Here is a 144,179-nt window from a genome sequence, read left to right as displayed (position 1 = left end):
GACCCAAAGGAAAGCGGAGTAGAAACACACTGATGTTGTTTTGCAGCCCTGTGCGATTTGATTAAAACCCCCATTTGTTGCGTTCTTTTGCCACCCCTTTTCTCAAGGCTGTATCTATCACACAGCTGTTCCACATTGAGTTGGGGAATTCATTTGGAGACTCGGGAAAGCAATAGCTTGGCAATTCCAGCGCTGCAAAGGCAAAGCTGAAATGCCTTTATGCAGCACCTGCTGAGGGGACCTTTTACTGCTTTCATAATATGGAACAGGAGTTTGGCCCCAAGGGGAGGATCTCACTATACACAGGCAAAACCCCAGGTTCTGCCTCATTATAGTTATTGGCCTACCAATTAACTTGCTTCCTGTGAGAGCTGGGAGGAAGGCATTTTGTTCATCGACATATCCAGGCTCTACAGTTTCTAAGTTTTTTTACCTTAAAGACTGTGTATGTCCCTAATTGGCGTTTGTCACCAGCCATTCCAAACACTTTTCCGAGGCCAGATGCTGCACAAAGCATCACGCCCCACTTTTTACCGATGGGTAAACCGAGGCACAGGACAGGACATCTTACCACGGTAATGCGGCGTGTCCCTAACCCAGCCCAGTTCTCAGCACTCAAGGCACCGTGTGCAATCGGCCTCCACACAGCTTCTCTGGTTGCCCAAGTATCAGATAACTATTTGTATGTGGTTTTAATAAGGAGTGTCAGAAATACTCATTTCTGGAAACGTTCTGTGTTTGGGAATATATCTGGGATGCCCAGTCCTCTGTGAGTTTAATCTAGGTCATTTAAACTGTCTTTCTGGTACATCATTCAGAGTCATCCACTGGCAACACACTATCTGCAACAATAAGATATTCCATTTGTAACGGCTGTAAGAGTGGAGAAAAACATTAGCAAATGTAAAAATGCCTGAAATAAAAGTTCTCCTCCAAATAAGCTGTCTAACGCCTGCAGACTATCGAACAGAAGCAGCACCCATGACGTCGCACATACCTAAAAGTGTTAAACTGTGCTACTGTAGTAAAACTGTCATCCTTGATTATTTAAAAGGTGTCTACCTGTAGGCTTCGCTTTCGTTCACTGTTGTTACCACTACATCCCACATGTCTGATCAGACCAGCCAATGCTCCGCTCTGTTCATATTACACTTGGCCCCTGCTCCTGATTTATCAGGCGCAGAGACAAAAGTTTGGCTTGCCCTTTCCGAACAACAAAGATTTATTCTCGATGGCATCCCTCTGCAGTCCAATAAAATTCGTGTCCGCATTTCTCAACAAATCCACGCTGATGCCATAAACACTCAGCAGTGCTGCAGCCAAGATGACATTGTTGCAGAAAGATGGGTGTCATGCAAGTGTTGCAGCTGATTTTAACGTAGAATAAAGCTGACACTGCATGAGCCGTAGCTTCCAAGCTCACTTGTTCCTTCCTGCCCAACGCTTTTCTTCACGTTTTTTCAGCTCTGTCTGCAGGCCTCATCTCATTCTCCACATCTGCAACTCGCATTTGAACTCAAGCCTAGCCCATATTCACTCCATGCATCGCTGAAAACAGGAATACTACCTAGTCCATCTCCACACCAGAGTTAAACAATTTATACTGCCTGCACACCGTGACAGAAAGAATGTTTATGCAATCTTTGTGCTTCTATTAAACACTAACGTGCATGAGGCAATACGGGCTAGATTCTAAGCTCGTTGTCCCTGGTTGACATGGGGAGTAAAATACCGTAACAGAATTACTCCAGAATCTGTCCTTTCACAACCACGTCCATGATCTTAAAGTTTAAGGAAAGCTTTGTCTGACTCAGAAGCTTTTAGCAAGACCTTTTTTTAAACCAAAACATGCTTTAAAATAAATACAGTCTAGATGGTATTTGATGTGAACCTATAGCCAAGATTTGCATTGCTTACCAGATTAATTAGACAAGCCAAAATTTTTAATACCATTTTGCACGCCTCAGAGAGACAGAAAGATAAAGATTTAATTTTCTGTGAATGGGCCATTACTAACTGTGAAATTGCTTGCTGCTATCTAGAGCAAAGCGCTTTGTGGTCTAGCTGTATTTGTTCTGCATAATGAACAGAATGCCAGTGGTTTCCATCTCCATACAGCTCTTCACTCAGGGCACTTTACAGATGTGGCTGACTACCTTTACTAGTCAAAAATGGAGTTACCAGAGGCAAAGAAGATTTAGCGGTCAAAACCCAAGCCTGTGGCAGCGTCAAGAATAGAACTTAGAGCTTCCAAGCTATTCCCAAAGGCCTGTTTTAACCACTACACAGCACTCTGCAGCAGGGTGCAACCACAGGTCGAGCTCTGTGCCAAAGGGAGAAGCTCTCTGCAGCGCTGTTGCCCCCGCTGTAGCTGTGGGTGCGCACGCACACTGTCGAGCACGTGTACATGCACATTTCCTTCCCATCCCCCCAGTTTTTACGGAGCTTTTCTTATGTGTCACGAGAGAATAAATGCCTGAGACATTATCTGCCCATTCCAAGAGTTCAGAGAATGCGTATGACATCATGGGCATGACTCCCCCGCTAATCACATTATATGCTGTTTAACTTAACACTGCTAAGCTTTGTCTGATAACATTGTAAATACCATTTTATTGTAAATTAGATTATACAAACCTCCTCAGAGTTTAGGTCAGTTCGTGTGTGAGGTCCTTCTTCCCCCTCCTCTCCACTACCCCAAATTGAATCTTTTTGGGGTCTCAGCCAGGGCATTTCTACAGAAGGAAGCACAAGAAGAAACAGCGGCTCAGCCATTATCTGTTTCTAAGTCAGCACTGCAGATTGCAGAAAGCGGACAGAAGACCCCATACATCTGTTCTTTTTCTCTTTCCTCCCTTGGAATAAAATCAATAGGTTTTGGTTTTCTCTTGAAGCTGGCTGGATTTCATTACAATCTTCCTGTGAGGTAGCAGATACTTGAGACCTATCATTTCCTTCTATCGGGCCTAAGCTGAGTTATTCCAGTTGGTAGCCACGGTGTTCTTATCCTGGCCTTAAGGTTTTTGATTTGTTTACAAAGCAAGCTGCAGGAGTGTTATTTTAGATTCATTTTTGCATTTGATTCTGTTTTCTCTAATGAAAGAACCAGACTCCAACTACATTAAACCATAGCCCCAGCATCAGAAAGATCTTCAAAACGATCGGCGTACTGATGCCTCCCAGTTTCTGAGAAGGATATTTTAATTTTCACATTTTGATGAATTTATTGCTGAGGGAGATATCTGAGAAGTTTCTCATCTTTGAGAAAACCCCAGCAACAGGATTTCCCGACATTTTTAGACTACTGTATGAGAAGATGCCTCTCATCTTTCTTTCCTCATTTTATCAAGGCCACAAATATGCCGTGCTACTAAAGCAGAGGTTTGAGAATCCAGACTTCAGAGGTCTCATCTCAGCTATGCTCAACTCTGCGTTTCTGTCCTCACTGCAGTCAACAGCGGCTCTCAGTGTCAACCTGAATGCTGCTTCCTATCCACAGGCAAAACTCCGACGATGGTGATGCTTCAGAGGCAGCTGCACCACCCAGGACCAGAACTACCCGCTCTCACCACCGAAACAAGGCTTTGATTTTTGAAGTTGGAATCACTTCTCAGGAAGGATGCAGACCAAACCTTTGTGCCTTCCCCATATCCCATACTAGGACAGATAAATCCTATCACAATGAACTGAGAAAAAAACCCATGAGGGAGGCTCATCCTTCCTCAGCACAAAGAACCATGTGATACAGTTGTCCTTCACTTACAGGATCCCCAAAGGCTTTGCAGCCAGCTCACGCTGCGCTTGTTGCTCAGGGCCCTGCACATCCTTCGGGTAACTTTCTTGCAAGACGCGGTACTCAGGAATGCTGGCAGCTCACAGAGGGAACGCAACACAACCCAGGCGACGGCTCAGACCAAAGCATAGCTAACGCGAGCGCTGGGTTTGGTTTAGGCACCAGTTAACTGCACTGCAGACAGATTCTCGTGTCCTTGAGCAAACCACCTGCCTTCTGCATTCCCGCATGTTCCCATCTGGAGAAAAGCAACAGCAATGCCATACAAACACAGCAAAGGATGCTGTAAAATAAACATTTTGAGATCTGACACGAAACTCAATCCACCTGAACTGGGATTTCTATATACTACATTTGTGTAAGGTTAATGCTGTAGAACCCGGGTTCTGTTAACTCCTGATTTCTCATGATGGATTTTAATGAACCTCATGTTATGAAACTCAGGTAGCTGTTCTGAAAAGAAACACGTCTCATCCTGAACGAGGTTAAGGCACATTTCAGTGGGTGTCAATCAGATACAAGCAAGACTCTGCTCTCTTGAATGTCTCCTCCCTGTCCTTTGGCCGCTTGCAGATCTCATAAAAACCATGCCTTTACAGTGGTGTTCATAACCAGGTAGTTCCTCTCTCCACAGAGATACAGTGATGAAGCAACATGATTTGTCGGGCAGCTCTTTGCTTGATCATGGAATTCTCACATAATTAACATTTATTTAGTCAAGTTTGCAAAGCACCTGTCTGCTTTTTGACAACAGGAGAACAAGGCTGTATTTTAATTAACTAATTCACTAGAGAAAAGAACAAACCTAGTAAAGTATAAATAATTTATATACAGAAAAGAATAATTACAGAATAATTAGCAAATAGGTTATTTACATTTTTCAACATTTTTATAAAATTTAGCCCAGTACTATACAAATGAACTTGAGTAATATTACTCATGTGAACCATCAGCGCTTAATCTGAAAAGCTTCAGTCATCAAAAATGCCAAAACTGTGGTCTTTTAGCATGATTAGGAAAAGGCTTTTTTATTGATTTTATTTTTCCCTTTTCTGCCCCTCTGTTCTTTATTTTAGGATGTCCCATCTAATCACCCACCTAGAATAACTTGAGGCTCAGACTTCCTAACTCCACCTCACACACGAATATATTTCAGTTTTAGTTCTCCAGTGAGAGAACCAGTGTCACTGTCCTTAAAGAGAGATGCAAAGGAGTTCACTGCTGGGCCGAAAATCCCAAAGCAACTTGACCACAGAAAAATACAGAACTTTGTTCCAGTGTGTAAATCTGTGCCTCAGTCTGAACAGTTCACAGGACAAGAGTTGACTGAGGTATTTAAAAAATGCTCCCAGGTGATAAGGCGGTAGCAAGAAAGCTCAAAGAATCTTCGTATCTATGTTTAATACAGAAACCTACAGCCTTTTTTGCAAAGAGAATGATTTTAAGGCAGCAGCAGAGATGAAAATTAAAAAATTATATGAAAATCAACTGATAATCCCCACAGGTACCACATGGGAAATTGCCAGACCATTACCTGGTACGAAATATGGTATGAAATTGTTGGACTTGATGATCTTGGGGGTCTTTTAGAACCTAAATGTTTCTATGATTCTAAGTCTAGCTCATAAACAAGCCTTATTGCACGGTGAACGAAAGAGAGAATCATAAAGTCACAGAACAGTTTGGGTCGGAAGGGACCTTACAGACCATCCAGCTCCAACCCTCTGCCATGGGCAGGGACACCTTCCACTAGAGCCGGTTGCTCCCAGCCCCATCCAGCCTGGCCTTGACCACTGCCAGGGAGGGGGCAGCCACAGCTGCTCTGGGCAACCTGTGCCAGTGCCTCACCACCCTCCCAGGGAAGAAAAAGGGACATAACTGGTGAAAAGATCATAACCAAGAGAAACAGATGTTCAACGTCAGCAATGTAGGAAGCTCCTCAGCAGCCACTGAACAAGGTCTGTGATGTGACTAATGCTGTTCAGTATTTCACAAATGATCTGGAAACGCTGTAGGTAGGTGGCTGACAATACAAAGCCATTCCCAAAAATGAAACCTAAAATTCATTCAGTTGAGTGGGTGTTAAAGTAGTAAATTTAATTCAAAATTCATAAATAAAAAAAATAATGTATGAGGCAAAAGCCATTCTTGCTGTGCTTTAAATCAGCTATTACCAGTCAGGAAAGAAATCCTGGAGAAGTGGACAGTTCTCTGAAGAGATTGGCACAGTGTCAGCAGTTGGGAAAAACCGTCCTGTCAGGAATTTTTAGGAGAAGAATGAGAACAAAGCAGAAAATGGCATTATTCCTCTGTATAAATCCACAGTATGCCCATCTCTTCAACACTGAGCAGAGTTCCAGTAACTGTGGAAATACAAAGCTACAGAAAGGGCAAGAACAATGGTGTACCAAAGCCGCAGAAGAGATGTTGGAAAGCCTTAGCACGGGGAAAACTTAAGCAAGCCAGAGCCTTTCAACCTGGAAAACAAGGAGAATAACAATTACGTTCTAGACAAGCTGTTACAGCATGGAAAAGGTAAACAGCAATGATTATTTTAAAGTAGTCTTAACAGAAAAAACAGGGCACCAACTCAAACTGGCAGGCAGCAAGCGGGCTCTAAAGCAAACAAAAGGAAGTTCATGTTCACACCAGACCTAATGATGTTGTGGAACTCATTGCCACGGGATGTTACAGCAGCCAAAAATACAAGTGGGTTTCAAAAAAACGATTAGACAACTTTAGGGAAAAAGGTCCATCAAGGAATATCAAAAACAATGATACAGCTGCAGCCTCCAGCTCAGGAAGGTCTCTAAACCAGAAACCACTGGAAGCTGGGAGGGTTTACCAAAGGAAGTATCACTCTATACTCGTCCTGTTTTCCATACACAAGCTATTGGCCATTATCAGGAGGCAGGATATGGGGCTAGACAGACCGTTGCTGCGACTCTTTTTTCTATTTCACCAACGATAGCTGATGCAGAGATAACACACACCCCTCCATGGTCACGGACAACTCAGTAAAAGGCTGCTATAGTTAAAAGGCGCACACTTAGAAGAGTAACATAAATGACAGAATTTTTTATTTGAGTAGCACTAGAACCGGCTTTTGTCTTTCCTTAGGGATGCTCGGAGTCTATGCTTTCCAGAGAGGAGTTACGACGTTATCCTCTTTTTCACTACCCAACTACAGCAACAGACACACCCAGTAGAAAGAACGAGCTCCAAAATTCAGCTGTAAGCCACACAATGACTTATCTCCTGGTGACTGAGAGCTTCTTAGCTTAAGAAACTCTGAAGGACTGCTGAAGGAACTGCCTGCCAAGTTTGTTGAACATGGCCACGCCGCACAAGTGCTTTAAAACAGAGATTAAAACTTCCAGTCATGCTCTAGGTCTAGGATAGAACTTGAAGTCATGGTAAGCCTTCAACCAGAGAGTGAAAAAGTCCTTCAAGATCTTGTTCCTTACAGACTCCAGCATCCTGAACATGCTTTGCAGCCTTATCTTCTCCTTCTTCGTCAAGCAGAGAAGGAAGTGACTCGCTGCTAACTCAGCACCCCATCAGCTCTAACAGATTACTTACCACCCTTCTCTTAATTGTTTCCCAAACCACAGTTGGAAAAAAAAAAATAAAAAAGACAACAATGAAAGGATTTTACTGGGATACCCTTATTCTAACTTCTATCATGGCCCTTAGCCCTTGGTTCAACAGCTGGGAAGGAAATGCTGCTGGCTTGGCATGAAATTACAGCGTAAACTACAACACAAAAGGTACACGCAAGATACAAACACCGTGGAGAGAAAACTTGTGCATCAATCAGTAGCCACATGGCAAGTTGTGCCGGTGTGTAATATATTGAGGGGCAGAATTACACAGGTACGTGTTCTCGGGTACACTTGGCCGAATACCAAGGGCCTAATGACTCAGGAGTCCTGTAATTCTAGCCCAAATCCCAAGGGAAAAAGCTATAAATGGAGACGACTGTATTGTGCACCACTTTACCCCAATAAAGAAGCCTTCCCCGTTCCTCATTCAGCAGCTAGTACTCGGAGCTGTATTAGCGTAAATAATTTGAGTCAGGACTCAAACCTGTGCTTAGCCACGCCAAGGAAAGGTGTCATTTTTCAGGGAGAATAAGTACCTGCAATTTCCAAACAAGACAGAACCAAGGCAGAACTGCGCACACGAGGGTCAACAAAGCTCCGATGTTCGCACGTGCTTGTCCGTAAGTTGTTCCCCTAAGGACTACAGGTCTCAGTCACAGCAATTCGCTCCAAATGGGGGTTCTCGTGAGTCAGAGGTAAGCCAGAACGATTCTGCTTCCTACTTGTTAATCCATACTGGAATTACTAAAACCAGCAGATCCATGTTTGACACTGAAATAAGCAATAACTGGAAAAACTGGTACTTCCTCGTCTGAAAATCACCTCATTTATTTAGGCACCTGATCTCAAGACCCAGGTAGGCAAGTCTGGAGCTTTATCCTTAGACCTTTATCTTCCTTCTGCCACCAGTTCTAAACTTGCCACAAAAATATATACATACTTCTATACATCGTCTGAAATTCTGGTGCCTCATTCATGATGCTTTCCATTAGAAATCCTTCCACAAGACAGCAGTGAGATTCCTCAGGTCAAGGACTCTGGTTTGTTACACACTTCCTAACGCAGCATCCAGCCCCAACAGGGTCTAGGGCCTGGAAGTGGTACTACAAAAGCTAATAATAATACTAGGTTAAGTGAAAACAATCAAAGATAAAAACCAATAAACCATCCTCTGCTCCCCTTAAGAAAATTTGTTTATTCACCCCCTCACAAAGGAGGTTGCCCTATTTATCTGCCGGGAAACCTCAGACATTCCTTGCATGTGCAGCACAGATGGTCGCCACGCCACAAAAGGCAGAAGGGCTCCCCGCACACGCACGGTGGACGTGTCTGGTTTCTGGATATACAGAAGCTTGGTCAGAGCTACTGCTCCAGCAGGGCTGCTATGCATCCCAAATCCCAAACAAATACAGAAAGCCATCAATATCCTTCGAACAACATGTCCTAGTGGAAACAGCGACTGTCTGGGCAAAGGGAGAGGCAGCGTGACCTTGGTTGTGAGTCTTAATTCATTAGTGTACACAAATTGTTTTGAGATCCCGAGGTGGGAAGTGCTAAGGAAGCAGAAGCACTATTTATTAAAGCTCAAGGCTCTGTTGTTTCTTTATCCTCCGACGTTCCTCACATCTGATTTTTCATTCATGGCCATTGCTACTTCAAATTTTTTTCAGCTGTCTTGATCTTTCCTTTACCAAATGGAGTTGCCCCAGGCAGAGGATGTGCAGTCTCTAGATTTGCTCATTGCATTTATTGTACTCTTTTCTAATTAATTTACTGCCTTGACCCCAGTCCTGCTCTTCCTTTGATTTTATAGTCAGATACCAAATGTGGCTGCTCTCCACGAAGAGTAATTATTTTGCAAATAAATGCCATTAATATTTTTACTACCTTGCTAAGCTTACACTTCTGCAGTATGTGTGGGAAGGGGTCTGCAAGGTCCTTTTTACCCAACTGGGTATAACTATCATTGCTAATTCTTCTGTAAACTGAAAGGCAGAGCCATTTGGCAGTAACCATTTCAGTGCCCAAGGTAGGCGATACAAGCTGTAATCAAAGAATAAACCTGGGGCAACTGCATGAACTGAAACAAAGCAGAGCAGAAAATTAATTCTGTAACACAAGTTGTATATAAGTTTCTGTTCTCCTTTAAGAAATTACCAAGTGCAAAACTATATTTATGTATTACAAGAAAAAAAATGGCTAAACATGTTTCTTCTTTTGAAGCAGTTATTCTAGCTTTCAGTGTTTAAAAGACACACCTTTTTTTCTTCAAAGAATACAGGGTCCAAATCTCTCTTTTTCCTCAGCTTAGTAAAAACATAAATAAACCAGGAAATTAAAGACAAAAAAAAAAAAAAAGGAAGAGAAAGCTACCTTTTCTGCATCCTGTTGTGCCTAAATAGAACACATTGCACAACTTCTCAATAAAATGTACTGCAGACACTTCAAAAGCTGACCATAATCATGAGAGTTAAGTGAGGAATGTCAGCATCGATGGGGGATTTCGCTGCTTTTGTTATACATTAGTTAAGCACGCAGGTTTGTGTTTTTTACTTTATCTTGGATTTTACTGTAATGTAATTGAACTCTGTTCAGGGTCCTAGGTGTTCTTCTAAGTGCTTGTACGGATTTGGGTTTAAGGATATTGTAACAGATCCAGAGGCTATTGAAGCCAGAAGCCTCTGCAGAGTTTGGTTAGTCCTTCGATGTGGAAACTGTTTTTTCCTCTCCCTTCTTAATACCCCTGGGATCAGCCTTCAGACATGTTCAGAAATAAGGCGACCACTATGAACCCAGAGGCAAAACTCACACTCACTTCAGCAAAACCAGGCTTTACAGAAGAGCATATTTGATTGTAGTGGGATAGTTCACACTATATGAACTTCATGTGTTAAATTCACAGCATTTACAGGATTATGTCCTTAATAGTAATTCCAGGTTTGGGGTGTCCCATCATTGCGTCTGTTCCCCCCTCCATCTTGGACCTCTGTCATTTTCACCAAGGCACAATTTATTTCCCTCAGTTACCTCATCAGACCTGAGTCTTCATATAGATACTACAGAAATAAAATCATCATCTTTGCAGTGGGATGCTTGAACTCCTCAGTGTTATCTCCATGTAACCATACATGATAAACAAATAGCCAACAAACACACTTCTGTAGATTTTACTACCTCCAGACCAGACTATATTTCTATAAAAACCACAGTTTTAGGCTTCATGTGTCAAGTTCTGCATCAAATACACCCTTTTTACAGCCACAGCGCTGACAGGAAAAACCACCCCCAACCCCCCATTTAAAAACCAGATTCCTCACCCACTGCAGACACACGTGTGGGTGTTCCACGTCGTAATAATCACAATTTCCTTCGCACCTTCACAACAGAGCACTGCCCAGGGCCTGCGGGGAAAAGAAGGCTGCATGCCACGGCCCTTTTAACCCTCCCTCTGGGGTGGATGTGGGGAGAAGCACCTTGCTGTGGGGCAAGACTCACTGCGGGGGGATCAACGCTCTGAGGGGAGAAGCCTGCTGAGGGGATGCCCACCATGGGGTAGACTTGCTGAGGGGAGACCTGCTGAGGGAAGAGACCTGCTGAGAGAAGATCTGCTGAAGGAAGATATCTGCTGAGGGGATAGACCCACTGAGGGGAGACCTGCTGAGGGGAGAGACCCGCTAAGGGGACAGCCACCATGGTGGGGACCTGCTGAGGGGAGAGACCCACTGAGGGGAGACCTGCTGAAGTAAGATATCTGCTGAGGGGATAGACCCGCTAAGGGGACAGCCACCATGGTGGGGACCTGCTGAGTGGAGACCTACTATGGCGGGGACCCGCTGAGGGGAGAGACCCGCTGAGGGGACAGCTACCATGGTGGGGACCCGCTGAGGGGAAAGACTAAGATGAGACTCACTGAGATCAGACCCACTGTGGGGAAACAGCACGGGGAAAACCCGCTGAGGGGGGCACGACCGATACCTCAGCTCTTGGACGCTGATGCCCCCGCCGAGGAGCCGCTGCGGCCCGGGTCGTCTCCAGCAGCAGAGCGGGCCGGTGGCTTAGGGGCAATTGTGGGGGTTTGCCTGTGGTTCTGTCTGGCCCCTGGCGGGACACGGAGGAGGGCGTGGGCGACACCTTACTCCAGCGACATGGGAGCCCAGCCCGGCTCCCCTAGCCCCCCGGGGCCCCCTCGGCTCCCCGTCGGCGCGACGCGGCGAACCGGCGGCCACCCCCGTCCCCAGCGCCCCGGGCCGGCGGGGCAGGCGCGGCGGCCGTGGCGCGAGCAGCAGCGCCGCCTGGCGGGAAGGGCGGCGGGGAGCGGCGGGGGCGCAGGGGGCGGCGGCGCGGGCCTTTCCCTCCCTCCCGGGCCTGTCTGTGTTTGTGTGTGTGTGTGTGTGTCCCCGTTCCCGCCCTGCCCGTCTCCCTGAGCCTGACTCCGTCTGTCTGCAGCGCGGCCGGCAGCTGCCGTTACAGATACGGTGTCGGCGGGCCGGGGAGAGCGCGGAAACACCTGTTTCCAACGCGGGGAAGGTGGGGAGGGAGCCCGCGGCGGGGCCGGGCAGCTCCGCTCGCCTTCCCTCACCTCCCGCCGCCTGTAAACCCGGCGGGATCGCTTTTCAAAAAAGCTCGCTTTCCATTTTCACACATTCGCCTGAAAGAAAAAAAAAAAAAAAAACACCAAAAAACCCCAACAAAACCGCGTCTCGAGCCCTCTCCTCACGTGTTATTTTTATCCAGGGTGTCCGTTTTGGCGGGCTGGGGCGGGGGGAGCCCTGACAGACCCGGCGGCCCTGACGGAGCCAGCCCGACCCGCCGCCTCCGTATTATCGGGTCTGGGGGGGGGACACGACACGACCGCCGAGGAGGGACGGGAGAGGTCCGGAGGCTGCCGGCGGTGCGGGGGAGCCGGGGCGGGAGCGGCGAGGGCCGGCAGCGCCGCGCTGCATCCCCGGGTGCGTGCGGGGGCTCCATGATTTCATCGGCGGCTTCGCGGGGACCTGCCAAGAGCTGTTATGCCTCACTGCGATGTGTAGCTTTTTCCTGCCATTTTTTTTTTTTTTTTTCATAATAAAAGAGGGAGTGAAGCTGGCTTTTCTTCCTTTCAAAAAAAAAAAAAAAAAAAAAAAAAAAGCCCAATGGATCAGAGAAGAAGCGAAAAAAAAAAAAAGGCAATAGCCAAAGGGGATGCCAGTGAGGTGTGGCTTGCATTTAAATATCCAATATGTCAATGTAAGGGGAGTGTGTACGTATATAAAGTGCAGTTTGCATCCGACGGCGGGACACATCCAGCCATGGGAGGCGCGGGCAGCGCGGGGCCGGGCCGGGGCCGGCAGCGCGGGGCCGGGCGGGCTCAGCCCGCGCTCTGAGGGGGCCGCTCCGCTCCGCTCCGCTGCGCGCCCGCGGCCCCATGGCCGAGGTGGGCGGTTTCCTGGGCGCTCTGGACCCCGACCTGCACGGCTTCCCCCCCGCGTTGGGCGGCGGGCTGCCCCTCGCCGACTCCCCCGGTTTCCTCAACGAGCGCCTGGGGCAGATCGAGGGGCGGCTGCAGCGGGGCTCCCCCACCGATTTCGCTCACCTCAAGGGCATCCTGCGGCGGCGGCAGCTCTACTGCCGCACCGGCTTCCACCTGGAGATCTTCCCCAACGGCACGGTGCAGGGCACCCGGCAGGACCACAGCCGATTCGGTAAGGGGCGGGGGGGGGGGGTTGGCGGCCGGGCCGGGCCGCCGGGGCCGGGGGTTGGGGGGGGGGGGGTTGCCCGGGCGGGCCGGGAGCAGGTGCCCCGCGTACAGAATTAATTACCCCGCTAATATAAATCATCCCGGGACGGATATAATTAGGCTCCTAAACAAATGCGCTCACTCTCCAGCAATGCGGGAGTTTTTATTTCCAATTTCCTACTCTCCCGGCGCTCAGCCTTTCTGCAGGTGCACAAAAACGTGCCTTAGCAGGGAAAAATTTTTTTGAAAAGAAAAGAAAAGGGAGGGGGTGGCCAGCTCTAGCTGTGCCTCTGAAGTTAGCGGTGAGGGAGGCAAAAGAAAGGGCGAGAGCACATTGGAAAAAGAAATTCCTAGGTTTTTTGGTTTGAGGTTGTTGGTTTGTTGGGGTTTTTTTTTTTCTCCTCCTTTTTTCTGGCCTCCGCAGATATTTGTGAGCCGATTTCTTTTACTTGCATGAGTTTCATTAGAAGAGCGTCTCCCCAAAGCGGGCAGGGATCGGTTGGCTGGATGGGTGTCAGCAGCTTGGCTTGGGGAGGTCGTTGGAAGGGAAAGGGGAAGCTGAAGGGGGGGAAAAACCCCTTAGGGGACCTCCGAAAGAAAGGAGAAGGTGGAACAATAGGCAGATTTTGGATTTGTCCACACCGTGGATTTACCTTGCTGCCTGGGATACAGCTGGAAGAGTGCAGCGCCTGTATCAGTGTCACACAAGAGCAGGGATCTCTAATGAGACTATATGTAATCTTCAAAAAATGCATCCCAAGCCACAGGCGAAGAAGTGCAGTAAGTTTGAGCACAGCTAAGAAAAATTCCCGCTACTTCAGCATCCAGCGCAGGTGTCTGTGTAAGCTATCAACAAGTCCCATGCCAGTGATCTCAGCGATGTTGTCAACAGGTTGCAAGAAGTGCTCGCAAGACTTTTTACAGTTTTCAAGTGATTTAACTCCTGGGTGGAAGGAATTCTTTTTTTTTTTTGCCTTTACTTGTTTGCAGCTGGTCCTTTCTGATACTTCAGGAAAGCTGCTGCTGCTGCTGTTGGTAGCGTGAGGCAGGTTTTTGGAACAATGGGAGAAGCTTATCTCCATACTGCACTTTCCATAAACACCAGGTGTGTGCACAGCATCTCCTTGCCTAAATCAACAAGAAAGTCATAACCTGCGGGTCAGAGTCAGGTACTAATAGGCTCGTGGGGTGAGAGTTCTCTAATTACCTCCCGAAAGACACACATCTTTTAACCTTTCATGCTGCAATACATGATGGGTTTCCACGTTATAAGAAACTGAAAGCAAACCCATTGCATCTGTTTGGGTTTAGTTCAGTCTGCCACGTCGTATTTCTATCAGTTCTTTCTACTTATCTTTCTACAAGTAAACAGCCAGTTTCAAATGGCAGCGTTTGTCTCCGTTCTGTTTTTTATGAAGATTGAGTAAAATCAGTGTGTTTCCAAACAAACTTTGGAAAAACACGTTAAACAGGCTAAAACTTTTCCCAAATTTTGCACGCTTAAGCTTAAGTCACAGAGTGCATTCAATAAATCGAAACACTGGCATTCCCTAAGTGTTTTAGCAGTCAGCATCCAGCTACGTAAACTAGACCAGACTTCAGATATAAAATATTATAGTTTTCTGCTTCAGGGTTTTCCCAGAGGCAGTGTAAAATAAATAGTTATTTGTTGTAATTGCAAGACAAAGCCCCAAAGGATTAGACTGGAATCCTCGTGTTCAGATAAAGTTGGACTAAACCTCACTTTAGCAGGGACTCAAAGCAATAACGTATTGGCACACGGTATTCACCATCTGCATTCAGTAGCCATGAATATTTAAATTCCAGTGTTACTGGTATGGTTTGTATTAGGATGTCATGTATCGATGCATTCCTAAATTTTGCATGCAGCAGTCAGAAAGCAGTAACTTATTGCAGAAATAGGCAGCCTGAGCGATTCTGGGGAACTACAAAACTGTGGCGAGGGATACAGAGCTAGACGAGGGTTTCAGGGCAGCAGTTTAAAGCTGCCTTAAATCTAGGGGTGTCTGGGGAAATACTTCGAACTCCAGTATGGTGGTTTGGTGGATCCAGCCGGCACGGCTGGAAGGTGCTGCCTGATACCATGAGCAAATAACTCACGTGCTCCGTGGAGGGCTGTGACAGCGCAGCAGAGGCACGTATCCAGCTGCAGATGGGATGGAGGGTAGAACCGGACTTTGCATCCCTGTCCCTTCATACTGGAAGGGGCTCAGGAAAAAGACAGACTGTATCTGCACCCTCCTGTGTGCAGCCATCCCAAAAGCTATCCGAGCCTTCCAGAGAGGAAAACAAAGAGCCAAAGCCCTGGTGATGCAGAACAGAGCACCAAGGTCCTCCCAGCAAGGGTTAAAGGGAGGGACTCTTTTGTACCACAGCATTTGGGGGATGTGACCGTAGGACACAGGGGAGGTGGCTGCATCGTCTGCCCACGCTGCCTGGGCAGCCACGGTAACTATTCCCTCTCGTCCGCCGAGGACTGGAGCATTCCTAAATCACACCTGTCTTCTGGAACGTGTTATTTTATCCTTGTAAAAACACAGATTCATGCAAGAACAATGAGGCACAGCTTATTTCTCCTAGGGGAGGATTAATGCAAAATTTGGTGAAGCCCTCCAGGACTGTTGGAAGAAAGCTCATTCTCACACTAGAGAAGTGCCCAGATTCACTCTCTGAACTGTCAGCTCTGCCTAAGACATCCCAGAAAGAATGAAGTGTTTTCAAAAAATCTGTCTGTTCTCACTGCATCTGCAAAGAGCCTTCCTGCACAAAGAAATAAAGGACGGTCAAAATGTGGAGAGGTTTGGACTGACATTAGCACCCCTGTGAGAATCCTTCTCAGGATGAAACTGAGATAAATTCGCCAGGAAAATCCCTGCCAGGAGGAATTGCTCCTTTTCTGCCTCGTGTCTGTTTTACAGCAGCATGAAACAAGTGACGCCAATGGTGCTACTCTTAACTGCAAGCGAGGAACCGAAAAGGCCTTGAGTTTGTACCGCAGACTGATACAGACAGCAAGTGAAGCTCTTCTCGGGTACAAACCTGCTAATGGATCTGTAACACGGTCTCCTAGAGAAGCTGATGAAACCTCCAGAGAAAGTTTTGCTGTAGATTTTGACATTCACACCACAGCGCACCTGTTGCTGAACAGTTGTTGAGGTTTTTAGCCGAAGCTTTACGTTCGTAGCCATTAATACGTCGTCTGATGTTTCTGTGCTCCTGCTCCCGAATATCGTCATGTAAGAAGAGACAGGTGCAAGGAGCTGAATTGTTCTTTGAGGGATGGTTTATAGTAAGGCGAGAGTGTGCGGGTCCGGCCATGGCAAAGCTCGGGAGATTATTCAGTGCTTTGGTGGTAAATGAATCCAGTTGGAGTCTTAATCAAATCTCTCCAAATATCGTCTAGAAAGGCTCAAGGAACAAACAGAATGAATAATCAAAGCAAGAGAAGGGAGGCGAGTCCTGGGGAAAAGAAGAAGGAAAAAAAAAAAAAAAAAAAAAAGGCATGTTCTACCACAAAAACACACCGCTACAATTGAAAAGCAAATTCTTGAGCTGGCCCCAGTGGCCGCTCCCTGTGCTGCTGGAGATCAGATGTACGAAGCTGCAATTTTGTCTAGCAATTGGAGTGAGTTAAGGACAGGATGGATATCCGCCCACATTTTTTCAGCCTTCACTGTCTCCTGACTTTTGTGGGTTTAAGTTACGTTCTTAATGCTGTTTCAACATAGTCGGCTTCCGTGCGCCTCTCAGTGCCACTCAAAGATCAGAAAAGGGGAATATTGCTCGGGATGTTGTCAGAAAAGATTGTCACGGGCACACCCTGAAGAAATTTCATGTGCAAAACCAGCAAATATTTACCCAATCTGCCCCGGATGAGGGGTTTCTCACCCACCTGCTCAGAGAGAGAAGACAGTAATGCTCCTGCTGGGCTGCTCCTTACCAGGTCTTCGGAGACCTGGGTTCATGTGCCCTGTACACAGCGTGCTTGTGGGTGGACTCAAGAAAAGCTTTTGGTTTCCCTGCCTCAGACATCCCTCGGTTTCTAAATGGGACCAGCGGTGTTCTCCTGCTGCCCGGGGGTGACCGAAGAACAAAAAAAATAATAAAACATGCTGGTGCTGAGGATTGTGTTTGTACCTATAGAAAGGTCCATCTACTGCTCTGCAGTTATCACGTATCTTTTACTTGAACATCCACTTGCCTCCAGCCTGGGAAAGATTCCCCTGTTTCTGGGGTTCCCTGTGCTCCTTTCCCCCCTATATCCCTTTTTACACTCTCTCTAGTTGTTGTCAATCTTCCCTCCCTCCCTCCCTCCTTTTCAAACCGTGGCTGTCGTTGTTGCTGTCCCGCGGGTGGGACAGCCGAACCACGCAGCCGTTCAGTAACTCCCTCCGCGTGGCAGGACCGGTGGGTAGCGGAGGCAGAAGACCACCCCTCATCCTGCGCCTCTTCCCTCCCCGTTTCATGCTGCTTTTCAGATAAGAAACCACAATGAACTCCTGGGGAGGGAGCAGAGCAAAGCCACGGTCCTGGTTTGCCTGCCTGGCTTGGGAAAGCTCCCTTCCCTGCCTGCGCTGCCAGCTCCTGGCATTTCTGAAGGCTCTATGTGTCCCCAGGCCGGGGCATGTAGCTGGGCATATTTCAGCTTGGAAAATGTCTGCACCGGTCCATAAAACGGTGTTTTCTGTCGTTTGCTTCCCTGTTTGTCTTGAGGAATTGCAGCTGCCAAGCCCATATTTCGTCTCCTGCCCCGCAGCACCCGCTGGCTGCAGGGAGGGCTGGGTTTGATGCACAAATCTCAGAGCAGGCAGGGCAAAAGGAGGACAAAAAGTCTGATATCAGGTATAAACCTTGTGCCCAGCTTAGCTGCCAGCACCTGACTGACGAGCCTGCGTTGAGCGAAGGGGGACAGAGGTGACCGTCGCCGTCGGGTCTGCCCTATATTTAGGCGGTGATGCAGTCACCGTCTTGAGAGTCACCGCAGCCCCGCCTGGCCGAGCAGCAGACACGGGCCCCGAGCTGAGGGGTGCCGCTGAAGTCAGCTGGCTCGGGTGGCCGCTCGTCACGCGGTGATTTGGGACCCGAGGCATACTTTGAAGAGGAGCTCTGGGAGGTAACCTGATCAGAGCGGCCACTGCTCAGGACTGGACGTTTTAGGAGCTATATTAAGAGACCTGGAGCCACGCTAAAGGTTAGAGCAAATTTGTCCTCCTGTCAGTGGAGACGTCTTGTCCAGTCGTTAGATGGGATGGTGAAAACCCTCTTCCTTCCTCTGCTGCTACCCCCCACCTAATTAATTCAGCACTGGACACGGGCAAAGACTGCCCGTGACCTCTAGCTCGGGAGTGCGTCATACCCAGAGTCTAACACGGTCCCACCGATGCCTTCAGGAGGTTTTCCCATGAAGTGTGAAGGTCTCCACCACTCGGGAAGTTGGCTTTGTTCACACCAGTAACAAACACACCTTCTTGGGGGCTGTTTGTTTTTCAGTGCTTCAGCAAGGGTTCTCCTGTTACAAGTCTTTCCTCCATCAAAACTTGCTGCCGCCCCCCTTACCAGCAGCGAGGGTGCAGCAGACCCTGCTGATTTCTTTGCCAGAGGAAATGAGGCGTTTCTACCTGCGTATGTTTGAAGTTGGATTTTATCCCTGTGGCTTGTATATACATTTGGGGGCAACAAGTACCCCATTGGAGTGCCAGAATGGCCCTCACAGACATCTCTTCTAGTGCTCTTTACTTACATTTATTGAACTCATCACTTTAAAACACAGGGGACTATCGTCTCAAACCAGAAGCCCCTTGGTGACAAACCTCGCCTTTTGGTGAAGAATAAAGCTCAGCGCTGTAATAGCCTTCTGAAATTTCTAGTGGGCCAGGAACAAGTTTCTACATTTTTCTTCTTGGTGATAATTAGAAAACAAAAAAGAAACCAAACCAAAAACCAAACCACCGAACCCTAGCAAGCCTTGCCTCATTAGCAAAGGTAATTCCTCCTGAGCAAGTTAAATACACAATGCTGGAGAGAAGCCTGGCGTGGAAATCAGAAGATTGCACGCCTGTGGGACTGTAGGTGTAAGAGCTGTGTCGTTACAAGAGGGAAACAGGGTCTGTGGGAAGCTCTGCAGAGGCTGGGAGAGGCTGGTTCGTGTTTGTCGCTGGAGCCTGGTGTTGGTTTTATCCTCTGTATGATCTGGACTTCTTTTCTGTTTTAGGGATTTTGGAGTTTATTAGCCTGGCAGTGGGGCTGGTGAGCATCCGTGGGGTGGACTCAGGACTCTACCTCGGCATGAATGAGAGAGGCGAGCTGTATGGGTCGGTAAGTTGAAGGTTTTGGGCCGGTTACGACACTGTGACGTACACACGGGGCCGCGTCGGCCTCACGAGCTGTGTTGTCGCAGGCCTCTGAAGTCCTTGGGCTGCCACGGGCCTCCGTCCCAGCCGTGGTGCCGCTGTGCGTTGGGATAAAGGATGTCTGTGAAATAGAGGGAGGGTACCCTCCTGCGGCAAGAGCCCGTGGTGGTACCCAGCCCCCCGACACCGCTGGGGGCAGTGCCTGGGGAGCTGGGGGCCTTCTCGAGCTTCTGCCTTGCGGAAGCAGCGTGGCGATGGTCAGCTGGGGGCAGGGGGGGAATGGAGCGTAAAACCAGGGGCCGCTTGTGTGTTTTCATTGCTGAGTAACCAGTTTTATTCTCTGCACGGTCAGGATCTGCACCTGCCTGCAGGTTTTACATGTGTGTTGTAGCTTTTTAACTAACAGAAGCTGGTCTGGGTGTTATTTTACTCTCACACTCTCTGCAGCTCCTTTTAGGAGTTACGAGGGGTTGCTCATAACTTTCTAGAAGTGCCCTTTGCAGACTAAAACTTTCTGTGTTTTGCCAAAAATCAAGTGTCAGCTCCTTGCTAGTTTTTCACTCCACGCAAACTCCTGAATCCTATAAACTCTTCCTGACATCATCACCTGTAGCGGATTCTGCCTCCTCCTGTGCTGCTGTAGGACACAGAAAGCAGAAGACACCCCATTTCCAGTCCAGGCTCAGGTTTCTAGTGGCAGCTTTTGAGTCTGTCGTTAGCTCCTTGCTTTGGGCAGTGGCTCAGGGGTTGCACTGCTGCAGCCAGGCCCACCTCGCCGCGTTTCTGCCCAGCGTTACCAAGCTTGCACCACCCTGTAAAGCGCTTTGGGCACGGGCAGTGCTCTGAGGAGCCAGCCCCAAAAAAGGGAGCGTACGTCAGGGTTTTGCTGGACGAAACACCCACACATGGAGCAAACCCTTCTGCAAAGCTCAGCCGGGTCCACGGGGAAGGGGTGTTGTGAGGAGCTTTGGCACCACGGGTGAAGTCTCCATCAGCCTGAAGAGAGCCGAGCTCTCCTCTGCTTCCTTCTATTTAATCAAGTGTTAGGACTCGCAGTCAAAATGTCAGGTCTTAACAGCTGGGCAGAGGTGCTTCCTACAGGTTAACTTAACCCAATTCCTAACTATTTAACTCAGTTAAATAGTTATTTCTGGTTAGCTGGAAGAATCACTTCTGGTTTGAAAAATTAGTTGCATTCTAGATAGACATTTTCAAGTTTCCTTTTCTGTAGCTGCTGCACTTCGTTGGTGGTTTTTCTTCAGAGGCCACATTGCCTTTCATTCAACCCATCACCTGTGTGTGATTTCTTTTAAAGTGCCTCTTTCTAGATCACAGCACTACCCTGTGTGAGGATACTGGGGTTTAAGTAAATTTAAAATGAAATAAAATAAACCAGTTTTAAACCAAAGCGGAAGGCACGTATTTCCTCTACCCCAATCAGATCAGTCTCGTAGCGTAGAGATTTAATCTCGTGTACTCTGCATATAGAGAAGCCTTCAGAAAACCTTTGCTTAGCAAACAGTAAACCACGAGTTTCCAGCATCTTTTCTTCTCCCATTCCCATCCGAGACTGCCACAGACCCTTTCGCTGTTTAAGGTGCACTTACTGATGTTTGTATGAGATAATCAAATACCAGCATGCACCAGTAACTGTTCTTTATCCACTTCATTTCTGTAATAACATCTACCCCCAACAAAAGTTAAACGCGGGGGCAGCGGTTAAATTACAAATGAGCAAGAGAGATAAAAAGTAAAATCACCAGGATTCCATAAACCACAAACAAATTCTTCAAGCCCGCTTCAGAAAGCGGGGCTGGAGCCTGCGCCCGCGCAGCAGCACCTCGCTGTCAAACGCCGAGGCTGCCCAGCAGCTCCTGGGCTCGCAGCTTTTACTTGTGCCTGCTGAAAAGGGGGACACAAGGCTGCATCTTCCCTTCTGCGCTTTCGACCCCTGCAGCTCTGGTTATGAATCAACAGTTTCACGAGGAGTTAGTTAAATCCTAGGGCCTGTGCTCACGTTATGGCACAGCAACAAAACCAGGGTGACGCTCTCCAGCGCTTCCTCTGGAAGCGGGGTTGACCTGAAGGCACAGTCGTGGGAGTTTTCTCGCTGTCCTTGCATCTCGTCCACCAGGCGAGGCGCTGACCGGGCGCTGCAGGGACGCATCCAGCCGCTGATCCAGGCTGTGCAGAAGTCACGAGCCAGGTCCCCACATAACCCTGGGGTTTTAAAAATCTGGGGTGCGTGGGGCTGTGCAGTGATGGCTTTTGGAAATCGAAAGCCGCTCCAGTATTTTTAATTAAAGGTCCATAAAACAGCACCTAACAGCAGCCTTAGCACTACAGTGGTACTTCAGGAGATTACAGGACAGCGGTATTTTTAAATTTCCAGCAGGTTTATTGTTTCCCCTCTGTGCCAGTTTTGCCTGATCTGTGTCGCCACAGCCAGGGCCAGCCATCCCCGCAGCGACACGTGGAGCCCCCTCGGGGCAGGGGCCTTCTCTGCCTGTCCCCGTTAACCCCGGGCCAACGTTCCTGTTAAGCTTCCCGCCGATTTCAGGAACACAACTGCTACTTAGAGCGGCAAAAGCCGCAGGCAGCACCTTGCACGCTGCCCGTACGGCGTCGGGCTCGGTGGGGACACCCCGGGGCTTGGACAGGAATAAATCACACCTCGCAGAGTCACCCCGGGCTCTCCAAATGTTTCACACAGACACTGTACCTCCAAGCAGCCCAGGGAAGAGCAGGTAAACGGGGGCGAAGCAGCAGCCCACGAGTTCAGCCGGTCGGCCGTTTCCAACGTATTCTGAGCAGCTGGCCTCCTAGGGGAAGAAAAAAAACCCCAAAGCCTGTATTTATTGACGGATCTGGGAAGAGAAAGCCCCGGTTCCCTGGGTCTCAGAGGGCAAGGGCTGTGGCGTAGGCTTTTGGAGGGCTCACGGCTCACCTCGGGGTTTATTTAATTAGCAGCAGAACGTTCAAAAGAGGTTCTGAGCGCAGGTGAGCTCCTGGGTGGTCTTACAAAACCTCTGCTGCAGGCAAGAGCAGCTACCGAGCGCTCGGCGTGCCCTGGGTGAGACCCGTTCCCGGCCCAAATCGCTGGCCGTGTAGCTGCAGCGTTGGTGACGTCGGAGCATCCTCCGTCTGCAGGCGGCCTTTCACCTGCCAGCCCTCCCCGTGTCCCCCCCCCGGCAATCCCCCCGTGGGATGGGATGGGACGGGATGGCGGGTCCCTCTGCGACACGGGCCGGCCCCGCTCCCCGCTGCGGCTGGGCACGGCCCCGGGCGAGATGGGAGGGAGAGGGAAGGAGCGATGGGCATGGACTGGAACCCCGTCATCGAACGGCCGCTGCGACGGCCCCCGGCTGTCAGGGCTGGAGGGAAGGGCCGGTCGTGGCCGCGGTGACACCGGTGCCCTCCGCCCACCCGGCCCAGCGCGGGAGGCACCGGCCGTGGCGTGGCTCACCACATCACAGCCACCGCCACAACTCTTCCCCACCCAGACCTCCCCAGTCGCAGGGGCCTGGCTGTCAGGTTTGGGGTTTTGCTACGGCCCTGGTTTATTGTTTTGGCGGGGCACTCTCGCAAAATGCACACCCACCTTCTCCCCCTCCTTTGGTCTCCTTCCTCCGCCGACTTCCGAGGCCTTTGGGTCCCGCCTTGTGCCCGTTTCCAGCTCTCACCCAGCGGAGACATCCCCGGCAGCGCAGTCCCCGTCCTCAGGGGAGGCAGGAGAAGGTAGCTGGGAAAATTCTAGGAAAATAAAGTGAAGGAAGGAGGAAAAGATTCTTTTATTATTATTTTTGACGCAAGTGTCTTTTTCTTCCCCTCCCGCCTCTGCCCCAACGCAGAAGAAGCTCACGCGGGAGTGCGTTTTCCGGGAGCAGTTTGAAGAGAACTGGTACAACACGTATGCCTCGACCCTCTACAAGCACCCCGACTCGGAGAGGCATTACTACGTGGCTCTGAACAAGGACGGCTCCCCCCGAGAGGGGTACAGGACTAAGAGACATCAGAAATTCACTCATTTCTTACCCAGGCCTGTGGACCCTGCCAAAATCCCCGCGATGTACAGAGACCTCTTCCACTACAGGTGATGTTTCCTGCAGCTGCCCCGTCAGTGTACATACTTGGGCTCCCAAGCTTTTCCCCAGAGCGCTGTATTAATAGTCATTCCATCATTCCTGTAAGCGTAGATGACGTAGGAAAGCACTTACATTGAATTCAGACACTGCTGTTCCTCCTTGTTTCAAGCGTATATCGAACCTGGGTTATTTATGGGGGTGGGGGTAGGGGAAGGGAGGGAACCCTACGTGTAATCTTTCATTCTCCTTCACTTTCTTTACCCGGTGGCTACAAGAGAGGCCGAAAAGTCAACGTTACGGTTGCTTAAAGGAACAAGCAGGCGAGCAAACCTGATCACCCAGGGCAGGGGGGGTGGGGTGGGGAATAAAAATGAAGAGAAGGAAAGAAAACAAAAGACCACAGAACTGCCAGAGGGGCTGCTGCGGAGCTCGGGCTGGTTTCCTGCTAAGAAAAAGCCTTTTCGATGGTCCCCTGCTTAAGCAGCCCAGGAGTTTGCTACATGGACGATGCTACATGGACTGGTCCTGATGCGTGGGGGTTTTTTTCCTGCTGTTGGGGTGGGAAGGGGGCGAGGAACATTATTCAGCTGTAAGCATGGATACTGTGCATAAGGACAAAACTATTTATAAAATGTATATGATATTTATTTTATATATTTATTTATTTCAAAAGAATTTTATTTTTAATGAGAGATGCTATGACCGGATTTTCATCAGGAAGAATAAGGTCCTACTGAAACAGGAAAAAAAAAAAAATGAGTTTTAAGAGCTTATCGGCAATAAAATTGTCTTTATATTGTAGATTTCTTGCTAGCCCTTTTTTTTGGCGCTCTTTAACAATTGACCCAGTATTTCCCCATCGAGATGAATATAAGACCACCTCCAAAAAGGATGAGTAGGGCGAACATAAATTACCTAACCCCCAAACTCTTGTACAAGGATGACATCAGATTGTACCCGGACTGCACCTCGGAAGCGCGACCCTGCTGCCGCGACCGGCCGGCTGTCTCACGAGCCGGGTGTTCCAAGAGCTGCGGCTCCAGCCCTCTCCTTTGCTCCAGTACAGGCGAAACAGGTCCTGGGGCCACGCCAAGCACCAGCCACGGCTCGGCTTTTGTAGCCACCGGACGGGATTGCCCCAGGCTGTGCGTCCCCGGGCTCTCCCTCGCCTCGGCGGCCCCAGCAGCCTGGGAAGCGCCGGCGCCGCTCTCGGCGTGAGACGCTTCGGCCCGTGACGTGGCCGCTGCGGATTAACTGGCCTGGTGAAAAATCAAGCGGAGAAACATTTGGAGCATCCGCTGAGCGTTGGGGTGGACCCATCGTTCCTGCCATAAAGCCACCGCATCTCACACGAGACAGCGTCGCGGGAAATCGGTGAAGAAAAAGTAGAAAGCGGCACAAGCCGTTCAAAGAAGAGAACCTTTGGTTTTTAAGCAGCTACCGTGGATGAAGACGATCCCTGGACGTTGGCGGCTGCGTGGCGTTCTCCTCTGCGTGCTCACGGCGGAGGCTTTGCTCCGCAGCTCGCCCCAGCAGCCAGCACAGGCCCTCGGGGACGCTCGTGCCGCACGTCTGCCCTCGCTGCCTGCTCAGGATGTCACAGAACGGCAGGGGAAGCTTCCAGCAACGAGCCCGGTTTATTTTTTGTCCCTCGTGATCGGCACAGAGGGTTTTTTAGCACACGGTGGGAGCAGGAGGGTGTAGTTGCTACAGGCACGTTGGTGCACAGAGGAGAGGTTGGTATGAAACGGGGTTCTCCGGAGCGTGCCAAAATCCGTACGACTGCTGATGTAGTGGCTTTGAGTTGGGGTTTTCCTTGTCACAGCGGCGTTTTTCCCAGTATTATTTTCCAGCCTCCTCCTTGCAAAGCACTCGAGGTAAAATCTCGGCTCCTCCAGCTTCAGCCCGTGAATCCCCAGGATGATTTCACTGACCTAGGGATGATCCACACCAGCTTCTTCCCGAGCCGTGCTGCTAACGGAGCGGCAGCCCTGGTGCCACCTCTGCTCCCGGCCATCTCTTGCCCTCTCTGCCACCTCCCGCGTCCCTGCCACGTCCCTTCGCTGTCCCAACTGCTCCCGTGCCGGGCGCAGCGGGTCCTGCAGCCACCAGACGACGGGCTGCGGAGTGCAACGAGGAGCTTACAGGAGCTTTACCTTGAGTGATCCAGACATGAAGGAATTTCATCCTGTGTTTGAAATAAAACGTGTTTATTTACCTTCTTCCTCTGAGTCACTGCTGAAACATCTCATCCTCAGCCGCCACGTCGGGAGCACAATCGCTGATGAAAGGCGTCCCAACGTGTACTTTTGACCTTCCCCTCGCAAAGGGAAAACCCTCAGACCTCGAGCTTCGCTCTGCCCCCGGGATGATCCTGCCTCCCTCTAGCCAGGGCTTTCTGCTGCGCTCGAAGGTAAATCTAGGGGTTAAGATCCTGCTCCTCTTCTTCAGAATGAAGGGCAAAACCTGATCTCGGCAATGCCGAGGACATTCGTTCAGCAACTCGAGAGGGAGCTGATTTGGCCCGTGGGGGCAACGCGATGGACTCGTTCATCTGATACCCGAATCGAGGAGCTGCCTCAGCAGAGCCGCCTGCTGCGGAGGGACGCGCCGGTGCGAGGGCTGGTGTAAAACCTTGCCAGGCTCTGGGCTCAAAAAAAATGATACTTGCAAACAACAAAATCCACAAAGAATTTAATGGAAACCCCTTGGTAAAGGTTGGTGTCACCTCCCATGTGGGACGTTCTTTAAAGGGGGGATTCAGCATTGCTAAATTGCACCCAAATGGTTGTTTTCAGCAGGAATTTACTGGGTTTGTTTCTGGTTCAACAAAATACTTAAAGGTACAAGTAATCTCACTGACCTGGGAGCTTAATAGCAGCAGAATTAACCACCGCAGACTTTCGAGTGGCCCGGGGAGCAGTCAGGCTGTTTTCATGTGGACACACTCACCTCTCCATCCCGTCCCGTCCCCGCGGCGGAGCGGGCTGTCCCCTCGTCCAGCCGTTACCCCACCACTGCCGCTCTGCCCAGCCGAAGCCAACCGGGGACACCGGCTGCCCCCCCCCGGCTCGGAGGCTCTTTCAGGGCTGGCAGTGGGGCCCTCGGCCGAGGTGCATCTGCTCCGGTGGTGGCCGATGGGCCCCAGGGGCTCCCCTGCTCCTGCCAGGGAAGTTTTAGAGGGAAATACATTTGTGATGCTTCAACCTGAGAGACTCTCTCCTACATGAGCCAAAGGAAACGCCAAGGTATGTTTGGGATCTCAGCTCATGTAGTTTCCACGAGCTTCAACGTTACAACGGCCAGTTGAAAAACTTCTCCCAGAGGGAAGGAAAGGCGGCCGGTGCCGGGGGCGGCCGTCGTCCCGCAGAAGCCCTGCTGCACCCTTCACCCCCCAGTGCTGTTTTACACACAAAAAGCCGTGGGTCTGAGAACACCACAGTAAACAGGACAAAAGGCGCCGCTTTCAACCCTTCTCCTTCCACCTGAGAGGGGTGGGCATGTTGTGAGGGAACCATTAACCCGGGAACCGCTGTGCAACGCAGGAGGGAGGAGGTCGGTGGCAAAGAAGCGGGCAATTTCTCGAGTCTCGCTGCAGAGGGGTGCAGAAACGGAGGGAAACCCTCTGCGTGAGGCCAGCACGGTGCTACGCGCGGCACGGCGCAAGCCCAGCCAACGCGCCCGTCTCCCCAGCTTCGGTGTGTGATCTGAGGCACGGGGACGGCCTTGGAGAGGACTGAGGAGGCAGACCTGCAAGAGGCAACGCGTGCGCGGCCTGAGGGACATCCCTGTGGAGACCCTGCTGCCTGCGGGGAGCTCTCCTGGGTGGGACGTGGCTCAGGGCTCCTTTCTCCATCCCCTGGAGAACACGATGGTGAGCCCAAAACTGCAGGAGTCCAGAAACTCAGCGCCAAAAAGGCAGGGAAGGTGCCCATCTGGTTGGGTGCTGCCCCACCTGCAGCGTCTAGAGAGGTGCAGCTGGACCGTGGCCGAGATGCTCCCAAAAAGGGCACCCCGGGGTGGAGCATCCCCGAAGGAGAAGGGCTGAAATTCTTGTTGATGGTGAGACAAAGACACCTGCACCCTTGGGGGAGCGCTGGTGGTCAAAGGTGGCGCTGGGTACCTCATCCAAGGGACGAGGTCCTCTCCTGCAACCCAACGGCCGGAGCTGACTCGTACTCAGGGCTTTGGCTGACACAGCAGCTATCCTGGCCGGGGGAGCGTCTGCAGGGCAAGGCCTGGCTTCAGCTCAACCCAGAAACCTTTAGAATGGCAAAGGTGCCGCGAGGAAAGAAAGAGACGTCACTGAGCGCTCCCCCTAAGGCACAGGACATACAACACTGAGGGCAATATCTGGGTTACCTGATATCACAGTAGCGTTTATTAACCAGCAGATGCGGGTAAATTATTTCTCTGCTCTTTGGAGACTAAAACAGCGCCAAGGCCTTGCTGGGAAACCACTTGGGTAGGAGACAACAGAGTGGGGACCTGTGCTGAAAGTAATTAATGGGCAAACACACAACGTAGGTGCGATGTGCTGTTTCTCCAGGTGCCACAGGCACCCGGGGCAGCCGTCGAAGATGGAGACACGGTCAGATACGCAGGCACAGAGCTCAGCTCCTGGGACGGAGGTGGGACACAGCGGGCAGCGCTGCGGGAAAAGCACTTTTTTTGCGGCTGAGGCCGTACAAACGCAGCCCCTGATCCTCATTTTAAGGTAAAGACAAACCACACCTGCCGTCGGGAGGGGAGAACGAACAGCAAAACCCAGCACCAGGGCCCGTGACCCACGCACCGCCAGCAGTGAGACGGTGGCTTGAAGCGGAATTGTGGAGAGGAACTTAAACGAGGAGGACTAAGTCACGCAATAGGGAGCGTAAGAATTGATTATTTTATTCCAAAGCAAGCAGCTGCTTCAGAGGTGTTAAATTCTCATAATGGAAAATACCAGGGCTGCCGTCTCGTACCTGCACTGGCTGGGTTCAAGTGGGAGACCCACAAAGCCAACTCCACCGAGGAGCCTCAGGCTCTTCCCTCACCGTACCAGAAAGCATTTAGCACCAAGATGCCCGTGACCGAGCGCGGCAGATCACCCCGTGAGACACGGCAAGCGCCCGCCCGTGCTGCTGGTGACGAGAATCCACGGAAAAGGAGAAATCCTTTGTGCAATCGAGTTGTGGAAGAGGCCGTCGGCCCTGGGGGAGGCTTTGAGTAACGCCCCAGGTACCGACGGCCGTTTCACATTCGGCGTCTCCCATGGTTTCCGTGCGCGCCAGCCATTAAACACAAAGCCAAGATGCCTTCGAGATCGGACCTCGAAAGTGGCCGAGCACAGACCCAAGGGGTGTCCCCACCTTCCCCTGCGCCCCCCCCCCCCCCCCGCCCTTCTCCATCCCCATTTCAGGCCCCAGCCCTTTCCCAACACCCTCCTTCGGTCCCCACCTCCCCCCGAGCCACCTCCTCACCCGGCGCAGCGGGGACGGGAGCTTTCTGCCCCGTGGGCTGTGGGCGCGGAGGCGACCCGGGCTCTCCCCCAGAAGGACGAGCCACTCACCCCGCGGGCACGGGGGCAGCGCAGGAGCTTCTCCAGGCCCTTCGGTGCCGAGCGCCCGGGCGACCATCGCCGGAGGAAGGTCTGTGCGCGAACCACTGCCGAGGGCACAGCTCTCCCGAAGGGCCGCGGGGGTGGAGTCCTGCTGGTGCTCCTCGCCAGGACACATCTCCAGGGTGCGTTCTACAGCACGGAGGGGGCACCTGGGGTTGTTTCCACACCTGAGCAGGCCTGGGAAGTTCAGGCGTTGGCTGAGGCTGCAACACCAGCGCTTCTCCAGGCAGCTCCAGCTGGGGACGTTGAGATTTGTCTTTCCATAAATGCTGAAAATTTATCCAAAACTCTTTTTGCTTGAACTGATGAATTCACTTTTATTTACCCTGCTCAGAGCAGTTCTGCTTTTAAGGTAAAGATTAAAAAAAAAATACCCCCAGGGTAAGCATTTCGCACCAGACACATCAGAACACCGCGGCTCCGCCTTGGAGCACCTTGCAGGCCTGTTCTGTACGGGGCACTCGTCCCAGGACGCTCCCCAGCCCGACACGGACAGCCGATATCCAGCCTCTGTCCCATGCACCAGCCTCCCGCTGCCCTCTAGCAAAGCTCTTCATCAAGTTAAAAGTTCCAGGGATATCCAAAAGCACGTTGCCCACACTGCCCCTCAGAGCCCAACGGGATTATTTTCACACCAGACACCATTTCCACAGCATCTGCCCTTTCTCAGCTGCACCTCCCCACCAGTAACGTGGCTGCAGCGCCGGCCCGGAGCCACAAAAAGGCTTCAAGGAGAGGGAACGAGCGTAGGGGCAGATTTAAAACACAACTGCCACATCGTTTTTGTGTAGGAAAGGGTTTTTTTTTTTGCCCAACAGGTGGGATTTAGTAACTACGAAAGGGAGAAGTATAATTACGAGGTAAAAATAGGCAAGTGGGTTATTCTAATTTGACCAAGGAGAACCACACCTCGCTCTTAACAACTTATCATTGCTGGGAGATCACTCACTCCTCGCTTTTAACAGACAGACTGGCTGCAGAAGCTACTATTAATTCGTATCATTTGAAAACCTGGACCCCAACTACCTTCCCTGAACGAAAGGAATGGCTACAGCCAGCCACAGGTACCTCGCTGTAGGAAAAACGAGCCAGGGCAGTTGTGAGCCTGTAGCCCTGGGGAGTTAACGCTGTGTGGTGAATGCAGCACAAGGCACGCTGATGTATTTTGGTCACTTTATTAAATGAGATATTAAATAGTTTAAGTCTCAACTACTAAACAGCACTTTGAATGGTGAAAACACAGATAGTATATCGTCATACTTGAATGCTTCTTCTCTTTAAAAACACATTTCCAGTCCTTATATATATTACAAAACAGCCTTATAGGAAGAGGGGACACCTTTTCTATAGTACTTAAGATATTTAATACAGAACTGAAAAGCCATCTAATAGAAACAAAGGCAAGTCTTCACAGCTGTATGATTTCAGCAGCCAAAGCTGGTTGATGGACTGAAACATTACTATACAACTGGGACAAAACGTATACAATATCACAATACTAAGCAAAAACGCTTTACATCCAAAGGAATAAACAGGTTACAAAATGTGGAGAATTTAGCAGGCAAAACTGTATTACAAGCAACATTTTTATTCGTCATCTTAAGCCGTTTCATCTAGTTAAAACATCTAAAACAAATATAAAAATGAGCCTTTTATTATCTTACTGATGTATGTTCCGTCTTTAAATATTTGTTAAAGCTTGATGTTATACTCAAAGCGCATTGTTATGCAGCTAAAATGTCAAGTGAGAAACATGTATGCAAAGTGGTCCAAGTTTTACTTCAATGCTTATGTCGGATCTCTTCGTATGCATTAGTCTTCCGTTACCCATAAGTTTTGTCCAGAATGAAAAAAATGTGCCTTTAAATGTTGCCTAAAACTTCCACATTTAAGTCTTTGAGTTGCTGTAAAACTCCATTGAACATTCCCAGGTTTGGCAGAAAGGATTGCTCTTACTCACAACACGTAGGAATAGCGGTGAGAGTTGCCCAGAGTACATTTGCCTTCAAATGTTTGTCTCAAAGTCTCACGTTTTCTTTCTTCTAGTGTGAATGCGTCTCTCTTCGCTCCCCTCCCCCCCGATTAAATTGAATTGTAGAGCTGGCAAAGCCCTAGAACACACTGAGGTTCTTTCGTGGTATCTTGTGATAAAAGAGTCCAAGACAGCAACTTGTTCGCTGCTTTTGCAACAGAACAAACAAACTCCGTTCGGATCACAAGCTTCAATCACAAAATGAAACATCGCGTGAGATTTGCATCTTTAGATGCAAAACCCACTTGTCCATTCAGGGCAAGAACTCAAACTCCTGCAAGAAACTTTCCAGAAACCAAAACAATTTTAGTTCACGTCAGCAAGTCAGAAGAGTCCGGCAACATCTGGAGCAAACGCCTCCGTCCGACCGCTTCTCCAGAGTTCTCTGTGGTCGATACGCCGTTGCCTCAAATGTTCCTGTCACTTACTTTTACCCCCAGATGATAAAACTTCTTTTTTTGGGGGCGGGGGGGGGGGGGGGGGGGGGGGAAGAAACAACCAAACGATATTCAAAGAAAAGTCCTATTTGTATTTAATTAGATCTTCACAAGTACGAGAAGCGCGGGTAACGAGAGTGCTAACGATACCTACCAAACCAGAACTCAACCTCTGGTCTACGGAAGAGAAAAAAAACCAAACCAAAACCCCAAAACAAAAAATAATCAAGCTCTTTTGTGTACTACCTCACGTTTCACAGCAACGAAAGGGAAGGGGGGAGGAGTGCGTAACGAAAACTCTGATCTAAAAGAGGAAAAGTTATTTCACTCTTCTGGCAGCTCCGGAGGTTGCTACAGCACTTTCTTTGTAGTGGTTTTAAATCAGCCCTGGTTCTGCCATTTTGAAATTTTTATGGAATGGGGTTTTGACCCCGGCCACCACCACGACTTTAACCCCCCAAATACCAGGAATTGAATCGTCTTGGCCCGTCTCCCATTGCCGGCAATGGGGAAGGACAGTAGCACCAGCATTAAGGAGTTAACAGCAATGTGCTTCGTATCGGACTCCGAACAGAGCAAATCAGCGCGTGAAGGAAAAACACCTCCAGCTCTCGGATCACCAGCTGTTATTCCGTCACAGAAAACTGAAAATAAAGAATGGCAGAAGACTGGGGAGGAACCGCCGCCTTCCCCGAGTCACTATTTAAGGCTGTGTACACAGTTTCCGTTTAACTGCACGACTCAAAATCAGAGCAGTAGTAGTTCAGAATATTGCACCCAATTCTGTGTCAAAGAGTATTTTCAGTTCTGTTCCGTTCAGCACAGATGACGTCGGATGAGTCCAGACCTCAGTCAAAAGGCAACTAGACTATTTCTGTCAGACTATTCCCGCTAACGCAAGGAAAAGGGGTAAGCAGAAAAGTATTCCATAATTTGAGGAATCAACTCTCATCAAGAACTCAGCTGCTGGCAATTCACATATGATTCACTGAAACACACAGACCTGCGGCCCTTCCTCAGCTTCTCAGATCTGATGGCGGCTTCGCGGCTACTAAAAGCAAGCACAGGAGTTTAGACAGGAAACCTGTGGAGATGCTACTGGTATGGGAGGACTTGTTTTCACTGAAAACAACTTGTTATCTCCTGGACTCAACGTATGTAAGAAGATTCTAGGCAACATCACCGACAACAGGGAAAACATTGTGTCCTGTTTAAACAAAGCTGGAACACTAACATGGAACATGGCATTTAAGGGGACCAACCAAACTTCTTTTTTTTTTTGTCTTTTTTTTTGTCCTTTTTTTTCCTTTTTTATTTTTTTTTTTTTACAGTTGAGTTCTGTTAAGCCATTGATTCCTAAAAAAATAAAAGTTCTTTCTCTGATTTTAACAATCCTTTAGGCTTTTAGTGCAAAATCACATTGATTTCCCTTGGGAAGGCCCTGGATTTTTGCCTCTCATTGGGGGCGGTGCTCGTTGTAACGGTGGTGGCTGCATACCGCCAGACATTGACTGATACATTCCTCTCATATCTATCTGTTGGTAGTTAGAAGGATTCATGATTAAATTGGGAGGCTTTGGCATCATGAGGTGACTCATTGCTGCTTGCTGGTAAGACATCTGCTGCTGCTGCTGCTGATTGTACTGCTGCTGGAGCCTTCTGTTCATCAGGATCCTCTGAACACAACTGATCAACTGCGGAGGGAAAGCAGAGCTGCCGTCAGTGCACGACCCGCCCCGGCGCTGCAAGCAGCGAGTTCAGAGTTAAAAAATCCACCTGTGAGGGCCGGCGGTGGCCGAAGGGCAAGAGCCCCCCGTGTCACCACCATCACCGCCGTGACGGTAATTCCCGATTCCTGCAGGAACCGGTCAGGGACACCGCTCAGAACGACGTTCTCCCAACGAACGACCTGTACGGACAGCACGCAGCACCGGGGTGAGTTGCTACGGCAACACGCGCCACCCCGTGCAATTATTCCCAGGCACAAGCCGCAACAGGGTCCGTCAGGTGCCATTTCTCTCCTGCGTGCAGGCTGTCCCTGAACGTTTGTTTCCCTCGGAGACAACCCTTCCCTTCGGCACATCTGGGCAACATTCAGACTTTGCAAAGTCATTCTAAGCTAATAAAAACCTGCCCCTTCCTTCCTAAGGTGTGTGTTTCCCGCGCTGCTTTCTGAGCTCTGGGCGTCAGATTCCTCTTTAAGCCTCAGGACCTTCAAGAAAACGACCTCAACAGAAAAATCTGGCGAGCGTTTGTTTTGGTTTGGTTTTTTTTAAATGAACTTCTGGAGCCTCCTTCGAGGAGGCTGAGCCACGCGATGCAACACGCCGCAGAAGCCGCATCTCCTGGTGCTCACAACGCCCGCCCGCGCCCGGCCCACTGACACACGCACTCGGTGCAGACGTGTTGACGTACCCAAACTCACACTTCTGGTTTCTGAACACACGCAAAGCTTCCACACTCGACATCCCCATTCAAACAGTCGATCGAACAAGCGTTAGGTACGTTACCATCTGCTGTTTAGTAAGGACATCGTTGTAGATGGCTTCTCGGCGCTTGACATCAAGCTCCTGGCTTGCCTGCCTGCTCAGTGCCAGGGCCTGGACTTGGCTCTCTGTGAGTGTTACGTTTTCTTTCCACTGAAAAGGGAAAAAAAAACAAACCACCAAACCTTCTTGGCACCAGTCATTTCAACAAAAGCTTACTGGGAACTTAGGGTTTGCGTTATACTCAGAGCGGCGTCAAGAGTTAAAACACAGCCCAGTTCCCAGTAAATGCAAAATTATACTTCACCAGCACCAGAACTATGAGTTATCAGATCTCCTAACTGCTAATTAAGGTAAGGCACCTCTAGATTATTCACAGCGAGGCACGTGGCAGCCCAAGGTAGATCGATAAGGACAAGATACAGGAAATACACCTTATCTGTGGACAATTAGTACTCTCATTTGTGGAAAATCAGCATTTTCAGAGCACAGCAAATAATTACGGCTCTAAACTGCTAGTCCTCTGAGGCTCCGTATGTCATCCAGATACCATTAAAGGTTACTGCAAGCTGCAGGAATCAAGATCAATACAAACTGGAAATTATATTCATTAATAATGCAATTAATTAGCTGAATGACCATACACAAGAGCAATGTCTTTGTCTGGTACGTTTAACATTGCCCCATCTCTTGATGTAAACCTACAGTGACCCATTTCACTCACTATGGTTGAAATGATATCTTCAAGGGGCTGAATTCTTGCTGCAGTTACGCTGTTGGTTGCTTCCACAACTTTCTCTCTTCCTTGATTAATAAGGTCCTGGAATAACACCAGAAAATGAATTATAAAGCACAGATACAAAGAACGCGTTCCTTCGCCAACCTTCGGTAAGTTTTCTTCATCTTTGCCTTATGTACCTAGACTTTAATTACTTTTTTCTCCCAATTTGCACAAGTCAGTGAGTCTAAGCTTCCACACAACCGAACGTCGGCCTAGAGCCAGCGAACAGCGTGTATAAATCCGCCAACCTGTACAGCAGGCAGTGTTTATAAAAACCCGCTTTTGTACCCAAAGGTTTTCAGATCACCCCAGGAGTGCTGTGCTTCCAACCCAGGCAAATTTCCTGCAATATTGACTCTGATGACGTTACACTCCCAACTCATTCCGCGTTGCTCAAAATATTACCTATTGCGCTAAATTATCTATCTTAGCATAATCCTGGCATACGCTGCGTGTTATTCCTCAGGTACATTCAACGTGGGGCCCCCTGATTTGCACACTCCGTTGGAGGTTTTCAGCCCTCCAGCACACACTCCTCACCAAGATGCTAGCGGGTGTCATAAGACAACTGTGCTTCAACCTCTGCAGTTTACAGCCTGGCACCTCATTCGGCACAAACGCCCTCCGCTACTCCGGCTGAGGCGGCAAACCGAGGCCTGAGGTAACGGAGGAACGGCGCACGCCTTCCTCTCTCCCGTTCCTCCTCGGAGAGAAGACAGATGGAGCCAGAAAGCTAGCTGTGGTAATTAATGTCTGCAAGGAATGCAGTGACCTTCCAGAGCCCTGAGATACTACGCAGATACAGGTTTACACGCACACAAGTTAAGACTTCAATCCACACACCCCCCCCCCATTAAAGCCAGGATCCAATTACATAAATATCAAGATACGTAAGAATGACATTATCCATTATTTGGGATGGAAAAACCCACGCCGCTTCCAGCACCACAGAGATGTTACACGACTTGGATTGCTACTTACCTCCAGCTGCTGATTACTCATTGCTGACAGAGCACCCAAATTGAAAGGAATATACGGTGTTTGAGAGTTGAAATTTGTAGGAAGCATATTGGTCCCAGTCGGCATGTTGAAGCGCATAGTCAAGCCCTGAAAAACACAAAATGAGCTTTTATTTGTGTAACTGGTAGTTTGCGGTTTTCTCTAACAGCCCACGAAGTACCACCCGCAGACAAATCGGCCCTCAGAGAAGCCTACAAGCACCGTACGTTGCGTGAAAGCCAACCTCTCCCGCTCAACGGAAGATCCTTTCCAAACCTCAATTCAGAAGGACATTTTAATTATAGAGGAACCTAAGTTCTAGTCTTGAGGAATACGGGAGTTGAGCTGAATTATAATTATTTGCTATGCTAAGGGAAAAAAAAAAAAAAGAGCAAGGTTTATTAGTATATCCTAAGTGGTTTAAGATGCATTTTTTATATTGCAAATTGCAATATAAAATTTATATTGCAACCTAATGTTGAGTTTGACCTGACTGTAATCAAATTGTGAAGAGTGAAATGCATAATTTACTGCCAGGAACATAAAGCTCAGCTCCCACACGAGGAGGGCAATGTCAGTGCTTACTGTACTCCATCTTCCTATTTCCTCTCCCTCACCAAACCTTCTCCTAATACTCCATTTCATTTGTCATTTGTTCACTCGAGATGGTCAGTAGCGATTTATACCTCCACTTTTTGTACTTTCTGATTACTGACCAGATCTGAATACTACACTTTGCCTTTCCAGGAATCTTCTGCTATTAGACTCCAGTTACACCAAGCTATCATATTCCTTTTACAGTAAAAAAAAATCCCAAACCTGCAGCCAATTTAAAATTTTCTTCATTCTACCACCTGCTTAAATATCAAATAAACAAGACACAGGGAATAACAGTAAAAAAAAAAAAGCAAGCTTTTTTTCTGGCAGATGCTTATATGGTCATAGGATTGTGGCAAAAAATTCTGAAATCAATGGTATACCTTTAATAGAGCTAGAAATTTCCCTCAAATGGTAAGAGAGGGGTATTACACAGGACACCAGTTGAGTTTTATTACGACACAGAAAAAATTGCGTGTGTAAAAGCAGAAAGTAACTTTTAAATGAAAGCAACGAAGAAAATACACCCAAAAGACCAGCACTGAAAGAGCAAACGAGACACGGTATCTCCATTCTTCATATGCCAAAATTCGCTTTACCAATCCGTTTCTTGGCCTATAAGAAAGTTAATTTCCCCAAAACAAACTGAAAAGGCAAGCAGGGCTTCAATCTGGAATTCCTTTCCTATAGGTAAACCTGATCACAGAGCTTTACCTTCTTTTCTGCTTCATATTCTGCCCATGCTGCCTTCCTTTCTTCTTCAGTGAGCTCCTCTTCCTCCTTATGGTCCAGGAGGGAATCGTGTTCGTGATACCCAACTATATACTCTTTATTGATTTGAAGCAATTCTGCCAGAATTGTATCCTGTTTGAAGGAAGACAGAACAAACGAGAAGTCACTCGGTAGCTCTACTACGGTTACTCTTTGGGCACACCTAACCTGCTGCTTTGACCAGTTCCACAAGGAGCAGCTCAGAGCACTTCACAGCGAAATGGAGCTAAAAAAAATAACTCAACAGTACACTTCTCCTCAGAGGGAGGGTAATGGATTAACAATCTGTTACAGGGATGACAGTCCAGTCACTTAACGAACCACAGGAATGCACTCGGATTCCACAACAATAAACGCAGTTTTAGAACCTAAAAAGAATGGAATGTGCTCCATGGTTTTTCCTTTTTCCAGCTTCGGCTGGATACCTGAGAGGACCTACCAATAATCTGCATCTGTAGCACACAAAGAGCACCTCTGCTGGATTCAGAACACTAAGTGATACTTCTGTCCATCAACTGTCCATCGGCATTCGACAGAAAAACCTGCTTTCTTAAAGCTGTTAAGATACACACCGAGATAACAGTCCCCACCCCTCTGGCCTAAGAAAGGTCAGATCACCGCTATGAACTGGGTTTGATCTGCAATTTAGATCTCTATATTCCACAAACCCCCTAATGCTTAATTGCTTTTAAGGATAACCGAAGTATTTACAGTGTCCTTTATAACGGCAAACTGTTGTGAGGGGTTTGTTCACAGGCACACTGACAGCCTCTATACACGTGTCTGTACTGATATATAAGCAAGCTCCAATACAGCTCAGCAGTCAGCCTAAGATTCATCATAAAAAAACCCCCCACAACTTTATCTCATTGAACTTTTGGACCACTCCTGAAATTAGAGAGAATACACCAAATATACTTTTTGCAGTCGAATCGTACGAATACCTACAGACCCCACGTCGTGCCCTTATTCTGCTCAGCGTTTGTACCAACAGGAACAGGAACTGTCCTACCCTGACATTTTATAGTCTAGATCGAAGAATGCTGGGAAAGAATGGCTTGTACCCACAAGGAAACAGATTTTTGCAACAACACGGGGAACTGCCCGTGGAAGTGCTGACCAGTGGTTTTGTCACAGCAGCTACAGAACGTCGCTTGGTTCTGTGCGTGTTTAACACTCAATTAAGTTAACCCATTACATAAACTAGTTTCTGGTTCATCCTTCTACTCTCTGGTCTCCCTAAACGTGAATCAAAGCTTTCGTAGCCCACTCCTCAACAAAATAGTCAATGGAATATCCGCACGACTAACGGGCACAAGATATTTGTGAATACATGTAAAATACTAATGGTATTTTTGGGGCGGTGGGAGAGAAGGCAGAGAGCGAAAGGGATGCAGTAACAGGCTATGATGAAACCATCCAGATGAAGTGGGTGAAAAAGTCAAGAAGATATTACAAAAGTGAGCTGCCACGGCTGAAGCGCTCTCAGCATACCGTGGCTGTACATCAGCGCGTGGAGGGTTCCTGGACATGCATATGCATTGATTTCCATGGTAACACTATTATTGAAAACAATACTGGAATATAATCCACACTCACTTAGCCAACGCAGTCTTCAAAATGTGGTTTAAATTACATCCAACTGTGTGTTTGCTTTTCTTTGTCTAAACTTTATTTTGCATTAACTTTAATGATGGAGCTTGAAAACTGAGATATGGAAGGTACTGCCGCTTAGTTTCTGTAATTTTACAATGAAACAAATAATAAATTCACCTTACACACACACACAAAAATCAATCTGAATAAGTAATCCTTTTCATTTGTTTAGCTTCTTGATAGAACAAATTATCAACTGGTTTATAAGCTTTAAGCTGAAATCCTGGTGAATGAAGAGATAGTGAAAAAAGGCTTTGAATTTTTTTTAAAAAAAGGTTTGTCTTTTTAAAATCCTGACGGAAATTAAATGCTATGGAGAGATAAATGTATTAGAAAGGAAATCTTCCACAAAGGAATGCGAGTTATGTTGTAATTCACGTACAAGTTTTTCTCAACCAATTGAACATTTAATACCAAGGTTAAAAACAAAAATAGGTTTAAATAAGCATCAAATTCTTCCGATTCTGAGATCAACAGCCTTCCAAAATTCACAGAATTGTCCCCTAGAACCGAAGCACAGTAAAACACATGCCCTGGCTGTGTCCTGAGGCAGTATAAAATAACAATATACTACATCCAACTGAATCTGAACTATTATTTTAATCTGCTTTTCCAATCTGCATTACATGACCTCAGCTGAGTCAAGTTTTCACTTCACATAAAAACGGGACTGCAACTCTAACCCCCTGGACACGCTGATGTGGGGAAGGACAAGCAAGGAACAGAGGGTGCAACAGTACCAGCTCCGAGGGACACGCAGAGCCCCTCAATTTGTCTTTGTCCAGCTCCTACCTCACCCACACCGCTCCGAACTACGGATCGCGCTGCCCGAGGTAAGCCACGAGTACGGCGCTTATCGCCGAGCCCAGCGCGCAGTGTTTGTGGTGAAAAGGCTTCTTCCCATTAGCTACCTATCAGCCCAGTCCACCCCAGTATACAGCCCTTCGGTAGCTGAGTGTTAAGAGTCTGGGAGAACCTACTTTAAAACCCCCCAAACAATAGCCCAGTCAGAAATCACATTAATTTCAAAAAGGCTCCAGATCCACTGCTAAATTCAGAGCAAAGTAACATGTAACACCTGAAAGACAATCGTAAAACATCAAACAGAATTCTCTCACTTCACACCACCTTTCCCTTTGGAACTGCTACTCTACAGAAGTGACAACAAAACCTGCTTTTGCCTTTAGTCTGTCTCAGACACCAAGTCACCACATTTGCATAAAGCTTCACGGCCTACACACAGCGATTATTTCTGTACTGAAATAGAGGAAAATTGACTGAGGAGTTAAGAGATGTCTTAAGACACCCAATCCATCTGTTGTGGACTCAATTTCTAAGGCAGTCCTCTTCAACTCTGCGGGGACAGCGGATGAATGAAATCAAGCAGTGGAAGTTAAGACTAGTTTAATAATTCATATGAACAACATCCATAATAAAAATATTCTGTTAAACCCAAGTATTTACATCGTTCAAGACGCAGAAGCTGTTTCAGAGGGGTAAGGGCAGAGAAATGGCACTATGAAGTTACGGTTGCAGGGCAATAGGCATTTTCTCCCCGAGAAGCCTACGCACCGACTCCTCAGCACTCCCAAGGGCTTGTTCAGACCGCAAAGGGCAGAAAACTGCTGCTAAAATTTACACGTGACGTGAAACTTTGATAAGCTTCCAGGAAAACTACATGCTGCACATTTGCCGTGCGACTTGTTATATAAAACAGCAACATTCAGCATCTTCTCCTCCCCCTTAACGACACCTTCTGAGAAAACCGGTCTTTGACTGAAACTCGGATTATGGCAAAAACAAAATTCTCAAGCATCTATTTTAAAAACCAAGTAGTATTTGTTTCTTCACTCACATAACAGCTTTGCTTCTGACTTTTAAAACAATATAGAATGAATTCTCCTAATCCATTAAGACCGAAATAATTAAACCACATTTTTTTCTGACATCGAAGAAGTTGAAAAGTGTGTTAAAACCAGGAGTTACAAGAAAAACCTAACGCTCAGCCCTGAATTGCTCCTCCTCAACATTCCCGATTCCTGGCTGGACACCTAAAGGACCTTCCTACTGCGGGGCATCACTGAAGTCATGAAGTTGGCTGGCTGAGCAGATACCCAGCAGAAAACCTATTACCCCTCCAGGATTTTCCACATTCATGCTTAAGACGGTTGGAGAGAAGACGGAAAGCATTTCACCTAATTCCCACTCAGAATTCCCTCATGTTTGGAAGGGATCCATTCTAAAATGAGTATTTTTGAACATCTTTGTACCCACGTTCTGAGGAATCCGCCCTTTCAGAGCTGCCTGTATCTCCACTTGACACTTTCAGTATATTTTCGGGGTTTTACCGTGCATGTCTCACCAAGGCTAAGGATCACAACGGTAATCCCTTCCCTTGCTGTCTGCACAACAGCAAAATCACACAGGGAAAACACAGTTCAACAGACTATGCTTTGAAGACATAAAAGAGGCCTGAAGACAAAGAGAGACAATTACCCACCAAACCTGTAAAAGGCAGAATTAAAGCCTTCTTTTAGCCTAAACGCCCATTTTGCTTCGCTGCTAATTATAAAGGAACAGCTCAGTCTTTGTAAGCAAGGGGTAGGCAGCTCAATGATGGAAGAGTAATACAGGTAAAGTTTTAGTGGCCTTTGTTTCCAGCTGAGAGCTGCTGAGATCAGGTCGGGTGCGCTGAACCTCCCAGGAACAAGGCACCAGAGTATCACGCAACACGATCTCGAAGAAAATGTTAACCTCCAAATGCTGTGTAATTAATCGATGTTACAACAAAATGTTTTCAAAAAGCAGAAAGTCTTTTTAATCAACTTTAAAAAAACGCTATGAGGATGTCGTTGAATTAATTTAATTGTTAAGAAGTTTCACGATTATAAAGCTAATTCACGCATCTCTGCTAAAATTACATCGCAATAAGGAATGGTTAACTTTCGGAATGGATAACCTCACACAATTTCGAGAGTAACATGCGCTGCAGTATTTCCTACAGCTGACACTTGTTTCTGATTCTTTACGTAGGATTTTAGAGAGTTGGATAGTCCAAAAAAAGACAGAATAGGAAATAAAACATAAGAGTGAACTGTACAATACTGTAAATAAGGCACGAGCCACAAATCAAACAAATCCCAGGAATCAAGGAAGGAGTCCCTGCAACCACTGGACTAGCTCAGCTTTGTGTGCAAAGGCAAGAACCTAACTGTGATAAAATTAAAGTATCCCCATCAGCTGAGCTTCACAGGGAAGACAAATGCAGCCAAAAATAACTTTAAAATCATCAAATTAGTAAACATAAGTACCAAATGAAACAGTTCTCCACTCTAAATTCCTCTGGGACAGTTACCACCTTGGTGCTAAGCACTGTTCATCCAGGCAGGGCAGGGCAGTGCCAAGCCAGCAGAGAAGTCACCTCAGATGTCACTGTTGGCTTGGCATTCTTCCTTGGCTGAGCCAACCAGGATTTCCACGATGAGAGCTACTGATTTTTATTAACACTCCTAGAAACACCTTCCCCCTCCTCTAACATTTCAAAGAGGTTTTCACCACAGCTATACGCGGGACACAAGAAAGCCCCAGGTCCCACGCATGCCACGGGCCCCCCTGCCCACCCGCGTTGGGAGTCACGTCCTTCCTACGACACCTCAGACCTGCAGCGCTCCACTCCCAGCTTCGGCGGGAGCTGAGGGACTCAGCGTGGTTCTTCCTCACGGCCAAGACTAATTCAGGGGGGACAAAGAAAGGGTAGGAGCCTCTGGAGGTTAGTGGCTAGCTTCCCATACTCTGTGAGGCTACCAGGAATGCAAAGCCTTGCTTTCAACAAACACACACAGGAACTGCTAGAATACGATGGATCTACCTGATGGTTTACAGCCTTTTCAACCAACAAATAAAAAAAAAAGGGATTAGAAATTTGCACACAGGATGTACTAAGATGCACATCTTTAAAAGGATGAAATTCCATTCAGTACCATTTGCTAAAACCATGAAAAATCCAAAGGGAATTCCAGTACACAGACTTGCTCTATTTACAGCCAGGGACTTGCTTAAAAGCTTGTATTCAACTTAACTTACATGAACCTTACACCGATGGTTGGAAGGGAATTAGTGTGAAACTTAGTGCTCAAAACCGAATGAGAGTAGATTTGGAGTTTATAAACTTCCTCTTTTCATTACATTTCATTCACTAGTTGATTTACTTTTGTAAAACAAAACAAGTAACTTTCAAAGAGTAATTATTGCATTGGATTGATCAATGCTTTGAGAAAACATACTCAGTTGCTCCATAGCTTTTTGACTTATTTTTCTTAAAAATAAGCAGCAGCAGCAAATGGTCATGCATTAGCTGTGAGTTTGTGGGAGCATAAATGTACATGGCATAAAATAAGTAAGAACATTAAAAAAGATAAATTAAATGCTATGAATTACAACCTAAAGGAAGATGTTTCAGGTGGTGAAAAAAATGAATATGCCAAAATAAAAATGTGCGTCGTAAAAGGGTAGAATAAAATTTTCAGTTATCCACAATCTACTGCTCACAGTGAGAAACACTGTCGTAAAAAGAGGTTAGATACAGTCATTAAAGTTTGTTTCCAAGGGTTTTAAAATGCATGTGTAACAGTGACTAACTTACAGGGCTAACACTTCCTAAATCCCCCCAGCAGCTGCACCGACACTGTAGGTGGTCTAATAGCCTGTCTCAGAGAATGGCTCAACTATTCAGAATGCCATTGTGGTGCCTGACCACAATTGATTATATTACAGTGGTCTACAGATATTCTAGAACGGGAAACATGCAGCTTTTCCTTGGAAATTAACAGATTTGCAAACTGGAAAACCTCCCTCGCAAACCCAGACACTGTATAAGGAACTAACACAGGAGTAACTCAGAAATTTAACCAGTAAAAGAATAACGGAATGAATTCTTCTTTCCCATGAGAGAATACTCCTGCCTGACTGTAAAAGTTGTAGTTCTTATTTTTAAATTCAGTTCCTGAATTTTTTGGTTCCCTAAATATCACACAGGGTAGTGAACCACTACTACACAGAGCAGTGACAACGAACCACTACTACACACATCACATCCACTACAAACAGATTTAGGCAGAACGCAGTGAAAACAAACCACTGCGCTCCTAAAAGTTCCTTTACCACCAGCTGGAAAAAGGTCTGACATCACTACTTCGTATTATCTCAGAGTACAGAACGCCAGCATTCTCGCTGAGTTGTGTAAATGATTGTCTACAAAAATGTCACTGGTCTCTGCTCCTACCGGCAGCACTAAAAATAGATTACAAAAACCTTCGCTTGTCCAATCTTCCTCACTTAAAGAGTAAATAAGGGCAACTTCTTCCAAATGATCTCCGCTGTATCTCTATTAATGGTCCCTACTAGAAGGGTTAAATAAGGAACTAAAAACCAAGAAGGCTTGGCAAAGGAGAGCACGGATTACTTTGGCTCTTACGAAGCCTTACCTAGGCAGATAAAAACCGGGCCTTGAATGACCTCACAGGTTTGTTACCACAAACCGAGGTAACACCAGGTCTCGCCAGCGCCCACCGAGACGTTAATCGGAATCTTGGCTTCCAGGGTTTCCTGCAGTGCAACTTGTATTCACCCAAACGGCGTGAAAAAGTGGGTTGGTTTGTTCTGATTTAAATTTTTTGTCTTTTAACGAAAGATCTTTTTCTTATACTGCCAATGACATTGAAGGGAAACTCATTATCTAGCTCATTAAACCATCCAGTGTATTCATGACGTATTTTATTGTGTTACCTGCTATTCACCTCCACTCAAAAGTGAAAATACTGCTCTGAAGTGAAAGCACAGCACTCTTCTCCTTCCAAGATCAAACACCCCACGTCCTTAAAAAGATTTAAGGTTTTTTTATAGCATATAGTTCCTAGTGATGCGCATCTACTTACTTTTGGCAACATCGGTGTATCTCTCTTCTTTTTCTTTTCTGAATTAGGATCATCCAGCAAATCTGGCTCAAAAGTGTACAGCTCTGTAAGTTCATTCATAGTAAAATGACGTTCCACTTGCTGTTGGTCGACCACCCGGAAGGACAACGACTGCTTTGTCACCTGACGATCATAGATCTTATCTTCCATCGTTCCCTAAAAATCAAAGACACTCTCTTTCATACAAATACTGGACCTTCTTGTCATGTAGGAAAAGAATTAATGGATATGAAAGAGCTAGAACAACCACCCAAGGGTGCTGTTTTCCTCATTTCTTTGACCCCGTATCTACAAATTTACCTGAAAATGCTTTGTCTACTTAGGAAAAAACCCCAAAGAATCCCAAAAAACCCTCCTGGAAGCAAACAAAGTAATGTGAGTTGTGCAGGTGACAGATGTCATCCAGCTATTGACTAGAGCAAGAAATGTATTTTTTCAGTAGTGTTTCGAAGAGATCCATTTTTGCTTCAATTCCCCAAAGTAGGATTATGATAAAGAAATGGCAATTTCCACAGCGTGTACCTTATTTTGCTGCTTTGAGCAGCCTGTAAAAAGGAAAACAGATACCGTACCACCGGGGTGAGAAGGGAAGGGAAGCAGTCAAGTCTAATTCATCACAGCTGTGTATGAAAAAATTAGATCCTTGATGAAAAAAGGAAAATTACTTTAAAAAAAAAGACAATGACTATGAGAAGTACGAAAACAGCACAGCCTGTTCCGAACATCGTAATTTAAAAAGGATATCAACAGTTCAAAAGTGCACATCAAAAATTACAAAAATAGACTGAAGTCTGAAGAAAAACCCCCGCGTTTGACAGTAACGTGTTACAAAGAGTGATCTACTTAAGGTGGCAAGTAAATAGTGACTCGATCAAGAGTTAAGTACAGCTACTGCGAAAAGGTCTTCAGTCTACTCTGTAACACCTGAAGAAGATGAAGGAAGATACTTCCTGACAGAAATCACGGCATTATACTTAAAAAAAAATGCCACAGACCAGCGCCCACCAGAATTATGACACATCTTCAGTATCTGCAGGGTGCGACACAAGTTTTCAAATGCCTTTAAATAAAAAAATTCTTTAGCTCCCTGCGGGGACCACCAGGGGCCCACAGACCAGGGGTCTGCAGGAGACAGCTACGCCGAGCAAGCCTACGGCCTAACCACCACCGTCCTCTCTGCAGTCCATTCAAGTGAAGATTTTCAGTGGGGTGCAAATTAAAGAAGCTGAGAATTCTGAGTCTGGATGGGTGAATCACTGCTAGAATTCCAGGATTTGTGTTCCGCGGTGTCAGACGAGGTGGGCTTAACAGGAAATAATTTCAGTCGTTACTTATTTTACCAATCTTGCCTTCAAGAGCTTTTTCAGTGGCCCAAATATCAGGTTAGGGCTGGAAGATGACCGGGTGAGTGTGGACCACTACAGGCTTCAACACAAGTCCAAATCGCTACAGTCCAAACAGTTACAGTCTAGAAATTTGATTGCAGGGCCAGAATATCACAAAAATGATCAGACAGAAACCTACCTGAGCCAAAAACCTGTACACAAACACAGGTTTGTTCTGCCCAAAGCGATACACCCTGAAAATACTCTGGATGTCGTACGATGGGTTCCAAGAGGCATCGAAGATGATTACTCTGTTAGCAGCCACGAGGTTAATTCCGAGGGAACCTGCTTTAGTGGATATAATGAACAAGCGGCCTCTGGAACACAGAAAAGTTGCCAAAATGTTAATATTTTGGAAAACAACTATTGTTCCCATGTTGCTGTGTTACTGCGGAGTTGTTCATACGCTGAAAGAGCTCAACAACTTCGTTAAAATACTGTATTAAGCATAAAACAGATGCAGATTTCACAAGGACCACACTTTTAGCAAAACATACGCCCCCAGAAACACAGATCGGGGCCTTTTGCAAATCAACTGTTAACAAAAACTGGTGCGTAAGAAAAAAATTTGCGGTTTTGCATTTTCAAACTCTAATAAAATTAGTTCTAGCAAATGGAAGCATAATTTTAAACAGGCATATCCCATGCTATTGAAACTCTTTCCTGGCGAGCAAACTTTCAGGATAACTCTAGAATGACAGTCTCTTGGATATATCTGCTTGTTTGAATACCATCTCACTCAGGTTCAACTCAAAGTGAGCTCTTGACAGATACCTGACAGAATAAACTATTTCAGAGTATTAATGAATTAGTTTCAAATTGCTTTGTTCCACTTAACTTTTTTTTTTCCTGTACATTATAAATGACTGCAACATAACTACATATTTTAATTTTTAAACAAATCTGAAGAAGCTCCTTGACTTCATTAACTGTGTACGAGTTCATATCTCTCTACCTATCCAAATCGGACTGGAAAGTCCCATCTTGTGTGAACAGTGGATGGCTGGGAGACAATCCTGGAGAGCGCTACGGGAGCTATGTGCTTCTGTCCTGGCCAGACCCCACAGGGCTCTGACCTTCCCGAGTCCTTATAGCCTTTTATGTAATTGTAATAAAAAGACTGTCTCTGATCCAAAGTGCTTGTAATCTAAACGAGAAGGAAAACAGAGCACTGAGCAAGTATTGATCAGGACAAATGCAAGAAATCTCGGGAATCCAGAAACCTATTGTTGTGGCGTATTTTTGGTGCAAGTTCTGCACCTGACAACATTGGGATATTTATTTGCCTAGCCTTAAGAGGTCATTAAGCTAATACAAGTAACAAAGAAACAGGGAACAAAAGAAAGAGACGGGGGAAAATTAAGCATATATATCGGAAGAGATCTCACCTCACATTAGTTTCATCATTAAATTCTTCAGCCCATTTCTTTCTTGACTGAGCTGTGGTTGAACCATCTAAGCGATAGTAATCAATGTTTCTGAACCATTTTCCTTCACCTATAAAGGTAATAGTCACATTATTAAAATGCCGATTGCTTAAGTAACCAGACTGATAACACTGGATATACACAACTCTCTAAATGATGAAAGAACAGATACGGAACACAAAATATACAAAATATATACAAAATATATTCCCTTGACATTTTAAAACATTGGGAGAAGACTAGAGGTTATTCAAGACAGAGAACGTTTTCGGAGGATATAGGTGCTTGCCACAGGCACGCCTTGAAAATTATGTCAAGAAGCTTGGACAACAAAATATAAAATACATAACACAACAGAAAGTAACAGCAACTGCCTTCGGGATGACAACGATCGTCCACAAGCCGGCAAAAGCTCTGAGAAACCCTAAACCAATTTTGCCTAAAGTGAGTCAAAAGCAGAATAAATGTTGTCAACGCCATTTTATGCTGACAAAAGTATCCGGCATCCACCACTATCCATTTCTCCTTAAGAATTTTTTTTATTCTTCACAAAATGATCCACTGATATTAAATGAAACTCCTCAAAGCAGTTTTATACAGATTGGAATGTAAAGATACAAATTTATAATCAAATTACGTTCCAAGGTTAAATTTTAATTGAAGCATTTGAAAAGATCTGAGCTTTTGGGGGGAGTTCCTCTTATTTTGCACTATTTCTAGCCCTACATACACATTTGTGTATAGATATGCCTTAACTTGGAGCCAAAGTTAATTTAAAAAAGTAACTAGATCTCATCTTTAGGCATTATAGTGCTAATTGTGCTTTTCTAATGATCTGAGTAGTTTCATGTTACACAATTAATCTAAGTCAGTCTCTCCCATACAAACATCATTCATAAGTAAATGCTCAAAGGGAGATTTCAGAAGTCAAGGTCTAATCATTTTGGAACTGAAATTCAGAAAAATCTTTTTGAGTTTAATTACCCTGTGAGTTATGGTTACTTCTTGCCAGATGGAGGAAGAAAATAATTACAGCTGATAGAAGTTTTCTTCCCTCCCCAATTCACGAGTAACCTTTCATTTCCTTTGGCCATCAAAGTACATGTACACAAAATGAACCCCACTGTGCCATCAATTATAAAGAAAATAGCTTTTTTTTTTTTAGGAGACAGCACTGTTTAACACAACCAATTACAAGAAACAGATTGTTGAGTCCTGTTAGGAAGGTGTCTATATGGTGATTCTTGCTACGACACATAGTCTAATTGCTTAACAAAAGAACTACCACAAGTGAAAAAACCATTATCTCAGACTACAGGCAAAACTCCATAAAATACAGACAGCTCGTAACATCTGAAGATGACAAATGCTCAGAAGCCAAGGAGCAACAGCTCCTTCAACAATAAATCTGTGGGAGAGAGATAACTGGCAATCTTCATTAACTATGGCTTTGGTACCACTAAACCACATTTCTCTTACGCTACCGTTCAACGTGTTTACGCCCAGGAATAAGATATTTGAAAGGAATGGCAGATTCAAAGGAATTCTTCAGACAACACATACTAGGAACTGAAACTTCACATAAAAAAGAACTGCATCATCAGGAGCTCTGGGAGGATCTCACAGAGAAAAGAGAAGAAACATCCTACGCAGGGGACACGTCTGGCTAGTGAGAAATTGCCGTTAGAGCATCACTAGGATAATAAATTCAACACTTTGCTCCCTTATGAATCCATAAAACAATCTACTGCGGTACATATAATGCTTAAATTCACATTTTGCATGTTCTACACACTGTTTTAAAGTAGTCTGATTGTCTTTCACTATCTCTCTCCCAGTAGGCAGCTTCAGAATTTGCCACGCATCAGCGAACAACATCACTTTTGTACAGAATTTAACTAAATGCCTTCTCTCCTTTCAGATGATGAACATTTCATCTGCTTAGACTATATTAAGCATAGATGATACAGAACGAAACCAGAGGAGTCCACAACGGAACCTGCAGAGAAGACCAATAATCCTGCCAACTTCAGGAACAGTACAGAGCATACAACACTTCTAAGGAAAACAAGGATTTCAAATCCATTCCCTTTGGCCTGAATAGAGACTTATAAAAGAGTTATTAGCTTTGCCACTGTTCAAGGTGACACTCACCTTTATAAATAGGAGACTTCTCTTTGTCAGTTTTCTCCCTGTTGGCCAGCTCCAGAAAATCTTCTATCAAATCCAGAGATATTAGGGACTGACTAAACACTAGGCTGAAAACAGGAACAGGGAAACACAAAATTCACCGCTGAGGTTATTTTAATTATTGACTTGCTTTAGTTTTCTTCTCTCCTTACTCTGATACTGCACTTTGAAACAAACAACCTTTCTAGACACAGAGAAAGACTTTGGTGGAGCACACACATGTATGGGAAAACTCACTGAAAACCAAATGTACCACATGCATCCGCTTCAGAAACCTGAGGTACAGCGTTATGAAGACTGAACGAAGAACGCTGTCAGACTAACACATTTATACTGTCACTACAAATATTTCTAGAGCTGGCTTACACTTTGTCTCCAAGCTCCTCTGCCATTCGAAGAATTTCAAAGAGAAGCACCATTTTCCCAGAATGTTCCAACACTTCAGCATCTGCATCGGTGACAAAATCTTTGTACCAATCCGGCGCTGGGCTACCAGGATTGGAAGAGGATGTAGCTTTGCCTATTAAAAACAAAGTTAAAAAAAATATATTTAAAAGAGAAAGGCATGGTCTCCATTTAAGTGCTTTGAAACACCTGAAGGACAGAACTGTTTCTGCATTATTAGGCTTAACCGGTAAGAAAAGAATTAAATAAGCTAAGGAAAAAATAGCATCTGCACTATTAGCAATTATCAATAGCCCAAGTCATCACTAAGAGTCACAAATCCCTTTTTGAGTTGCAGGACATTTGAACAAATAGTTCTACCATCTCCATCTTCTCCCCACGAGCCTTTATCAACAACTTTGTTTCCAACAGGTACGCATCCTTGAAAATCCATCCGTAAACGTTACAGCCGTTGAAAAGCAGCTTTCCATAAAGAAAATGATTCTAAATCTCAAACAAACATCTGAAATTGTTGGAAAAAGAAAGCAAGTGGTCTTTCGGGTTACCTAGTTCATCTATTAAAACAAACTCTCTGGAAGAAAGTTTCCAAATGTCACAACAGTACAGATGTTTAAGATGAAACCCGTAAACCATCTCCTCTTACTTCTGTTAGGTTTGGATTTAGGATCTTTTGTCCCTAAGCTAATTTAGAAGACAACATTAGCATACAGGAAAAAACCCCCACGCATTCTCTCCCCTTTTATATTAAGTCACAATAGAGGAAAACACCCAAACAAATTCCACCATCACATTCTGCCTTTTTGCAAAGTTCTTTTCCCTAAGCTTCCCTAGTTTCTTACCTGCTCACCTGCTAACACACTATTACTCTAATAAAACCTGTAAAATACATACATGGGAACAATCCCATTTTTATCACGTTCCTGTTTTATAAGTTAATTTTGTTAATTTGACTTAATCCCTTAAAAATATCTAAGTACTAGAACGACTTACTAAATTCAGTCCACCACTGTAAAAATACACCAAAATAACTACACGCTTGGCAAAACAAGCCTGTCGGGGTCTGCATCCCCCACTCAGAAGTGTCAGACGCAGATCCTGCCGATCTTTAACAGCACTCCCATTACGCTCATTCTGAATTCAACCAGGAGAAAGCACGTATTCAGCATTATAATCGGAACGCGAAAGGCAGACAAGAACCATGAATTATCTTGATTTACATTACTTAATTTCTTTTACGATATTTCTATGATCTTCAATTTGACCTCCTTACATTAGGGCGATAAAAATTGACTGGTTAGATTTATACCACCAACTTTTCCCACATAAACCCTTTGATCTACTGAAATATTTACAAACATAGTAGGAGAAGTGTTCTCTCTCATGAACAATTCAAAACATTTACATTTTCAGACTGTGCACCACAAATCAGTCCTGACACACCAGTAAATTTCAGGGGCAAGATAGAACCTCTCTGGACAGAACTCGCATTTGAGCCTTCCTTCATACAAGCTTTTAAAGAATGCATTTTTCAATACCAGAAAAAAAGGAAAGAACAAGTTAACTAAGTAAGAGACTACCATGTGGTGTTGGGAAATCCTACACACCCCTCCCACCTATCTATTTCTACCTTCACCCCTAAACTTTGCAGAAGGGCCCCCAACAGCTGCAATGAGACAGAAACTCTGCCCACAAACCTCACCTGGCGCAGCATCAAATGTCTGGTTAGAAATTCTGTGCTACATTAAACTGGACGAGGCTGCATGACAGAGGCAGCCATTGAAGTGATGCAGAGACAGAACCCCATCCTGCCTATAACACCCAGTAATTACTTCAATACATTTCATCTGTACGTGTGTTTGACACACACATTCTCTTCCCCTTACACGTTTACAGTATGTCATCGGGATGGGGACCAAAACCCCAAAATTCCTCACCTTAACTGTCCCCCAAAAAACATCATTTATTCAGAGAAAGTGATCAGACACACAATAAATGATACAATCAGAAAACTAACTCTATGATACCAGACGCAAGACAAAAGCTAGGTTATTAAAGGAAAATCCAAAAATAAAATGTATGGATGTAAGTATTTCGAATAACAAGCTTTAAAAAGGTCTCATATTCTTCCTGCATTGTATCTGCTTGCTCAACATCCGTTTCAAATTCCAGGTGCAACAACAAATGACACGCATATGTCTTAATCTTTCCATTAATCTTTCAACCAAATGTTTAAAAAGAGATGAAAAGCAGCCTAGTTTCTCTGTGAACTTTGTATCATTTTGTACTCGGGAATTAAAAAACATTAACTGTGCAGCTTCCCTGCCACAAGACCCCTGAGCTCTAAATTGATGCCCCTTGTTTTTCCAGGACGAGCATATTAGAAGTAGCAGGTGATGCAAGGACAGGAGCAGTTCATGGAATTACGGAATTTGCCATTTTGCAGCAATGCAGAATTCCTGACAACCCTCTCAAAGCGCCTTTTGCAAAAAGAAGCTGCCTTGTATTTTATTTACTTGTAGATTATACTCACCTTCATCTGATTTTGTAACAGATGGAGGGTTGTTTACAAGTTCTTCTGCATTTCCTTCTCCACCTCCACGAGATCTTGAATTCCAGACTTTAATGACTTCAACATCATTATCACTGCCACTTCTGCTTGAGCTACAGTCTTTCTTCACCTTTTTCCCCTTGGATTTTTTTTTCCTAGAAGGGTAACATTGTACACCCCATTATTTTTTTAAAATTCTACTGCTAGAGAACATACTCTAACAGAGAGAAGAAATAAAAAAAAATAAACGTTCACTTCTATAGAAGTCACTTAAGTTCTATTAGGGAAATAAATCCAACAAAGAAGAACAAATAAAAGCTCAATTACTTTGTATAATCATCAGAACTTAAGCTCATTGAAGTTTCGTCGGAATCTGAAGCTATGAAATCATCCATACTGTCTTCATCAAAGTAGCCCTCAAAATAGAAAAAAAAAAAGAAACTTTATTAAGTATGCTCATCCAGAAGCTTTTACTAAACCTTCAGCCATCTGCTTATTCTTCATTTAAACAATGGTAAGTTCTGCAAACGGTGGGCCTTGCAAAATATTTTAAGAATGACAACACACCCAGAAACAAAAATATGACAAAAACAGCAGCAAAATTACCCCACAGCAACAAAGATTTCCATTAATTTGATGAAACTTTACCTAGCATTTGGCAAAGCTCATTTGGAAAGTTCTCAATAGAGAGTATTTTGATATATTCAATTTACCTTATTTTCTTTGCTAATATAGTCCAGCTGCAAACACCAAGGGTGAGTCCAGATCCTGCTCAACATCTGGAAATCCTGGAATAGTTTAGCTCCAGCTTTGCCTCTTCCACCTTCATTGCCACCACCTACACCTGATAATAAAGTTCAGGTTTTAGAATGAAACCTTGAAGTAAGTTTGCCACATACTATTCCCCCTTTGAACAATTCCTTAGCGCAGCACTGAGTGTTCTTTCCAGATGCACATCATATTGTAACGTCTCTTGTAAAAGAGGTCAAATTACTGAGTCACAGGCAATATTTTCCTAGTTAAAGTTGTCAAAATTAGATTTTCCCCTTTTTCTTGATAATGAGAAACATTATTACAGTTTTACATAAAAGCACATTTCTCCCCAGTATAGGAATGAATCCAAATCCTCTTAAAAGGACAGTCAAGTCTGCTTAGGTTTTGTAAAAGCAGCCCAAGGTAGAAAACACGAAATAAAATTTGCATTTAGGTTTCAGTGAATTTGGCCTACTGTTTTGAGCTACCTTTATTTACTGACTTGTAATGCTGCAGTGTGCCGTCACAATAAAGAGTCTAAAGAAAGCTCAGCCTGTTGTTTCAGTGTTCAAGGACAAATTAGTGCAAAGTAGTACAATGTTCAGAGTGTTACATTTCTTTTTTGTAGTCTCAATTTCTCATTAAGCAGCGCATTAAGTTTAGGTTCTGGAAAGAGAATGTTCTTCATATTTATTACATGCATAATTTAAGGGCATGTACACCTGTAAGAAAATAGTATTTCTTGCATCACAATCATCAAATGTCTACAGCAAAACAGGCACAAAGCTTACACAGTGCATCTCCTCAACGCACGAGACAACCCCAGTAAACATCTACAGAGTGCAACTATTTTAATAAAGCAAGTTCTTGTTATGTTTCAACCATACAACATCCTCGAGCATCTTCCCGTTTGTGTTCCCCTATAACTTTGGGAAATGGAATGGTAAGGACAACAGAAATTCTTAGAGTTGACTTCCCTAAACCTGAGCTAACATCACAGAGAAACTTGCTGTTAACAAGTTTCAACTTAACGAGTTCTGCAGACTTTTTAACTTTCTATATTACAGAAGTGAAAACAAACCTATCATTTTCATTAAACGAACAGCAACTTGGTAAAATTGCATCTAAACTGTGTATTTTAGTTTATGCCTGTTACAGTGCACAGAAAAACGTGCAGAGAAGCAACAATTCCCCTTCTGTATTTCTCTTCAGCAGCAAGACTCCCTTTTTATTTACTGGAATTCAGAAAGCACGTCATCTTCTTTTGAAATACAAAAGTAACGCAAAGAATTAACACGGGCATCAGCAACCAGCACAGAGATTTGCTCTGAAGACGTGAGCCATGGTTTGCTTAGGCAGCTCTTTCCCCTCTAAAAGGGGCCGTTTGCCTTTCCTGTCTCTTCTTTCCCACATTGTCTCCGGCACTGCCTGAGCTGACCAAACCGGCAGGACACTAACCCAGGCTGGAGACAGAGGAAGCAGATAATGCTTTCTGCTGGTTCGGGGAGTCCAAGTGGCCCACAGAGGGCTGGTAAGTCACGGAACAGCATAACCCCTTCTGACAAACGCAAACTTAGCTAAGCTCAGATAATTTTGTTGAGCCCCTAAAGTCTAGGCAGATTAATTAAACTACCCATTAGGCAGTGCATTTCGGTAAGATTTTTTACAGTTAGTTACACGCACAACCTGTTAATCAATGAATGGCTCCAACAACGTAGCAAATTTGAAGTTCACTCTAACAGGTTTTTCGCCAGAACAAACCCTTCCCTTAACAGACACCAGACTAGGGGCTACCTCCTCTGATCTGCTGCCTGCTTGACTAAAAGAGGCGGTATTGAAAGCCATTGTGTGTCAAGACTTGTGTAAAGAATAACACAGATGTAAACATACAGCACCAGCCCTTACGCTAATCAGCGACCTGTAAAAGATTTACATGGCTATCTAGGAGCACAGCAGACCAACAAAGCCAGCATTGGGAGACTGGAATTACAAAACCAGCCCTGCTTTGTACTGGAAATCATCCAAAGAACCTACCAAACTACCCTACCTGTTGTGATTAAAATGTTCCTATGAAGAGCTACAAAGATTTAACCTAAATCATTTAGGTTAGCATTGTCATAGCGTAAAATCATTTAGCATGTCTGTAAAGTAAATTTTTAAGCTACTAGCTTTTGGAAGGCGTGTAGCATGATGCAGAAATAAAGAGAACACAAATCACCTGCTTTTCAGAACATTTCTATAAAGAAGAGCCAACACAGAACAGACAGCAGTACAGAACCAGCACTACACATAAAAGTGGGCTTGTTCACATACTGCTTTGAAGTAGTATTAATGTAAGGGTGCAGTGGTGTTTGGTTTGGTTACCTTTTTTTAACTAAAACACCAAGTTTTTACTCCTTTAGAGTAAAAGGGCAAAGGGGGCAGCTGGCACTTAGGCATCCACTTATCACTGGAGATATCAGTAGAAGTGAAATTACTTTCACACGTCTTTCAAAACTCTTTCCTTCTATAACTTAACCAAACAAAAGCAACAAATCACAGAACTATGGAAATGAAGTCTCAGCTGGCAGTTTATCTCCGAGATCACCAACTGCACTATCCTGAATCTAAAGTCATTAAGACAACACAGTTAATTTCATGCCGCTATAAATCATAGCCTAATTTGAGATACAATTAATCTTTCTTGTAATTAAACTTGGGAGAGTAACCAGAACAGAAAAATACAGTTTTAAAAAAACAAAAATCCATCAGCAACAGACAAGCGGCTTAGCAAGTGCAAAAATTATAATAAACTGGCACAACAGACTATGTAGTACATTTTTTAATCACTGCAAAGAGCAAACACATGCTTCAAGCGTTAGACAAAAACCCTACCAGCAGTGCCTTAAACATTCTTGACTATGGAATTCAACTCCTGATCATTAAGTCAATTATTATGAACAGTCTTTAAAAAAAACAGAACTGCTCCAGAACCCAAAAACTGCTGCTGAGGAATGTGCCTGCATGAAGCATGGCAGTACAGAAAACCGCACTAAGAGCTCCTTGAGATGCCCATCCCAACGGTCTACGTGGTACACTGGTGTGTATCGCTTACAAGTGCTGATATTCCAATGCCTTGGCATAGCCAAACCGCAAGCTGCAGTGACTTATCCCCACCACAGGTGAACAGCACACCAGCCCACAGTAACACATTTTGGGGTTGTGTTTTTTTCTCCTTATACACTTTTTCACTTAAACAAATTGGCACTTCATTGGGAAGATGCAAGTCCCCAAGACAGACCAGTCAAGACCCCACTGAAAGCTGATGAAAAGCACAGTCACTGTGAAAACAGACCTGTGGGTTTTGAGAACAAAAGAAGAGATAGTTCCACAAAAGAGCCCATATTTAGCAAATAACAGCTTCAGCTAGTATAATGACAAAAGGAAACCGCAAGGCTTGGCAGCACGCTTACACCAGTACATCTCAATTTTGCATTCTCTCCCTTCAGTCTTACAATCAGTATCTTGTTTCTTGGAAGCGTAAGACATTAAATCAATTATGGTTTAGGTTTAGAAAAGGAAGAAGAGAGAGATGAACCAAAACCTGAAGGTGGACTACTGTTAAGAGATGCAAATAGTACTATTCCTCAAAAAAAAAATTTTTACGTGCAACCAAATGCTTTGTTATAATTCAAGTTTCAGAGCTAAGGTAAATCTTACAAGAAGCAGAAAAATACATCCATCGAGCCAATAACATACATAAAAACCCCCAACCTACCAACTACAGCAAAAAAGCCCCTTATTAAACAACCATCAATCTTGTTACCTCAGAGAATTGGAGGCACGTACCTGTCAAATGATCCAAGTAGTATTGGTAGAGTTTGCACTGAATAGGTGTCATTCGAACTTCTAGAACATACTCATATTTGGGTGGGAGGAACTTTGTTAATGCTGTGTAATCCTTCCTCTGTAATTTTACAAACAGTACTTCAGTCACATCAACATGAAAAGGACTACTGAGAGCTTAAGGACTTCTGGCAACTTAAACGACAAAGCACCGTGCATAAATTACAATGATTCAGACGCTTTCCAACCACAAAGGGAAAAAAATAGCCCACTAAATACAACCCAATTACAGACACAGAAGCCCATCTCACTAGTCAATGAGGTTGTCCAGTCAAAAGTATGGGACATGTTACTCCCATGTCCAGTTCCAAGTCCTTGCAAAGCTGACTGCAACTTCGGCAGCTGCTCTGGTAACGACTTTTGTGACTTTTTTAAAATATACCAAAACCTTTTTTTGTGAAAGCGTGGGTAAGTCGAGCAGCTGATACCACAGATGTTTGTATCACAGCCGCACTCAGGTTAACCGTTTTCTGGTTTAGAGCACATAGTTTGTGAATATTTGCTTGGAGCAATGAAAAATTTTACATTTTTTGGACTCTTTTCGCTGGTCTACTTCTCTTCACCTACTCCTTCACCCACATGGTGAACGGTGTATTGGTCCTGGCCAAGAGACCGCTGCACCTTTAGGAGTTAAGTGTCCTTCACTGGAGCTAACCTGCCTGCCCTGTGCTGCACGAACTCCTGGGCTGCAGGAGAACCTCAGCCAGCTCGCTGCCACAGAGGAGCCTACCGGCAGCTCCCACTTGGTTCCGGCGAGTACGCCACCTGCACAGCCTTGCTGTTATCTAGAAGTGCAGCAAGAAGCTCTCATGAGAACAGCCTTTAGGAACAGGGTTGTTTTCTTCTAAGGGAATTACAGAGTAGCTCAAATGATCACAAGGGAGAGCTGCTCTCTAGGACAGGATCTGCGCAGCGCAGCGGTGCGAGAGAATCCATCCAGGCTCCACCCAATGCTGCACAAACACAGGGTGCCCAGCGTTTGGAGGCACCTCAGATTTGCTTGCTATTTATGTTCCTCTTCTCATTCTGTCTTGCTGTTTGTGTTCTTGTACTGCTGTATAGATGTGTAGAATTGCGTACGCTGTCCTCTCACTACTGTTCATAATCCCAAGACCGTAATTTTATGATAGGAGGTCCTTTAACAGCCTTACACACTGCCACAAACCTTTTTATATCTTTCAAGGAGAAAGAAGTACCTGCTTGTGGGACTACCCCACTATGACCACCTCACCCAGCTCATGCCCACTTGGACTATTTAATCAACTACCAACAACTGCACAGCCAGGAAGAGACACCTCGTGCCTACAGAGCGTCGCACCTTCGACCAGGCTGCCAGGGCCTGGGTTTAGAAAGCAGACGAGCAGCAACATCACGCTGACAGCACACGAGGTGCAAGGCCATAGCAGCTAAGTGAAGAGCAAGGAGCCCAGCCCTCACTCTGGAAATCGTGGCAGTTTTGTTCTGTCTTGATCTAAGGTCTTTAAGGTAACAAGTTCTTCATTCTTTTGGACCTGATTAACCTTCCTTCCCTCCTCTTCCCCGTTGTTCTGATACTCACAAATCACAAAGGATAGGAATTCAGAACCAAGGGAAAAACTGGATCTCCAACTTTCTGTGCAGTTTTTAAGGCAGTTGTTTTTAAATGTGTATATGGAATTAAATGAGTGTATTTCAAAGCCACTGATGTCCTACTTTACCATGTAATTTTCTAGTCTCTTAGCAGGAAAACAGCTGTGTTCTCTAATACACGTGTATGTTCTGCCTAGGATACACTGAAAAAAGCTATGAAATTTTTGTAAGTTCTACTAGTCACAATAAATAAGTCAAAAATTTAGTAATTAGTGAAAATATTTAAGCCAAAAGTAATAGCTGGATTCAAGGGAGCTCTCAAATAGCAAGTTTAGAGGCCTTTGAGTGTTTTTATCAGAACGAGATGAAATAACTACTCCCCCTCCCTGCAGCTAATTCAAGTAATTAGTTACAGTAAAACTGTTCTTACCTGGACACATCCAGCTAACATCTCATAGAGAATATGTGCACGCTTCTTCATTACTCTGACATCTACCAGAGTAGAGTCTGCACACTGACCGTTCTGAATCGGATTTATAAATCGATTTCGGAATTCCTTAATCGAACCGAGCAAATTCTCCTTAATAAAGTTAACCATGCAGTGATCTAGGACAAAAAGATCAGACAAGTTGTTCAAAATGGAAAGCACAGTACTGGGACTAATTCTAACAGGAAATAAACGTGGCATATCTAAAACTAAGAACTTTCTGTTGAGCAAAAACACCCAACCAACCCCAATGTTTTCCAGAAAGGGCATCTTACATTGACACATACTCTAGGCACAGATTTAAAAGTACCTCATCGTGTTTGTTACACAAAGTTTGAAAGCTGCTGTACACCAAAGCCATCGTATAATAAAATCATATCTGCAAAGATTTTAAAATAGATCCAAAAGCATATGAATCCACAGGAGAAAACGTAACAGCATATTAACAAACAGGAGCAGATGTCACAAGCAAGCTTAGAATGAAACTCCCAAGACAGTAACATAAATTACTGTTCAGTAAGTTCACTAAGAACACTGCTCTACAATGGTTTAAAACAATTTAAATTGATGCTGCTGCAAGACCTGGTCCACCCATTTCCCCTCTGAACATTCTCTCCCTTCCCCTTTTGACATGCTGAGACTCATCTGATCCTTTGGTTAGCCAGATCAAGGCACCAAACTGCCAAAAAGCTACTCCCTTCTGCAGTGTTAATTTTCTGACACTCCTATAACAGGCTCCCTGAGGAATCAGATGTATGTAAGGCCATGCCAAGGGAAAGGAGGGAAGAGAGGCCAGATTCCCAACAGCTTCATTTTAAGTTGGCTTAAACCAACACGGAGCCACATCCTGAGACAATGATTTAAAATGCTAAACCAGATTGTTAGGAGTTTTTGAGATACAGAAACATAGCAAACAGCTTCACTGTATCAAATTTTTTTCTTCTAATCAAACTAAACCTATATATTGCTGCAAGGCAAAAGTATATCCAAGGAAAGAAACACTTCTTAAACCAGAGAATTACTCACATTCTATAAGATTATTTTGCAGTGGTGTTCCTGTAAGAATTATTCTTCTCCTAGATCGAATGGAATTCATTGCCTTAGAAACTGCCGATGCTTCATTTTTTAGTATGTGCCCTTCATCACAAACAACGAAGTCAGGGCCTAGAAAGAAATAAGATTAGATCTCTTCCATCTTTTATAACCACAAAGAAACTGGCAGCCCAAAGAATCCAAAACTTGTTCTACTAATGTTATTAATGGTTTTTTTCTTAACTTTCTTTCATGTCTGTGTGTTTGTGGTGCTTTTTTTAGCACTGTTAAGGGTCTCACTCAGCCTTTGCACAAGCATTCACAGTAGCTATTCTGGTAAACTACAGGCTGTTACTTGTAAAGTCTCCGTGAGAAGGATTAAATACAGCTTTGCAATATATTCCTATAAAAATTATCTATCCATGCAGCTAGTGTGTGCACGTCTACATTTCCATTCACCCTGTCAAAACTTCATAAAACTGTTCCTTAACGCCAGCTCAGGCTGCCATCTACTGGTGCCTGGTCAATTCTAAAGAGAAATCGGGTAACCAGTAACTTTTCATTCAGGTCAGTATCAATCACAGAATGGAAGGGGTTGGAAGGGACCTCTGGAGATCATCTAGTCCAACCTCCTGCTAGAGCAGGTTCACCTACAGCAGGTCACACAGGACTGCATCCAGGTGGGTTTTGAATATCTCCAGGGAAGGAGACTCCACACCCTCCCTGGGCAGCCTGTTCCAGTGCTCTGCCACCCTTAATGTAAACAAGTTTTTCCTCACATTGAGGCAGAACTTCCCGTGCTCCAGTTTGTGCCCGTTGGCCCTTGTCCTGTCACTGGGCACCACTGAAAAGAGCCTGGCCTCATCCCCTTGACACCCGCCCTTTAGGTATTTATAAGCATTGATAAGGTCCCCTCTCAGTCTTCTCCAGGCTGAAGAGCCCCAGGTCCCTCAGCCTTTCCTCATAAGAGAGATGCTTCAGCCCCCTCATCATCTTCGTAGCCCTCCGCTGGACTCAATACCAGACTTGGCAGAACGGACTTACACACCCTAATAGTTTTCAGATTTGGGGCAATTTCTGGAAGCTCTTTCCTTGAAAGGACAAGTAAAAGATATTCCAGGATCCAAGTAGCGACTTAGAAGGAATGTTTCACCAGATCTAAACCTGACCTCAATTCCAGTGTATCAACCACAAAGTCAGCTGAAGTCAAGTTAACGCACCTTTGAAAAACGCTAGATGAAGCCATCAGCTGTTCGTCTATCCAGCTCTAAAACGGCTGATATTTGAGGTGTCAAAGGAGTATTTATCAGCATGGACAACCTACCCTTTTATAAGTTACTAAGAACAGTTTTCCTCAGACTAACTTTAAAATGCCTTGTAAAAGGAGAAAATTAACTCTAGGACAGTGATCAGCAGCAGAGAATCAATTACACCTTCGGCCCCGGCGTGGTTTAATGCCAGTGCAAGGCATCTTCACCGTGCCATTTTAAGTGTCAAAAAGTGATCTGAATCTTACACGCTAACAGAAAAGGAACCAAGAAGGTATTTTTTTCCAAGCAGACTTTTTAGCCAAGTCTAGAAGACACTTGGGAAAATCCACATATGAACTCCAAACACACCGAGCCTTGCCCAAGCCTACTTATTTCTGAATTTTCACACCTGCCACTGAAACGTTTCCCCATCTTATTTCACAACTTTTGTACTTTCCCCAGTTTTGACAGCACACCAAACACTGAGTGGCTACACACAAAGCCTTCCTTTAATTTTAGGCAAACCTCTCTTAACAGCGCCAGATCCTTTCTCTAGTCTCTCCTGAAGAGTAAGGATCTTGCAAGCAAGCCGTTCACGCCATGAGCAGTACTACTGAGATGGTTTGGAGCTGTTTTCTAGAATGGAAGCATTTGCAGGGATTTGCAACAGACATCCCCACCAGATGTGACAGCTTGCACATTCTCAGAAATAATTCGGCCTAGAACATTGCATTTATAATCAAAGTACATTAGAGAAAAAGGATAATTAAGCCTTAATGACAGATAGCAATCAAAACTGTGCAGAAATCCATTTCAGTAAAGACTGTGATTCATTAACATGAAGTGGTTAGTTAAAAAAAAAAAAAAAACCAAACCAACAAACCCACCTCAAAAAACTCTTGTTTAGAGTAAGTGAATGATAGTAAAAAGATGAAAAAACTATCTCAGTAAAATTATTTGTGGTTTGTTTGGCAGGCACGTAGCATTGATATCTTGAACTAACAGCTTGGCTAGAATTCAGTGGCAGGGATTTTCATAAACTTGTGGGTTTTTTCCTTGTTCTTCAAAAACATGAATGCAATTCATTATGGACAGAGCGTTTCTCAAAACATTATAAAGGAATGTAAAACTTAAAGGGACCTTGAGGGATCGTTTAGTCTGTTTTCTTCATCTGAGATAAGTTATGAGAAAGGGACACATCCTCCCTGACACAAGTAGGGAACTCCACGACCTCTCCCTTTTGCTAAAACACTGTGCAGTAATACCCACTGTAAATGATCTCTGCTGCAACCCAGAATAAATTCTGCCCTTTCCTTTCTCCATCTGATGTAAAAAAATCAGCTGATAACAGTCCTTTCAGTAATCAGTTCTTATAGGGTAGATAATTAGCCTAGAAAAAAGACAACTGACAAAAAAAGCCTTACTCCTTCAATCTTTCCTCAAAGATCATAGTCTTCATCTTCTTACCCTTCTTGCCGTACATGCACATTGACATATCGATATATAAAACATACTCAGCAATAGACATATACACACAGTTCTCCTTTTCCTCTGAAGTCTACAAGAACTTAAGTCTGCTTTATACAACTGCCAATTAAAGAGCAGTTTCCAAGTTAAACAGTAATGGAATTTTTATTAGTAGCAACGAGTAAAAAAATACAAAGTTATTGAAATGCTGCAAGCAAAGCACAACAGCTATCAATAAACCAAACAGCATTTCATCAGTTGCACAAAGCATTATGGGAAACCATTTGTTGCTCTGCACGAGTATATAATCCTGCTATTATTTCACATAGCAGAGCTAGTTAATTAATGAAATCACTTCTCCACCCATAAACTTTGGCTAAACCTTCCCTCTCTGGTCCCCTCTTCTGTAGTACGCATTGCAATACAAGCTTCTACTACAGAATACATCTACCCTAGCAGCATTCATTTTAACCAGACACGTATCATTAAATTATTGCTCAAATACCAAATTTGCAACTTTCTAAATTAAAAATGTTCCCAGAGGCAAAGGTTTTCCTATTTACAGTCACAAGAGTAAGCCAGCACACAGCTTCATAACTCCTTTACTGGCAGCCTGCTGCGATTCACAAAGATAGCAAGAAACAAATAATGGTCATTGCAAGATACCACCCACCAATTTAGCCAATTCAAATGTCTCCAAAAACTAACGGATAACAACAGAAGAACACTTCTGTCTTTTTGTAATTAGTTAAAACAGAGAAAGATTTGAAGCAACATAAGAATAGTTAGGGATTTATTTCAAGGTTAGTTTTCCTAACAGTCTGATTCCATCCTACCAGCCAACTAGTCCAAGAAGATAATAAAACAAGGGTTTCCATGTTCCTATGAAATTATTCAAAACCCACAAGGCTCAATGAGCTGCAGTTTCTGAACGTGATTAAATCTACAAAAGTCAATACCCTAACCACAAACGCTGCTCTATCTTGTTGTCCCAAGCCGCCTAAAGAGGTCTGGAGGCAGAACAGAACCACACCTACAAGCAGGATGTAAAAACCAAGAGATTCAACAAGAGATGGGACAGGGAAGGTTACACAAGTCGCTGTGTCTCCTCCATAAAACTGCATGTCCAACCTCACTCCAGTATTTCTGAAGTTACATAAATATAAATCCATGATGGAAAGGACAATATTACTATAAAGACACATGGTAACAACCCCTATGTTTAGCCTCCCTTACACTTTCCACAGAAATGAATCACTGTAAGAATGTACAACGTTTTATTTCATCACTGCACCAGAACGTGACCCACCAAATACAAAGCTCCTGTCCTGTCACCACTACTTCAGGACAGCAGCTGACACCTTTTCTTCCCTAGCTCTGACTCTCCTGGTGACATTCTCAACAAAGGCAATATCCTGAGCAAACCAGGACACATAGTAAGACTGACAGCACAGGGTGTGTTGTGTCATGTGTCTGTGTCCCCTCTTTTTTTTGTTGTTTTTAGTAACTGCAGCATTAATAGGAGTCAGAAAACCCACTGGCAAGAAGTGCATTTTCTTCATTGCTTAAACAATGTGGGTGGATTCAATAGGATCACAAAAATAGTTCGTCAGCTACTGCACTGGAGCTTCCCTGCCTCCACAGCAATCAGGAGATTTAGTGAGTCAAGCTGGCAGAAAATTAATTAACGTCTTAGCTGCTCAAACTGGCTTTCTGCAGAGCTGGAGATGCCAAAGCAGCTGGCCAATGCCAATAATCCCAAAGTTATTTTTCCCGTTAGAAGAATCCCTTTGTCTGTTAGACTAAAATTCACAGCCCTACTGCTATTTGAACCTTCACAAAATCAAGCTCACCAAGTACAATTAGATACCAGGCCAATACTGTATTTCATCAATCAGAAAGAAAGAAGAAAGAAATTTTAAAAAAAGAGGGAGAAAAACAACCACATACTGTCAAGAAACCTAAAATCCAGATAGATAATTAAAATCCAAGAAAACCTATCTCCAGGATCAAAGAAACCATTTACCCTACCTACTATATCAGCATTCTCAATTTAAAGTGAAATACCCAAGTTACAGCAAAGGTGCCTTTTAAAAAGAGTTTTTTAAGGTATACTACATAACCATAAGTTGTTTTCAGATATCAGTTGCCAGTTCAGAATTTGTAGGAAAATTCTGCTATTTTGGTGAAACTTGCTAATCCTAAAATTTTTAGTTCTTCTTGGTGACCACCCAACAGATTGGTTGTATCAACTTGGAATACTTTCAAGGGCTTACATACATGCTTACGTAAGTTTGCTCAGTTCAGCTGAGCTTAAACCAGACTGAAAAAATCCATTAAGCGCTTTATCTGCAATCAGTTCATTAGCACTTAATTAATACTTGTTTGTTCACACTTCTAAGGTACTTTCTCAACTATTTTTCCTGTTGCTCCCTTAAGGGTAGATTTCTATCAAGGATAAAGCAGCTCATGGTTGTAACAAATCAGCAGATTAAAACAACCTTATGTTCCCAACAGAGTCACTTCAAATTACCTTGCAAGAAAGCAATGCCAGCAAAAAACCTACCTATTAGGAAATGTTTCCAGTATATATTCCTGTGGTCATTTCGGTATTAGATCTAACGGAAGAGACTGTTATAGAAGTCTATTTACAAAAGCAGATGGGGTAGTTTCTGAACAACCACCGTTTCTGTAACTCAGCAAAAGCCAACAAAGAAAATCTGGTAACTCTTCCTAACATTACTGTTTAAAATTATTTGCCCAACAGATTTCCATGTGCAAGATTACTTCATATACATAAACCAGAAAGTACAATATATATATATATATATATATATAAATATATATATATATATAAAAATGCATACTTGTATTAATTTTCACTTACCTGGATCAACTAAAGCTTTATTAAATATTTCTTTAAGTTTTCTGCTCTTCACATTCCTGCCTTGTGCAAGATTACGATACATCTCGTAGCCTATTATCATCACACCTCCTTCATCTTGCCAACGCTGGAGCATATAGCTTCTCTCCTGAGGGCGTTTCACAGTTGCTAGCTCACAGACCTTTCCAAGGGAGAAAAATATGCTTGAATTTCTCTTAAAATACCAAAGTACTGGTGTAACTTTTAAATACCGAAGGCTTACTAATGCGTGTAGATTTTTCACATACTGAAAGCACATTCCTTAGCCTATATTTTGAGTGGTGGAGCTTCTGGTTATGCAAAACATTATTTCATTTTTAAGAACTCTTTTTAAGCCTTATACCTCTAGTTTTTCATCATCTTCTAAACCTTCTTGCCATTTTTCAAACTCATTCAACCAGTTCAAGGCGGTGTTCAGTGGACACACTACCAGAGCTGTCCGAAAATCCAGCTTGTCACACAGCAAGACCGTGTGAAGAAAACTTACTACCTGCAAGAGGAAAAAACAGACAAAATGCCAAATAAACACTGGGTATTAAATGCCAGGAAAGTAACATACAAGTATATATTCACACACAGAACTTACCAACAACAGTCTTGTTGAAACAACTCGCTGCTTAAAAATTAATGGACATGTATCTTGAAGTCATACACTTATTACCCTGTGTTACACGGCTGCATACACCCTTCACATACTGAGATACGTGCTGTTACAAACTGCACCAGATAGCTGAACATCTCATAAAGAAAGAACCCCCCTTTTATGTTCCACCAATCATTTTCATAAACTAAAACTTTCTATTAGGTCACGTTTAAGCTTTCTCCCAATACTCGCCCCAAACATTAAATAAGTTCACCGCTTTGGACTTCGTGAATGTGTGAAGTTTCTTGAAAGTGAACTCCAGTCTTAAATCTATGTTTTCTGCATTTTTTCAACATATTGGCAAATCCTCTCTAAACAGCTCTGAAGCAGGTTACTGAAACGTTTTCCAAGGATTCACCAAGGTCTCCCCTCAGCCTCCTCTTCTCCAGGCTAAACAACCCCAGTTCCCTCAGCCGCTCCTCGTAAGACTTGTTCTCTAGACGCTTCACCAGCTTCATTGCCCTTCTCTGGACACACTCCAGCATGAGATGTTGCAATACATGAAAGGAATTACTGGTGGTTTTGTTACCAAGACAAAAGCATCTCATGTTCAGATGCAAATCTACCTGTGAAGACTAATGACAACAGTCCTATGTCCTGGACAGCCAGCAAGTCCCTAATTGCCTTTTTACCTGACCCTTTACTGACGTTCTTCTCTGCAGTTCACAAAGTCTGCTAGAACTTATCACTGATTTAGCTCTTTTAAGAGCTAAACAACAAATGGCATTACAGAGTACAGGAGAAGGAATGGCACATGACCACACAATGAAATACCGATTACCTAAGCTACAAACACTGGCCATGAAAATACTTGATATATATCTGTAACTGTGGCTTTCTTTGATTATCAAGAAGCTAACAGCCAAAACAAGTGTCACGAACACATCTGGATCACAAGCAAAAATACCTTTTGCCCTGAAATATTTCATCAAACTGAAGTGTATAAAATACAAGGGTATAAAGTCACCTTTGCGTGAGACTGCACTGCCGCATTAAAGCACAACCGTTCTGCAAAACTTCGCAAATCTCCAGTAAAAGATGTAATTAACTCCTGAAGAACCGTAACACCTAAGCTAGAATTAAGCACAAAAATAGTCTTCAAAGGTGATTTTCAATGTATAAAAGTCCTCTTCTATAGGATCGTAGATTGTCAAAATATTGTGTCTGTCACCCCAACTTCCATAAAGAAAGCAAAGCTATATATACTGCTGCTGGAGTTCTTAAAAACACGCTGTCCACACGCTGTGCACCACTAACCACCAAAATAGCAGCTTGTTCTACCTAAACAGTACGTACAGTGAACGACCGCAGTCCCTCTGATCATCTACAGCTCTGTGTTACTCAAAAAAACCCCCACAATCCCACAAAAAAAACCCAAATCAGAAAACAACAAAACCCAAGCTTCCCTTGATTCCCTGGAGCCCATTCTTTGCAGAGGAATCTAGGGGATCTAAAGAATCTGAAGATGTTACACCAGCCTGAACGCTCCATGACTATATCCTGCAATTCGCAGGTCGCGAAAGAAGATTCTCAGCATCAGAAAGTCCTAAATAAAGTTTGTCTGACTTAGGTCAGAGGAGAGCAGGATCAGGTATTACTCATGTAACTTCACTTTTTGAAGAATCCTGGGCAGCAGTGGTTTAGAGGGAAGACACAAGAATAAGGAAGCCATCTGTCCCAGTGAGGCATAGCTAACGCTAGCAAAGAACAATAGATACCTCCTGCTAGATTCTCTCTGAAGATTTTCTCTTGGTGCACACCTCAAGTCTCTAAAAACAATAAGGAAAGACTTCAAGCCAGGCCAAGTCTGCTACCTAGCAGTGTCCAGGTCTGCTGACTATGCCAAACACCAACTCGCAAGGCAGATGTGAGCAATACAGAGTAAATACTACTGAGACGCCTCATTCCAAACATACAGGTGTCAAAGACTGTTTGTCCACAGGATCTTACAGCATTTTGTTCGCCAAGTGACTAACAAGGTCATAAAGCTGGCTGCTGTCACTTGCGGACTATGAATCTATCGACAGCACAAAAACGGTGAGACATCTTTCATACAGCTTGGAATTCCAGTACGTTGATATACTTACTGACCTCTCTATGAATGAACAGATCTTGAGCCTTCGGGTCAGGTGATAGGGCTTCCCAATCCAATGGGAAAGCTTCTACAACAACTGACCAAGATGGAAGAGGATGGTGAAATGGCATTTCCTCACAGATGCTTTGAGGATCCCATCCTCACTGTAGGAAGAAAATAACCTCTTTGAGAACCATCATCACCACGCTAAAGAGATTGCACTCCAGGGAATGAGCAAAATGCATCCATATTTGGAGAATATGAAGAATTTAGAAGGAAGTGTTGCACAAATGCAGGCTGCTAACGTGATCTAGACGTGCCGGTCACAGAGTCACCAAAGCACGAGGCAGATCTCCTGTCAAGTGACCGTATAGCTAAGAAAGGCACAGGAAGGCCCTGACCGATCCCGAGTTGCAATCAGTTCGATTCCAACGTCTGCAGAAACTACAAATTAGATTTCTAATGATTCAGCGTGGGCCAGAAATGAGGAGACAGCATCAATGAAGGCCAACAACAGGGAGATCAAAGCGTCCCTGCTTTTCTGAGGGGCTTTTCCCTACTTTATTCTTCAGAGTTCTCAAGAATTTCCCTTTCTCTTTCCCAGAATCGGAGGGAAAGGTTCTTCTGTCAAATGACTTCTGATCAAGGAATCCTTGGGAGCAGACTGGGCGGCAGAGCAGCAAAGCGGGCAACTCAACCCAGTTCTTTGCTCGTAGTATTTGTGGTGATGCTACATCTGGCTAAACGCAAAACCAGAATTTATGAAGAGAGATTCCTGGCAAACCCAAAAGGAATTCAACACTCCCGACCACCCCGAAATGGTACCAGCATGAATACTGAGACGCAGGGAATTCAAGAACAGTTTCTGATATTTTACCTCTTCTGAAGATCAAGGGCATAAGCCTCTCCTGAGGCCTGCAATGACTGTAAAAGGCCCAAGAGAAAGAGCTGTGAGCATTGTTTTACACCAACTACTTGGGTGACCGGTTTCAGAAGAAACACTTCAAGATGGGGACTGAGCTTCAGATTTTAAAGACTAACAGAAATGGTAAGTTGTTCACTGAGCAACTTTTAACACGGCAGAAGAGCCACTTGTATCAGACCAAGGAATATGGAAATCTTTTTTTAAGAAATGCTACAATATTCTGGTTTAAATATTTTTTAAAAGCAGTCTTCAGCAGCGTAAAGGAGAAGGAACATGCGCTGAAGTGACAACGAAGGCTTGAACCTGAAGATCTCAGGAAGCAAAGAATTGTAAAGCCAAAGAAAAGAAAGAAAGAAGTGAAAAAGGGGTTGAAAGTAGGCCCTGTACTTAACTGCCAAGGCAATGAAAACTTCTGGTCTGAAACGTTTGTGATGCACAACGACCCAAAAATAGGAATGTACATATGGACAATCACTGAGCTAGGAAACAAATTCCCTGTGTCCCTCAACCTGGAAGAGTCTAAACTGTAGCAAAATATTGTTTATATTAAAACACAAAGCATCTGGCTTTAGACACTGGAAGTCCAGCATCAGAAAACCCCAACAAAACTGATAAACCTCTACTTTATCAGCACAACAAATAAACTGAAGAACCACTGAGGAAAATAAACAGTTTAAGGAGCAACGCATGAATAAGGCAGGCAGTAAAACCATAATCTTTTTAGGATTATTAAACTGTCTTAGAAACATAGGTTCCTGAAGCTGTATTTTCTTGTTCTGAGTTGCAAGGGAGCTACACATCACTTACAATTAAATATGACCATTTCACATGAATAGCAATGATTACCTCATTTAATTTTGAGTATTTTAGAAGTGGAGAAAGCACAAGCATGTATCAGAACTTTCACAGTTGTATACTATGAAACACAACTTCTTTCTCAAGACCTCTTTACATAACGTTTTCCTCCAGCAATCCTCATCGAGTCACTGCCTTGGAAACAGTCAGTTTTTACTATGTTCTGAAAGTCATTAAAATTGGCTTTGGCTGGATCAGCTTTCGAGAGCAAGCTACAGACCAGAAAACAAGATGACTTTTGTTTCTTACCTGTAATGTTTTCCCCAGACCCATACAGTGAGCAAGAATGCACCCAGAACCAGGAGATGTCTTGGTTTTTTTTACAGATTCACAACAGCAATCCCACATGAATTGAACACCTGTGGAAAAGCATTGAAAATTTTCTTACTAAACACTCATTTTATTAAAGTTCACCCGATAAGAGATAGGTGTGATCACTGTAAGAGCACTCTTAGAAAATAGTGCTCAGGATAAATACCGATTCATTTCTGTCCAATGGGTTTTATGTGGGATTATCTTTGTCTTGAACTGAATTATATTCACAGTTTTCACTGAAGATGGGGCAACTGGTTTAGAAAATATCACTGTGCAGACTGCAGATAACCGTGATCTTGGGGACAGGGATAAAACAGGAGGCAGAACAAAAAGTGGCAAGGACTTCATGAGAAGACTGAAATACTCTTGGTTTCAGATAATTTTGCTAATTTACCAATTAGAAGAAATTCTGCCAAGACAGATCAGATGTGAAGTTCTAAGCTCAAAGAGGGGAAAAAAATCAAGTAAGAACTGTGAGAGCTGAAACAGGAAAGGAAATACACGCTCCATAACAAACTTCATTAACAACATGAGGGTCTGCTGGGTGATTTTTTGTCCTTTGGGATGTATTTACTGGGGAGTCGTATTCTTCTATGCTATACTCAGCACAGATAAGGCTTCAACCTGACTGCTGTGTCTGGTTCAGGGGACCTCCCTTTAAGACCTGAAGCAAGTTACTTACTAAAGTTTCTTACTAAAACGGAAAGATCGTAGATTATGAAGTTTGATCAAAATTTAAGATAACAGAACGAGCTGTGAAGAAAATGATGACTGGTTATTCTCCTTTTCTCTTTCTTCACTAGAAACAGAATGTGGAGAGAAGTTGGCTTGGTTTGCAGTCATGTCAGCTATCATAAAAAAAATAATTTCTGCTGAGAAAACCAGGAAAATACTGCAAGATTTTTAGATCTTCACTGAAAACTGTAAAAAGTGAACAAATCAATTCCTCAATAGAATGGGTAAACATATATTTGATTCTGCCTCAGTGCGGAGAATTACATGATTCTGAGGACCCTTCTAACTTTACATTTCTAAGGTTCTTCGCTTGTAAAACAGACCTATGGATTGCTGATCTCGTTTACTTCTGTTCAGATTTCCCAAAAATAAAGCATTAACCTTGACATTCTGGCATTTGCCTGCCAAGCAGTTCTTCTTATGATTCTAATTCAGGTTGTATAAGGTGATGTGCCAGTGGAGGGGAGAAAAAATAAAGAGTCTTTTTAAAACTCTCTTTCTTACCATCTACTTGGTGTGGTTTCAGTCTGGTAACTATACTCCTGTGAACCTGCACTAATGGTTCTTTGGTTTCTTCATCTTCATCTAAAACCAGCTTAGTTGTAATGGGACACTTCAGAGGCGAAGCATCTTCTATCTCTATCACCTATGAGCAGAAACAGGGCATCACAGGAAAACTTCACACGTCAATAACACCAAGCATTTGACAGACACAGCTTTAGTAAAATGGGAAGTCAGAGTTTATTAAGTAAAGAGAAACTTTAAATTCTTTACTACGCATCACAACTTACTGGGAGAGTGCTTTTCCCCATGGAAAGTAAAGCAGTAGGCAACTGAAACAGCTTTCTACAAGATTTCAGTAGTCTTAAGTAAAACTTACAGATGTTAACCTGCAGGAAACTACAAATAAAACTTGTGGCTTACAAGGCTACATATAAGTACTTTTAAAATTACTTATCAAATTAAATTGAGGTAGAAATACGTCATTTTAAACATCATCAACAACTCAACTTCCTAGCATTTTGCAAAGAAAACAGAACATACCTCTCTCAATTTCTCTCTCTCCCGTTCTCTTTCTGCTATACGTTTTCTTCTTTCTTCTTCTTCTTTAAGTGCATTTTGCGTTTCTGTTCTAAGCTTATCATCTTTAATAATTTTCCTTATTTTCTTCCTGCCTTTTCCAGGAGATTTTGAATCATCATTGTCCTCATCCTCAGAATTACTCTATTACAAATTAAATAAACGAAGTATTAGCAAGTAAATTACAGCACAGACCATCAAATCCTTCATTTTTAGACAAGCTCCCAAAAATTTTTATATACACAAGTGGAGTTTAGCTCATAAGATATTTTATATAAAACAATTTAGCCAGCACACCACCTTAACTGTAATGTATTCTGAGACACTAAAGCTAAGCCCAGCCGTGCAAAGGCAGTACTGAAGGTACTGTTACCATTTGACAGTAATTAATGACTACTAATAAAGAATTATTCTGTCCTAGTGGTGGTAGGTCAGATCAGCTATCACCTACTCCACATAGAAGAAGAAACCCTAATACTAGGAAAGCCTTAATCTACTATTTGTGTCACTTTTTATGTTTAATTTAAAAATTCCATTTACTTAAAAGATATCACGCCTTTTTATCAAGCTCTAGACAGGAAACGGTTTTAGTTAAATGCAACATTTCTTCTCCATAATGGTGCCATTTCACAGATTTCAGCACAGAATTAACACTGAGAAAAGTTAGAATTTTTTACTGTACTTTGTACAGAGCTGTCTGAGATACCAAAGCCCCTAAGCAGTTGGCGAAAGAGAGGAACTCCTTTTCCCATTTATTAATTCAAAACACAATATAGGACCTTATTGTTGTTTTCACTTGAAGAATCCTCTTGAACCTTTATACGCCTTCGTTTCTTTTTCTGTTTGTAACTGCGCTGGTTTTCTTCCACCTCAGCTTTTTTGGTAGACCTATTAAAAAAAAAAACCCACCACCATGAACTGCACTGCTAATTAACAGAATATATACTCCTTTTATGCCATCAGGGGTTTACTTCCGAATTCCTTCCTCCGCCTCAACTCACTGCACACACATAGCAACAGTCTATTCCAGACAACCCAGAAGAATCTCAGAATTGTTAAGTATTAGTTTTCTACTGCAATCCACCATTCCCCAATTGACACTGACACATTTGGCACCGAAATGCCAATTTTGTGTTAATCTTTTTTTCGTACTGGCTCATCAAATCACTGTGTACCACCTACTGTGGTGCAAATTCAAAATTCTCACATTTGCTGGGAAGTTAATCAGAAATACCAAATTATAGACAAGTATCATCAACGGTTTTAAGGACTGATCCAAAGCCTTTAAATTTTACCATCTCACTGCCTAAATTGCACTATTAAAAACCAAAACCAAACACAGGATGAACACAGTTAAGTTTTATTTGTACCTTGTTCTTGGACGCTGGTCATCTTCAGACTCACTGACTTCTTCACTAACTGCAGATTCATGAAACTCGGAGTCATTTGAATCATCGCTGCTCACTTCAAAAATAAAGCATGATTTCATGTTGAGTATTACTGCAAAGTCAGCAACACTATGTGTCTTCAACAAACTGTCTGAGATCGGCAAGCACAGCAGAAGTTCATTTTGGACCGTATGGCCCATGAAACACTAAGAAGCAACAGGAATATAAGGGGTACAGAGTAGAGAAGTGTAACATGTCAGCACTAGCTGAGTCCTGATAGACTCAGGCATATTATGCCAATGAGACTTGAGGTCTTTACGCATAAGCACATCTAAGTATAGTTTGCAAGCAAAACGACAGAAAGCGTTACATTGGGAAGCAGCAGATTTCAAAGACAGGGTGAGGAGGAGAGAACACAATGGGGAACAGTATAGAACTTCAGAAAACAAAAAAAATTATTTTCAGTGAAACAAAAGCTTTTGTTTCGAACATTTTAGATGTAACTTTATAATCACACTTCACAATTCAGGCAAACAACCCTTATTTACTAACAACACAGGCAATTCTATTACTGTATTTATGGCTTGGCGTTTCTTCAGGTCATACAGGTTTAAAACTGACTCAAAAGCCAAAAATAGCAGCACTAGGTAATACTTCCATAACTACTTTTAGGAGCTATCACTGGTATTTATAGGTAATTAAGACCAGCATGCCATTCAGCACCTTTGTAGTTTCAGTTTGACCTTGAACACAGTGGAAAGCCTAACTGTTTTCTGAGTCACAAGGCTTAGAACAAGGATTGTTTCACATACATGGGGAAATGCAATGTTAGTAACACAGAACTAAAAAACCAGCAAGCTGTAATGAAGTATATTGTTCTCCTTGAGACTGGTCAACTTAAAAGACTTACATGAAAGAATTCTGAGAATTAGCCTGGCTGCATCTTATTTGCACTCTGCTACTGTAATTTACAATTCATTTTCTTGAAATAAATGTGGTTAGTAGGGTTATAATTCCGTAAAGGAGGAAAAGCATGAATATACATTCAGACACAAATGAGATATTTCACGAAGGAAAAAGATAAACAAATCCCACGGCATCTTTAGTCTGCAGAAGACCGCAAAAGGTGGCTAACATGAGTGCAACACCAAGGACAGGAAAGGTACTGTGCCCCCTTACTCCCACGATCAACACCTGCACTGACCAGCACGGCAGTAAGCATTTATCTTGACTATCGCTCCCCTTCTCGGCTCAAAACGACTAAACACAAGGGCCTGACAGATTCTTTGTTCTTGCATGCAACAGCGCAAATGAAAAATCAGCCAAGCATCATTTCGCAGTGCCACCTGGTGTTCAACTACAGCTTGCAACACGGGAACTGTAGGATGGAGAAATTTTTGATGCAGAAGGGCTTACTAACAGCCCCAGTTAAAAGAGAGAAATCACTAAAGAACGAGGTTGATTTTCACAAATCAGACATACTGGGCTTGCCTCTGTTATTCAAGATTAATAGTCTAAGACTCAACAAGATTAATCCAATTCAGAGGATACAATTCAGTGGAGAGCGCTGCATTTGCATTCAACATTTTAAATAAAACTACTTATCAAACACGGATAAGAGAATTCTAGATTTAAAATACAAGAAAGTTTATACAGAGATTTTAAAATTATGGAGTTTCAGATCTCCATTCTGACACGCTTTGGACTTATTTCATAGAAGCAAGTACTTTTTGTGACAAAACCCGTTCGGATTACGTACCTTTCCTTCTATTTCTGCGCTTCCCTTCTTTTTTGTCTTTTGGTTTCACCTTTTTTTCTTCACCAGATTCTCCGTCACTCACTGTCAGCTTGTGCCTCAGCAGTCTGTGTCTGTATCTGGGCTTCTTCGATTCTTCTTCTTCTTCTTCTGAATCTGATTCAGAATTATCTTCCTTTTCATTCTCTTCTGTCAGAAATAAGAGTCAGCACAACATGCACACCAGTCATTTTTTTTTTCCGTACTTAAATTTGTCAAGAATTAAAATCTAAATTAATTTAGGCTAACTTCTGTGCTTCTCCAGGAAATTGCAGGCAACAACGTACATTGTTCCCTCACACTTTAAGTACTCTATGCTGCCTGAACACTCGGAATATCTGTTCCCACGACTGGATGTTAGTCAAATCTCTCCTGTGCATTTGCTCATCTTACTGTTCTGTGTAGATTACTCCTCACAACCCCCTAGGGCTTCTGAATTGGTTACAAAAATCAGACTATTAACAAAAAAATACACTTACAGAGGAGTTAAAGAGATGATAATCCTCATGATCATGTACATTGGCCTCTATTTGGCAACTAACAATATCAGTAACATTTTTTTGTTGAAAACTGAAGAAACTTTAGTAATTGTAACTTTCCCAAGTGACCTTGGAATTTATGACAGGTGCTACAGCATCACTTTTTCCCAGATGCTTTTTGGTTCTCACCATCATCTCCTGTGTTTTCATTTTGCTTCCCAGTTTTCTTTTTTCCTTTATCCGACTCATCATCTGAAGATGCATCCTCATCAGAGGAAAGATTGGCTTTGATTTCTTCTAAAAGCATTTTCTTGGCAATTCTTTGAAGTGAAACAGAAAAACCTATTTATTCCACTGTTCAAGTAAATCTACGAACGATAAGTGTAATCCTATACCATTCAGAACTTCAAAAAAAGGGTTGAAAGCTGAACAAAAAGAGAGACACGTGATGAAAAGTCATTGTGCAAGACAGAATACATCAGCAAAAATCTCATGTGAAATGTAACGTGTTAACTTGCTTTTAGAAAGCAAACCTGTATAATGCTTCTTAAAAAAGAAGTTTCACGCTTTACAGCAAGACTGGAGATAGCTATAAAATACACAAACTTAAACATTTCATTTTGTTCATGGTCTATTTGGACAGACACCTGTTGGTTCAAGGATAGGCACCTACATGAATTCTAACTGTAACAAGAACATGAAGATGCTGCAAACCGAATCCTAATACTCAAATCATTCCTCCCAAAAACGGTTCTCAGGCTTAGCCGATTTAAATCAATTAGATTAATTTCCTGAGGCACTGAATCTACTCGACTAGTGGGTATGTAAAGAGCAACAGTTTTAAAACCAGTCTATCACTGAATGCATGTTTTAAACAAGAAAAAGATTATTGCAATACACAGTAACTCACAGCTTTTTTAGAAAAATAAGACAATTTATTACCCTACATCTACCTAGCTTGCCTTCTGCTGCGTTACCATTCTGATTGCCTGGGCCCACTCCACTGCACAAGAGATGCTGCAGTAAATGAAGGAACTCCTGACATCTCAAGGCGGACTGATACGAAGTGCCTCAGGGAAAAAAAATCCCCACACTGAATCCCTCATATAACTACAAGCACTTGCCTTATAGCAACTATAGCAAAACCAATGTATGTGTATATACACACCCCAAAAATTTATCAAACATCATGAGAACTGAACTTCAAAGAAAAATTACGATCTTAGTTCCTGTTCCACAAACTGTTCACTCGGCTTCTCAGTTTCATTTCAGCACAAGGCAGTTTTCTGCTAACATACAAGAAGTTACTATGGACAAATGATTTCTTTACATGATCTTGCAGTATCAAAAAAAGTCTTGTAAGAATCTATCCAAGGCAAAATATAAAATGGTCTGGCAAAAGCACAGGAAAATAGTGGACTTATCTGAGAAGTCATACTACTAGTGGAAAAAAAAGTCCTGAAAGAATAAAACCAGGCCTTCCTCATATAAATATCAGAAATATTATCATTTTCATTCCATGGCTGTCAACTTTAAACAATTTTTTTTTTTTTCCCTAGGTCAAATCTGGTCTGTCTCGCCTTTCAGGAGAATTAAGGTATATACATAGTTCAGAACGAGAATTTTATACCAGGCAAAACAATAGTTCAAAAAATAACGAAGCTGCACCACAGTTTAGGCTTCACTTGGCAATGGCAAAGGGACACTGATCTCCTAAGTACACATTATTATATATTAGAAAATTAAGTTGTTAATTTTACATAGCACTGGAACTTTTAAAGAATTTATGTTTCATTCTTCAGCATGTTAACATGTCCCTAAAACACAGGAACTTCTCAAAGGGAATCTTCCCAAGGTATCTTTCCCAATACTTCATACGGTACTTTCGGGGTTTTGAGTGGTAGTATATTTTGCAAAAAGATTCTAACGCTAATCTATATCCACTTATTATTAAAAGACAGAAGTAAAATGGTTTAATAAACATGTAAGATTGCTCAGTGAGTCGACAACTGTCCATCAGCATTCAAAACACCCCCCTCTTTTGAGAAATGGCTTGTGAAGAAACAGCCGATTAAAATTTTACAACACAGTACTGTTGGTCAGCTTTATTTCCATATATATCAACAGATCACAGTGTGAACCCAATGAAAACTTACTAAAGTCCATAGGTTAGTAACATCCTCTTCCAAATGTTTTTTGCATTAGGTCCTTCCAGAGGATTTGGAGAAGGGACTCAGGTTTTTTGCTGTTAGTGGTTGGTTGGTTGGTTGTTTTTTAAACCCACCACATCATGTATAACAGCAACAGGAATAAACAGCTCCTTATATTAATTAAGACTATACTTCTTCCATCTCTTAATGGTCAGAACAACTTTTTCTTCAAAATGAAACTGCTTGGAATATCACAGCTTGGATTCTCTTTAAAAGCTCTTAACGTTAATTATTAACCTCGAATCCTGCTCCAGGAAATGCAGGCGGCAGCAGTTTGGCTACTCTTCTTGTTTAAAAAAATAACATCATCACCCAAGTTTTGCTTTGGAAGAGGAAAAAAAAAGTCGAAACACTAAAAGAACGGCAAAATTTTTAACTTCAGTCCTGAAAGCACTACTAGCAATACTGCCTTTGCCTTATTTTGGATTGTCCTCAATCACATTAGCGAAGTTAACACAGCTTGTACTTGGATAACAACACTTACCTTTCATGCAAGTCACCTTTAAAAATTTATTTCTATGTTTTTGAACAAAGGTTGACTTTGGTTCTTAACAAAAAGACGACATACATTTTTATTTGTTCTTCTATGAAATATTTTTTAAGGAAAAAAAAAAAAAATCACCAAAATCCAAATGTATCATCCACCTAAAAATGCCATGCACAAAATCTACTATCCAGAAACAGAAGATGCTGTTCTTTTCCTACATTGTAACCACCAACCCAATTGGGTAAACTTATTAGTTTCTAATTAATTATTTATAATAATATTGATTAATAAGTTATTGCTTTTATACTCTGAGACAGAAAATTAAGGCATATTTTTTAGCTAGATTCAACCAGTTTGAATCAAACTGAGATGAACTGTTTGTTTAGTGAAAGAAAGCTACATTCTCTTCAAGGTGTTCTACTGGTATGCTGTTAGGCTAAAAATACAAGACATTGAGATGTTCAGAATTTAAAAGACTCCTATTTTTAATGTAACTACGTATCTGATAGGAATTAAAAGTGTAAGTAATATTAGAACCAAACAGATAAAGTCTTGCAAATGCATCTGACAAATGACAGATGGAAGAAATGGCTTATATGAATCAGAATAAACTGAGTGCTGGACTCTTGAAAGTGGTTTTAAATTAAATTATATGTGGCTCAGGATAATACATCACATTTCTATTTTAAGATATAAACCCATTTAAAGCGATCAGGTTTCTAAGCTAAGAAACTTCATACACTATCTTTTACATTTTAATATTTGCATTAACATCAAACTCCAATTTCCAAGAAAAAACAAGCTATGGTAGTGTGAAAGCTTCCCCCCTCTCATTCTTCCAGAGAAACCCATGAAAATCAAAAGATATCATAATATTGACTCAGATCAAGGACATAAAAGATGTTCTTGGCCAACCAGATGTAACAGTTGAACACTAACAACAAATTTAATTAAGAAGCACAGAGAGCTGGATGACCTCCAGCACAGGACTTCAAATAGTATAAAAAAAAAATTAAATAAAAATAAATAAATAAATAAAATCTGCATTTTATTCATTTCTGCCACTAATCTGCTGTGACTTTGAGCATGTCATGTTGCCTAGCCCCACTCCAGCTTACCCAAACATATCATGAGATCTATATCAAGGATGTTTTCCCAACACATATTTATACAGTGCCTTACGGAATGGGACTGTAATCTCAACCAGGACATCGAAAAACTCCTCTACAATAACAGTATGTATGTATTTTACATAAATCTGGATTTAAATATATTTCACCCTTGTAAGAATGACACCAACAACACGCATTTCTAAATAATGAATTGGTTACTACGTATTTTTTAACTTTTCCTTAAAAGAAAACCTTTTTTAAAAGAGACAGGCAAACTAGAAGTTACCCAGGGGTTGTTCAGTCACAGTATAGGACTACTTTAAATTACCCTTCAGACATTTCAGCAAAACTGGAACAGTAGGTGCAGCCTCTCCTGACGTGGAGTCAAAGTCCACATGGTAATTTGCACCATTCTTGTTCATGGATTACAGTGTCAATATAATGGACTCATTTATAGATTGTCAAAAATCTTGGTGAGACAATGCTGCCACTGTAAAAATAATTTTTCTTCTTAGAAGGTCATAATTTTAAATATTAGTTAATTATTGTGACATATTATTACCAATTAGATGACATCAACTCACACGTAGTGTTCATAAATACCTACTAATTTTATGTAGAAATAAGGTTGCCCAAAAGAAGCCTTTGCCGGGGGCAGATGCGGCATTTCTACGTGGCTAATAAAAGCCACCATTCTTTCAGCTAGAGCACTACTGAATTACACGAGCCTTTAGCATATTGCTAAAAATTTAGAACCTTTAATATATTTTAAAAGTGAGTATTTGGATGAAATGTCATACATGTTTAAAAAAAAAAATATTGAAAACTGCCAAACACCTTGTTCTAAACACTGTACTGTCTTTGTCGAAACAGTCCGATTTTCAAGCTGTCAGAGTTGTATTAAATTAAATGCTTGGACAAGAAAAATGTTTTACAAAAATTTATTGCAACCATCAAATACTTAAAGGCATTCTGTATGAAATACACTATTAACTTCTTAATAAACACAACTACTGCAAACATATTAAACAGTACCATTTAAAAGATCAGAATTTATGAGATAGATATTATTATATAATAGATAATTATACAACATAAGATGAAAGCATACAGCACTGTATGTCATATTATGACCCACTTGGATATTGCATTTTGGCAAAGATGACTTCAAGACTATTAATATTCATGTCATGCACATCCAAAGGTATGCAAATAACAGAACATCTAAACTAGAGACTTGCAAACATGAGAGTTCCCACACTACAAATACCCAGTGGGTACTACGTAGTACCCTCTTTGGCCTGGAAGAAAATAGGCAACTTATCTGAATAGTAGGTAAACTATTTAAACACTTTGTGTTGAGTAAACAGAAGAACAAGCTTTTAACTTCTCAAAATTTGTTCCATCTTTTTACATGTTATAGATCTGATTCTGGTGCCAAGTACAACGCGTGATGAATGTAAAATCAGACTGCAGTTACCGGTTAACATGTCTGAAGGTTGACAAACTGTTTATTGACAAAATACCTCCCCATCTCATATATATTCAAAATATTCCCTAAATAAAAACTTCAACAAAGATTCAGCTTAAAAAGTACAGAAACTGATTTTTAAATCCCAAATTCATATTACTGATTTGTTTGTTATCAATTGGGTTAAATCATTTCCCAATACAGCTCTTAAACTAAGAATTAAGATCTGTCGGTAACATTTGTATGGTTAACACTGGACTTTGACAGAAGTGCATGGGCTTAGTTATCAATCAGAAACACTTAAACAAAAAATGAAGGGAAAAAAATAATCAAAACAGGACTGAAATTAAAGCATCATTTAAAAAAATCTTGTATTACCAATGTTTACATGTTCTGCTTATGACCCTATGCTGTCAAGTCCCTGAAGAGCATCCTTCCTTAAGAGCTGACCTAATTAAATTTGATGAGTGAAAACAAGCAAGAACTACATCAGCAGCAACATTTTGATGCCAAACTGAGGTCCATAAAGGATCTAAAACAGTGTTTTTAAAAGTTACTTCAGCCACAGATCAAAACATACAACTCTGCGAAACAGAGACGACGTTCTAAACTAGTAAGGCTCAGAAGCAGAAAGACTACACCAGCAACTGTGCAAAGCTATGAAGCTGGTCCCATACACGCTACAGAGCGGAAAAAAAACCAACCCAGTTTCTAAAATACTGTATAAAAATTTGTTGAACAACTCTTTAGTCTCTCTACAATAACTTCCAAAAAGAAACTGTGGCTTGTAACTGAGCAATACTTCATGCTGTGCATTCACTCCTTAGGAAACAAAGCTTCTGCATTTTCTAGCCAGGCTACGTTTGATAACTACAATGGTACTGGTAAAATATAACAAGTCTTAACTAACTATATCTTACATTGATTCGTTTTTATTGACCTCGAAACTGAAGCAAGACATAGAAGCCACAGTTCTGAAAAAATCTATGCAAAGACTTAAAATGTGTAGGTCTAAACAGTCTCTTTGATACCAGTTGATCCTGTGCACAGTGCTTGTAGAATCAGGGCTTAACTACCACATTAGTCACTTCAGGTGTTCTTTAGTGGATTAAAAGTCAGTTTAATTAACAGCTAAAATATCTAATACTATTTTCTCCACATTTGTGTCTTCTCTTTATTAAGGAATTTAAAAAGGAAATTATGCAACAGTAAGAACCAAGCTCAATCTGAAAATATCTTAGCACTGCATATTGCACAGATGCAAATTTTTACTTTCTATTCACGTAACTAGCTGGAATTCACATTTATCAGAAGTAGGTTTTTACCTGCCTGAACGAAACACTTGTCACAAACCTCACACTTTCAACGGGAACATAAAATGGACAGTGCTGCAGTGCATTTATAACACACCCTATGCAAGGTGTGTTAGTGAACATTTCTAAATACTCTGTTTGCATTTCTGGATTTTGGCCTCTGTTTTCTGGCCCCTTGTTCAAACTTGCAGGAAGCCCACGAGCGAGTCTTTACAGCGCAGGCAGTCGTGGTTTTTACAACCTGCTTGCTCTTCCGTTGTGCTGGTTTGCGCCCACGCCTAGGGTGTGTTATAATCTTTTTTATGTCCTTATGGATGGTATCATACCTATTCTCAGGATCGTCATCATCATCATCTTCCTCCTCCTCCACTGGAACAGCCCTTGATTTAGTCTCTCCCTCATCTCCTGGGGGAGGAAGGGGAAACAAAAAACCAGAAGACATGAACATTTAATACTTGTAAAATCAGCAATAAACAACACAGCACATGAACTACGGTCTCCATCAAGAATCCCAGTACCACCACCTTTCTACTATCAAACAAAAACGCCAGTTACCAATCTTGATGTATATTTTTATTAACAAAAGTATTTTGTTTTTCAAGCAGCACTTTTATCCACATTATGCTTGCTACCGAACACAACTTGCGGTTCTTTCCTTATCACGTCCCATGAAATTTGGGGTTTTTTACACCAAAACATACTGAGACTGAATACTCCACTCAGAAATGAAGCTTCCCAAGAAGCTACTAGCTCCATTTCAGCAGCTCCACTACTAAATTTGTGTAAATCGAAAAGAAGGCCCAAGCAAATGTATTACAGAATCGCCTACCAAGCTTACCAGCTACCCTGCTGCCATTAAGAAGTCCTTGAGAACAATAATCCTTCCCTGTTTTCGCTTTCAGAGTATCAAACACATGTACATTTGTTGTATGTGTGTGAAGATCCACGTTCTGAACACCACACGTGCTATCCCTACTGCCAATATCCAAACTCGGCTGCACCACATGGATACTGTCTCATTCGGAAAGCACATGGAAACCAACCGCATGGGACACACAACAGAGAAAGAACAGCACAGCACAACACCCGCCTTTAAGCTCCCCTGCACTCTCCTGGGTGAACTGAGAAGAACTCAGATTATTTCTAGCACACTCCCAGGCCTTTCCCCTTTCCTTTCTCTCGTTCTTCTGACTTGCATATAAGTCAAACCTGCTAGTTTGTAAAATTAAGCTTAGGAAAAGACACCTCAAAATCCTAATGAGCTGCGATCGATCCCCTCCTTCACAACTTCTACTGTTCATTTTCTACCTGAGAGGAGCCGACTAAAACTAGGCTGTGAGAGGCTTGCTCCAGCTCGATTTAACGTACACTTGTCCTGCAATGACCACCAGCCAGACGTCCGAGAGGTCTGCGTAAGAGGTGATCACATAAAGTCCCTCACTCTTGGATGTAGATAAATAGATGTATCCTGTTGGTTAAACCAGATTCGACTCTTATTCAATGATCAACCTACGTAGCTTCTTCAGATGCAAAAAAAACCCCCAGACTCCTTTATTTATTCACCTATTAAGCCAAAAGCAAACTGAAGAGAAAGGGCAAGTTTGCCTCTTAAAATAACAAAGGCAGATTCTCGTAGAATCACACAACAACCCAGTTTGGAAGAGACCTCCGGACACAGTTTACTCCAACGCCATCCTCAAAGCAGAGCTAACTCCAGAGTGAGGTCAGTTTTCTCACAGTCTTGGCCAGTCAAGTTTTGAGTATTTCCAAGGACAGGAATTACACAATTTGACAGGGCAATCAGTTTTGGGCTTTGACCAGCCTCAATATAAAGAATTTTTTTTTCCTAGTATCTCATCAGGGTTTTCCTTGCCAAAACTTGTATCCACAGCCTCTCACATCCCCTTGCCCTGCATCCGGCTCAGCCTTCTCTGTAACCACCCATTAGGTGATTACAAGACAGCAATTAAGACTCCTGGTTTTTAGCATTCTCTCTCCAGGCTAAACCAACCTACTCCTCTCTCAGTCTGCCTCTACTGTCAATCATCCCCCATCACCAGCTCACTTTTCCAATTTGCACAGTCAGCTGTCTCTCCCATCCAATAACCAGCCAACCTTGTGACTTGCAAAACCAACAATCGCTCCCGTTGCCTCAGACACCTGATACACGACAGCCAACCCACGGAGCTGGGTTTTTGGGGTTTCTTTTTTGTTCAAAAAACTACAAAAAATCATCTCATTTTGCATTTAGCGTCTGCCTACAAGGGCTTTTCAGGGAAGCCAAAATGCAGTAACGGCCCTTCTGCTAGCTTCATAAACTTATTGCTGTTTTTTTCAGTTTTTGTTTAGTCGCAGCTTTGCAAACTGCTGTAACTGCTGGCTCAGATACAGTAAAAACAATGTACAGAAAGCTCTATGAAACATAATTAGAAGCAAACGAACAGGAAACAATTTACCTGTCATGGTAATTAAAACAGCAAGTAGATTTCATTTTTTTCTAGTTGAAAATTTAGTAAAAACGTGTATACTGTCCATGTAACGCGAAAACTAACCTTCCTTTTTAAGTTCTTTAAAACCAAGCATTCAAATTCAGCGGTTCTGAATTTCTAATTTCCTAAAGATATAAACCACTGATGAAGTGGTCCCATCCCGGCAAGAAAAAATACTTACGACTACTAAACCTGCTACAAAACCAGTAAGCGACGACAGATTTCTGTTACCTGACACCAGCTGCTCTAAGGCCACGTGGGTCTTGTGAGGTGTAAAGATCATCTACTCGATTTTTAAAATGTACAATACAATGACACAGGCCTTCAGAGTCATCTCTAGGGCATAACCACGAGCTGACAAATTGGAGTTCACCAATACCAACTGCTTAAAACCAGGTTTTGGTTCAATAGTACCTGGGCAGCCAAAGAGAGGAACAGGCTTTCGAAAGCTGTGCTGCCAGGAAACACCTGCTGGAATTACAGACTATACAGCTTCTCAAGGCCCTCTGTGCACAGTGACATCCTTTCTTCCATAAGTGACAAGCGGCACAAACTGAAACGAGCGCTTCCAAATCAGAAAACCTAACTGGCTGCAAACCTTTAAATGCATAATCACCCAGTTAGGAATATTTTCACCTCTAGATTATTAAATGTCACCCAAATCTTACAAGTTTCCTCTGTTAGTACATTAATAATAAGTGTAGATTAGTATCTTTTGCACACCTGATGACTGACAAAATCCTGTACCAGCAGACAGTATTAAGTTTTCAGTCACTGGCATAATCTTCTGCTCATCATTGCTTCCATCACCTGTTGAATTCTGTTCATCATTTTCTTCCTTATCAGATGAGGAAGAGGAAGTGACAACCACCTTCTTTTTTGACACTTTCTTTTTTAAGTTACTCTTTTTACTCTCTTTCTTTGACTCTCTTTTAATCTTTTTCTTACTGTCTTCACAAGACTCCTCATCAGAAGAGGACGAGTCATTCTGTTCTTTCTTGGAAATCTTCTTTTTGTGACTTTTTTTTTTCTTTTCTTTAGTTTCAGTTTGTTTTTTACTCCGTGCAGCATCTTCAGAAGAACTCTCCTCTTTTAGGGGAGATTTCTCAGCATCAGAGGATAAATCAATCTCTACTCTTTTAGATACTCTCTCTCTTAAATTCCTCCTTTTCTTTTCTTTAAACATTGGTTTGGTTTTAGTTTTGTCATTTTCAGAAGAATTGCAACTTCCTTTCTCGGGAGATGACTTTTCAACATCAGAAGAAGAATCATCTTGTTCTTTCTCGTAACTTTTCTTCTTCAATTTTTCAGATTTCTTTGCTTTGCTTTCTGATCCTTTTTTATTCCTGAATCTGTCTTTTGAGGAATCAAACTTGTGCTCTTTCTTCGCAGATTTCTCAGTGCTTTCTGAAGAAGAACCTTCCAGTGCCTTTTTCTTTTTCAAATCCTTGCTCTTCTTAACTTTAGTTAGCTTTACACTTTTAGGACAACTCTCCTCTTCCTCCAGTAAAGACTTCTCAACATCAGAAGACTCATCGTGCTTTCCCTTCACAGTTTTTTCTCTTAAGTCCCTGTTTATCCTTTCCTTCGCAGCTGACCCCTTTCCAAGTTTTTTATCTTTAGAAGAATCATTAATCTCTTTCTCTGGGGAAGACTTTTCAGCATCGTCATCTTCAGAAGATTTACCCCTCTGTTTCTTCAAATTTATCTTTCTCTTGCTACTTACTTTTTTCCTCTGTTCTTCTTCAGAGGAATAACTATCTTCTTTTCGTGAGTACTTTTTCTTAGCTTTTTTTGCAGACTCAATTTTACTCAAAATTTTTATTTCTTTTTCTAACTCAGAATCATAGTTTGAAGAATCCGAATAGTTTTGTCGTTTCTTTTTAGCAGCAGCATTTTTAGCCGATTTGCCTCTTTTAGCGTCTAAATCTGAACCAGAACTGGAACTTTTTCTTTTTCGTTTTCCGTTTTCATCCTTTACTGGTTGATTCTTTAGAAAATTTAAAGAATTCTGATCATTTGTTGGTGCTTCACTATTGCTGTCTATATCTGAAGAACTGTGATTCATCATAGCTACTTCTTTAAGAACAGCCGGCATCTCATCAGAATCCGAGCCATGATCTGACACGTACTGCTTTTTTGATTTAGAAAGTTTATTAGGGCTAGGACCATCAACAGTACTGTCGGAAGAATTTCTTTTATCCTTTTCCCTCCTTGGTTGTTTCGATGTTTTTCTCTTGCGTTTTTCATTACAGGTGTCATTGCTATCTTCTTCTGAATTTGATGTTAAAGGACTGATGTCTGTCTGGCGCCTCAGAGGCGTGGTCTTCACACGTGGTGATCTCCTGAGATCGGATTCTTCTGCGAGTGAGACAGTTTCGTTCTCCATGGAAGGTTCACTGCCAGCTTTATGATTTTGTTTTGCAGAATCACAGTTTTCTGCCCTAGGTATCACATCAGCATCCTTACTTCCCTTTTCTAGACTGCTGTCTTGATCTTCAGCTTTAACTGTAGACTCTGAGAGGGAAACAGGAGTCAATTTTACAATCAATTCCTTTGTTCCTTTAGCCGATGATTTTAACTTAGTACCGCCTTTGGTATCTTTCACAGGAGTGTTCGATTTTGTATTTGAATTTACAGCCTCGTGATCTGTTCCAGTATTTCCATTGTCTTGTTCATCTGATGGAATCTGAATCTCCATACCAGATTCTAGAGTCTCAAAAATATCTTCAGGAACAGATGAGGGAACAGACACTATATCCATGTCTAAAGCCTCTGTACTATTAGGTTCATACTGAGGTTCCTCATTTCTGCCAGACCTTTTATCTTCGCCAGAAGTACGCTTGTTAGCTGCTTGTTCCGTTGCTGGAACACCTTGATCCATAGGCTCACTGTCAGGCTGTTCTGATTCAACTTTTTTCTGTGTCTTTACGGTGTCACCCTCTTTTAATGCCACATGTTCCTTCCCTTCATCTTTTCTCACCTCACTCTTTTCTGATCTAACATCATTTTTTTTCTCTTTGGTATTTTTATCTTTGATTTTAACATTCAAAGCTTGAATCTCCAGGTTTAGACCTTCTTCTAGCGCCAGATGAGCTTTTTTCATGTCACTCAACACAGCTTTAAAAGCTTTTAGCTGATAAAGTTGCAGACTTGGGCTTATTTCTACATTTTCCGCAGCGGTTTTCAAAAAGCTTACAAATCTAGAATTCAGATTTGTCGTAGTTTCAATCAGCTTTTTTGTTTTCTTAATCAAGTCTTTTGGCACCACTAGTGCTTTATAAGAGTACGTTAGTGAACCTGAACACGAACCATCTAGTTTTTTTTCTTCACCATTACAATTTGAATTATTTCTCTTTGGAGAAAATTTGACTATATGGTCATATATTTTGCTTTTTTCACTTTCAACTCTGATCTTCTTTTTGTTCTGTTGCAGTAACTGCTCTAAATTTTCAAAGACACTGTCACATGCAGTGACCAAGTCCAACAAAGGCTCTGGATGGCAAATATAGCAGTGCCACTGGTTATTTTCATCCAGTATAGTTGATAGCTCCCTTCGACCCAGGTTGCGCAAAATGCACTTTTTACAGAAGGCGTTATGGCAAAAGTCACAGCAAATCAAATTTCCACCTTCAGCACACCACCTGAAATGAGACATAAGAAAGGTAAGAAAAATCTCTGTACCCGTAAGATGACAAATCTGGGCAATTTATGTATTTTTCACTATTTGACAAAGAATTTGCATTTTCAAATGCAGGTGATAAACAGATATACATTAATTGAAAACATTATTAAAAGCATGACTGAAAAGCTTTTAAAAATTGAGAATTGGAAAGTCAGAAAATGAAGGTATTAGATTAACAGTTCACAAAGCTGAAATGGTCAGTAATAGCCAGGCACAATTTCAGCACCAATTTTAAATAAGAGAAAATATTAATTAAATTTTATTTTCCATGTTTCTTACGAGAATTTTAGAAAAAAAAAAAGTGATTGCTTTTGTTTTACAGCAAAATGAATTAGCTTAAGTCTTTCTAGCCTTAACTGGTATGTTACTACAGCAGGAACATATGAAAAAAAAAAAAAAAGTATGTTTTTTGATCTATGTCTAGATTGCGTAGTCTTTGATGAAGACCTGAAAAGCGTCTGACAAGTAAGCTCACAGGCATCACAGACCACACAAATTTGGATCTCACATTTAGATATTTGACATAAGGACAGAGAAGTACTTTAGTACTTCAAAAGTGGGAGACGCATCTGCAAAGTTTCTGTGACTCATGAGGTTTAGAATGTCAGAGTCCAACCCCACCGCTAAAGTATCTGTAAGGTGGCATGCTATTCAGTTAAAAGTGTTTGCTATTGGAGTTCTTTATAAAATGTTTTCCTGTTAATTAGTAAAATAACAATTAAATATTTACAAAACAACTGGGATTGACCATTTCTTGTTGAGAAACAATTGTTGATTAAGCTCTTATGTACTGGTCTTTATCTGTCAATAATTTCATTACTGCAAGACAAAAACAAACCAAACCAAAACAGAGCACAACAGCCGCGGGTGGTATTATGGGTTTTGTACACTTACCTACACTGCTCATCCATTCCATCTGAATCACGGCTAATGTCATCGCTCATGTAATACTTGTAGCAAGTCTGTAAAGAACGAGATAGGACAAGGAATTTTTTATCAAATCTCAACTGGACTTGCAACAATTCATATGACTTCAGCACGTATTAGAAGCAAACCATTAAAAGCAGCAGCTACAAGGTCCTCAGCATTCTAACCCTTTTACAACTGTGTTAAGCTAAAGAACATCTTCTGTAGATGCAACAGGTCCTAAACCACGACTTCTCATTTAGATGGCTCAAGGTTTATTTGAAAATTAAATAGGCTTTTGTTTGAAGGCTGCATATTTGCGTATTTTAGAACACCAACTGAACATTTCTCTTCAAATCTGGAAGTTTTTTCCTCTATGTCCTAGGTAAATCAACACTACATCCTCTCTGACACAATTAATCTCCATAAGTTCCAATTTCCAGCTGTATGCTCATGTTAGCAATAGATCCCCTAAGGCTTTAAATTAAAAAGTCTTCAGTATTTATCCTGACGTTAATATCCAAGGCTTCAATTTCCAGGTGCAAACTAAGGATTCTCATTGAAAAACTGTTAATAGTAAAAAAAAAAACAAAAACCAAAAACCAAAAAACCCACAGACCACTCAGCTGGTAGGAGCAGTGGCTTCAGTTACCAAAATCTTTAAATGAAATTTTGAAGGTGTGGCGCTTTTTCTTCCCCCAATTGCTAGTAAAGAAGGTTCTCCCAGACTTGAAGCTCTACTTTGAATAGGGATTCCTACAAGCTATTAGCTAAATTCTGTCCTTTTACAGAGTGAATTCAGAATCCAGAAGTGGCTTCAGCACCCGAATTTAAAATTATGATGCCCCTCTGTCTGGAAGAGAGTTATACACCTGTTTGACTAAACTAAACAAACAACCAAAAAAACCAGTAAAACCTGATGTTTCGACACTTGACAGAACACTTATAGTCAAAGGAAAACAGCATCTCAAGTCTGGGACTGTTTACCTAAGCAGGAGAAAAATAAGGGCAGAACTAGGCACAGAAAGCAATGGAAGCCACAGAGTATGCAGATCAGGGACTTCCACTCCTCTCTCTCACACCAACATAATGCCATGTTCAATTAAGTAAAGACGCAGGAAATTTATGGGAAACAACAGGTGATATAATAATCTACAGAGCTCACAGTCAAGAGCTGCTATTGAACCCAACACCCTAAACAAGTTTAAAAAAATGCAGCAGATAACGTGCATGCATTGCGGGAGCACGTACAGCTACACGTTAAGGATTTTCAAGTCTAGGAACAAGAGTTAGGACTCCAACGAAGACTGAAAACAGTTGTCTCTCAAGCTGATTTTTCTGAACTGTATTTTATAAAAGAGACAAGCCAGAATAAACAGAAGAAAAGAGTCAGAACATTAGACTAGATGGACATGCCTGAGACAGTATGTCAGCTGAATACGTAACGTTAATTGGGAACTGGGGGAGAAGCTGAAGGAGGGAAGAGAAGGGGAATGCTAAACGTGCATTGTAACACAGATCTTTAGAGATATCGTTATAAATACAGAATCTCTACAACTGTAGGGATATGCAAGAGCGATATCTCTGTATCCCTCTGAAAATTAAAGGAGGTCGCCACAAGGGATGTTCCCTTCCTCCCCTGTTGCCCACCTCTTCCCACTGCAGGCAGCTTAGGGCCTAACTGAAGCCACCATGAAACCACGCAGCTGAAGACCCAGGTGCTGGTTTTGAGTTATGGACCAGACCATGGTTACAGACGCTGCCATAAATCAAAACAGCCCAGGAGGTGCACACAAGTGAAACTGAGATGGCTTGGAAGCTACGCTTGTGCTTCTCATTCTGACGTTGTTTTACATACAATGCTTTACCAGGAGATCCAGAATTGAATCTGCTCTTATAATACATTATGAGTAGGCAGGAATTTCAGACAGATCATTTAACATTTAAAAAAAAAAAAAAAAAAATCACTAAAATTATAGCCTTAAAATTGTAAAAATAAATTACAAAGAAACCACAATGAGTTTAACTGGGGTATAAGAAAATAGGAATCTAAATTTGTAAGATGTATTTGCCGTTTCTTTTTCTGCTTTTCATTTCTTTAATTTGTAACAGTTAAGGACTGAAAAGTTTATTGGCTAATAAACAAGCAATACTCCCACAAAAATCCCACCCAAATCAACTAATATGACATTTCAAACAAAAGCAAACAGTACAAACTGTAGAACTGTTTATCACATACCTTACAAATAAGAACTTTCAGTGTAGGATGTCTATAGATTGAATCCTTTTGAAAATGGTTCACCTGTTGCCCACAAGCTGTACAGCTTACAATTCCATGTAGTCCTTCCTCTATAGAGAGGATTACAAACCACACATTAATTGTTTCCATTTTTAAGAAATCTGTATATTTCATTTTCTTACAGTATTTTGGCCTGATAGGTCTTTCATATGCCTTTATTTCTTTACCACCCAGCATTACAGAAATCTTTCTGTAACCACCTGCCATTGAAAGAATTTTCCTCTAATTTCTATACTCCACTTGGGGCCAAGATACAATTTTTTTTCCTTTGAGAGATTTAATTTGGATTCACTAGTCACCTCATGAGAACACACCTAAATAAGAATCATCACTAAAACTCTTTCCAAGCAACGCTGATATTCTCATTTAATCTTTCTTCATAAAATACCATTTTAACTCATGTTTGCATTATGGTATTTCTTTCACATACAGTTTTAGTTTCTCAAAGAAAAATAGGGCGAACTGTTCCAGAAGATGCATGAAATCCTTGTAATAGTGCCTGAAAAAAAACCCCTTTTTTCACTTTTTGTTCTCTTCTTGATGGTGGGGTGGTTTGGGTTTTTTTGAAACTACAATTTTGCTATGACACATATGCTCTCACCAGTCTGTGTACCCCTCTACTGCTGTACCTACGGTCAAGGAAGCGTTTCTTTAACGCCAATCCCCCACTGCATTTTGCAAGGTGGTGAACTTGGCGTTGGGAGGCTCACTACATGCCAGGCTGTTAAATCAACTATTTAATACCATGAGACTGTTTTGTTTTCGACAGCAGCGATGCTTTCAAGAAAAAGGAAAATGAGTTGTGAAAGCTCATACCCTCAGTTCATAAACTTTCAAAAACTTCATTTGGGATCAAGCAGGTAGAGGTTTGATAAGGGACCTCTTAAACTGTGACTTGTCTGCTGTCATGTTCAGTAAGTAGCGTGAGGAAATTAACCCAAATGGTTCAGTTAATGATTATAGTCCAAGTACAGACTATGTTTTTACTATTATTATTTTTAAATAATCACTACCACAGCATCAGAACCAAGCACCAACACCACAACGTTAAGGAACTGAATGAACGTTCTCAAGACACAATACAAGCTACTAGCAATTTACTACTGAAGCACAATCTCAAATTGTTTACAGGCCAGTAAGAACAACTAACAGACCCTTACAATCCAGGGAAAACAGCAGGTCTGAAATTCTGGATACAAGATTCGTTGTTTTCAACTTCAATGCACGCATGATTGCATGTACTGCGGAGCTCAGAGACTTCCAAAGCACCTCTTGTGACCTCAAAAACCAGCTCAAACACCTGCTGGTAAACCTCAAATAAATGCACCCATAGTATTGTACTACTTGGAAAAGAACACCACATCCTACTATCCCAAGCAGCACAGAAACCTACCCAGGCTCTGTCAAACATCACAATCCTTAAATGGGTCTAAGAATCACAGTGCCTAACAGCCAACTGAGGGAGAACAAACTATTCACTCTCAAGTCCCAAGCTACCTCCTCCTTCTCTACAACTTCAAGGGGAAGCACTACCGCCTTCTTTCTAAAATCTGCAAGCTGGCACCAGAAAAAAAAGCAGATAATTTATCAGGAAAACCTTTGTAAACCATATTACTACTACAAATGATGATGATCCAAAGAACTTAAATAACTACTAATTAATACTGAGAAACTACTTAAAAAACACTCCTAACTATGAGTTTATTCGCAAAAATACAACCATAACCACTCTGCAGGCCCAAAACTTGAAAATAAGGACTGACACGATGCCTTTTACCGTCTTGGATAAGAGCATTGGGATGCCAGTAAGGTGAGAGTTCTATTACTACTACTACTTCCAATACAAAAAGGACGTATAACTCCCAATAAAGATGCAAAGATGCACTCCACAAAGAACAAGACAGACTGGCGTTTTTCATTTTATTGTTATTTTTTAATTTACTTGCACTGTGCATAGAATTGAGGATCTCCAGTAGCTCGGACTACAAGCTTACCTACTTAAACCAGCAATGCTGAACGTGGTACGTGCACAGGCTGGGCACCTCGTTCTAGCAGCAAGAGAAAGCCAAGGGCCATTTCATGTAGCTCGAGTTGCTACATGCAGGTGTAGCATAAACGGATCTGCACTACCTCTTCTGTGCAGGACACAAAACAAAACAGGTTTGATACATTCCTAATCCAGCTGCTTTTGTGGTAGCCTGCAGTCCTGTCCCTCGCCTGGCTACCCTTCCTGGTCTGGAAATGTGGACAACACAGGAGCAGGCAGTACCTATTCCACTCCCCTGAAAGCTGACAGGAGCTTAACACGCGTACTGAACAGCTTTAAAATCAAGTCAAAAGATTATCAGCAGTGACACGGATATAGCTGAGCCTGCCCTGGATAAAGATATGGCTTAAACAAACTCTTGATGTCCCTTCCAAAACTATTATCTTATGTCAGGCACCAGTACATGAGTAACCAGCCCAGGTACACAAAGGCAGGCCTGTAAATTCTCTAGGGATGGAGGAAAAAGGCCCTGGAAGGGCAGGTCATATGAATTGTCCTGGGGATGCAGACGCAGGCCACAAAGCTCAAGCAGAGGAGTCCTATCTTTTTAACACTATACCCCTGAAGATTTCTGTTGGACCTGTTATAAAATTGTTATAAACACAAACGGAAAAAACATTCCTATATGCCGAACAAGACATCGTGCATGAATAGAACGGAATGCCTTTTAAAGCTTAATAATTTACAGAAAACGTCAATGCTCAAAATGTGTTTAAAACCATGCATGAGCCCGTATGTATGCACAAGCACATTTCCACACAGTCACATTTTACTCCTCTTCAACCACAGATGGAGAAATAGCACTTATTAAATTACAATGAGACTTTAAAAGAGAGCTAGTATTTCAAATGATACAATGGGAAGAATGAAGAGTGTGTACAAGAGCTGTCTGAATACCCTGGGTACTAACTCGAGGTGTGTGAACTAAGGTATTGCTAGTAGTAGTAACGAAAATATCTGCCTTCTTGCTGGCTACTTTATACATAATCCTCCCTCTCCTTTACTTTTTGGAAAAAAATGAGATGAATTTCTGTTATCACTATAATCTGCCTGACTTCTCCGTTTTAGCAGCAGCTATGGAAAGCCAACTAGCACGGCAGCTTTTCAAAGATAATCCCTAGAAGGGCCCACTGGTAGGGAATTTCCCACAATTTAAAAAACAAAACAAAAAAAAGTCTTTGAATTGTTAGAGGGTTTAGATTTCTTGTTAGCTCGCTGGTTGATAATATACCTATACATGTCCCCACTCAAACACAGTTGCTTTCTTGGCGAGTCAGCGAATGTTCCCGTATTGATGGTGTTCCAATTGAATTCCTTAAAAAAGGAATACCTGTAACACCTGATCGCAACCAAGCCACTGTTCTGAATACAAAGCAAGAAGGGTCCATATGGAGTACCTAGTGATGCATCCTATAGCTACTGAAAATACGATGTTTAATGAGAACTAATCTTAGCTTTCACTGCTGCATTGCAGGGGCAGCAATGGAGGCTAATTTCAGCCAGCTAGAATCCTTAATGAACAAAGAGCCAGAAGAGTGGAGGTATTTTTAGGATAATTTATTAGAAATATGAACAATTTTCAGATGTACCAAATGTGGTCATAGGCAACAATTTAAACACGTTTTAATAAATGCTTTAAGTTGTATTTACCTCCACGCTTTTTGGGAGCTTCAGGTTTCATTTTAACGGTATTTCTGCTTCTAAATTCAGGCCCTTTAAAATCATCTTTGTCTTCATTCAGCACTGGCTCAGGCTGTACAACCACTGTACCTAGAATAATTTTATTTAGAAATTGGAAACCATTACACATCCAAATGAAGTGCAAAAGTCCTGTTTAAATAACAGCCCACATAGTACCTTAAAAAAAAAAAAGTGCAATCTGTTGACTAAAACGCAAAGTTTTGAATGCACAGATGTTCACAGAGAAACAAAACCAAAAGAAACCCACCACACACTTCAAACTACATCTGTTTTGCAGTTGCAGGACAAAAGCCGAAGACTGAACGGGCCATGAAGAGCAAATTCTGCTCTCTCTGCCCTGATGTGGTATGTGCAGAAGAGGACTGTCACACTGCTGCATCTATGTAGTGCAGGAATTTGCAGTGCAGTGCTACAAATAAAGCACTTAAATCTATCAAAAGCCTTAGAGTAACTACACTCTTTCCTCTCTCTTTCCCCCCTTCTACCCAGTTTCCCTCATCTTAATTTATTTCAGCATGAAATAAATGAAAAAGCAATGGAAGAAAACCTGTTTTGTCTTTAACAAAAACCAGAAATTCACTTTTTTATTTAAACAGAGAAGAGTACTAATCAAAATTAATGTGAATGAAAAACCATCCTTCCTGCTTAAGAGCTCAGTTTTAACACTTTTTTTTGTGAGGACACTGGAAATAATCTAACACCCTGAAAGAAATGATTTTAAGGTGACTGCTATTTTAAATACTGCCACTCCTGCAGGACACAGTAGCGGTCCCTCCAATTTTTCCTGTAACTTTCATAGGTACAGAATGGAAGAGATCAATCAAACTCACACTACAGTTAAGAAGAGCAGGATGTAGGGTTAATAGTATTAACTGTTTTAAAAGGCTGCTTAAAAATAGATCTAATAATGGCTTTGCCCTCCCAGATTTAGTTTTGCTTTTGTTGATCTAATGGTTAACAACCTCAAAGACAAAACAGTAAAATAAGTAAGACTTGCAAGTGACAGAGTTTGAGACTTCTACAAAAGGACAGAAACAGATTACTTCCCCTGTTTCATGTTGGTTTTATACAGATGTCAGTAGACATCTGAAATTAAGCCACCAGCACATCCTGGTGTACCCACAGACTTAAGTACGCTGAGTTCAAAACTAAAGGCGCTTGGCTTCCTCTTCAAAATGTACGTGCGGGGGGGTGTGTGTGTTTGTGCACTAGCACGTATGTTTATATATAAAAGCCAACAGGACCTAGGACAGGCATTTTACGAAAACATGTGCATTCTAGTTCATTATTTACGCTGCATCATAATCTTGGCTAATGTGCTGAATTCAGAAACGAAGACAGACATGAACTACCTTTAGGCAAGCTTTGCATATCAACATCGTTTTCTGAGTTTTCATTTGAAATATCTTCATTTACAGTTTCATCTAAGATTTGTTCATCATCGGATCCAACATACTTTGTTACAACTGTAGGTTTCCTGCACAGACAGAAAAAAACCCATACGATGACAAATATTACACATTGCAATACAGGTAAGCTTGGTGCTTTGCAAGCAAACCACCAAACTAATTGGGGAAACCAACGTTCTTTCTAAAGTCATGTAAGACATTATGAGGTGGGATGCTCTGAGTTATTACAAGTAAGTTGTAGGCTAATTTGCTTCTTAGAAATAGGAATTCTCCCCTCCTATGTGAAATAAAAAGATAAACTATATTTTTGTTTCACAGGCTTGCCGTAGTTTCTCTTTTTGTAAAATCAAGGTCTGATGTGTTTTTAAGAAGGTATGCAGGGAAGTCACGTTTCTAGGGAAAAACCCTACGTGAAACAAGTGAACGTCTGCTCAGGAATTTTACACATCGTTCCAAGTTTAACGGGCAGGGCAAAGAGAGCACAGAGATACTAGCAAATGACAAAAAGCAACTTGGCAGAAAAGATGTTTGCAAGGAAATAAAGGAAAGGCAGAAAGAAATTAAAAAGCTGACTCTTGAATAAAAGGACCAGTTGCCAGAATTCCACACAAACATAATTTAGAACAGAAGCCATGAAAATTCATGAATTTACTATGTCAGGGCAGGGGGAAAAAAAACAAAAAACAAACAAAAAAAAAACACCACAACATCGAGAGCATATTTTTCAGTAGTCTGATGGTAACACGTGAACTACTGCAGGATACTGGTTTTGTCAGTATCAGGCACAGTATGATAAATGCATGAGTGAAAGTACCTTTCGTGATAGATAGGAAGCAAAAAACCAAGACTGTAAAAATGATATAAAGAAAAAAGTTCAGCAGGACACTGGATTCAGAAGATGAGGGAGAAATTAAAGCCAAATATAAAACTACACTTGCAAATATGGAATCAAGACAAACAGAAAAGGGAGAAGGAAGAATATTATTTAATTCCAGCAGACATAATAAAATAACCCTGAAATAAAAAGGAGAGTGAAGAGAGACAGACACTTGTAAAGAGCAGTAAGAAGGCAGTTGTTGAAACCATGCATTTGAAAGAGCTCACCTATCTACAGAGTACACCAGGATTTTTAAAAAAAGTCACGAAGGACGTAACTTGAATGAGCATCAGCTGAGAGCAAAAGATGAAAAGGAATTTTACTAGGATGAGTCTGCTGTTACTTAGGTCAAAGTTAATTTGCCTCCTGTAAGTTCAAACTGGTTGGTAAACAGCTATGGCCATAGTTTTTAAACCAAAGAGCAACAAAGGATGAAGCAGAGATACAGCAAGTGGCAGTTTCTGTGCAGGACAACTTAACACCACATTTTGATTCTACAGTCTCCCAACAGTAAGGTACATAAAGCCCTTTGTCCGTATGACCCCATTTACATTTTTGGAAGAACCCTGCATGTCGAAATAGCAGGAGTGAAGGAACAACTGTATAAATACCTTTGTCCTGAAGAGACAGGCTAATCTTTTTTCTTTGTTAATAAAAATTAAGCTCTATGATCTTAAGCTTTGACCCTGAAAGATGGTTTGAATTTTAAGTGCACTATGAGGCATTTATTTCACCAACCCTCTGCTAACTTAATGTATTTACACTGGTGTATACTACAAGTATCTGGCATAGTGCATGGACTTTTCTATAGTTTCACATGCCAACAAGGAGTTTGTTCATTTTTCTTTTCCAAACTGACCTTTTTGAACGTGACGATCCTAAGGATTTGGCTCTTTCTGAGGAACTACTACCCTGAAAACAAGAAAAAATTAAAAAGTCAAGACATTCGCGACCAAGTGACCTTTCAACAAAAACAGCTTCTTACATTAACTAGAACACATCTCAGAAGTCATGAGCGCTCTTACCAAAAAAAAAGGCAGGAGAAGCCTTAACAAAAGGTGAATACACACTATTTCAATAGTCACGTCAGTGCAGTTAAACTAAATCTACAGAGTTTCAGATCAGTAGTAAAGACTCCAAAAAGTCATTATTATTTTTAAAACAGACATAAAACAGCTGTCACCAAACTCTAAGTCACTGATGCTCACCAACCTCCCAGTGCATACATCTCAAAAGGAATTAAGAGAGGGCACTGTTCTAAGTTCAGGCATTTGGAGAGAAACACTGCCCGTATCTCAACCACCGAGTCTTCATGAAACTGAGGAAATTCTCTCCTCCCAGATCCCCACTTGCACTGCCTGCTGAACGTGCCCTCGGCTTTCTGGAGAAGGGATTGAGAATGGCTCGTGGTCACTGGCCGCTCCTAATCACTGGGGCCTCCTGCTTCCCGTACCTTCCCTGCAGCATTAACTGGCACGACCAGCACTGGGAAGAATGGCCCAACTCGCACCTACCCACCCCCCTCCCCACTGCTGTGCATTTGCACTTTTTTACAGTTCACTGGGATTTCTCACATCACTTAGTGCTGCAGCAGCTTAGGCAGGTCTAGGAAGGTTTTTCACGCAATGTGAAGAAACCATCATCTTTCCTGCCATACAGACAGGGAGGGCTCGTGAAGGCTGGCACTAGGGAGCTATCGCTGCTCCGCACCCAAGAGCTGCCAGCAGAACGCAGACACTTGTCATCTGGCTCATCTGCCAGAAAGGGCTAGATGTCTTTACAGGAAAACTGATTTTTCAGAAATTTGGGCACACGTATCATAACTAGGTTTGGGCAGTATCAAATAAATACCTGCATTTTCTGCAATAAAGGCAAACTAAGGCAGGACTCTGGCACTTGTGCTTGCTCTACATATTAACATACTGTCAACCAGAACGCATCTGGCAGGAGAGCGGATATTAATAAGACAAACCACATAAAAAATGTCTTTGATGTATATAACACACCATATAGAAGAAATCTGCTCATGTTTGATAAAGATCCTGTGTTTCCATCTTTTTTTCTTTTTTAAAAAAGGAAGCATATTTGCCTGAAAGGACAACTAAGGACCTACTGTTATTCGAGTAACAGAGTGTAAGTGTAAACAGGAGGTAGAGACCAAGTCTCTTAAACAAAACGAAGTAAGAGCCTGTTTACACATAAGTCAAAGAATATACTCAATCTTAATCAATTAACAACATTTTGCATTTCTTCACAAAAATGCAACTGCATACCTCAGGCAAGTAAAAGCTAACTCTAAACTGTGTTAGAGACATTTTTCCAGAAAATACTGTGCATCAGAAAGACAGTTAAGTTGTCCAAATAAATTCATGTATTTTGATAATTTAGAAATAAAGAAGTGGGGCGAACAACAGGATTGCTTGCATTGCAGGCTACCACTCCAAATTTAATTTTTTTTTTTTTTTTTTTTAACAGTATTTTACGGCTAATATCTCTGCTTAGCAGATATGATGACATTTACTGCAAAAAGACAAAACTCTTCAAGTATTTATTGTAAAAGAAATAAAGCAAACTCAGCATTTCCTATACTAGCCATTCTGTACTAGTCAGGCAACTAAAATTCAAAAGCATTTTCATTCCTACCTCTTCTCTAGTGTTCTCCATTGAAGACTGACTGCTTTTAAGTTCTCTACTTTTACCTGTGGAGAGAAATTAAAGGAATCCACTGAATCCAAGAAATACTAAAAGTTCTTCACACTGTACATCACAGCACTGTTTATGTTTCACCAGCGTGAATAAAGGTGCCTGTGTGACTTTCAGAGACAGCCTGTTGCACAACAAAACATAGCCCACTGTACGGCATAAATTTCACAGAAATTATTTAGAAACGACTTTCACTTAAGCTGCTGACGGGCTGAAAGCCAGCCTTCCTGTTGGTGAAGAAATACCAAAGAAACGAAAGTGGAACTGTATATGCACAAGTATTACAGTTAGTGCATTTTTTTTAATCTCTAAACTTTAAATATTTTCTCTTAACACATCTTGACATTAAAAACATAGTATTGAATCCGGGATCACGGAACCACAGAAGAAAATCCCATCTGATACAGAGTACGATAAGAGAATTCCCATTTCTTGATCTTGGAAACTGTGGAATATAAAACCTGAAGACATGCAACCTATCAGTATCTGTTCTATGCACCTGTCCAGGTAATGGAAGGGAAAGTTTCAAGTTCAGTGATTCAATGATACTTGTATGAAGCTGCTCAAAAGGCTCAGTAATAGCAGTATTTTCACAGCTGCACTGCTGAGAAACATGCAAGTAAAGTGGCGGTAGAATTACACGACACATCAAGACCATTTGTGATTTTAACCTAAGATTGCTAACGCTCCAACTTGCTATATCATGAAACTTCAGTTTTGCCATTTCTGCATGTGAAGCTGAGGTAGAAGGGAATAAAAAACGGAAACAAACGTTTTGGTCCTTTTAAGTACCTGAAATTTCTTCTCTGGAATATTACTGGCATTCCCCTATTCTGAGGAAAGAACCTGAAATTTGGAAGAAGGCTGACATTTCTTCTGGAGACTAGAAACTGCCCACCTTCTGCTCTTGACCAATTTTGCCCAAGCAACAAATCCACGGAAAACACCAGTTTGTTCATGCTCGGTAGAGATGTCTTTGATTCTGGCAGCTACAATCTCTGTAGCTTCTGCATTCAGCCTGCACACGTCCTACTCCCAAAACCAACTGAGCACGCTTCCACTGTCAGTTCCTACGTGTGACTGGGCTGCACACGCAGCACCCCCACGGCAGGGCTCACTGCAGCTCCTACTGCAGCCCCTACCGCTGGTCCAGCTGCACAGGCCCCATCCACTTCAGGGCTGTGAGCCCACAGGATTTGCCCCGTGACTGCCGCTGCAGGGCAGGGGCCGGTCACTTGAAACAAGAGCAGGAAGCCAGTCTCTGCTACGCTCATGGTGATTCTCCTGCTGGCACCCATGCAACGTAGAGGAGGGACATCCAATTCAAAGGCAGAAAGGATAAAGAAACATTATTAAGGCTGTATAATCGAGTACCCAAAAATTCAGAAAAGCCAGAAGGAAAGTAACTGGTGCAACTTCACTTTGCTTATCCTTCCTAGTATGATGGTACAGTTCAGTTCCACAGCAGTGCAAAAGATGAAGGGCTCAGCAAGCAACTGCTTCATATTTCAATTGACCTGTGTGTGTGTGTGGCAGGGACATGTTCCAACTCTCTTGAGCCACATTTAATCATCTTCATCACCATCTCCCTCCTCACAATACCCTCCCTGGTAGTTCACATATCCTCCAAATGCTGGAACAAAACAATTTCCACTACTATACAAATCTAATTTGGCCCCAATCACATCTATCACTTGTACACTGAATGAGCACCCTATGGATTTTTAAAAAAAAAAAAAAAGCACAGTTGCTAAAGACACTATTATTATTCACAGAAAGTTGGGAGGGAAAGTAAATTTGCAGTTCATTCAGGCATTTCATAATATTTAAGTATTTAATTCTCAATTTTTCAACTTTAGTATCTTCTTTTTTAAGAAATAAATTCTGAGATCTCAAAACCAACACAGAAACATGTCTGCTATTAATTAGTAAGTGCTCATCAGCAAAATCTCACTTTGACATGCACCTACATCACAGTTTAGTTTATTATTCTGCTGAAGTATCATACGAAGAATTTCCTTTTCCTATGTTAACAGTTCAGTTTGATGCTGACACACCGCACTTACACATTCAGGAAGATTGAACGAGGATCCTCTAGCACAGCAAATACATGCACGTCTGTCATCTCATGTTTCATAGAAGGCAAATTACCAGGAGAATTAGCTTTTTTTCACATTTAGAAAAGACTCAGAATTGAAAGAAATATTGTATCAAAGGCCTATTGTATATTTATTACGATATCACCACCTAAATCACATTAGGACTTTGCATAATTGGCCCAGTGAAGCGCGATATAGTGAAAAAGCAACACTAAGTTATTTGACTTTAGAATCATATATACATTGAAAATAAACCCATAAAATGTCCTTTTACCTATGGTTTTGTTTTTAGATAGTGCTGGAGGAGAGTTTGCGTCCTCAGATTCTTCTGATGAGTGAGCCAGGAAGTCATGAAGTTTCTGCACCAATGTATTCAACTTGCTTTCACTGTTAAAATACAAGTAAAACCAGAAGTTACCCCTATATCTCACTCTAATTTAGCAAGCTTGAAAGAAATTATGTTTAATCTCAATACATGCCTACAAAAGAAACTCAGTGACTGCTTAAACATTTGTTTCTGCAAAAGAATATCAAAGTAAACAAAACCCATACAATTTTCTTAAACCCTGAGTAAAGTAATAGGTGCAGCCTTGTTGACAAGAAAAGCACTAAAGACTCTGTTAACAGTAACAATAAAAAGCCTATTTTAAATAGTTTTTACTGCTTAGTATTATTTACAAAAGTCAAGAAAGTCTGAGTGGTAATGCTGCTATGACATGAAGACAGTGATAAATGAATTTAAGATCCTACTTTGTCAGTAGCTGAACAGGTAAAAACAATAAAATCTTTATTTTATTACCAAAACGGGGATATAAAACACTAGCAATAATAGCAGAACTTCACCTACAACCTTAGAAACAACCAAGTCCTTTGAGTATCACAGATCAACATGGTTATGCAGAGCTCATATGAAATCAGCCATGGACATATACACTGTGTATCCAGTATGAATTTTGTCAAAACCCAACCACGTAGGATCCGATCATTTCTTGATCTGTTTGTACGAGTATTCATAATTCATTTATAAAAAAATATTACCCTGGGAATTTACACTAGGCAGTTTTAGACACCAGGAACTGTTAGTCTTCTATATGTACTCACTACAGTAAAAAGGCAACACCTTTATCCCACGCTTTTGTTAAAAAGCTTAACCACTTCATAATTTACATGTTATTCCCTCTCACTTTAGGTTGTTTATTTCAGATTTTCTCCTCCCAAAGTTTCTAAATGTCCTGAGACAAGCGCCTTTTTTTCTAGCTGCAAGCACACTGACCGAGGCCAAGGGCAGCCACCCTTTCAGACCCCCCCTCCACCACGAGTCACCACTCTCAGCTGTTTGTCACCCCTGCCCTCCTGGACGCTATCAGTCCTCTAAAATCTGCCAGCTGCCACGGCTGAGTCATCACACCTTATCTGCTACCAGATCCGGGTCTTCAAACTGCTGAACTGGCTACCCTCTCCATAAGTTAACCCAGTTAAAGACCACAGGTTTCCACCCTTTCCACTTTGATCTCCCCAGCACATTCAAATAGTCCTCTGATAGCAAGAAGAAATAAGATTTCCTGTCCCTGTTTTACAGGTTGTAGAAACTTTTGAATATTTATCAGAAGCTCAACCCACTCACCTTTACCATCTCTACTATTTCTCTTAACACATCAATTTATCAACTTCTGACTTTCAATTTAACACTTATTGCTAAAAACCAAACCCATCTGTTTTATAAGGACACGCAGGTGAGCGCTCTCTTAAGCAATGAGTGAAAGGGTATCATCACATGAATGCAAACGACTATTCAAATCAGTGAAAATAACCACACATAAAACAGCATAAAACACCCATTTAAAAAAAAAAAAAAATATCTGTAATTTCTTTAAATCTTCCCAAGTACTCAAAATAAAATAGCACTTTGTAGTGGAAAGATTTTCTGCATGAGCAAAGGACACTTTTCTTTTGAGACTACACACATCCCATCAATCACTTCAGCAACTTTGAAAGCGAGCATAAGAAAGCCTGTTTTACTCTCAAGTGGATCTTAACATTTTTCTCTCAATCTGTCTAAAAGTCTTCCCCTCTCATTACTGGGCTCATGCTGCTACACAATTGCCAGTCTCTAAACTTGTGCTTTTTGTCATGGATGGAGGGCATACTTGGAAAAGATTAGAGAAGATGAGAATGCTACACATCAGTTTTAACAGACTCCATGTTCTACTTTAGAAGGGAGATTTAATGACAATTTATTCACATTACGTTAAAAAATAATTAAATAGTTGTTCACAATTATTTCATAGTTAAAGTACATAAAAAGATTTTATACACATTCCAGACGGTCTGAAGAACTAATGCACATTTAGAAAGGTCACAAAAAAGCGCATTTTTGGTAGTAAAACCAAAAAACATGTGGAATTATATTAATTTAGTTTATAAATAACTTGTTTTGGTAACAGCACTTTAGAAAATGGGAACTGTAGATGAGCTGTTATTGTTTTCAACACAAAGCAAATTCAGAACAGTATGCGTGTGTCTGTGACTAACACTTGGAACGCTATCTACTACCATGCAGTAACTTATCCAAACTAGCCTCACGTTACCGTTTTCAGAGCAACACGCTCATGTTGACAAACAACAACCAAAAAAAAAAAAATCTACAAACTAATACTAGAAAGTCTTCTCATCTTGCTTTTCCCCTTGATCATTCAGCATTTTGTACCATAAGCCTGTACTGTATTACGGAATACCAGGTCAAATGTAAGTAAAGGTGTTACACTTACTATACTTCACCACAAAGAAATTTTAATTTAGGGCAACGCTTTACCTGGTTTTGTACAAAAGCAATTTTATGTCATGCATTTAGAGTTGAGAATATACTATCTATAATCTTTTTTAAAGCTTCTACTGCAAAATCCTTGTTCTTTGTAATATATTAATAGACCCACCCACTATTAAATTCATCACAACCTACAAAATGTGTATTTTTTAAAAAAACATAGCAGCCTAAAAATTCAAAACCACCTCAGAAGCACCAAGAGAAGCAAGCAGCCTCACTACCATATAGCAACAGTCCCTACACTATTTGCCAGCGCTTCCAGGCTTGCATGCAGCAAATGGCTTCACCATCACCCTAGAGCTACTTCAACGCTGTTTAGCCTAATTAAAACACGAACGAAAGGAGGGGTGTCCTGCTATTATTGGTTTGGCCATGAACCCGATTTATGACCTTGGGAAACTTGTAAGAATACCATTTCTTACCTGAATTCAGAGCAAGTGCTGTAATCTTAAGATAGTAAATGCCTGGCCCTTACTACGATTAAAAAACCTTACATCTTAGGCAAGCCACATATTAGGCTAAATGACACCAGAAATCAGTAGAATATACAAGAAGAAAACGAAGGGACACGTGGTGTCCCCATCTAGACACAACAGACTTAATTCAATCCGGCCATTGACTTCTGTCCCCTTGTACGTGCTGACCTGCATGGCGTGGCAAGGGTTTGCATGGCAAAGGTTCTGGTGGCGGGGGGGGCTTCTGTGAGAAGCTGCCCAAAGTTGCAGGGGTGGCTTCTGTGAGAAGCTGCCCAAAGCTCCCCCCATGGCCGACAGAGCCAATGCCACCCGGCTCCAAGACGGACCCGCCACTGGCCAAGGCCAAGCCCATCAGCGACGGTGATAGCACCTCTGGGATAACGTACTTAAGATGGGGGAAAACAACCACTGTGCAACAGCAGCTGGGAGAGAGGAGTGAGAATACGTGAGAGAAACAGCTCTGCCAACACCAAGGTCAGTGAAGAAGGAGGAGGAGGTGGTGCTGGAGCAGAGATTCCCCCACAGCCCCTGGTGCAGACCACGGTGAGGCAGGTGGTCCCCTGCAGCCCGTGGAGGTTGGTGGTGGAGCAGATACCCCCCTGCAGCCCGTGGAGGTTGATGGTGGAACAGATACCCCCCTGCAGCCTGTAGAGGTTGGTGGTGGAACAGATGCCCCCCTGCAGCCCATGGAGGTTGATGGTGGAGCAGATACCCCCCTGCCAGATCAAGTGGATACCTGGAGGAGGCTGCAACCCCCTGGACAGTCCACACTGGAGCAGTCTGTTCCTGAAGGACTGCAGCCCATGGAAAGGACCTGCACTGGAGGAGTTTGGGGAGGACTGTCTGCCATGGGAGGGACCCCACACTGGAGCAGGGGAAAAGTGTGAGGAGGAAGGAGCAGCAGACGAACTGACCGCAGCCCCCATTCCCAATCCCACTGCAGTGCTCAAGGGGAGGAGGTAGAGAAAATCAGGAGTGAAGTTGAGCCTGGGAAGAAGGGAAGGGTGAGGGGAAGGTGTTTTAAGATTTGGGGTTTATTTCTCATTACCCTACTCTGACCTGACTGGCAATAAATTCATTTACCCGAGCAGAGTTTTGCCTGTGACAGTAATTGCTGAGTGATCTCTCCCTGTCCTTATCTCGACCCACGAGCCTTTCATTGTATTTTCTCTCCACTGTCTTGCTGAGGAAAGGAGAGCGATAGAGCAGCTTTGGTGGGCACCTGGTGTCCAGCCAACGTCAACCCACCACACTACTTCATCACCTGTTAGCTAATGAACATGCTTCTGCAAAGTGAGTCAAATCACCTTGGACAAATAAAATTTTAAGGAACAGTTTTCATTTGGATCCAACTTGCCACACATTGACGTGATCATTCTCTCCAATGGCAGGTGAGATGCTGAAAATTCATAGCCCGGGCAGGGGAAAGAGCAGGACTGCCCATTTCAGCAGCAAACCCGGGTCCCATTGGATTGTACTGTGAAACTGCACTGGAAAAAACTCGTTATTGCGCTCATTTTCTATCTACTTTCTTCAGACACTTCAAAAATGTACGTGGGGAACATCCCAGTTATTGTCAACATCTGGAAGAATAGTTTTAAAACTGTTTTCTTTAAACAAATGAATTTCTCATTCTTCCACAGGATCCTACCAACTTTTAGCCTAAATAAGCGCCTCTCATCCGAATTTCAAGTCACTCCTGAAAGTCAGGGAAACAGGAGTGCTTTCCAGCTTTTCATCTATCTCAATGTTGACAAATAGGCTTTTGCAGAATTTTTCCTATCTTAAGTCCTCACATTCCTTAAATTCAACAATTGTCTAAAATTTTTCTATGTTTAAACTTTTAAAATAGTTCGAGGGCACATCTTTACAGTTGCTTCAAGTTAAGTCTCAATCACTTTTCACTTCTGAAGTTGAAATTAAATACAGCAGAGCAACAAGTATTAAGCAGACAAAATTAAACAATCCTTAGGAAAAAAAATTAAAGACAAATAAAAACAGATATGCTTTTAAACTGTCGGTCTGTAGCCTACCATCCTCTGCTTCAGACCGTACCCCTACGTGACTGACAGAAAACCAACACCACACAGTAAAAGTCTGAATATTTTAATTAAGACAGTGGGAAGAGGAAGAGAAAGAAAAAGACTATGTCTGCATTAGAACACAGGAAGGTTTGGTGCTGATGACCCAATATCCACGCTGCATACATCTCAGTAATTCACACTAGGTGCAGTCTGGTTCTGCAGACTCAACAAGCCCTAACAGCTGGGGGGCATCAAGAATGCCGGAGCACATCCTTCAGCTTAGTTCCACCCAGAAGGAATCCCGTTTGTGCACACCAAGCCCCCCTCGCACTATCAACAAAACTGAATAAGCAAGGATAATCCAGAGACTTTTTGCAAAAATGCACTCCATTCAGATGCTAATAGGGATGGACCCAAAGTTCTGAAGATCAGAACATGTTCTTCCAAAGCGTTTCTATACCTCATGTGTTACAAACATGACCATATTTTAAAATTACAGGTTTATAGTAAATAAAGCTGAAATTGATGTTATTTAAACCAATTTCAAAAGTGGTACTAGGCATACTTTTTTTTTTCCCCCAAAAAAACCCATATAATTCCCTTTCATACTACCTAAGCCTTGATATATAATCAGGACACTATTCTGTCACCTGCAAATCTTCATAAAAGTTTTTCCTAATGAGAAGGAAAAGTGTTAGACTTATCCATCTCAAAGATTTCAGTTACAAGGGCAGAGCCTACATAGCCATTTCGTCAAAACATGGCAATACTGTGGTTGAACACACACAAATGAAATAGCTTAGGACTGCTGGAGAGTGGTAGACAATAAAACCTAAACTAGAAGTTGTTTATTTTCTTATTCCTTATCAGAAAAGGAGTGAACACACCTGCAATATTGTAAGAAGCCTACTTCTCTCAGAAAAAATACATAACCAGAAAATAAAAATCAGCTTACCATTGTATCGGTTGAACAAGAACATGGTTTTAGAAAGGTAGGGGAACAGAGCACTTCTATCCTAGCGGTTGTTTCTTCAACTTAACAACAGTCTTCCAAGGGCAAAGCAACATGATATTGTATGGCCTAAATCATATCAATATTTTGTAACTTATTTATACTGATATACGAATTACACCCAAACAAGTGAGGTTTTACAATCAGGATTCACACAATCTGTTCAAGTTGGCACAAACCGGCTCTACTGCCAAAGGACACAAACCCTCGTGCCCCGACACACACACCTGATGCCACCCACGCTCTCACTTCTCTCCTTTCTCCTCCACTTCAGTACAAGTATTCGCTTTCACCTATGCACAGAAACAGATCCACATCAAGAGCAGCCATTTCTTCTACCAAATCTAGATAATTTCCCTAGTCCAGCCCGCTGCTCCTTGGTACGAATGCTTCTGCAAGCAGAGGCGACGACGGTCTGAGCTGGGGAGGAAGGGGCTGTAACTACAGCAACACATTATGTGAGCTGGAACTGTCACGCAGCAGCAAAATGAGAGTTGGTCAGGTAAACGGCACCAAGGGTCACAGAATCATTCAGGGTGGAAGGGACGTCTAGAGGTCACTCAGCCCAACCCCCAGCAGAAGTAGAGACAGCTACAGGAGGTCACAGACAAGGACGTCCAGTCAGGTTCTAAGTACCTCCACGGATGGAGGCTCCACAACCTCTCCGGGTGACCTGTTCCACTGTTTGACCATTCTCACGGTAAAAAAGTTCCCTTGTGTTTAGTAAGTTTCATGTGCTACAATTCCATCTAAATCAGATACAGTCAGAAAATACCCAAATACCAAAGCTCTGGCTGAAAAGAGATGCAGGCACCTAGCACTTCATCGAACTCAGAGATTCTATGCTTAAGACTTCATTAACACAGGTTCACTCTTTTACTTTGTTTAGAACCGACTTTAAATCCACAGGGGCTTAATCAAATGATTCCTAGTACAGTTGAAGATACTCGATTATGTGGATGAAGTAACTTTGGAGCGTAAGTATAGCATAACAGGTTCAGACAAGTAAACAGAATTATTCTCCTCCAGACACACAAGGGGAATAAGACAGTGATGGTTCAAAGTCACTGAGAGACCGTTTACTCTGTTCAAGGAAGATTACACAATTTCTTTTTGTTGAGATGGTATCCAAACAACCATACCACGGTTTGGCTGAGATTAACCATGCTTCACTAAAAAGTGAAGAATTATTTTGTTTTTTAACCTGTTTCTTTAATGGGAACTAAAAAAAAAAAAAAAAAAAAAAAAGCTAAGACAAACAATCTCATTGTTAGGTTGGCTCGAACGCCACACAGAAGTCTGTAACTTCAATGGCAAAACAATCTGCAAGCTGAAGAAGACTGAAGTCAACCACTTGAAAACCTAAATACGGTATTTTCACCTTCATGAGACAAAAATCATGGCAAACTGAATAGCTGGCTACATGAATTCAGGAAAGGAAGCTCAAACTACCATATATAATATACAAAACAGTTGTATTTCAAAAGCTTAAACATGCTTTGTTTAAGGGGAAAGAAGGGCTCCACATCCAACAACATGATGCCCCTCTAACTGCCTTCTCTTCTGCTTCGTTTGCCTTCTGCCTCCTGGAGTTTGTCACAGATTCTCAACGAGACATCATTCGCTACAAACTCTGTCTCAGAATTAAAGCTTGTCCCTTCAAGATTCCCAAATATTCCCAATCAGGTTTGCCACAGGTTTTGGGGGTCGTAGCCCATTTGAAGCATAGTTTTTTATTTTACATGATAAAAGTCACCTCAGTTTGCCCCACTGTTAGTCCTGAATTTATTGCCCCATTTTTTCGGTTGTGCTTTACACGACAGACGTATTTGCCCAACAAGGCTTCTACAGCTGAACCTACCAAGACTTACAGTCGGACCTACTAAGACAGACTTTTCAACAACCGTGCACCTTTCAGACTTGCAAATAAACTGGCTCAATAGCACTCAAGTCGACACTGGTCACCAACCTGTGTAATCAAGTTCTTGTTTTTTTCCAAGGTTTCACTCCTTTTCTAAAGGGAAAAAAAAAAAAAATAAAAAAAAAAATCAACATCAATCAGTTGGCCATCTTGAATGACAACTGCCTAGTGGCTAGATGTCGTAACAAAATACGAAAGCTTTATACTCTTCCTTCAGTAAATCAGGGTACTTTACCTACCAGCCTTTAAAGTCAATCTACCACCTTCCATTATTTATTACAAAATTATATATTCCATATATACTCCAAAAACCATTGTCACTGAACTGCTACGGTTTCTTTTTCTCTTCCTGACTCACCATGGGAAAAACTTGCCACTGACCTACCCGTGAACTGACTCGTGTTTCCCAATCCCCTGCAGGTACAAGCTGAGCTCCAGTGACACAAAATGTGATTTCATGAGGTTCAGAGCATCCTTTGGCTTTCCTGTTTATGAAAGACACATCTAGTGATCCAATCTAAAAACGCCCTTTGTCACAGACTGCAGGCCTCTGTTTTTACGGTGAACATAGCACATTTTAGAATTATTTTTGATATTTTCTTTTGGTGAGGTATATCCGTGTGAAAAGCACTAACTTTTCCTCCCTTCAAGCAGAGGGTGCAAGTGCTCGTCTATAACAGAAGCGGGAATTTCAAGTTTCCACAACGTTAAGGCCATCCTACTGCAGAATTTGTGTTATACGCTCCTTTGTCCCACTGAATTATTTCAGAGAAAATGAAGATACCTTCAGTTAAGCCCTATAAAGCCGCTGACACAAAGTTCACAAAACCCTAACAGAGACAGTATTGTACTGAAACAGAAATACTGAAGTCGCTGCAGCAAGTTCTTCTCTTGGAGGATTTCATTTAAGCAGCGCAAACACGTCGGCTCTGGGGCACATCTGGCACAGAAGGCGACAGCCAGCCTAACGTTTTGCTCTCCTCGGGGGAAGAGTCAAAGAACTCACTTATGCCCATTCCACCCGACTGTGTGAAAGACAGCGAACTGACATGGTACCTTCAGTGAACACGGGAGGTTGCTACTGACTTGCTTCCAATTAGGTTGTTGTGGCATTAAGTAACGTGCCTCAAACAACCCTACGTTATCACTCTGAACAAAGAAATTCAGCGACTGAGAAAAGCAGAATTTTAACAAAAATGTTGAGACCAAGTTACCAAAATCTCATAGTGAAAGTTGAAAAGCCTGAATCATAAAAACCCCAAAGTTTATTTTGCCAACCTAAAAAAATCTCATATCACTCCATTGACTAGCAGATGGTTCAAGTGAGTAAGATTCAAGACTTGTCACCATCTTCTATTGTTGTGCTTGCTTTGTACAACGTATGAACTGACTGGTAGGAACAGGTCAGGTCACTACGACAAAGATTCCTCCACTTTAAAAAAAAAAAGTTTTTGGGGCAAAAGTTGTAGAGAAATCCTTATAAACATTTACAGAGGCAGCATCTTTTATTTTTTTTCTTAGTAAGTTACTCCAGTTTTCATCATTCCAAACTTCTCGTCCCAGACATGCGAGACTCCTACATTCTTAACATTAAATAAAGGAATTCCTTACAACAAAAGTTTAAAACTTCACAGCCAGCAGACTAGTATTGTCTGATTATTTTCCTTTCCAACGCTGCAAGTCTATCTTCCAGAAGTGCTGGGAAAAGATTTTTCCATCACAATGCTATTGTTTGCATACCTTCCAAAGAATTCCAACAACAACCTCCCAGCTTTATTTCTGCACGCATCCCACATGAGCAAAACTGCAGAGAGCAGCCGATGAAATGTGTAGGGTGACAGAAATGCAGGCAGCTGACAGGCCAACAGGACTTGTTGGGAATGGGAACGAGGCGACAGTGTGTGTGTGTGCGCTTTTTTTCTTTCCCCTCTCATTCTCTCCACCTCCAAATTTAAGTAGACCTTGAACTGACAGAAGATAAGAGAAAGCCCATGCAACGCATTCATCAGCTTATAACCCTGAAACCACGGTACCCTGCAATGTTAGGGGGGTTCTCGGCGCGGAATTGTTCTTGTAAAGTAACAACAAACTGTTCAGGATGAGCTCTGTATAGGATGAGAACGATAAAAAACTTTTAGACTGAATGAAGACTGAGTTCATGAACAGAAGAAAAGTTTGGAGCACCAAAAAAAAATATGATGTGCACCTACTTAAAAGTAGTTTGTCACAGGGCCTGCTCCTTCCGTGGGACAGATCCAACCCAAAGACTACAAACAATCTCAGATCTATTTTGTATGTACTTTTTGCGCTTCAAGATGATTTTACAAATAATCCCCAACAATCCAATTTACTGTCCTGCCTGCAGGTAATCTGAAAACCTGCATGTAAAATATATGACCTTCTGTATCCTCTTCCACTGAAGCACCAACTAAAGCAGCCCCTTGGCACCAACGCTAACTGTTGCACTAATGACAACGTAAGAATACGGAAAGGGTTAAGTTCCAAACCCTCATAACGTAGACCAGGAACAAGTGGCTCAAAAAAAGACAAAGCAGCATGTTGGAAAACTGGGAATAAAATACAACAGAGTAAACTAAAAAGCAAAGCGGTTCGAATGGAAGAGCATTTTTCAGAATACATAATGCTAATTATGCCTGTAAAAGAGTCAATAAATATTAGTAAGCAGATCTTTTTGCTACATAAAGATCAAACTCTACCTCAATTTTGAGGGACTGGGGAAGAAAAAGGAGAAAGGCCCTTAATCAGTATTTCAGCCTACACACGAAATAATTGATCCAGCACAAAAGTGGTTTAAGCTGTCAAAGTACTCGAAGAACAAAAAGAGGAGAAAGTGGGAGCAAGAAAGGGGGAAAGATGGACAATCTCTATCCTACAAAATAAGGAAGAAAACATGTGCAGAAGGAACTGCTATCTGTTGGGAAGCCAAGCACCACATACTGGATATTTGCAATACTCATGTCTTACATCCAGCACGTGATCAAGATCAGTAACGACGACAACCTTTCAAAAAATCTCTTTCTGTTAGTTAGAAGCAGGTTACACATGCATTACTTCCTCAGAAATATTAAGGCTTTAAAATCAAGCAATACACAAGGCGAGGAAAACTACCAATCCTTTAGCTTTTGGCTGAAACTAAACAGTAGCTGTAAACTAGTTGAAATAAGTCTTAAAACTAGGGGATGAAGATACACAAATATGACCACAGAAAAAACTGTATCCGAGGCTCAGTACTTAAGTCAGCGTGATGCTTCCCTTCCTTAACGCTGATTTTGAAGCCACATGCAACATTCATGAGGGCCAAGTGACAATACTTTATTGTTTATATAGCGCCTTCGGCATCTGGAGTATTTGTGGCTGATGGGCTGCGTTGAGCCGACCCCTTGAGATACCGATGAACGGAAAGCATCGAAGCCAACTATTTATTAATAGTTTAACATGGCGCCTTTCTTAACGCTGACTTTGCTCGGGGTTTTGTCAGCTTACTTTACGCAGCAAAACGGGCGCCGTTCGTCATTATTTAGCCCGGCAGCAGACGGCTCCTCAAGGGTAGAGGGAGATGTTTGTAAACCAGCACGAAAACAGATCCTCCACGGGGGGACCAGCGGGAGAGGAAGGACTTTACTACAGCACAGACACGTGGGGCGGGGGCGGACGACGGGAGGGCAGATCCCCGCGGCAGCCACCAGCGCGGGCACGGCGGCCGATGGCGGTGGGAGATGGCGGCCCCGCCCCTCCGAGGCCTTCCCGCCGCGACGGAACGGGACGGGACAGGACAGGGCGGCCCCTACCCAACCCGCCCCTCGGGCCCGGGCCCGGGCCCGCCGTGCCCGGGGTAGAAGGGCGTGCGGGCCGCCGCTGCTCAGGCCGCGGCGAGACGAGACGAGCGCCTGCCGCCTGTCTGCGCCCGGCCGCCGCCGCCTCCTCCTGCGCTCCCCACTCGGCCTCCCGCCCGACCTCCGTCAGCGCCCGCCGCCCCGGGTCCGGGCCCGGGCCCATCCCCGCCCCACCCCCGCCGCGGGCCGGGCCGGGCGGTGCAGCCGCGGAGGCCGCCCGCCAGCAGCAGCCGCCGCTTCCTCTCGCCGCCGCCCGGCAGGGGCGGGTTCCGGCCGTACCTCGCGGGCTCCGCGGACATGTCTCCGCCGCCGCTGCTCGGTGCGGCCGGCCGGCCCCGATCCGGGCTCAGGCGCAGAAGGGAGACAAAGCCGTTATTGCCACCATCGCAAGCTCCGCCGCCATCTTATCAGAGGGAGGCTGAGGGAGACCTGCCTCCTGCCGCCTTCCTCCTTCGCCGACTCCCATTGGCTCTTGGCCGCCCCCAGCTATTTTCTAATTGGGCGGCTCCGACGTGGCCTGTTGCTAGGGTCGTTCACGTCACTGTCCCAACCTTCCCCGCTCCGATTGGCTGGAAGGTGAGTTACATCACCGGCAGGGGCCTGGCGTCACGCACCAAGTGCCGTGACATCATTTCAAAACAAAGTGTAGTGACGACTTTGCCCAGCAGGGGGCTCCAGCCTACGGCTGCCCTGACGGCCTCGGCCATGGTGGCGGGAACCAAGCGCACACGCGTCCTGCAGGCCGCAGCGGGAGCCTGAGGGGCAGCAGCCTGAGGGGCGGCAGGAGACGGAGCCAGCGGCGACAGCGAGGAGGGGTCTCGCCCCAGCCACCCCCATTATCGATAGACGACCACGGCTTCGGGCAATTCTGCGACCTGGGTTCAACAACATCAAGTTAACGACGGCATTTAAATACGTCAGCCCTACCCAGCGTAACAGTGACGCCGTCCAAACTCCCCTAAGAGCACCAGAATGACTCTATTTCTCTGCGGGAACCAGCCATCGAGCTCCAAGCTGACCAGGACACGAGCACAAAAGCCAGCTTTGGAGGAGAGAGCTTCCCAAGTACAGGATAAAGACAGCCAGACGTAACGTTAAGCTAGACCGACAATTATCGAGGTTGAACTTGAACAGCGCCCAAGTGCTAGCTAGAGCCCAGCTTTACTAGAATTTGGGGTTTTTTTTTTAAAACAGAAAGTTCTTTAGATCAGGAAACGCATCTTGGCAGCTTCACGTAAGTATGCCAAGATAATTTTCCCTGCTTGTACTAGCAGCTTCTACATTCCTGTCAGATGTTAAAATGTGTATGAAAAGAAGAAGATTGGAATATGTCCCTATTTGGAGGGAAAGAAGTTACGTGCTTTTGTGAGAAGGCTTTTACCAAACTCCACTGGCTGGGGTTTTCATGTAAACTTCCATCTCCCCACATGACCAAAACAGAGCGAACCACCATAACCAAGTCCAGTACCGCACAGAATCCAAAACAGGTGACAAGTATTACTCACTTTTATAAAGACAACCAGTTTTGAAAATTAATGTATTTTTCTGCAGAAATGAAAAAAAAAAACGTACCAACTCACCTGGTGTCATAAACCAATGTGCAAAATACAAGAAAAAAAAAAAGGGAAAACCTTGTCATCTTTATAACTACTCCTTAATACCTATTTCATTCTAAAAGGTCATAATAGAATAAACAGCATTTTTGCACTTCAGCACATACATATCCCAGGGAAATTCTACAAACTGGTCTAAACAGAATTTGCTTTAGAATTTAACTTTTTACCCAAGAACTGCACCCTGTATTTGCTGAATTTTAGCAACACCAAACAGCAGATTTAACAACAGCTTTGTTAACAAATGCTATCTCATGGTCAATGCTACAGTTTTAAAAGACCAAAACATCACCTGCCTTCGATCTAAGTTTTAGAAGGAAAAAAAAAAAATCTGTATTAACTGACTGCTACAAATTCCATTAAAAAACTGCAAAAAGCCATTCTACATTTTTGCCACCAAACTGATTAACTAAACCAGAAGCATTACCTATTCTTAGCTCTGGATTAGTATTCCTGTTGTGTGATTAAAATAAGAACACAAAACATTTATTTTCCTCTTCAAGGCATTTAGTCTGCTTTATGGAGTAACAGCCTACTGATTTAGAGTAACTACATAGACACATTTATTACTATTACCCTATAATACTTTTTCATTTTACTATTTCCTCGGGAGATGGAAGAAGTTTAAAACCAACAACATTTATTTGCCTCCAATTCATAACTTTAGATATAAGTTGCACATGAAAAAAATCCAATTGTGAGAAAAGATCAAGACAAAGTAAGAATAGAAATGTTTCCACCTCCCGACAATTTCTGCAGAAGATAAAACCTGACATGCTCATGAGGTTGTCAAAAACAGGTTGTAGAAGCACACCAAAATCTGCACATGGACAGATATTGGGCACATCCGTGGCGACACACTTTGCACAGCTAACATACCTACAGTGAAGCTGCCCCAGCGCACAGCGCCCTACTAAGAGACACTGCTGGCTGCTCCAATATACCTGGAAGAATGAGGATTCAGAGCTTAGTTTGCAGGACAAACCAAGGGCCATGGTAGAGTCTCATCACACTGATTATATTTTTTCATAATGATAGTAATTAGTTTTCTTAAGTAGATATTAGCCTACTTTTAAGAAAACGGCTGAAAGACACGTACAGTTATCAATTGACAAGAGAATATTTTAATAACTTTATGTGCTCCTGACCTAGAAATACAAACTGCATATACATATTTTCCAGATTATTATCTGTGATGAGTAGCACAATTAATCCAGAACAATAAAACACTATGCTTAAATTCATTTTAGAGGAATGGTCAAGACCTGAGCTTTTAAATGGAACCGACTACATGCAATGAAACTCATTTTCTATTCGTCAGACAAAAAGCATGATAAAAACTGAAAACAGATGACTGCTTGCTCAGGAGCCTGGGTTTGTTCTATGTTTTGCTGTTATTCTATTCCCCTTAATAAAGTTCAAAGTCATGGTGTGGAAACAGTTGAGTAGTGGTTTGTACTTGATAATTAAACCCTCCCAGCATGAGAAAGCTTTAAACATCAAGGTTCAATACAGAAACAAAGAGCCAGTACTTTTCCAAATCCTTTGTGAGAATTAATTTCTCCGAGCAGATGAAAACACTTTGAAATTTTAACTTTTTAAAAAGTTTCATTTCAGCATAAGTGATTTTCTGTTATATACTAGCTAATCTTTTAACACACGCTTTCAGAAACCATCACTAATAAACCACAAAGACCACTCTTTTCTCCTGACAAAGTCTGGCTACAAGATGCCAAGATCTAGCATAATCTGATGTCGTGGGCAGCATATCCAAACAAGCATAAGCAACTCAGGCATCTGATTTTCTTTGGATGTTCCAAACGTTTAGAAAGTTAAGCAATTGACTTTCTTCAGTACTTCTAGAACTTCTACTTTGATTTCTCAGGAATATAGACTAGGAATAATAAATAAACAAACCACTGTAAAGCTTACTTTTACACTTTTTTAACAAGGCTCAGCATAAGCCTTGCTGCACATTTAGGGGGACTTGAGTTGTGACCACAAAAAGCACCTACATTTTCCCCAGGCAGCCACCATTCCATCCTGTTCCCCCAACACGGATGGCTACCCCACGGCCTGCCAAAAGGTTTAACTTGTTCTTACCCTCACGTCTAACGTGTACCTTAAACCACGCGATTGCCCACGTACACTCGGCCACACGGACGCCGCCAGCCACGTGATTAATTAAGGTTATTTGCATGAGCGCCAAGCCATACAGAGCAGATGCAGAGGTGAGCACATTTCCCATCTTGCGGAGGACTAAGCAGTGCTGCCCCTGAAGAGCAGGGGCTCGTGAAGCACCTCTGCCAAAGGCTGACCTGCAGGAATGACGACCAGGCGCCACCATGAAGCAGCACGCTCCGGGCTGAGCACTAGCATGGTTTGAAGACAGGAGCTGCCAGTAAATCGTAGATAACACAAATCGTTACCTAGATTAATCCAATTAGATTTACCATCTTGCCCTGGGCTTGGCTCATCAGAGAACTCCCTAAATTATTTCTAGCTATTATTCCAAAGTGGTTTTAAAATAGACCACAGCCCCTTCTCAAAAGCAGTAAAAGCAGCAATCTTTGAGGCCAGCCACACTAACAAAACCACACAGTCCACTTTCAGCTACAGAATATACCATTTCCTCCTTTTATTACAGTAAGTGTTTTCTAAGTGCGAGCTTTTACAGTACTGAGCTGTTTGATGACTCACCTTCTAAAGCTGGCCTCATCAAAATCCCAGTTTTAGCACACCAGTTCTCGAATGCATTGCCTCTTCCACCTTTCTTCTACCAGTCCAGAGCTGTATCACGCTAACTAGTAAGATGCACGTGCCAATGGTCCCAAAGACTCACGCTGGGTACCTGTGATAGCTGGCCATTACCTCTCAACTGCTGCACAAGTCAGATCTTTCTAGAATTGCATCCTCTCTAAGCCTGCTACAGGTCCTTGCAAGCACTCAATCATCTTCTGCTCTGCTCTCACACTTGTTCCCTCCTCCATGCTCTCCAGTTTCAGCCTGCAGAGCAGAGACTGTTGGAAAAAGGAAGCCTTATTTTCATTTGGTATGTCATCACAGAAAAAGAGCAAAATCCCAAACTCTCAACATCGATACCACCTCAAGTGGAAGGTCAACGTGTATCCACCATCCACCAGCGCGATGTGCCACTGTTTGAAGTTGGTCAATACAGGATTAGGAGCTTTTTAGAGGGATAGAGTAAAACATGCACCTTGTCAGGAAAATTAAAAACAAGTCTGAAAGGTGAAGAAAAAACATTACTCCCTCAGAATGAGATTGTAAGCCACTTTTACCTGCGTTGCTAATGACTGATGTACAACCAACCTAAAAGTTTATTGGAAGCATTGTACCAGCAGGGCAGGAAAACAAGCAACATGTACAGCAGTCCAGAGTTGTTCCAGGCAAATCTATACTGCTAACTCGATTCCACCCCCAGAAACACTGTTAGTTGCTCTGCCTAGGACTCCAGGAAGCCAAGATTTTCACCTCAGGACAGCTGTCAGACACATAAAAACCAAGCAATCTTTATGCTACTAGTTGGCTACACAAGATCTCTAGTAGCGACATTTTGGGCTGTAATTTCCCACATAAACACATATATGCTATTAATCCAGTCTACTCAGCTACACTCAGGTTATTTACTACACACAGACATTTTTATTAACACATGGAAGCAATAGTGGAAGAACAGAGGTTGGTTTGGTTTATGCTGAAGTTCAGAAGACACAGGAGCATGGATTAGACTAAAAAAATTTTATTGAAACTTGTCCAAAATCCAGTCAGGCACACAATTTATCCATTCCGCTAAGGCTTGTCATTCTGTATGGCACAGAAAAATGCATCTCAACAAGTTGAAACATCAAACAACTAAATTAGTGAAGTTAAGGCACTTGAGATGTGTGTTAATTTAGCAAAATTGCATAACAACATTCTACTTTGAATGATACAGCCCTTTTCCGGGATTCAATCTAAAGCATCCAAATTCCATAACCCTTTGAGACAGGAGAGCGGCAGAAGCAAGAGACAAGTGTCTCATCAGATTTTCCTCTGACTAGTAACCTCCAAGGCCACCACAGCCTACGGAAGGAAGTGTTACTGAATCGGGGTGCAAAGGTTTCCTGCAGTACAGGTGCTGAACTACACAACAGTTTGGGCTGAGGCACAATGTCTTCCACTCGAGAATCCTTAAGGCAAAGTATCTTTGTGAGATGAGAGAGCAAAAGGAGAGAGCAAAAAGCACAGGCATTCCACTGTAAGGCTAACAAATCTTTCCCGGGGTAACAGTATTTCTCCTGGGATTACAGATCTCTGCCCACTCCCATATCCTCCCCAAGGATAAGAACTTGGGAGAAAATAAGTGGAGAATGCAGGAACTCACATAGTAACCAAAAATCTGTTGGTTTGTCAAGGTCTGAGCAGTAACTCGAAAGCCAGTTAGCAAGCTTTAATTCATGCCACAGATAGTTACCTTTGCAGTTTTGGTTTGCCTTTCTGAGAGTGTGAGCGTTGATCAGTATAACAATATTTTTTTCAGCTCCGAGCCAATGTTTACAACTGAAATGTTGCAGGTTCAGCATTTGGCAAAGAAAGTTTTTAATGAATAATGGAATTAATAACTCAGTTCTACCTGTTGAAAATTCTCCCTTCATCTGTGACACAACCTCTCGCATCATACAGCAGGCAAGTGCTCTTCTCAAAAATGAGATACAGCTCTAGGACATGCACACTCCACACTGGAATTTGGAGTATGCTCCAAGGCTTGCACACAGACCGAAGGAAAAGATTTCCAGGTACACAAAGACGTTTTCTCAACCATGAAAAGACATGACAGAGAAGCTATTGTCACCTGCTATGCACAAACAGGAAATAAAGTGATAAATATCTGAGAGAAAAAGAAACATATGGAAAACAAATTATCCAACTGAATTTAAAGTACCGTTTCTAGTTAGTCACAGAAATGCAGTTCTAAGCATTAAGTTCTAAATTTGACTAGCAGTAGAGTTGTTTAAAAAGATATAAAGCTTATGAAAAAGAGATTGCATCTTAATACTCTGTGTCCTTCAGAGCAAATTGCTTGTTATAGTTAAGGCACTACACGTTGTCTTTGGTTCAGTGTTTAACTATCTCGTTCAGGGTAAGGAGAGGTAGCACGAACCACACCTATTTAGCTCTTCCATTCCATTACACGTGATTTCAGAGTCGCCGCCTTTCTGATGTTACAGATTCTGGAAGCCTTTAACTCATTAGGAAACTGCAGGAACAAAATAACACACATTCTTGTTAATTTTCTAAGAAACAAAGGTGTGAAGCATTCCACTCAGCTTTCACATATGCCAAGGAAATCAGAATGAGAAGCTGGGCCTGATGGAACCACGACTTAAAACAGCTGTTGAGAAGTCACTTCTAGTGACTCATAAGCCAAGACAACCACATCTTACCTACAACGAAGTTAGCAGAAGTACGTAAGACCATTGCATAGACCAGAATAAAAGCTGACCAGTCATTAAACAGGGAGTAAGTTCAGTTCTTTTCCAGTCTTGAGATCAAGTCCTCATGAAATAGAGTTTTATTATTTAGATATTTTAAAATATGAACTGACTTCTCATAGAAAGGGGATAATATTTGCCTATGGGATTAGCCTTCCAGAAAAACTGAACTCTTTGTGGAAGCTGAGAGGGTTAGAAGCTGGTCCATCAACATGTATTTATTCCTTCAAAATGCATAAAACCTAGTAAAACCACACAAGATATCTATACCAATCATATACACATATATAAAGCAGTCAATCAACACTGTTAGACTCTTAACAGAAGCAATCCCAAAACGTATGCAGCTGTAAAGCACCAGCCACTCTCCTTGTTCTCACAAGCAAGGACTAAGAATCAAGATGTACGAACATGGGGGAAAAGTAGGGAAAAAAAAAAAAAAAAAAAAAGAGAGACACACACTTGTTTTCAGTATAAATTGGCTGAGACATCAGTATGAAAATAGAAATATTTTACAACAGGTCATGGCATGAAAAGGAAAGTACCACAATCTCTCCTTTGGCCAGACTGAAAAATCGTGCTACCCAAATACTGTTATTTCTGGTGGTTACATTGACCAATATTGCCACTCTTTGAGAATCAAGTGGAGCATTTTCAAGAGAGTATTTCCCACCAAATTAGATTTCAGAAAAGAGGTCCTTTGCCTATTTCTCCATTCTGGTCTACACTACTATTACCAGACAAGGAAACGCCAGTCAGCAGAACAGATTCATTCATAGCATATAGTCCAGACTAAAAAAAAAAAACCAAAACCAAACCAACAACATAAAACCCACACAACAATTTCTAGTACCACTCTCAGTCTTAAATCCTCCTTTGTGTTTACCCACTGCCTTGAAAAAAAGTCCATGGTGTTGCAGCTGTATTGCCCCATGCAGGAAAACAAACTGAAGGAACAGAAGAGACGTACCTGTACGGGTAGCCATGGTATTTAGATCTGAAGACAGACAGCAACCAGCTGAAGAACAAGACCACCAAGCCAATACCAGCAATACACATAACTGCAAGAGATGCAGAGTGAGATTCTGGTAACGTGACAGCTGTCCCCCAAACCACCACAGTGACTGGGGTTTTCAAAAGCATTCTGTAACATTTACAGATTTGGTCAGATGAGACCTCTATTAGAGACACTGAGAACTACTAAATTAACAACAACTTTCTTTCAAATTCCTACCGTAAATTAATTTTAGACCATTGCTTTAGGAGAAAATAAGTCCTCTCTCTCCCTTACTAGTAAAATGCTGCAAAGCATCTTTAGATCTCCCCATCTCCCAAACGGGCGTTGAGTTTACCTTGCAGTTTGCTAAGCAACTCCAAATGCTGCCGAAAAACCACACAAGTCACTTCTGCTTAGAGGTGGGAAGTGTACAAAAACCCACAGTGCAACAGCATTTCTATTAAATAGTGTATCAGAAATCTTTACTGAATACGCCTTGTCTTAGAGGAAAAGGTATTAGCACTTACTTTTTCTTTTCCCCACATCCATGTCAGAAGTAGCAGCTTCGTGGAGGAGAACCATTCCTAAAGTAACACCACCATCTGCAAACGCTGTTTAAGGCTAAACCAACAAAATACAATAGACTCAATATAATACACTCATTCCTACTCTCATAAATTCAGCTCCCACACCATAAAACTCACCAGAAAAACTACAAGGTTTCCCAGGCAAACCAGCAACTATGGGGGGAAAAAAGCAACTGAAAGGTGTTTCTAATGTCAACTTTTAAAAAGAAAAATAAAGTTTACCATAGAAAGTTATCGATATAACTGGAAGTTATAGAAGGTCTTGATACAAAGTCAAACACATGCATTTATGACCTGTTTGTAACGAAAGAGCATTCCTTCCCAGAGCTCAGTCCACTCCTGCTACTGTCCTACTCCACTGGAAAATCCAAAAAGGAATTCAACCACTGCATTTTAGCCAGCTAATCGAATGCATGTGCAGTATTTAATCCAACAGGATATCTTTCAAGTAGCAATATTGCAGTCTTTTCTAATTCTTCAATTGAAAAAAAAAATTAAAGCTTGCAAAATAAAGGAAGCACAGACAACTTAAAAGGCACAACACTTGCACAGAACGAATCCTATCAAAGCAAAACAGCAGATCCAGTGGAACAAAAGACAGAATTCCCAAAGATGTCGTTTCATTTCACTATAGATGTTCAGTCCCAATCCTCCTCCTGAAATGAGAAAGGTTCATCATTGACTGCAATGGGACCATTAAGAAATCTTTCCATTTCGGATGTGGTCTACCTTCAGCACAAGAGAAAAGTGACTTCAGCCTACAGGAACCTTGCCAACTTCCACCATTTTAAATGTCTCCAGCGACTGGTAGGTTGGGTCCGTAATGTGGTGGATAGCAAGAACCCAAACGAACATCAACAAAAAGTTTCGAGGTTGAATTTGACCGAGTGCCTCAGAAGTACAGTAATCATTACAAAAAGATCAAAAGACTCGCTCCAAATGGATGTTTTAAGTTAAAAAAAAAAAAATCTTTGATAATGAAGACACAGCAACAGAGCAAAGTTGTTTGACCATCAGCAAATTTAAACATCAGTTGCTTACTTCAGATTATTTTATTACAAAAAACCCAATACATCCCTTGCTGAAATCGGGATTTTGAACAGATAAAACAAGAGAAAAGGGAGAAGTTAGCAGAAGTCACTCTGTTAAACGTCACTGTTGCAACAGAAGAGACTTGTTAACCATTGTCAAGCAGTGAAGAGGACAGGTACTTTGAGTGAAATTTTGAAGTGACGCGCCTGTAGCAAGCCTGCTATTCTGTACACTTGTGGACTATAAAATGTAAACCATTTGGGACTGTGAAGCTGCAAGAAAAAAAAATCCTGAAGAAAAGATAAAAGAACGCACAGGCTGACACAGGTGATGAGAAGGAAGAAAAGCTTGAGTCAGAGATGACTAAAGTCACAGAGGATGGATGAAAAACATACCTGTGGGAACAGAAAAGAACATTGAATTTGAGTACTCTTATGACTCCGAAGAAACATTTTTACATCAATAAGAAAGGCAAAAGCTCTCAACCTGCAAGTTTCCGCTTGCCTTTCTCGATGGCATAGTACTGTCATCGGAAAATCCTCAATTGTTAGCATGAACGAGTGGCAAGATTAAAAGTCAAGAAGGTAAGCAAGGAAATAAAAGAAGATAGATCAGTAACAGAGGAAGGAATTCTACACCAAAGCAAGAACTAAGTGAGTGAGATTGAAAAGAGACACGCACAGAGGAACAGGGGCTATCCTGAAGAATCTTACGATTCCACAAAGATCCACACCTTTAACAGTGTATTCGGTTCAGTCATTAAGCAAGGAAGAAGGGGCTGAGAAAGCAATAAACATTTTTCTATTCTATATATATATTCTACACGAAAAGCATAGTTGTCAACACAGAAAGGCTCTACAAGCTTCTACATCAGTATTAGGTGACAGTTGCAAGCCCTGACGAAGTACTTTCATCGAAAAGGCAACAGCACAAGCTAACAAATTTTGTCACCAACCACATGCTTCTTGGTAGGAAGGATACTAAACAGAAGAACAATGTGTGTTTCTGCCACAAATTGGGCTTGGCTGCTTCCATGGATATAGTTCTGCAAGAGACAAAGAGTAACTGAATTGAGAAAAGACTGGAGACAACTTTTGACACGATTAACAACAGCTACAGAGCTTGGAACGGGGTTTCACACTGTCTCTTTCAGGAGACAGAAGTTGGAGCACGAACCCTTTCAGCTGTTGACCACTGATTGCCGGGGGGAGCTGCGTCAGCATCAAAATTCCTTCTATTCACATGCACCATCAGCCCAAAGCACCACTCAGACTGTAACAAGTGCAAGTGCAGCTACAACCTTCCTGGTCCAGATGCCCTGTCAGCAGGGCAAACCACCGTAATTATGCCCTCCTGCACCCGCTGCGACCCAAGGCTGATCCCTTCCCTGACTCACATTCTTAGGTTACACACACTGCTCCTCAGCTTAGGGACAGCCTCTTCAATCTGCATGTGAACCTACTCCGTTGGCTCCAGATACAAAGTCAAACACATGCATTTATGATCCGTTTGTAACAAAAGAGCATTTCTTCCCAGAGCTCAGTCCACTCCTGCTACTGTCCTACTCCACTGGAAAATCCCAAAATCCCAGAACCAAGCATTTGAAATCTTTTTCGTGGCCTGGAGCATCAGTACCAACACCACGGAAGCTCTATTCTTCAGTCTCAAAAAGACTTAGGAGTGATGTAAAGAGAGGAAACAGAAGGAAGCATTTTCAAGAAAACATTTAAAATATGAGAACTTCCACTCAGTAAGCCGGCTCGGTTTTATTCACATTAATAGTTTACTAACCCACTGGGTTAACAGAAAAGTTGAAAATTGCGCAAGAATACCATTTTTAATCCCTTATGGGAAGCTCTACATCACTATAGCTGTGATGTTACATCTAAGTAGGAAAAAAAAAAGTTTGATAAGCAGATCCACTTTTCATGGAGGAATACAGAGGGCCTGACCCACCCAACTGGGCATGAAAGGACACGTCACAAAATTAATTCCCTTCTGAGTAAAATTGATGAGAAAAGCCAATATGTGATGTGTAAGCACCTGAAGAGATGCAATGCTTTCAGCACCTTCTACTTTCACAGTGTATCTCATTCGGTGTTATGTACAGAGCAGTGTATTTCAAGTGATGTTAAAACTGATTCTTCCCCAGAATGAGGTTTCTTAAGTCTAAGGTCACTAGACACTAATTTACCTCAAGAATCTCGAAGAAAGATGGTTTTATATGGAAGTTCACTAGATGGGTGTATGAGCTAAAAAGACCAGGTTAAGCATGAATTGTCAGGCTCAGCAGTAGGACTGTTTAGCATGTAAGACTCAACATAAACACCTCTATTTTGCAGCAGTTTAGAACTATGGTGTCTCTTCACCAGTAGAGATACAATGTATGTACAAAACAGAGGAAAGCAAAGGTCACAGGTAAATAAATACTGAAAAGAAAACATGAAAACAAATAGGAATGGTTAAAAGTCACATAGGTCAGAGAAATGGAAGAGATGAGGTAATTTAAAATAATCTACCTTAAGCAAAAAAGCGTTGTCATTACACTTCCTCCAAAATGTGCTTTTACATTTTTGAAGAGATGGCGAGCCACAGGCAGGATGAAAGGAATGCTCACCTCTGGTTCTGAAGCAAGGGAGAACCTCCCATTCAAATAACTTGTTAGCAAACAGTTTTGGTTACTCTGTATGCTATCCTCTTTACCCTAGGGCATTATTTTAGTACCTTCTTCGCTTCTGTGATTACTAGAACACTCAAAAGTTTCCACACACAAAAAGACCTTGAACTCTCTGGGTATTAACACAACAAAAACAAACTCCAAGGTAACACTTTGGAACCCATATGTCCCATTTCCAGCAGAGTACCACCCACACGACTGCTGTCTAATGCTGTATCGCACGGAAAGCACTTTGAGCAGTTTCTAACAAGAAACTGAACATGCTGCTAGATACTAAACTAATCTTAGTATTTCCCTTCTGATTAAGAATTGCAGGTTTTATTCTCTCTCTTAAAAGCTTATTTCTCAACACGGAAAGCAATCCACCTAAAAAACCCTTATGCGTTTGTCCTTACTCTTCAAACATCACAAAACTAATGCCACCATTCTTAATTATGGAGAATTAATTCATTAATATTGAATTAATAAATCACTGCAGAAAAGACTGTAGGAATGACCTTCCGATCGAAATGGAGTTCTAGGTAATGGTTCAAGTCATCACACAGCAATTAATCCAAAACAAAGTGCTCTGTTGTGCGAGATCGGTATTTTGTGATTTCTTAGTAGTAAAGTACAAGTTTACAGAGTTTCTTCTTCTATTTAAGCCAAGAAAAGGAAAAAGCTCACTGGAAGAAAACCTAAATCTTGAGTCAAGCTCTAACACTCCTTGTTTCACACAAAACGACCCCCCTCTTTTACAGCCATATTCTAAGGGAAGACAGATCCTCTCTGAACTAATCAGCAGCTCTCTAATTTGCCTTGCTCTCTGCAGCAGAGGTCAGCCTCACTGAGCTACAAAAAGCAGCCAAGAATAGAATTTGCGCTCTGACTTGCCTCCTACAGGATCAGCCTTGCTCTGCAGAAACACAACAGCAACGCAGGAAAGACAAGACTTACCACTTGTCCTGTGTGGGGATTCTTATGAGCGTAGGGCGGCCCTCTAATGTGGTTCCACATCTGGCCTGATGTCATTGCTAACACGAAACACTAAAAAGGAAAGAAGAAACGCTATTTAAAAAGGATTTATTTTTTCATTTGTTACCCAGGTTTTTTTCATTTCATACCAAAACATACTGGTTTGGAGTATGGTCTTATGCTAGGCACCGTTCTACCTTTTATTTGTATGAAAGACATCTAATCAAGCATGAACTGAGCTGAAGACACCAGGCTCAAACAATATTATGAGACTACCAAAAAATAAAACTAAATGCCCCTCATTTTCCCATACCAGGTTTAAGCATCTTTAAATACAAAAGCTTTTAAAGACTTGAATGGCTACAAAACTCACGACAACAGGCAGGTGAGAGTTACAACCACTCACCAAAGCAGCAAACGCCCAGCCAGTTTTGTTATACAGAAAATCCAGATTGCTTCCACGCAAATACACGAGGCCTCCGATGACAGCCAGCAGCAGCCCTAACATCAGTGGTCCAGCATAGTTCGGTGGCCTTATCACACGAATCTAAGCAGAGGATATTTAAATTATTTTCCTTCAATGGGATTATACATCATACCCGCACTCCTGCCAACAAAACCCACAATATATTAGAGCAGAAAAAACTATGAACACACACAAAAATTTCCAACATAAGAACTCTGACTTGGGAAGTAAGAAATGCTTCTTCCCTCACTACTGTAACTTCAGTTTTATACACCTTTACCCTATCTAATAATTTAACAATTGGTTTTCTTCCACAGGAACAGAATAGGGAGAAGGAAGGAGACGAGTTTTACCACCTTATCAAATGCAGAACTACACAAAACATTAGAACACAGAATGTAAGGAAACCTGAAGATGTAGTCATGTGCCCAAACTAGATTTTGTAGACCAGAGCTATTTAGAGTATCTGAGAGTAGACTGTTAGCCACAGAACACAACTGACATGTTTCATCGCTGGAAATACAGCGTCAGGGAGTGCTGCAGAGGTGGGAACGGGGAAAGTCTGTATACACTTACGTTGACATCGGTTCTGTCAGCCACCCAACGAGCAAGCTGTTCCGCTGCAAAGCCACGCACCTGAAGTTCGTACGTGTCACCCCGTTTAGGCTTCCCTTTAGCGGGAAAGTTAATGAAGGTTGGAGCAGAATTCATGTTGAGCTGTATTTAGAAAATTCATAGAAGATACAGCACCATGAAAGGTCTAGTAACGCAATTCTATTCCCGTTGTATCTTGCCACATCATCACTAAATCCAATAAATAGATAAATAGATCTCATTGACACCGACTCAAACAAAAGTCAAGACAGCACACAGCAGCTTGCATTTCTGGCTTTCATAAAAGTAATCAATATATTCCTGCAATTTCCCTTTCGTGTTTCATGCTGTTTTCTCCTTTCAGCATTGAGCAACAAAACTTTTTTAGCTCTGTCAGCTGCTGTTCTGGATGTCTTAGAAAAAAACTGTTATTTCTGAGTAGGCTTTTTTTTCTCTCCCTCTCTTTTTAAACACAACTGAGCATGCTTTCTAAGTGATTGACATTTCTTTCTTAGTGCTCAGATCTATAGCTACTGATTGTAAAGATTCAGACCAGTTAAGAGGAGATTATAACAGGTAAATTAAAGTAGTCGTTTACAAAACGCGGTTCTATCTTTTCTTAACACTGTTTTTCCCATAGCATTTCAGGTTTTTTTAATCTGTTTCTTCTCTAAATACTACTTTTGTGAAGAAAACCTGCAAAACAGGAGTATATACAATAATCTGTAAGGGCCATAGCTTGATTAATGAATTTTTGAGGCAACGCTACGGGAAAATTTAACAAGACTAATAAAAGACATCTCTCTCCACTTCTCCAGTCCAAAAGCTTCCATTTAATAAAATATCATTGCCTAAATTGAGTAGCTTTCAGAGGTAAGTATCTCTTCAAAAAATAAGAGTTAAGATTTGCAGAACTATAACAGACTATTAATGTGATCTACAACTGCAAGCACACATGGAATGTTCTCATGTATCAAAAAAACCTGGTTCCATGTTAGTAGAAGTGCAAACCAACTGGGTGCTTGAAAAGAACCGAGTTAACCCACACTGACAGCCTGACCTATCACCCTTCAGTGATCTAAAAGCTGTCATAGCTGCTCCTAGCAACGTCAGTGCTTTCTATCTTGTCTCTTAATGCATCAGAGAATCCATTAAGATTCACACTGTAAGTTATTATAGGAGACAAACTCAGAAAAAAACAGTCTGAGAAGCCAGTTCACTCCTTGTGCCTATTCCAGACTTGTCAGTTCTGTTAATATCACTGCCAACATGCTACTGCCCTCTGCTCTTCTCCTCATTTCTTCTGAGTGGCAGCTTTTAACTTTTCAATTATTTCTTTAATCGCTATAACACTAAATTTTGTGTACACCTTTACCTTCTTGCCCTCAGTCTCCACAACCCAAGTTAAAAATAACGTTAGAAGAGAAAAAGACGACCTTACCATCTGAAATACATCTGAGCCTTCATCAAAATCTACCATAGCAAAAAAAATCTTATTGGTAAATGCGCTGGAATATCGCCAGGAGTTGGCCAGAATCTGGTATTCCTCATCAGCTTGCCTGTAAAGCACACAAGCGAGATGGCCTATCACAGGTTTGTCCAGAACACGAGTTACAGAACAGCTGAGGGACCTCCAGCCACCCATGCTGTTCATGTGTACATCCCCCACACCCCTACATTAATTTTCCAGTGTTAAAGAAAAAGTTTAAGGCCAGACACTCATCTAGCAATCAAGGGAAGCACGTGGCACCACTGGTTCTTTGAACACAAGTTTTGTTGAGACCACGAACACAAGCAGTGGCAATTTCTAACTGAATTTGAAATGGACCTCAGCAGCTCATGATTTGCTAATCCACAAGCACCAAAATGAGTACAGGTGTGCCCTCTTTTCCATGCCAGAGGATGGAAAACCAATTAATTTCAACTAACCAGGGATAAAAATAATCTTTACAGACCTCTGCCACCTCCAGATTAAGACATGAAAGCCACAAAATTATTAAGGATCCAGCATATTATAATCATAAATAAATTAGTGCCAATCAACATATCAATTAACAGCAGCTTTCAGACTGCATGGCCAGCAATAATTCTACAAACAGCAGTTCATGCCAGGGAAGTTGAGTTTTCACCCCATCTCTCTCCAGAAGCCTAACAGTGTGAATACTGGTTCTTCAAAGCAGTGATTATTTTAGGGAGGAGCTAAATAATTAAGGACTATGTTGTCTTCTCACATACATATTACACATATATTTCCACACATTTAATTTCAAATATAATCCTACTATAACGTGCCCTAGTACACTCCTCCCACAGCTGTTGAAGCTTTACCCTATTCTTAAATTTTACTCCCTACAAAGCATATGATGACTTTCAAGTTCTAATTTAGGACTAAATTAAGCCCATACTTGCACACAACACACTGTCTGTGAGGCTGAAGAGCAGTGAACATCACAATCACCGAGTAATTTCTGGGCGGTGCCTTCACAAGGCGTCGAAATTTGTCTCCATTCATTCGAATAACGGATCTTTTACTAGCCCACTCCATTAGCTGGTTCACTTTTTCTGATAGCACCATCTGAAAATAAAGTCAGAGAAACACCATTGGGTTTTTTTTTCCCCCTAGCCTCACAGTACAATCTTGAAGGATTTTAGAGCGGACATAGCAGCTGCGCTGTGTTTCATAAGAACACTGACAGCGTGATGCGATACTTCATTAAGGTTCTTGAAGGCCTTCACAGATCCTTCTGACAGTCACGTTAATCTTATTCATTTTCTTTAATGACTTAGTAATGCACATGCTTTAAGCACTCAGTATTACACATGCTGGTGAAGACTGTCAGCTCACTAGTGCTGTCTCACGTTGACGATTGTAACGTTTCTTTCAGATGTACAAACTGCCCCAAATCACTCCAGGGTATTTATTCGACACTAAGCAGCCCGCCGTTTCAGATTTCAAACCTCGGTGCAAGTGGAATGAATTCTAGAGACGTAAGCACTACGGGAGTGAGCTCAACACCTAGTTTTCAGCGTTGCTGGGAAAAACTTGATTCAGTGCATATCTGGAGAATTCAGGAGTGCACGACACTAAGCTCTGCTTTAAAAATGAGCCAACTGATTCTATACAAAGAAGCATTAGATAAGTGACAAACCTTACAGTCATCGTACGATACTTTTCTACTCCTTACGAACACCCTTCTTCAGATAAATACTCTAGGACAAATAAACTACTCTTCTTTGACCTGCGGCTGGCACAAGCATATCCAGAGGGATCTTTTCAAACCCCAGGAGACAAGCGTGAGGGAGTCGGTGACACCTCTGTGGTTACAGCCCCAGGCGGTCAGTCCGCCCACCCTCCCCCTCCAAATCCGTACAGCACGAAGACAACGCTCTCACGGTGTTTTCCACAACAAAAGAACCCGGAATTAAACACACTCGAAAATAAATTGGAACGGTGCGACTCTAAAAAGCCAGCTGCCCCGCTCGGCCCCCCAGCCGCACCCGCCGGTTTCCCCTCAGAGCCTAACCGGTGCCGCCGCGGCCGGCCGAGCCTCGGGCTGCCGAGGCCCACGGGCGCCCCGAGGCGAGGCCAAGCCGCCCAGCGGCCCGCCCCACCCTCAGCCTCCCCGGCGCTCGGCGCTGCACCGCCTCAGCGCAGGCCAGCGCCCGCGGGAACCCGCCGCGCCCGGCCCGGCCCTTCCCTGCCCCAACGACACCGGCCGGCCCGGGCAGAGCAACGGCCGCAGGCGGGGACAGCCCGGCGGGGCTCCCGGAGGCGCCTCACCTCCTTCCGCTTCTGCCCCTCGGCGGGCGGCCCGCCCAGGGCCAGCAGCAGCAGCAGCGCCAGCACCGGCAGCGCCGCCATGACCGCCCGGCTCTACCGTCTCGCGCCCATTGGCGGACGCCGACGCACCGGAGGCGCGGCCCCGCCCGCACGCTTCCTATTGGCGGCGGCGCCGGCCCGCGACTCACCGTCGGCTTCCGATTCGTTGAATCTGTCTCCAGCACAGGCTGCCGCTAGCCCATAGGAGCGCGGCAAGCTGGAGCCGTTCGATTGGCGGAGCACTGAGGGAGGGCGGGCTGTGCCGCGCTGTGGCGGGCCGGCAGCCCCGGGAGGGGGCGGCGGTGGCGGCAAGAGGGGGGGTCTGGGCTGCCCGGCGGCGGGAGGGCACCGCGGCTGCCCGGCGGCGGGAGGGCACCGCGGCTGCCCCGCTGCAGCAGCCCCTCACCTTGAGGAGACACCCGGGCCTTCCTCAGCGCCTGCGGTTCTGTTAACATCGCAAATCCGCACAGCCGCTGCGTGCTCGGGCCACCCGGGGTCCCGGCACCGCGGTGAGGGGCCAGGTAGGCTCCAAGAAACCGAAAAAGGAATCTAGAATAAAACTGCGAAGGAACATGTAGCTCCCCAAAGGCGTACGCTTGAGTGATTTTATACAGGCACCTGTATTGCTGGGTCGTGTGTTAAAAAAAAAAAAAAGGTTAAAATCTTAAACACACAAGGGAAATCCTCAGCCGGTGTGCGATGGGTTGCGGGCTCTGAAAGTGTCATCGCCACATAAAAACGTGGGTTTGGTCACGTTCGTCTTTTCTTTATTCGAGGACGTGTACGCTATGGAACTGATTTCTGGCTCCGCGGGCTTCGGTGCAATTTCTATTTGCACTAAAATCTCTGGCTTCGGCTCTTCGGCCCTTTTATGAATTTAAATTCACATAAAAAGGAAACGGAAAAAAAAAAAAAAAAAGTGGTGTCAGAAGTGGGATTCGAACCCACGCCTCCATACGGAGACCAGAATACCCAACCCGCCACGGGAAGGCGCGGAACGCCTTGAGTCTGGCGCCTTAGACCACTCGGCCATCCTGACACTGCGACTGCAACCTTCGCCGGGAGGCTCTTACCGCCTTCCTCACCGCCGAGCCCGCCACCTTGTGTTCTACAGCCTTTCGCGGGGAGCGCTTCCCAGCGAGGAGCCCCTGTCCTTCTCTCTACCGGCTACGGAGCGTCCTCCGCTGCCCCTCAACCATCGGGAGGACGAACGGCTCTTCCCCCGCCACTGCGCGGCTCCGTTACCCACAGGGCCCCGCTCCGTAGCACGGCGCGTCGGCGACTTCCGGCGCGACCATTTTGTTTTTCACCGCTCGCCAAGGGTACCCGCGTTCCGCCGGCGGCAGGGCCGCGCTCCGCTTGTCACCATGTTCCCCGTGGCTCGGGCCGCCCTGAACCTCACCGGTAAGCGAGGAGGAGGAGGAGGCTCTCTGGAGTACAGCGGTGTTTCTCGGGAACAGGCGGTTTCCTCAAGGGTCTCCCCCCGGTTTCTTGCCTTCCCTGTGAGGGCTGTCCCTCAGCAGTCCCTGGGCTCGCTTCGCTCCCGGGGGAGGGTGGGGAGGGCAGCTGAGGGGCTGTGGGCGGCTGCCTCGTCGTCCGCTGCTTTTTCCCCTTTCTTTCTTTTTTTTATCTCCTAGTTGCCTTTACTTGCGCTGACCTTGGTTGCTTTTTCTCCTTGATAATAACTAAAGGCACATCGTGGCCTTATAACCTGAGGTGGCGAGGTGTAGTCAGCGACCGGCCCTTAAACTCAAGGGTGAAGTTACCTCTTCAGCGATAGACTCCCCAGTGCTTCACCCCGTCCGCTCAGATCTGGCCCTGGTTCACGATGTGCTTAGCCCGAGGTGCCTGCACCTAAAATAAATGCGCTTGGCAGCGCTTCTCTCGGTAGATTTACAAGCTGCTTTTTTTGTGTTGCAGAAAAGCTTGTGCGGCCTCATAGAGCTGTGGGATGTAGCAGCATTACGGGTATTGCCATCCTCTTTAGTCATATTTGGGTAAACGTGAACCATTGACCTGAAACTAAAAGATTATAATTTGTAATATAATTCTTTATGCACAGAACGCTGTCTCATCAAGTGCTCTGCCACAGCCTCTGTGTTTTGAAGCTGGTGGTTTGAGTCTTCACTCTGTCTGTTCAATAACTGTACCTTTTATCGTGTACATTTATGACGTGCATCATACATTCTGTCATCTGAAGATATCCTCCTGTATTTCATTGCTATTTACCTCCTGCAAAGGCCCAGAGTTATGTCCACTCTCCTTCACCTCCCTCCCCTCCCTTCAAAAATCTTGGAGGAATGAGAAAGGTGTTACCTATACCTGCTGTCCTTGAATGTTTAATTTGATGGTGAGCTTCATCCTGAAAATGCTTATGTTAGGTGTGCCTACTGACAATATAGGTATTTACATACAGAAATCTGAAACTTAAGTACTAAAATAAAATACTTTATTAGAGGGTCATACTTAAAAGTGTACTGGGACTTCCATGCTGAGGGCCCAAAGAAACATGTTAATGAAGAAGGTAACTGGGAGGATTTTCTTACTGGAACTAGACTTTGGGAATAACTTCCTAGAGAGAAACTGGGTGAGCTGAAACAAAATTTAAGGCTTTCTGTATATCCTGTGTTTTGGAATCCTTCCAAAGCTGTAAGTCCAAAAGATAATTTTTTTGAGCTTTTCTTGAAGTCTTAATGCGCACGCTTGCCTCTCTGTTGGTGGGAGGCGAGGATTGTGAATGACTCAAACGTATATTTTAGTTGATTTCTGTACTTCTCATTCTCTTTTAACATTCTTTAGCTCGCAGCGTTCAGCGTACGGCAGCAAGGCAGGCTCATCGCAAACATGAGCCTGACTTCCACGATAAATACGGAAACCTGGTTCTCCTCGGTGGAGCCGCGGTTTTTGCTGCTGTCTGGGGATATGTAAGTCGTCCTTTGTTCACCACCCCGTTGTGACTGTAGCTGTGAACTTGCAAGCTCTCAAGTTTCACAAGGGCTCAGTTGTTTGAAATAACTCGCGTGGTCAGAATTTAGGAGGTTTTTATGTAATAACATAATAGAGATGGAAGTTATGTTAGTTCATCTTTTTATTTTGAACTGTTGCACAAATTTTTGTGTCAGTATTGCTTGATTTCAAAATGTAGTAGAAACACAAGTGTTCTCTGTCTTACTGCGGATTTCTAAGCTGTTCAGGTAGAGCTTTCAGCAGAAGAATTTATAGAGGAAAACAACAATATGGTGATGGGGGTTTACGTTCCAGATTCTTTGTTCTAAAGCTAGGCATTTTGAAATAGAAAACTGAAGTATTTAAATGTTATTCAATGTAAATATATTCCACTGGCTTTATATGAAGATGAATGAGATGTCATGTCCCAATACAAGGAATCTAAACTGAAAACAATCTCAGTTGCCCTCTATCAGAAGATTCCTTTGATTACAGAGTTAATAACCTTGATTTTTATCTTCCTACAGGTCTTTACACAAGCTGGAATTGAGTGGGGCTTGTCACCTGTTGGCAGAATCACTCCAAAAGAATGGAGGGAGTAGCGGCCTTTGCTTATAATGAACTGGTCTAAACTTTCACTGAAAAAATGTTCGTGTAATGGCATTTGTTCCCTGATTACCACATGTGCAGTGGCATTCCTGGTCTAATAAACGTACCTAGAAACCTGTCTGGCTCTTCTAGGTTTCCTCTGTGCACTGTGTCTGCTGAACTAGAAGAGATATCGTAAGAGCTCAAAATAATTAAATCATGTTTTATGTGGTCCCAGTTGTTCCTGTACAGGTCACTAGTGGATGATGGACAAATCCAAAGTGTCATAGTTGTCCGTTTAGTCAGGGGGGTGTGTGCTTCGGCGAACTCCGTGCGTCCCCACGGCTTTACCCCCGACATCTGCGCATCCAATGACAAAGCTGAAATCCCGGGTTTTTCCACAAAAGTATTTTTATGCCTTGAACCACTCTGCAAAGAAGTTGCTTCTCTCTGAGGCCTTTGGGAGTTGCAGAGAACTTCCCTGAGCTCTGCGAGAGGCTCCCCAGAAGCAGGCAGCGTCCTGGCGCTGCTGTTGGCTGATGCCGAGAGGAACGTGGCTTTCCTGACGGATTCGTGCCTGATCAAACCCGGGAGGAGGCGGCTCAGGGCTACGGGCGCTCTGTCACCCTCCGAGTCAGCTGGAATCCCTGAAAAAGACAAAAATCCTGCTTTTTGAAGCAGCAGGGGTGGATGAAAGGGCTGCGCGGAGAATTCGGTAACCGGACTGCCGCTGTTCCCGGGGCGGAGCTGGAAGCGCTCGCCTGACCGGCAGGTACGGATCGGTGCGGCGCCTCGGCCGGGGCTGTGGGCTGTGCTCGGTCGCCTCCGGCGGGGCCGCGGTACCGCCCCGCTCGCTGGAAAATGACGTGGCGATGCCCGCTGTGATGCGGCGGTGACGGTCGGGGCCGCCGCCACGTTCCCCTCCTCCGCCGCCACGTCACGTGACGGCGCCTCCGCCATCACGTGTCTTGCGGCGCCGCCGTCCGCCCCGGTCACGTCACGTGAGAGCCGGCGGGAGGAGACGGGCGCCCTCTGTCACGTGACGGGCCGCTGCAGGAGGGGCGGGGCCGCCCGGCGGGGAGCTTGCATGGGGCAAAGTGCCAGGCGGGACCCCGGGCCGGGGAGAGGCACTCGGCGCTACCCGCGGCCTCCGGTAAGTGCGGCTCTCCCCGCCGCGGGCTCCCCCCTTCGTGGTGGGGCAGACGGAGCCGGTCCGCCCTGGCTGCCTCTGCCTAGCGCCGCCGAAGCTGTTGTCACGGCGTCCCGGGCTGGTTGGGAGCAGGGAGGGGTCCCTGCGGGGAGGGGGTTTGCCCGGCGCTTCCCGCGGGAGACGTGAGGGCGGCAGCGGGACGGGCCGCGGGGCTGCGCTACGTGTCCCCTCAGCGCGGGGGGGGCGAGGGAGATGCCGCCGCGGCCCTGCCTGAGGCGGGAACGGGCCGTCCCTCAGCCACCCGCGGCCCCAGGAGGGTCCAAGCCCGAAAAGAAGCCGCTTCGGCTCGGCCGCGGGTCTCTCCAGCACCCGCTGCGGAGGTCTGGCGCTTCGGAGGGGTGTGGAACGGGGGTGGGGTGTGCGTGTCCCCGGCTAGAGGGGGAACCGCGTAGCTCAAACCGGGGGAGTTCGTGTGGGCCCGGGGGGGGGGGGGGGGGGGGCGAGCTGAGTGTGGGATGACTCGGCTGGAGGACGGCTCTGGAGCCCAAACGCGGCTCTGGAGCCCAAACGCGGCTCTGGAGCCCAAACGCGGCTCTGGAGCCCAAACGCGGCTCTGGAGCCCAAACGGTGTTCCCTGCTCCTCCGCTCCGCTCCCGGCAGGCTGCTCCTGCCGCCGTTGTTCTCCAGCGCTGAGGCAGGCGCTGATGGCGGGGAGGCACAGCGACACTCCCGCGGCTTCTGTGGGATGCGGCCAGCGCCGACAGGTTCAATAGTATCAAACGGGGAGCTGAAAGGAAGCTTAATGGCTCTTCTTATCGGTGGGCGTCCGCAGTGGAGATATCGTGGCTTCTGGGTACGCAGTAAGTGTGCGCTCACCGATGGGCTTGAAGAAGACTCTCTTCTGCCCTCGGTGATCTTCAGAGAAGGACTTAAAAGTGAGTTTGAATGCACAGCTCGCTGAGCCTCCTCGCCAAGGACCTTTTTTTCAAATCTGAGCTGCTTAATTTGTTCCTCTGAAACATGTTGCTTAGCCTTTTGCTTTGTGACGGCAGCACTCTGGGCACGAGTGCATTTTCCCAATGTTTTCATTAAAAACATAGCATAGATATTCTGAAAAAGGGCAAATAGTTGTTTGCAATGCATTGGGTTAAAACCTCACAGAAGTGAGCAAGGGCAAATGCAGCTTAACTATGGCCTCTCTGTATCCACGTTCTGGAAATGGCATGTAGTTATTGTTAGCGTAAAGTTCCTTAGAATCTTTTGTGCACTCACCAAAGACTGCATTTCTGTACTTAAATACTTGTTGAATTGTATTTGTGGATGGAAGTAGACCAAAAAATAATTTTGTCTCTTTGGTAATGTGGAAGTTAGTTGTGTGTATTATGATGCACTGTGTGAGCACAAACATAATTTGATTAGAAATTTATAATTCTGGTGTGTTTTGTTGTAGAGAAAAGACCTGAAGCTTTTTTTCCTTCCCAGGTGGTGAACCGGGAAAGTAAAAGCTAACATTACGTGTCATTTATGGGTTTGTTCTTCTTGATTTCACTTGTATAATGCATTCCTCGTTGTTGTGCCTTGTATTTTGAGACTAAGCTCAAGAATGAGGAGCTTCAGTTGGCCTTAGTGTGCTCATGTAACAAGGGTTTATAAATTACCTTCTATTCCTAATATTTATTGTGGCTCTTCCAGGGGAGCCTTGCTGCTCTCCAAAAATCTGACTGGAAGAGGTAGTGGAAGGACACGCACGAGTAAAAGGAGTTGTTAAGAATTTGTCTCAAGTATTAAAAAACTCTTGTTAGAAGTGAATTGGAATGTTTTCAATGTGTACTTCTTTCTTTTCGTCCAGCTTGCATAGAAAAAAAGCCCCTTGGAGCAATTTTTGTAGTCTGCTGACCAAGCAGGACTCGTTAAAAGTCTTGAGCAATGTGAATTACAGCCTATTCAGAGTATCACGTAGCTGTCTGTGGCAGGTATTTATTATAGATGTGCAGTTTCTTCCTCAATGATTAAGCCATATATCTGGTCATACTTCCAGTGCATCTGTTTGCCACTGAACGTAATAAAACCTCGTTCTTCCGTGTTGGACCAGGTCTGTAACCCGTTCTCCAGCACTTCTGTAAGCCCAAGGGTGAGATGATACAGCTTTTTCCTTCCATGCTGTCCTTTGCTCTCTTTCATAGGTCTTTGCAGACTTTTAGGGACATTTTTTTCCATTTAATTAGTAATTTATCTTTCTGCTGCGGTAAATAAAGCGAGGTATAAAGAAGTACTCAGCCATTTAGAAATTTAAGAAAGTCCAAAGGCTGTAGTTAAATCTGACATGTTCTGTTTCTGGCATTTGTATGATTTTTGCCTAGTTTTGTCATCTCTTAATTCCAGCACCTACAAATTCAAGGTAATTATATATGGAAAACTGAAGCTGTGCACTTAGCTGGAAACATTGTGTGTTTCTCAGTGGTGTGTCCTCACTGATCCCGGCACAGGCACAAAGCGCGTTGGTGGCGCACGGTGCTTCGTTACACCGTGGTGCCTGGGTCAGCTTGGATACTAGAAGCACTGAGGTGTTTTCTGTTGGGTGAAGTGAGAGTCTGGGCTTTTACCAGTGTTGCAACTCCCTCTTCTCATTGCTCGTGTTTTCTTTTTTTTTCTTTTTGATAACGCGAGGTTGTGAACCACTTAACTTTGACTTCATCAAGCCTTGCCTCGCTTCAGATATTTTACTTACAGACTGCTGTTAGCATCAAAAAAACCCCCAGCTGTTTAGTGAGATGGGTCTGAGTTCCTCAGTCACGTTGTGCTTAATCACTGTTCAGTTTTCCTTTCCACAGGAGGAAGTTGCTGTTGGAAGCAGGAATTGTTTCTCTTGCACCATTCACTTAATAGAAACTCTAGTGCCTGTCTTCAAGGAAATGAATGTAGGCTGCCACGCTCGGTTCTGCATTATTGCAGAGCCAGGTTGTTTCCAGGGCTCTGCTGCTCCCTGGATGGTGTTAATACACCAACAAGGAAGTGCTGCTGCCTTGAGCACTGTGAAACACGGGTGAAAGTCATGAAAGACAACAGAAAATGGGAGTCTGTGAAGGTACTAAGCAGTAAATAGTCCAGTGGGGAATACAAAAAGCTTTTACAAAGCTTGTTCGAAGCCTAGGCTCTTTGTAAGGTGGAGCTCCTTTAGATGATATTCTAAAACAGCAGCAGTTGGATTGAAGCCTTTTGATTTCTTGTAGGGAGGGTGTGCCATTTGTTTGCATCACCAAATGCTAAAATTCTTTACTGATCGATATAAGGGTATTTTATAAATGGAGCAATGCGTTGGTTAAGAATAGAACCATTACTCTTTAAAACAGTGTGCGGTCCGTAACTTAGCATGACACTTAAAAGAACATGTCCATGGTAATTCCGAATGACAAGTTACTTATTAGCAGTCATTTACCTTGCAGTCAGTGGTAATAATTGAGATCTTCTGAAATATATGTTGTCGCCTAGAAAACTCTTTAGATATTACAGAAGTTTTAGATTTGTTGATTGTTTCAGCTGCATCTTGCCAGAACCGTAACTGTCCTTTGTACAGTGAGGTTCTCTTTGGAGCTAATGCATATACACACACACACGTGTATACATGCATTATGTTATATAGGTACATTTATAGAGAGAGATACAAGCAGAGATCTGCAGGGATGGATGGGAAGAGTGAGGAAACACGGTGCTCCAAATTCAAGCCATGGCTGCAGTACTCACAGATTGCTCCACAGCCTCATGCAGATCTTTTGATTTCTGCATCCATTTTCATGTGAACTTGGTAAAATGTTAATGCATACAAGGAGAACTAGGATTAAGTTGTCAATATTTGTACAAGTCTTGCGTGCATCTAGCGATAATTTGTTGGTGTAACGTATTTTTCAGGCTGCTTAGTCATGAATTTTTCTTAACTTAATGTTGTCAGAAGGACGAAATTATGACCAAAATATTTCTTTTAAGCTTCAGCCAAAGTATTTCTACCAGGAAGCACTCATAAAGGAGGCAGAGCTTTGGAGATTAAATAGGCTATAACAAGGTAGAATACAGTCTCAGATGTAAGCAAGTATTAGCTTTTAAATTTAGCTTGTTGTCCTGGGTGTTTTGTGAGGGGAGGAAGAAGGATGTGTGTGTACTCACAGGCACTGTGTATTAACCCTGTACTTCTTTCTGAGAACAAGATCTTTTTATGGCATCAGGAGCACTGGAAATCCAGACAATTTCATCTTTAGAAATCTCAGTAAGGCTGCGCAGAAAACGGAGACTGAGAATGTGCTGTGTCTTAAGTCAGTGTCAGTAATAGAATGTCACTGATGTAAAGAGGCAGTATTGCTTACAAATGGCTCGTTTTCTACCTTTAGTTTTGGACATAACTCATTTTTTACAGAACAGCCTGTTTTTAAAAATACTATGAAAACTGTTAGCAACTTGCAACAAAGCAAATAAAAATCCTTGCTTGTCCTCTTCCCCACTAACAGAGAGCTGTTAACAATGCATATATCCTATAGATCCAGGAGTGTTTCTTAATTAAATGTTGGAGAACAAAAAGAAGAAACAGTTTGATCCAACAGATAGATTCTGTGATGGAAGTTCTGGATTCAGTCCTGGTACTTTGGGGCCTTGAGGGGTAAAAAAAAAAAAAAAAAATCTTTTGCTTTTATGCTTTTTGCATGTTTGAATTGTAATCTCTTCCAGGAAAGGATTTTCTCTACTGTATTTACCCAGTGCCTGACGCCGTGGGGCCCTGACCAGTTGGTCCTAGGAGAGCAGTCTTTAAAAACAACTTTGCAACCCAACAAAAAAGCCTTCTTGGGGCAGTGGAAGGTCGAAGCTTGGCTGCTTTTGATTTATTATTTAAATCCAAACACAAATAGCAGATGATGTGTTTTATGTTATAGGGAAGATTGTATCTGTATGAAGCATACACTTGGAACATAAGCAGGACGTTCTGTGGACATAGTAGGATTCTAACGTGCTTTGTAAGTGGTCCTGAATTCCTGCAATCAGTATTTCCTTACTTTATTACTTTGTTCAAAATCCTGTGCAGTTGTTAGGGCGGTTCAGGTTGATCATGTACTTGATATGCTTTTAAATTCAGTTCTGTCCAAACCTTCCTAGAGGACAGATTGTCTCTGTCTATGATAGACTGTTGTGTCTCTGTTAGTGGTACGTATCTGGTTGTGCTCACAAAACACACTGCAAGTCAAGTACTTTTTGGAACTAGTTGTGCTTGAGCCTTGTGGGAGTATTTATTGCTCCCAGACTGTGGAGTTACAAATACGTCTTTGTTTGCTCTGTAAGAACTGAGGCAATGAGTAAGGATCGTGTTTTGATATGAGGACTTGAAAGCGTGTATTGTCTTGGGTAGCTTTATAGTGTTTTCAAAAGTACCTTGTACCTCTGAGTGTGCAGATGAGCATGAGAAAGGAGCTACCACATGGACTTTGCTTAAAATACACTCCTCTGCTGATTGGTAATCCTCTTGTGTGTCGGGTGACAGTTCTATATGTCTGTAATCTGTGAGTATTTACATATAAATGTGTGTGTGTGTGTGTTTCTGATAACTTAGATCTTGTAAGAATAGGTGAGAAGTGAGACCTGTAATACCTTGTAAGGTAGAGTTGTCTTCTATCTGCTCTTAGCAGGGGTGAGTTATTGCTACTGTTTTCTGTTGACTAGAGCATGATATGATGCCTCCTTTAGTGATAGCAACGTACTATCACTGTTTTACCTTCCGAGGCGGCAGAGCCCGGTTAGTACAGCCCGTGCAAGTGTTAGTGCTGTTTTCTTGGCCAGCCTGGGCAATAACC

General features: G+C 43.0%; 4 protein-coding genes and 1 non-coding gene across 5 annotated transcripts; 2 read left to right on the top strand and 3 right to left on the bottom strand.

Annotated features, from left to right (window-relative positions):
- Nucleotides 1–12,802: 12,802 nt before the first annotated feature.
- FGF16 (fibroblast growth factor 16) lies at nt 12,803–23,582 on the top strand. The gene is made up of 3 exons (XM_086470283.1): nt 12,803–13,079; nt 19,347–19,450; nt 23,337–23,582. The coding sequence occupies exons 1-3, from the start codon at nt 12,803–12,805 to the stop codon at nt 23,580–23,582; spliced, it is 627 nt and encodes a 208-aa protein (XP_086326409.1).
- Nucleotides 23,583–31,695: 8,113 nt separating this feature from the next.
- Nucleotides 31,696–115,759, bottom strand: ATRX (ATRX chromatin remodeler). The gene is made up of 35 exons (XM_086470216.1): nt 115,715–115,759; nt 103,599–103,711; nt 101,166–101,221; nt 99,382–99,434; nt 97,589–97,713; nt 96,186–96,305; nt 92,429–92,538; nt 90,178–90,245; nt 86,322–89,242; nt 83,436–83,514; nt 76,706–76,836; nt 76,002–76,187; nt 74,225–74,318; nt 73,634–73,742; nt 72,819–72,998; nt 72,279–72,420; nt 70,974–71,083; nt 66,571–66,717; nt 66,192–66,369; nt 60,582–60,719; nt 59,499–59,674; nt 57,443–57,560; nt 53,575–53,705; nt 53,189–53,277; nt 52,844–53,016; nt 50,275–50,428; nt 49,873–49,976; nt 47,680–47,788; nt 46,431–46,608; nt 44,868–45,062; nt 37,222–37,371; nt 35,893–36,018; nt 34,855–34,950; nt 34,155–34,283; nt 31,696–33,338 (listed from the first exon to the last, which is right to left on the bottom strand). Exons 1-35 carry the CDS (start codon nt 115,732–115,734, stop codon nt 33,060–33,062), a joined length of 7,287 nt encoding a protein of 2,428 aa, XP_086326342.1. The 5' UTR covers nt 115,735–115,759; the 3' UTR covers nt 31,696–33,059.
- Nucleotides 115,760–120,792: 5,033 nt separating this feature from the next.
- On the bottom strand, nt 120,793–133,709 carry MAGT1 (magnesium transporter 1). Its single transcript, XM_086470713.1, has 10 exons — nt 133,629–133,709; nt 132,253–132,422; nt 131,289–131,406; nt 129,830–129,970; nt 129,194–129,334; nt 128,770–128,859; nt 126,138–126,201; nt 124,065–124,139; nt 123,511–123,601; nt 120,793–122,305 (listed from the first exon to the last, which is right to left on the bottom strand). The coding sequence occupies exons 1-10, from the start codon at nt 133,707–133,709 to the stop codon at nt 122,290–122,292; spliced, it is 987 nt and encodes a 328-aa protein (XP_086326839.1). The 3' UTR covers nt 120,793–122,289.
- An 881-nt stretch (nt 133,710–134,590) lies between these two features.
- Nucleotides 134,591–134,706, bottom strand: TRNAL-CAA (transfer RNA leucine (anticodon CAA)). Its single transcript has 2 exons — nt 134,669–134,706; nt 134,591–134,636 (listed from the first exon to the last, which is right to left on the bottom strand). It is a non-coding gene; the product is annotated as a tRNA-Leu (tRNA).
- Nucleotides 134,707–134,974: 268 nt separating this feature from the next.
- On the top strand, nt 134,975–137,340 carry COX7B (cytochrome c oxidase subunit 7B). Its single transcript, XM_009950788.2, has 3 exons — nt 134,975–135,071; nt 136,467–136,591; nt 137,141–137,340. Exons 1-3 carry the CDS (start codon nt 135,035–135,037, stop codon nt 137,213–137,215), a joined length of 237 nt encoding a protein of 78 aa, XP_009949090.1. The 5' UTR covers nt 134,975–135,034; the 3' UTR covers nt 137,216–137,340.
- The last annotated feature ends 6,839 nt before the right edge of the window (nt 137,341–144,179 follow it).

The sequence above is a fragment of the Leptosomus discolor genome, chromosome 9 (genome assembly GCF_034619465.1).
Source record: "Leptosomus discolor isolate bLepDis1 chromosome 9, bLepDis1.hap2, whole genome shotgun sequence".
Taxonomy (NCBI): Eukaryota; Metazoa; Chordata; class Aves; order Leptosomiformes; family Leptosomidae; genus Leptosomus; species Leptosomus discolor.
The sequence above is the reverse complement of the archived record's forward strand: the minus strand, read 5'-3'. Positions and strand labels throughout refer to the sequence as shown.

Coding starts and splice junctions, on each gene's coding strand:
- COX7B (XM_009950788.2), top strand. CDS start 135,035: ATGTTCCCCGTGGCTCGGGCCGCCCTGAACCTCACCG. Junction 135,072..136,466: donor GGCCGCCCTGAACCTCACCG/GTAAGCGAGGAG, acceptor AACATTCTTTAG/CTCGCAGCGTTCAGCGTACG. Junction 136,592..137,140: donor TTGCTGCTGTCTGGGGATAT/GTAAGTCGTCCT, acceptor ATCTTCCTACAG/GTCTTTACACAAGCTGGAAT.
- MAGT1 (XM_086470713.1), bottom strand. CDS start 133,709: ATGGCGGCGCTGCCGGTGCTGGCGCTGCTGCTGCTGCTGGCCCTGGGC. Junction 128,860..129,193: donor GCTGGGCGTTTGCTGCTTTG/GTGAGTGGTTGT, acceptor TTTCCTTTTTAG/TGTTTCGTGTTAGCAATGAC. Junction 126,202..128,769: donor ATCCCCACACAGGACAAGTG/GTAAGTCTTGTC, acceptor TGTCTCTTGCAG/AACTATATCCATGGAAGCAG.
- ATRX (XM_086470216.1), bottom strand. CDS start 115,734: ATGTCCGCGGAGCCCGCGAG. Junction 96,306..97,588: donor TATGCAAAGCTTGCCTAAAG/GTAGTTCATGTC, acceptor AAATTATTCTAG/GTACAGTGGTTGTACAGCCT. Junction 83,515..86,321: donor AGGATTTTGTCAGTCATCAG/GTGTGCAAAAGA, acceptor TTCCTCCCCCAG/GAGATGAGGGAGAGACTAAA.
- FGF16 (XM_086470283.1), top strand. CDS start 12,803: ATGGCCGAGGTGGGCGGTTTCCTGGGCGCTCTGGACCCCGACCTGCAC. Junction 13,080..19,346: donor GCAGGACCACAGCCGATTCG/GTAAGGGGCGGG, acceptor TTTCTGTTTTAG/GGATTTTGGAGTTTATTAGC. Junction 19,451..23,336: donor GAGGCGAGCTGTATGGGTCG/GTAAGTTGAAGG, acceptor GCCCCAACGCAG/AAGAAGCTCACGCGGGAGTG.